The 115,941-nt window shown below is 39.8% G+C and overlaps 10 protein-coding genes across 21 annotated transcripts; 8 read left to right on the top strand and 2 right to left on the bottom strand.

Moving 5' to 3' along the window:
- The first annotated feature begins 6,186 nt into the window (after positions 1–6,186).
- Positions 6,187–55,863, top strand: myom3 (myomesin 3). Its single transcript, XM_063878972.1, has 37 exons — positions 6,187–6,340; positions 8,436–8,563; positions 12,892–12,996; positions 17,290–17,443; positions 18,067–18,224; positions 19,346–19,438; positions 19,884–19,972; positions 23,556–23,600; positions 25,646–25,783; positions 25,868–26,029; positions 28,045–28,186; positions 30,189–30,388; positions 32,007–32,060; positions 33,484–33,611; positions 35,795–35,978; positions 36,635–36,809; positions 36,925–37,046; positions 38,163–38,350; positions 41,448–41,574; positions 44,372–44,553; positions 44,766–44,880; positions 45,596–45,752; positions 46,417–46,523; positions 46,798–46,842; positions 47,067–47,203; positions 49,279–49,423; positions 49,868–49,927; positions 50,456–50,523; positions 51,077–51,187; positions 51,464–51,551; positions 51,791–51,829; positions 52,513–52,618; positions 53,815–53,978; positions 54,066–54,102; positions 54,272–54,294; positions 54,404–54,459; positions 54,631–55,863. The coding sequence occupies exons 2-37, from the start codon at positions 8,457–8,459 to the stop codon at positions 54,916–54,918; spliced, it is 4,299 nt and encodes a 1,432-aa protein (XP_063735042.1). The 5' UTR covers positions 6,187–6,340; positions 8,436–8,456; the 3' UTR covers positions 54,919–55,863.
- Positions 55,864–56,381: 518 nt separating this feature from the next.
- Positions 56,382–57,530, top strand: fabp10a (fatty acid binding protein 10a, liver basic). Its single transcript, XM_063879512.1, has 4 exons — positions 56,382–56,631; positions 56,854–57,026; positions 57,217–57,306; positions 57,428–57,530. Exons 1-4 carry the CDS (start codon positions 56,565–56,567, stop codon positions 57,476–57,478), a joined length of 381 nt encoding a protein of 126 aa, XP_063735582.1. The 5' UTR covers positions 56,382–56,564; the 3' UTR covers positions 57,479–57,530.
- Positions 57,531–57,673: 143 nt separating this feature from the next.
- On the top strand, positions 57,674–61,898 carry srsf10a (serine and arginine rich splicing factor 10a). 4 transcript variants are annotated; one of them, XM_063879508.1, is made up of 7 exons: positions 57,674–58,272; positions 59,410–59,426; positions 59,720–60,009; positions 60,188–60,380; positions 60,511–60,679; positions 60,952–61,002; positions 61,082–61,898. In XM_063879508.1, the coding sequence occupies exons 3-7, from the start codon at positions 59,848–59,850 to the stop codon at positions 61,353–61,355; spliced, it is 849 nt and encodes a 282-aa protein (XP_063735578.1). In that variant the 5' UTR covers positions 57,674–58,272; positions 59,410–59,426; positions 59,720–59,847; the 3' UTR covers positions 61,356–61,898. The 4 variants fall into 4 exon arrangements, with proteins under 4 accessions (XP_063735578.1, XP_063735577.1, XP_063735579.1 ...); XM_063879507.1 differs by lacking the exon at positions 59,410–59,426; XM_063879509.1 differs by lacking the exon at positions 59,410–59,426 and having other exon boundaries at positions 59,720–60,028; positions 60,273–60,380.
- Positions 61,899–62,017: 119 nt separating this feature from the next.
- Positions 62,018–66,059, bottom strand: pnrc2 (proline-rich nuclear receptor coactivator 2). Its single transcript, XM_063879511.1, has 3 exons — positions 65,808–66,059; positions 65,073–65,293; positions 62,018–64,837 (listed from the first exon to the last, which is right to left on the bottom strand). The coding sequence occupies exon 3, from the start codon at positions 64,815–64,817 to the stop codon at positions 64,347–64,349; it is 471 nt and encodes a 156-aa protein (XP_063735581.1). The 5' UTR covers positions 64,818–64,837; positions 65,073–65,293; positions 65,808–66,059; the 3' UTR covers positions 62,018–64,346.
- A 4,634-nt stretch (positions 66,060–70,693) lies between these two features.
- On the top strand, positions 70,694–75,268 carry cnr2 (cannabinoid receptor 2). 6 transcript variants are annotated; one of them, XM_063880403.1, is made up of 5 exons: positions 70,694–70,793; positions 72,186–72,223; positions 72,603–72,650; positions 72,853–72,902; positions 73,049–75,268. In XM_063880403.1, exons 4-5 carry the CDS (start codon positions 72,884–72,886, stop codon positions 74,155–74,157), a joined length of 1,128 nt encoding a protein of 375 aa, XP_063736473.1. In that variant the 5' UTR covers positions 70,694–70,793; positions 72,186–72,223; positions 72,603–72,650; positions 72,853–72,883; the 3' UTR covers positions 74,158–75,268. The 6 variants fall into 6 exon arrangements, with proteins under 6 accessions (XP_063736473.1, XP_063736470.1, XP_063736471.1 ...); XM_063880400.1 differs by having other exon boundaries at positions 73,046–75,268; XM_063880401.1 differs by having other exon boundaries at positions 70,712–70,793; positions 72,186–72,288; positions 73,046–75,268.
- Positions 75,269–76,110: 842 nt separating this feature from the next.
- On the top strand, positions 76,111–85,853 carry akirin1 (akirin 1). The gene is made up of 5 exons (XM_063879995.1): positions 76,111–76,481; positions 82,057–82,203; positions 83,692–83,820; positions 85,140–85,211; positions 85,334–85,853. The coding sequence occupies exons 1-5, from the start codon at positions 76,277–76,279 to the stop codon at positions 85,342–85,344; spliced, it is 564 nt and encodes a 187-aa protein (XP_063736065.1). The 5' UTR covers positions 76,111–76,276; the 3' UTR covers positions 85,345–85,853.
- A 1,484-nt stretch (positions 85,854–87,337) lies between these two features.
- rhbdl2 (rhomboid, veinlet-like 2 (Drosophila)) lies at positions 87,338–95,134 on the top strand. Of its 3 annotated transcripts, none has more exons than XM_063878896.1 (8): positions 87,338–87,483; positions 89,100–89,345; positions 90,970–91,118; positions 92,054–92,166; positions 92,562–92,662; positions 92,968–93,028; positions 93,109–93,170; positions 93,728–95,134. In XM_063878896.1, exons 2-8 carry the CDS (start codon positions 89,115–89,117, stop codon positions 93,905–93,907), a joined length of 897 nt encoding a protein of 298 aa, XP_063734966.1. In that variant the 5' UTR covers positions 87,338–87,483; positions 89,100–89,114; the 3' UTR covers positions 93,908–95,134. The 3 variants fall into 3 exon arrangements, with proteins under 3 accessions (XP_063734966.1, XP_063734965.1, XP_063734967.1); XM_063878895.1 differs by lacking the exon at positions 87,338–87,483 and adding an exon at positions 87,490–87,888; XM_063878897.1 differs by lacking the exons at positions 87,338–87,483; positions 93,109–93,170 and adding an exon at positions 87,490–87,888.
- A 1,980-nt stretch (positions 95,135–97,114) lies between these two features.
- On the top strand, positions 97,115–99,277 carry gja9a (gap junction protein alpha 9a). The gene is made up of 2 exons (XM_063879500.1): positions 97,115–97,290; positions 97,799–99,277. Exons 1-2 carry the CDS (start codon positions 97,238–97,240, stop codon positions 99,258–99,260), a joined length of 1,515 nt encoding a protein of 504 aa, XP_063735570.1. The 5' UTR covers positions 97,115–97,237; the 3' UTR covers positions 99,261–99,277.
- Positions 99,278–100,178: 901 nt separating this feature from the next.
- LOC134861589 (c-Myc-binding protein-like) lies at positions 100,179–102,157 on the bottom strand. Of its 2 annotated transcripts, none has more exons than XM_063878898.1 (5): positions 101,968–102,157; positions 101,454–101,526; positions 101,061–101,109; positions 100,746–100,875; positions 100,179–100,654 (listed from the first exon to the last, which is right to left on the bottom strand). In XM_063878898.1, exons 1-5 carry the CDS (start codon positions 101,980–101,982, stop codon positions 100,610–100,612), a joined length of 312 nt encoding a protein of 103 aa, XP_063734968.1. In that variant the 5' UTR covers positions 101,983–102,157; the 3' UTR covers positions 100,179–100,609. The 2 variants fall into 2 exon arrangements, with proteins under 2 accessions (XP_063734968.1, XP_063734969.1); XM_063878899.1 differs by lacking the exon at positions 101,968–102,157 and adding an exon at positions 101,703–101,736.
- Positions 102,158–102,831: 674 nt separating this feature from the next.
- On the top strand, positions 102,832–115,364 carry rragca (Ras-related GTP binding Ca). Its single transcript, XM_063878894.1, has 7 exons — positions 102,832–103,358; positions 105,813–106,016; positions 107,033–107,232; positions 110,420–110,534; positions 111,521–111,663; positions 112,148–112,296; positions 113,436–115,364. The coding sequence occupies exons 1-7, from the start codon at positions 103,176–103,178 to the stop codon at positions 113,588–113,590; spliced, it is 1,149 nt and encodes a 382-aa protein (XP_063734964.1). The 5' UTR covers positions 102,832–103,175; the 3' UTR covers positions 113,591–115,364.
- Positions 115,365–115,941: the final 577 nt, after the last annotated feature.

The following is a 115,941-nucleotide window of genomic DNA, read 5'->3' as shown; positions in this document are numbered from 1 at the left end:
TTTCTTCACAAGAAATAAGAAGTGATCCTCCCATTTAACTGTCCAACGCAGAAAGGGAAAGACGCAACCATCTGCATCCATTGGAGATTTTCCAAAAGTTAACACGAGCGCTAGGTGGATATCTATTTAATACCCTTTGTGTGCCTGGTTATGTAACTGCTAACAGATCATCTACCGGAATATTTCAACATGTACACACAGGTAACAGGGAAGTAACAGAAATGTCACATTTTGAAGTATTTAGGGAACCTAACCCAAATAGAGTGCAAGCTACACATAAATGATCAAGTATTTTGAGCAAATATTATTTTCCACCATTAATAAAGGTCACACAATCATCATATTTTCATATTGTTTATTGTAGTTGTCCTGTGACCATCGTAAGGGCTGGATTTGGTATTGGTAGACAGCAAATATTGGATTCAGGGTCGAAACTTTATCCAGACATTTCTTCTTTTTTTTTAAATATTGAGTGTTTATAATGGGAAACTAGACCAAAACTTGGTGCATCAATCACAAAAACTAATTTAATGTGACAAAAAGAACAGATCCATAAATCATAACTACAAACTACGCTGCTTGAGTGCACAAACAGTACACTTTGCTAAATACAAACACACACAATGCGAAACAGTTTCAACATCAACACACCTTGTGGAGATGTCAAAAGTTTAGATTTATGGCAGGCTGCCTCATACTGTAGAAATGACTTGAATCAATAACCATTGCACATGCATAACACGGGGGCACAAAACCTGCAACACAGCATGAATGCAAAGAAGTTGTATTGTCTGATGATTTGACCTTCATAGGTTAATGCTTGTAGAACAACTAATTATAATTTTAATCCACATAGTCTGCTGCCTTGTCAAAGACAAAGACGGGTAAACAAATCCAACTTTAGTTCCTTATCTCTTACAGGACCAGGACCACAGCAAAGGGTTTTGCTAAATTGGCTACATCAGAAGTGGATGAAGTTGGGGGCTGCTATCTATTTTTCTGTCTTGTTTTTCCACAAACAGAAAAGTAATTCTAATTCTAAACCAATTCATAGCCCAAAGCCATTATGTGACCCTCTCTTCATCAAAAGCACAAGCATGTCAATGAACACAAGGCTTCTGTTCTGCCACTTGAGATCAACTCAGCTATGCTGCCCTTGACATCTGAGGGTGCAGTTTGTTTGTAGTGAGTAGCACTGATAGAGTAGAGGGAAAAGTAGGTATGGTAAAGGGCGATTTAACATGAGCAGAGAGCTGGAACTGGCAATGCACCAGCAAAGTTCAAAGCAAGAAACACAGTGATGAAACGAGTATGTGAAATGGCTTTTGTGAGTTGGAGTTAGTGGGAGTAAGATAGACAAATAAAGTGGGTTGGATCCAGTCAAGGACAATGTGGGACAACTAACTCCAAGAAAACTAAACAGGACATAAAGGATTCTCACTGTTGGCCAACCATTCTGACAACACTGCAAGGAGAATGTGTGTTTTCTTGGTGAGGGGATTTACAGTGTCTGGTGTGTCTGGAAACGACATGTCACAAGGGCATGTTGTCTAGCTTTTCATCGTGCTCTTTTCCTCCTGCTCTTCTTTTGACATGTGTTTTAAGAGACAGTCTAAGCTTGGCTTGCAGCTTTGACAGGTTATTTTCTTTCTCTCTGCCAGAAGGCTGTCTATCACCTCATTGAACTCTCTAAGTCCCAAGAAGATCGAAAAAGTGATTGCAGGGCTAACTCTCAAGTCCAGAGGTAGGATAAAACTTTAAATAGGAAAAGCTGGACACATCAAATGCTATCTCGAACACAGATGAGATTGTGTGTGGATCAATTTAAATAATGATGGTCACATTACTAGAAAGTAATTTTCTAGTACGCACATGGGTTTAAAGTTAAGAGGGTCCGAATAGAGTTATGCATACTTTGGTTATTTCTTTCCTCAGAATAAAACACTGTTATTTGTCCTTGAAACCTAATAAATGCACCATGTCCTTCAGAAGGCTACATGCGGTAATAATTGCCTAATTTATTACATTCACTATCTACATTTATGGCAGTTCGAGTATGGAAAGATAGAGCAGAAGAAATCTTTTATAACGTAATTATACCCAATCAAAAATATTGGAAGATGCTGAGAGTAACTTTGGTTATCTTTGTCTTAAAGCTATTATCCAACACTTCAGTTTTCACTATATCTTGGCTGTAGCGTTACATTTATCTTTCCTGATAAGGTGCATGCAGTTAACTGGGTGCATTGAAATGTCTGCATGCCTCTCTACTCTGATCTCAAAGTCTGATTTCTCAAAGACAGTTCCCCATTCTCTTGTAAGATAATTGAAAATCTGTTTCTACATTTCCACAGAAGAGGAGCTCAATGAATATTAGGCAATGCCACTAGCAAGTGTAGCTAGTGTAGCAAGGTTTTGAAATACACATTTCTGTCGTAATGCACGGGTGAATGTAACGTTTGAAAAATAATTCACCAAAATGTTTTACCTGCCCTTCAGAGATTTTTTAATACACCGTACGTTATATTTTTCCTTCTTACTCTACACTATTTCCACAGCCAGGGCCAGCTCCAAACAAAAATCTCCTACAATGACTGCTGCCAAACCAAATTAACTTCCAATTTGTAATGGTCATAGTCAGGGTCACACTGAAGAGGACTGTAATTAACATTTCAGCAAAGCTATTAAGGTTTTTATTTGGGCAGTTCAAATGTTTAGAATATTGAATATTATCATTTAAATTGAGCTTGCTTTCCCATTATTTTTTCCAAAACTACAACTCTATAACAAAGTGTTTCATGGTCATAGCCTGGGCGACAAGATTGCATTGAAAAGCAAATGTAAAGTTCTGTAGGTGGCCTGACACAACAGTCAATAATACTGACGTCATAATGTTGCTTCAAAGGGTTTTACAATCGTTAAAACAAAAAAGGTAAAAGAAAAAGGAGGTCACAAACTAAAAGAGGATTGAAAAACTGTGTGTGGAGACAGCCATAGAGGGCGAAGCCTACTGAGGTCTATTAAAAGCTTTGTTTTGCATAATTTATCTGTTTGTCTTACCACTGAAGTGATACTGCATACAACTTGGCTCTTCGAGGACTGATGACAGGTAGTGCAAAGTTTAGTAGCATCCTACAAACAAACTTTATTGTACTTTTCCCCATTGATGTGGCATGATTGAATCAAACCCAGCATCCCCTTTCCTTCCATCCCAATTGAAATTGATGAATTTAGGTCTGCATGTAATTGGATGCAGTCTTGTCGCCCCCTCCCTCTCTCCTCTGCATTCTAATGAGCTCTTAATGGGTCTTTGATTAGAAAAAAAGGCACGAAAACAGCTGTCAATGCTGTCCAGGAAATGATGGATCATCCAGGAGACTCTGGTGTCCATTAATGTCTATCCTGGGCCAAATCGTTGGTAGGTGAGAAGATGAGATGAAAGCTTCGTAATATTTAGTTTCTAATGGGACAATCCCCTGTGGAACAATGATTGCTTCTGTCTTGAAACTGACAGATGGCTGTACGCTGAACACTGAGTCCAGTCTCAGCTTGCCAATATTATGTAGGAAGTCAAACATTTATTACGCACATAAAAAATGCAACATGTCGGAAAAAAATACAACATCCATTTCTGATGTGCTAGGTTCTTCAAAAGGTAAAAAAAATTGAAAATTGATAATATTATAGTAATGCAGATAAAAACACAACATGAATTCCCTTCATACCCTGGCCTCTGGCTCATGTCATTCCATATTTACCGTAAACTTGAGCTGCAAACTGAGAGGGAAAAAATAAACAAGCCTTCCGCCTTGGGATTCTCTTGCTATGCAAGCTTAGACTTTATACCCAACCTTTTGACACGTTTCACAGCAAAGGCTGCATTGGACATATAGATGTCAGCAGCTGAAGGCAATACAAATCTAAATTTCATTACGAGTAACACAATCAGCTCCATACAAAGCAGTTACAGGTATTTTGTGGTTGATTTCTTCAATCCATAAATAAAATATTTGAGATGTGGGCTTTCAAACCAGCTTTATGTCAATCCCTTAGTGCTTTTCCACCATCCTCCACTTCTTTCTCTAGTTTTCTGTAAAGTGAGGTAAACAAGGCGTCAAATACAGCCAGCATAAGACAGTGTGTTCTCTCCACAGTGACCCCATACATTAAGAATAAGATATCACTGGCATCTGTGAGATAGATCAGACAAAATGCAAGAACATTCAACAGAGAATACATGTTTGCCACACATTCCCTCTGACTCTGGCTTTTATTCATAATTTATGCAAGTAAAAGCAGAGGCATAAATTGTGAATAAGCATTAAAGATGAATAAAACATGTGTAGTCTTTGTGTGTGCTGCAAATATTCCTTGTTGACTTGCCATACATGTTTCACCTGGTGCATGTACAAACTAATTAAGGATTTTGTGCTTTAGGTGCTCTGGGAAAGTGCAACTAAAACTATTATGCACAAGTGGTTTAAATAAATCAGGCCCAGCTGCAATGGTTGAGTTTTTAGGCATGGCAGTACTTCAGAGACTTCTCCGTGAAAGCGTTGAAAATGTTCCATCGCCTCACAGCGGCGTCTCCACTTAACACAGAAATAAAAGACAACCCTGACATGAGATGTTCCTGATGGACCTGGAAGCTGAGGATGCTTATAAAAGATAAGCAACTAATAAACAGGGCTGCCCACAGCTGCTTTGTCCCAGTAGTTATTCTTAGTCTGACAGTCGCTGGCGATGTATGATGAGAAGAGAAGGCCTGGCACCCGTAGCTTGTATTGTGTACTGATGTTTCAGAGGCAGGTGTAGCCGCTAAAAGCTTAAAAATAACTCCCCCATCCTTTCATACAATGCTATGTGATGCCTTCTGTCCCCGCAGCCCCTCTGTGCTTTAAGCCCCCGTCAGTCACAAATATACAAACAAACCCATACAACCATGACAACATGATAACTTGGTGGGCTTCCTTCAAAGTATCAACAGTGAAAGAAAGAATAAAAATCAAACACTTTATACATCATACAGCCAAAACAAAACAGGTGTTTATAATAATTCCACAACGTTTTTGTTAGCAGAGCAACTTAGAGAACACTTTCTGGAAGCACTGCGGATATCTTCCATACAGTGTGCTGTTTAATGAGACGGATCAGTAAGTTCCAGGAACTGTTCAAAGATCATGGTAAAAGGAGATGCAACAACAAAGAGACTAGGAAAAAAGAGGACATTTGTGCAAGTTACAGTTCAAGTCAAATCAAGAACTAAATATACCACAACTGAGAAACACCTTCAGCCCATGCACTGTAATTAAGCTGCAATGTATGGCACAGTATATAATATGCTGTGTAAATATAGGTTTTTACATTATCATGCCTGCATTTGTTGCTCAGCATTAGAAGCTAAGTAGACTGCTAGGGCGGATGGAATTGTCAGTTTGGTTAGAAAGTGAAGCTTGACCTTTGACAAGTGAAGATAAAGGCATAGAGACATGGAAGTAGAATGTGGTATATCATTATAATCAAGTATTTATAAAGAGAACTGGATACAGCATTCGAGGCGGGACCCCACTCATTTATGGAAGTTGCTCAGTGGCACATGAAGCCAAAGTCTTATTCTAGTATTTTTCCATGTCTGTCTTTCCATTTCCCTCTCTCCCCACAGCCCTCTGTCTCCTCTCTCCACCTGCTTGACATTTTCTAAGCCTTTCATTTCGCATTCTTTGTACCCAGGTGGGATAGTGCTGAGAGGGCCGAGATAAATACATATTTCTTAAAGTGACATTTATTGAGCAGACATTCGTAGTTCCTCTGCAGCCAGTTGTTCTCCTGAGGCTGTTCCAACTGTATCTTCCAGCAATTCCAGTCATTCTTTCCAGCCTCTCTTATCGTACAGGGAGCTGTGGTGTCATCTCGTAGCCGCCTGTCCTCTGAGCTGTCTGTAAATCGATCCGGTGGACGCTAATGATCTGTGTTTATGTGCTTGTGGTGGTTTTGTGAGGACTGCATGTGGTGTAAACTCATGTGTGCGTGTGTACAGGGGAGGGCTGTCATTGGTCTATATTTACCAACTTAAGAATGAGAGGGCATTGTGTTGTCGACATTCTTGGCACTGAAGGACACTTTGTGTTCAGGGTCACCCTCACCGCTTCATCAAGAGAGGCATAGAGACAGGAGAGAGTGAGGTAGACCGACAGTAAATCCTGAGAGGTGAGACAGCAAGATTGAAGAGGATCTTCAAGGAGAGAGAGAGACAGACAGGCAGACCGGAAAGGAAGTGGGATATATCCGTCCTACAGATCTTTGGCCCCCAGAGGACTTCACCTGTTTCTTTAAAGCAAGCGTGAGTGGGATTTCCTATTCTCAGTCTTCAACAAGATCTAGCACAAATGCAACACAACTTTTTCTGTCTGTCATTTGTTTTGACAGGTTACTGCCACATTAAATATAAAAAATCTACGTTAAATGTGAGGATCACGCATACACTCAGCCTCCCGTACATCAGCTTTATGTTGTTAATTATTCCCCTTTCTTTGTATTGTCAGAAGGCGTTTTTTTTCTTGTAGTTTTTTTCTAAATCTTTGATCTTCACTCCAGCTAGCTGTTCTTCTTAATGGTCTCGTAATTTGATGGCCATGGTGGTTTTACACCCACATTTTTCCTTAACTTTCATGCCAATAAAGCCACTTTGAATTGAGTTGAGTTGAATTGAATTGGTTGTAGCTTTTAATTTCTCTCTCGGGAGGCATATAAAGCAAGCTCCTATCATGTTAAGATAACGCCTTCCTCTTCAGCGTGTGTAATAGTAAACCATTTTTCTCCTTATTCCTCTGTTGATACAGCTTTTATATTATTATCAGAGACCTGGAAACTCAATTCCCTCCAGAGTCTGAAAGCAACACCATGTGTACAAAAGAGCACTGCTTTGCTTTTGCTCCCTCCGGGCGCCTGAGATCCAGGTCTACCCATGGAGACTGATCAATTTTAATGTACCAGAGGTCGACCTTCCATTAAAAGTGTTCAAACAAACATCTCTCCTTGCACTACAAATACGCAACAGGGGATACAGCTGGCTCACTAGCCTGTTAGCCTGTGAGCTAGCTTGCTGCAGTTTTTCGAGGTGTAATTGAGGGGAGATGAGAGGAAATAACACATTATGCTTGTTTCAAGCAATAACAGGTGCTAGTGGGAGTGGGTGAATGAAGCTATCATTCAGCAGCGGCCTGATTCTGTTTGTTGGGCGCGTTCTGCGCTCACTTCCCCAGAGCCGCCGCGTGATTAATGACTGGCACTGTGAGGGCAGTAGCATGGTGGACCTCAGCTGATGAATTATTAGTGGCTCAGCGGCAAAGCAAAGGGTTGATTCATGTAACGTGGGACTAAACATAACCTTTATTCCACAAACCATACTCTGCTCCTATGAAATTGTTTATATGATTTTTGGGTTTTCCCATTTCAAAATAGCTATCACAAATGACAAAATTGTGAAAACAATAAAGTTCTGGGCATTACACTTCTGGGTTTACAATAAACCATATAATTTATAAATAAATGGTTTAATTTCAAAAGACTAAAAGATATGCAAACCCGCCTTCTCAAATGTTCATTTTCGTTATTTTCTACAGTCTCTTTTAATGGGGGCGTGGGGGGACACACAAAACAAGGTTTGTGAAGATCATCTTTGGCTTTGGAAAAATTGGACTGCCTTTTCCATTATTTTCTGACATTTTATTGCCAAAAAACATAAATAAATCTAGGCGATAATCTGCAGGAAAAACAATAATGAAAATAACTATAGGTTGCTGCCCTTGTTATTTTCAAAGTTCAGTGCTTTTGTCAAATGTTTTCAACAATAGCTGCATATCTAAAGGCTGCATCTGAGTATTGAATTTCAGACAACAATGACCCTCTCCAAAGTGAATTAAAGACATTTTAAATCGAACCCCGCTTATGGTGGGTGTGTTTGGTGCTCCGAATGAAATTCAGGAGGGTGTTGACGTTAGATGAATGAGTCTTCCGATGTGGGATGTAATTGCAGAAAATATTGATTGAGAAACATTATGTCATGCTATGACTTGGGGTTGCTAGTCCCCAGATATTTCAAGAAATCCTAAGACTTTCCCCTTTTGATAATGCCAAAACATTGGCTTGATAAATGACAGTTTTTCACACCCCTTTAACTATAAATAAGGGATGAAGCCGGAGACCTATGCACAACCCTGCACCCCCAAAACATGAATAATCAAATAATGTAAATGTAGTATAAAAACATACCTATAATGTCATTCAAACACAAATCACAATTTTCTTGTCTCTAGCCAAGGCTCTACAATTTAAAGTGATCATTAATTTCGCTTTGAGTTGGCTAGATCCCCTTTAGTCCCGTTGCCTCCTGCACACCTCTGCATCCTCACTCCTAGCCTCCTTTCGCTCCACAGGTGTCAGTTGGGTGGTCTACCATGGAAACCAGGACGGTGATGCAGCGAGAGCAGGAGGAGCAGTCGTCCAAGATGTCTCAGAGCATGCAACTGTCCTCCCAGATCAAGAAGAAGACCTTCACCTCCAGGTACAAACATGCCTGTCATGACTTCAGTAGTGGCAAAGGTTTTCAGATGATTTACTGAAGTGATACAACCAGAACACTCTTCATAACTTCATGAAGAGTAAATATTCTCATATATATTTTGTCTCTCTACTGTGATATCTTTACAAGCGTTAATGTTTAAAAAGGTCTTTATTTTTCTCAAACCAGAGCCCAGTCTGCTCTGATTTAGCTTGCTGTTGTGATTGGTCAACAACTTAGAGATGTGACGCCCCCTTTTGCCTATCATGTACAATGTTTTGGAACGCTAGCCAAAAGAAGCATAGGCGTTAGTGATGTCACTTTGTTAAGGAAGTAAACAACAGAGTCAAATCGAGGGGCTTAATCCCTTACCTTTGGGTTAAAACAGTTTCAGTATTTTCTGCCTAAAAACAAAAAGTACAATCAGTAGAATTTGGTATCGGCTGGAGAAGTTTCAACTGTAACGTTACAACAATAAAAAACATAATACTCATCTAGACAAGTCATCATGACTCATATTGAGCCCTTAAGTCTGATTGTAATTAAAACAAATGGAACATTCTAGTGCAGCATGCATCTCCGTTCAGGCATTTTGTGGAAATGAGTTTCTGAAAATGAGGCAAAGTTAGGAGAAATCACTGCATGCGTATCAGGTGAATGGAACTTATGGCTCTACAATTCATTAAAAAAAGCAGATAATTTTTGTAACCAAGTAAAAAAATCCCACCCTCATAGGCAGATTTATGAATGAGCACAAACACTATGAAGTAGGATTAATGGATTGAATGACATGATAAGAAAGAGATAGGTATCAGAAATGAACTCAGGTTTAGGTTTCTCCCCTGAATGTAGACTTTTATAAATGATAAAGTAAGTACAGTTTATTTTGCTCAAGGTTGTCCTGATAGATCACACACACAAGTTGTATTTTTTTATTTTTTTAGATGAAGGTTGAACAAAGCAGGCTATTTATTAAAGAGGAACATATGGCAGGCTGGTTATTCTGAGCCCAATGAGACATTGCATCCTCTCAAGTATACCCTGTGGGCCACTGGCGCTAGCTGTTAGCACAACACATTCCCATAAACAGCATTCACAAACATAAACACAGTCTGTCTCTGGTTGGGGATAAATTGACAATTCCTGATTTACTGGCTTGAGCAAACACTTCTACAATGTTTATTGATATGTAAAAAACAGTCTCTCTGCATAGGTTAATCGGACATGGTACAAGAGTTTTCCGCATTAGCAGGCCATTGAATAAACAACTGTTAGTACAGTTGCAGTTGTTTGACTTTGTTTATAGTGGTCTTATTGTAGCATCACCAATTGGAGTCGTTCCAGTCAACCAGTGAGTTGAAAGACACATATGAACAGCAGCAAGTGGGACTGCAATAATGCGAACATTTTGAAACACAATTAAACAAGTGGCAGAATAATATAACAAACAGGCAGCAACTCAGATTTAATGTCAGAGTAATAAACAAACTGTCTTTGTCCTGGAGTGACTTCCGAGATGTGATGAACACAGTGACTTCCTGAAACAGCAGTCAACAAAATGTTGCCCCTTAAATTCATCCTAAAGATGCTCAAGAAAGCTCCAGGACAGATACTAAATGAACCTTATTGCACCCCCACAGACACTTACTCACATGCAGTAGGCCTTGTCAGGTTGCAAGGTGGCAGAAGACCTGAAAAGATCTAAACAAAAATCTCTCACAGCAGGCCCACCGGTGCTCCAAGAGTATTCCAACCAAATCTAATATGAATCACTTCTGGACCTGCCCTACCGCCCTAATAGTCTCAAGTCAAATATATTTTCAAAGGGCCCCCTGCTGCAGTGAGTTATTAGATTAGGCTAACCTGTGGCTCTGCCATCTTCACTGGAGAACAAAGGCTATTAGACCAATTTCTCTCATGAGGGATGATGAAAATAAGCAATTCATCTATAGTTTTAGCTTAAAGACACAGAGGGGCGCAATGTGAAATGTATATCCAGAAGATCCATCATTGGAGGGACACATTTATCGACATGACTGTTGTTAGCAGAAGGTGTTGACATGCATACAACAACAAAGGCAGGTTATTCAGTTGCTTTCAGATGTATTCCTCTTTTTTAAAATGTTCTAGTAATACCAGGTTTATATATTGAGGAAGTCTGTTGTTGATAAACACATAAAAGCACAACTTCCACTCTCTTTCTCACTGCACTATTCATTTGAACGCATGGGTGAACATGTGTGTATGTTCCTGTTTATATGCACGCAATTTGTGTTTATGTCCCAGTGTGTATGCATCTGTGGGCTGTACTTGATACTGCCCAGCTGTAGCCTCTGTTGTTTATTATTAAACGCCCAGAGCCACTCAACAACATTCAAAGGGAACCTAACTTTAAAAAAGGGAAAAATAAGAAGGAAAAAGCAGAAGTAGTCCTGTGTATACCGTAAAATGGGGAAATATCCCGTAGTTTACAAACAAAATAAAACGAGAAGTCATTTAAATTTGCATTGCCATTTACAGCATGGCTTGTTGAAGGTTTTGCCTGAGGCTAGACGCTGGCAGCAATGGAGGTTGGGGGTTGTGTACACACCTGGGTAAATATACAGTTCTGGCACATAGTCTTTGAAACTTGTTTTTCTGTAAACTTTTAACCACATGTATATTGCTTCAACGTGAGGCCAAAGCATGCTGGTTAGCAAGTTAAAATATCCTCTCACTGATGTTGTAATTCCTCTTTAAAAGAGCAACCGTCATTCGAGGATTACGGCACAGCACAAGTGAATGCCTCTCTTGTTACAAAAATGCCTTTCATAGCCTCAAGTGACCTTGGCGCCAACAACAATTGCCCCTCTCCTGTCATTGGGGGTGCATAGATGAGGTCGGCTCAGTTTGATTGTTGGCGCTTTAAACTGAGAGCTCATGCTTCATTGTGGGCTCAAGCAAGTCTGCCTACAGTATGGTGTGTGTATATTATGTGATTGTCTGCATGACTATGATGAAAAGACTAATTTAGACGTCGTAAAGAAAGAGACAGCAGCTGTCAGTGCTTTTGATTTAGAATCACTTTCCTGCATGTGTCCAGTGACCGCTCTATGTTTGGTTCATCATGTCTAAGTGCATCAACTGGAGCCCACCCAGCTCTGCCACATGTTGACAGGGACACATTGTGGATTAAAACTGAACATTGCATGCTATGATGCCGCACTAATTACAAACGCCATTGTACCAAGAACGACCTCTTGGGTCATGTCCAAAACCCCTTTGACTCATAAACAGCACACTGTCATCATTTATCTACGTGGGCACATCAGCACACCCTGTTACCCCTCATTATATAAGCTCTCTGTAGACAATAGCATGTGTGTTTTTATACCAGAGCGTAAAAGGGGAACACTGACAGAGGAGAAGCAGCTGATGATGGTCAAAACATTTATTGCACTTGAGAGAAAACAGGTCAACCATACCCTGCAGTATTTTATCTGCTGCTCTGCTTGGTGAAATACAAAAAATGTAAGAGTGTTAAAAACATTGCGGCAGGCATTCCTGATGGAAAACAATCTGAAAAGACAACACACAGAGTGTATTATCAGCAGACGAGTGACACTAAAACTGTAGCCTGCACTGCCATTGTCTTAAATCGTATCTTTGTGGGGAAGAGTTGGTTGACATTCAAATATATTCACATGTGAATCTGTAAATTCCTTTGTAATGTTTTAGAAAACACTGTTTACTGAGCAGTAACAAATCTGCTGTGCCACACCATGAGCCACGCTAGCTAGCTCACCCCTGAGCCGCCGCACAGATTGACACAAGGGCGAAAAACAATATTGACATCGCACTTTAAAGTGGGGTCTGTCTTTTATGGATTCTCATTTCTTTGCAGTTTACATTGCTCTGTTTGATTTTGGTCTGTCAATGTTTACCTCACTAGTTCTTCACAACAAGAAGAAGGGATACACAATATCCATTAAAGCTGTTTTCAGTCTGTAGATAAGATAGGAGTTGCTAGTTTTAAACTGAATCCCTGGAGTGCTTGAATAAATGATAGGTTGTGTATATGTTTGCCTACATTAACCGGAGCTCTGTACAGCCACCTCTGCTGTTCACACGGAGAATAGGAGAATCGCTGCTGCTGTCTAGTGGCAGAGGAGAATAACAGTCTGATGAACTTGAGATCGGATAACGTGCCGTAGACCATGACAAAATGAATAGGCATGCTAATGTGAACACTCAATGACAAGGGAAAATATCTATTTTTGAATCTCTCACCTGTGTAATTTGATGATATGCAAGATGTTGTAACCGGCTTTGTTTGGTTTTTTTGATAACAGTGATGAGGAAGCCTCCTATTCTGATTTCTATCCCATCATCCCCGCTGACCTGTTGTCCGTCAAGGAACTCCTGGACATGGACAGCCTCCCCCGCCACAGGACATGGTGAGAGATAGAATCCAGAAGAATATATTGGCTTGTGTTTTTCATCATTTAAGACTTGCTCTGATGATATGGATCAAAGCCTCCACTGTGGTGAATGTAATTACATACATCACAATATTAATACAGTGTTTGATGGAATAGATATTCGGGATAATCAATTAAGAAATAGTTCATGGGTGAAATAATCAGGCGTGAGTGTCTTGAGTATCACAGTGATGCATTAATTATAAAAATGTTACGTTGCAATAAAACAGCCTGCTCATTGGTTTGCAACATTGCCCACAAGGGCTTTATACAGCATGGTTAAAGGAATACACACAACATATTTAATGGATATTTTGTCGCACAGCATCAGCCATTAATACAACTAAGAAACTTTTTGAAAAACTTCTAATAGCCAAGTCAATGTATGAGGCAAATTAAGGCAGCTGCAGATTAATTGATAGTAAACACTAATATGTTAGTTGCAGCCCTACTTCTAATGGCCACCATCTGCGTCTCTCATTCTAGGCACATTATTTGTATTCCTCATTTTAGTTTGTAATCTTTTGTTGGCGCACAATGGGCAACAACTGTGGATGAGCCTCATTTTGTTATGCTGAACTAAAAGACTTTAAGAAGGAACCCAAGGGGTCCACTTTTCTAAAGAGGACTTCCTTCCTGGCTGATGTGTAATACAATTCTGCCTCTCCATCAGTAGTCACACCACATCCTCTCTCTCCACTTTACTTGAGAAAGTGGAGTGGGTCAAGTTTCACGGTTGCTTTGCCCTGCAAGCCAGTGACAGCACATGAGCTCCAATGCCTTCAGAGAGTCTTGATAAACAGTTGAAATCAGAAGCATTTCTTCACTCATCTCCGTCTGTAAAAGGCCAGCTGGGGACGTCTTCTATCATTTGCTGTCTCACGGATGTCTTGAAGCCAATAAGCTATACCAATGAGTCTTACAGAAGGAACTTTTATATCTTCTTTGATGGAGAAAAGAGCCACACATCCGATATGATAAAAGATTGTTAGAGGACGGACAGAAAATCCATCTGCAACTATTTTGATAATTAAGTCCTTCGTTGAGAAAAAAGGTCTGGTTGCAGTTTCCTAAAATGTTCTTATTTGACATTAAACAGAATATCTTTGGGTTTTGAGTGTTGGCCAGAGAAAGAAAAGGACATTTCAAGACATTATTGATTGTAGTTTTACTTCCTCAGATTTTTAAAAATTGTTCAGACCAGTTGTATAAAGAATTTATAAAGAACGTAGGTGGCAAATTAATCACGAATGAAACATGTGTAAGATGCAGCCCCAGGAATAAATTGCTAAGACTGTCTTGGAGATATAAATCAGATGTTGTTACCCACAGAGGTAACACGTCGACTGCAAAATTAACCATCCAAATCAGCATGTGGCTCGTCGCTGGACATAATTTGCTGCCAACTACAGAAAGTCTTTAATTTATTAGTGAATCAGAATCTGAGAGGATTTTGTTGACAGCTCGTATTAGCCACCTTTAATTTTGTAAGGTTTCTTATGATCATGTTGTGAGGACAGGATTACCGCTCAGTTGTCATGGGGGGTATTTCATATACCTAAAAATAAGTCCCAGAAAAGAGAGGTTTAGGTCACTGAGAACAGGAAATGAGGGGATTTTTGCCTCCTGTGACAGGATTTGATTTACCAAAATCTTTTTCTCTAAAGTAGGAGCACCTTGTCCTGTCTGGGTCACAATGTCTATCCGTGTAGGGATTCAACAGCACCTTGACATTTGGAGGCTTAAAGGTAGCCTCTTTTCTGTTCTCTAATCCGTTCGGAAATAGATTAAACTCTCGAAACAGATTTGACATCTCTGATGTAGACTTTGTCATCTACGCTAAAAAAAAAACATGGATATCTTATTCTTTAAGCCGTAAAATGATGCTCTGGCTGGCAAGAGTAAATAGAGGGACAGACAGAGGTCACAATCTGTATTAAAAGGTGAAGAAGTTGCCAAGGAGGGAGAGTGAAAAGGCAGGAAGTCATTGAGGGTGCAATCAAACCCTTTTGAAAGACAAAAACCCATCGGAGAGTGATGAGCCTCAGCTGTGGCGATGTGGCCCTGCCAATTCTGCATGTTATTAGGGGCCATCTTCCATGCCAACACCTCAAGCCTCCATCTCATCATTTCACTTGTGTCACCTTCAGATTTTTACACCATCTACCTCTTTAACCAGAAAGGACGATTACCTCTGAAGTGCAATTTCCCCATCCAACTTCAATTCTTCACAAATCTTATGCCACTCAGAAGCACAGAGACGAGCATTGTGTGGATGGATATTTTAGACGGAAGGCTTGAAATCTAGTAATGCTCGACATGATTGACTCCTCCCTGGATAAGAGCGGAAGGACGGAAGGAAGAAGCTCCCGCGGATTGGCAAACTATTTCTGGAAGGGCCTCAGTGTTGGAAGATGTTGGAGCATGACATTTGTTTTGATTTGTATGGAAATGAATGCTCTAGATCTTTCTGTGTTGGCAAGTGGGGCTCCAATTGCACATTACTGTAAGACTCACATAATGGTTTCTCTTCTACAAACTCCTTGAGGTAAGGGGGTAACATGTAAATTAAGCAGCTGACTCACTTGCTGTTGTTCGCACCAATATGCAATATTAACATTTCCATTTGGGGCAATAATTAAGCCATAAACCCTCTCATACCCACTGACTTGATGTGTTCCAGCGGTTGAATCCCCCAAGGCTTAAAATCTGAGCCAACAGAGATTAAAAATACTGACAGGCACACCCTTTACTAAATGAGCCTGTGGCAGAAAAAGTCTAAATCATGTTTCTGAGCCCCTGAGAGTGAGTGTGTGTGGGCTAGCATTTGTCTGCATATGCATCTATGCATGCATGCACATACTAATTTGCATATTTATTCATGCCCTTTGTGCATCGTTGAATTATTGCAAGCATTTGTAGGGCCATTCATGCTCTAGTGGCCCTCGAAGCTCAGAGAAGTGTGTGAATATCTAAAATTCTGTCTCTCTGTTTTTTTGTGGCAATATGTGTGTGAATTATATGTTCTGATAATCAAACCCTGTGGAATGTCAATCAAAAGATGATTTGGGATACGCACCCCTCTGGCTAAGAGAGTGAGGAGTACTGGGTTGATTAAAACAGTGCATTTAAAAAGGCATACCAAATTCATAATTGTGTGTGTTGGAGTGCGTATACACTTCATGCATATGGATAAACTGCTGCATACACCTGAGAATGTGCGATGCCATGTACATATGGATATATATTCACAGCTACAACATACAACACACATGTTTAATATTTTAGATGATCAGAGGTCCTACTGCTTTTGTTTGACCGCCTTTACATTCGGCTCAGAGCCCAGCTTCAACAGCGGTAGAGCTGTGTTGCCTAACAATCCCAATATAACTAAGATGTAAATCAAAGCCTTAAACCACAGTCCAGAGTTATGACAAATGCCCTACTTAATATGCCACCTTGCTATCAATGCAAAGAATGACTACCTTAATTTTACTGCGTGAATAGACTATCATCCTGTCACCAACTCGATGAAAGAGAATGTCAAGGATGTGACACATGTGGCGACACAGCAGAAATTTTAACTGTCCACACCTGAGGGAGTCCTGGAGAGGCACACATCATTTTTAGAGTACCAGCCACATGCCTCTTCACAGTGATGTGGATCAGCAGTGGCAGCAGGGCTTCATATTCCACTCGTAAAAAAAACTTCTCAAAACCTTTGAGACGTGTGTGTGTGAGAATGGTGCTCATGTGAAATGACACGTAGGCTTAAATGGAGCAGCAAACAGCCCACCTCCTCATCACTGAGCATTCTAAACTATAGACTGCCAAATATCATAAAACTAGCATTTGTCTGCAAATGGACTGAGACGGGGGGAAAAATGTTTCCTTGCCAAAAGAAATCTATGTAAAATTGCTGTTTTGTTTCTCTCAGAGGTCAACCCGTATACTTCCAAACCTTGCTCAAACATTTGGCTGACTCCACTCGTGTCACCTCGTCTAATGGAGGTCGGAATTATTTTCAGTCTGATTTATTTATTTTTAAATGAAGATAACTACTTCACATCAAGCCTTGGAGTAACATGTTGAGCACCTGAAAATATGTATGTATGAATTTAGTGAATGAATGTAGTTTGAATTTGTTTAATGTGTTGTTAAGTTAGCATCAAGTTTGAAACAATGAGTTCTGCTTACAGACAACAGAAATGAAATAGCTCTGTATATACATACAGGTATATATATAAATATTGGACCTTGATCCACCAGGGAAATCCTGAAGGATACTCTGGATGCTGAAAAGGGGTATCAGAGAGATGAGTGGACCATGTTTGGGAACGAGGCTGAGAAGGTGGAGCTGGAAGTGATCAGGAACCAGCGTGTGTTACGCAAACGCGTTGACAAGATGGCCCTTCGCAAGCAGGTAAAAGTTGAATGTGGGTCTTAGGAATAACCTGTAACAAGGACTGCTTTGTACTCAGATTTGTCAACACAATATTACTTATATTCATTATGCTCTTAAGCCGGTTTCAATGCAGTGGAGAAGAACAAATAGTCGAGTTTATTAAGATCTGCTCGGTCTGATCTTTGAGTCTGGTTTGTCACACGTGATCTAACCTGCACTTTTTAACTCTTACCAAAGAAAATGAGTAGTATACAAATGAGGAAGAATTAGCTTAAATTAAATTAATATTAAAATTTAAATCCTTCAGATATGATTTATGACTTTGCCTACATTTAATGAACATACAAAGAGTCTGCGTTTCTTTAAGACACGCTGCAGAGTGGAGAGTGGTTAGAAAACATCACAAGTGACCTAGTTTATTCAACTTTTAATGTATCATAGATAAACAATATAATATGTTTGTGGTCACTTCTTGTTTACAGCTTTTTTCCTACAGTTTCAGTGTTATTCTCAGTAAAGATTTGAATGCTGCCTTTCGAAAATAAAGTTTACTTTAGAGTTACAGTGAGCAGTATTATTTTAGTCCTTTCTGCAAAATCTTCTTTTTATTTATCATTTTACTGAATTTATCTGGGCTCCAGGCACAAAACAAGGCATCTGCCCACATGAAGTACCTGGAGCGTCTGAGTCAGAGGGCCCCAGACTTTGCGGTCCCCCTGAGGGCCCACACTGTGTGGGAGGGCATGACTGTCACACTGTCCTGTATTATCCAGGGCCGCCCACCCCCAAAGGTCACCTGGTAAGAAATTCTGTCTCTGCTGCTGTGCTGGACTATATTATTTTGGCCTCTATTGGCCTATGGTGATTTCATTTTCCAGCAGTTTTTATTAAAGGCTACTGCTCGGGTCGTAATGCAACTGGAGTCATTATAATTTAGTTTCATGCTTGGTTAGATAGAGTCAGAGCCGGAAAAGTGACATGGCCTGAAGTAATAGCTTTCAGGGAAAAACTACAAAAAATGTATAAGACTTCTTATATATCTTACTTTAACTCTGTATTAGATCAGTCAAACAACAATGAAAATATGTACAACTACTTTAATAGATCATTTCTCAATTCTTCATTGTTGATGCTTGATAATATAAGGGTATTGGACTATCAGGTGAAAAAGTTTAGGTTATACCTGTACACCTGTACACATACAACATACAACTTATTAATGTGTGTCGTGCTCAAAGTCTATGAGTTGCTTGCAAAATGTAAAGTCATGGCACTACAATTCTGAACCTTGAATATTGCCCCCTGCATTAATATGAAATCACCTGTGTTAATTCAGGCAACGCGCCAAACTGTCGACCTTGATACTCTAGCTGCTGTGAGACTAGTTGATGAATAGACTGAGGGTGCAAAGTATTCATGAATTTAAGCTGAGATCTAGATAACCTGAAGCTCGTGGGCTTAACCATCCCATATGGGATCTATCAAGCCCAATGAGCTGCAAACGGCTGCCCAGCACAAGACAGAATTAGAGATCAAACGGCCCCTCTGGCTGTTAGAAACTCAGAAAACTTACATTTGATTAGCGAAAGATGTGCATAAGTAATCAGTGTTTAAGATCACATACTAACTTTACAAAGACCATTGTTAATACTCCTTTGATATTCAAAAATAGTATATTGTAATTGTATATTTTTTACTTTCTTCTTTTTAAATGCTATTTTATTTTATTGTAATTACATTGCCTTGTTTTTATGCTGCTGCAACGAAAACATTTCCAAAATTGGGATCAATAAAGTACTTCTATCCATCTATCTATCTATCTATCTATCTATCTATCTATCTATCTATCTATCTATCTATCTATCTGTCTATCTATCTATCAATCACACTCTTAGCTATTTTTCTCACTTCCTTCCTCAGGTATAAGGATGGTGTGCCACTGAGAATGTCTGACCAACCATGGAACTACAGTCTTCAGCAAAAATTTGGTGTAAACTCCCTGGAGATCAGAAGGTAGGTCACTGCCTCAAATAGCTAATAAAGGATGTGCAGAAAGAGTATGAAGCATGGGTGAGTAAGATGGGGCATGTGAGGCTAGCATGACCTCTCAAAATAATTAATTTAAGATAAATGAATAATGTAAATGGGTACGGTTTGGAAATGGTGGAGTTATGAGATCAAATGTGGCTGTCAAACTGAGGACTGAATGCTGGTGCTGATTTGTAAGTCTGCTCCATAACCTGACTTCAAAGAATGAAGATAGTCAATTAGTATGTGTGGTGTGGTTGTTAACCACTGCATCCTTTTGTCTTTATGTTGTCTTTGGGATTCATTTAACAGCCATCACAGAGTTAAGTATGCCACTGCAGAAAAAGTGCAATAAAAGCACAGATTTGTAACACAGCAGGTACATTTTTATTGCAGTTAATACTGTAACATACATTTTCTAAATCCTTAGGTGCTCTCCTGATGATGCTGGCGAGTATAAAGTGGTGGCCAAGAGTCCCCTGGGGGAAGCTATGACATTTGGAACACTTGTGGTGAACTGTGAGTATAGTTTCTGATTTCATAACAGCTCCAGCCTGCTGGAAAACACTTCTGGCTGGTACAAAGATGGGGATACAATTCAATGACTGGAAAACAAGAGTTATCCAGACAGGCTATAAAATGGTTATGGGTCACGGAGACACAGTGGGGATATCAGTTGAATAAATCATCTGAGAAGCTAAAAGATCAAAAGGCTGTATAACCAGTCCCAAGAGAATTAATACAGCAGGATTTACACCGTGAAGGTTTGCAATACCCGTGCACACACACCATTGCTTGAAAGACCAGTCAGTATAAGTGACTTTAATAAAGTGATAAGCAGCCCAATAGTTTCTCGGTTGTAGTTGCATGACAAATGTTTAGGGATAAAACAGACAACAAGCTTAGTCTTTTTATACATAGTCAATAATAATACATTATTATACTATGTTGCATTTAAAATATGTTTTTCCTATTCAAGTCAGCTAGAAAAAACTGGATTAAAAAACACAACTTAACTGTAAATTGGATTTAAACACAATTTAACTTATTCTATAAATATATAAGGACATTGTTTAAGAACAAAATAACCTGAATAATATGTATACTGCAACTCACATGAAAATATACATCGTTATTGAATATCAACACTTATTGATGTAAATAATAGTATCCAGAAATATTATACCAAACACATTTCAAACATGTTGTAGTTGATGTCACTTGACTTAATGAAAAACAAGATTAGTTACACAACCTTAGCATTGCATTATATGATTTAAACAAACAGTGACAGGATAAAACCAGGTCAGCGAAGTTTACAGAAAAGCAGAGACTGCTGAACATGAAGGAATAACCCACAGCAAGAAGATCAAGAGCTGCAACCAAATGACTGAACACAGCCCAGCAGCAACACAGCACAGAGAGCAAATGTCCTCTCACTGTCGTCCAAAATGCAATACCACTGAGGATAACATGACGAAAATCCCAAATCAGAGGGATGCAGCTTACTCTGCGCGATGTTACAAACAACCGATGCCAGTTTTGACAAATAAATAACAACAGCTTACTGTTAGAAATAATCAATATATTAGAGCGGAACTTTAAAAGATAATTCACTGTTTCTGGACGGATCATATTTGTCCATTACTCACTGTCAGCCAGTGTTGGGGTTGAAGCGTCTCAGGACATCAGGCGATCTTGCAGGTAAGGTCAATCTCGGGCCAACAGCTGTTTGTGACGCTCCTGGATGTTGTATCAAAACTGCAGAAACAAATGCAGCATGTGTTTTACAACTAGGCTCTTATTCCACCTAGACGTTGTCCAATACTTCAAGTGAGGGTGTTAAAGTTCTTAATACACAATCGGATGGATGCTGTAAGTATTAGCTACATATCCATGGTGCAGTCTGGCTGGGCCTATAGAAACGGAGCAGCACCGGTCCAAAATCAACTTTAGTCAGGTAGCCACTGAGGTGTTAGCTTCGATTGGCAGCCTGTCCACTGATTCCATTAATTAGCACTCCACTTGCGCCTGAATGTTCCCATGTGTACGTCAACTTCTGTGAACTAGCCTTAGCGTCATGCTTGCGATCCAAGGCCACACCCCCTAGTTTGGCAGGTGGTTAAACTAGGTTACTAAAAACAAACCTATCCTTTTTTTTAAATGGCGGATGATCTTTATGATTTGTATGGGCTATGAGGCTTCAGCTTAGGCCCACTGTTACAAGAAAGATGAAGGTAAAAAATAAAGTAGCCTGAATGCAATTATGATGATAATCAAGCTTGAACCTTTTCCTGTATAAGACAAACTTAAATACAATCCTACAAACATTAAATATTACAATCACCAAACACAATGTCAAAGACCCTTTATTGTTGGTCTAAAAGTGATCTGAAATCAGCCTACATATTTGATTTTAGGATTGTTTGGTTGCTCAAAAAAAGTGCTTTAGTCTAACCTTCGTTGAGCCCTGTATCTCTGATTTGATGGTAACAATTGTCATTCAGTGTTTATGACTTATTTGGGGTCTCCATCTGTTAGCATATTTTCATTTAGTGGAGTATTTTTTTACTTTAAAGTGGTGGACAAACACTTACTACGTACTACTACAACACAAGAAACGAATGTTAACTTTGTCCTTCTGCAGACATATTGAATATGTTTAGTTTTCAAGAATAGCAGATGGCCTATCATGACACCAAAGTATGAAAATACCTGCTTGGTTCTCATATGATGGATAACAATAAAAGCTTTATGAGAATCAGATGGAGAAGACAATAGAATTTCTTTGTGATGCTATGCGTTACTCACAAACCAGATGCCTTATGTGTAATTTGACTGCCTATAATAAGTGATAATGAAAGGAGATGTGTCAGAACCTGCTTCATTCTGCTCCTCAGCTAAACAGTTTCCAAATTCTATTATATATCTGTTATATGGGAACAAAATGCGGGGATCTCTTCATTGTGATTTGTGCAAATATGAGATGGTGTTATTTTATTAGCACTCAACAACTGCTGCCTGAGGCATTGACTGCATGGCAAGGCCACATTATAGAGCCCATCTGATAAATTGGGAAAATATATTAAGATTGTAAGTATATATTGGGTCGGTATGTAACAAGAAACTGACAAGCTGATATTTATATTGAACAATACACTGCTCATTACACAGCTTGGCCACATGTCTCAAACCTCGTAATCAAATGTTATTATCAGGAATGTTTGATGTTATTGGTTTAAGTTTGAAATGTGAAATAGCTGATATATTCTCATTAGATTTGTGATATTTCAAATATAATTATTATATTGTGTCAGCCTCTGAAGACCAACATTTGTCAGGCTGTAAAAATTAGCATTTACATTTTCTTACTTTATTTTGCTAGGGCGCAGACATTCATTTCATTTATGCCCTCAGGGTGCTGACACCGCCAGGGCCAAATTTGAACCACATATCCATATCTCCAGCCTCCTAATACATTCAATCTTGTCATTGCTCAAGTCAAATTGTCTTTTACCGGGGGGGAGCCAAAAGGGAATAACTTCAAATTTGAATATTATTTTCACTTTTTGTCATTACTCTTGTTCCTATATGCATTGCATATTTCGATGAAAATCAGCACTAGACCGTAATGATGAGAAAAACCGATATCATTGCAGAACCGTTGCATTATGAATAATAATGAGGATAGTGGGTGTAGTGACATACTGTATAGGAAAACATCATTAGAGTTGGGAAATATACACAATAATGGTTTCTCTTCCAACCCTGTAAATGACCCATCGTGTCTTGAAAGGGCTCAGTGCCTGGCATGAAGTAAAGTTCCCTAATGTTGCAGATCAATTAGATTGTAAAGGCTTTAATGATGCACTTCATATCTTCTCTTTCTCATCTATATTTCATATTCTTACTTCAGGTTGTTAAAAATAAGTTAATGGGTATATTGGATGTGACTTGCATGAATGTGCCATTGCCAGGTTTGATTTGTCTTCTGTGTCTCCCTCTTTCATTTTACAACGTCTCTGTTTCTGTCACAATCTCTGACCCTGACTGCCTTTCTAAAACCCGTCCTGCTCTGCCGCTCTGCTAACCTGCGATTCAGCATATCAAGGAGCAGGGGCTGGATCAGAGAGCTCGCAGACCCCCGGTAAGTTTCACGGCTGGGCCTAATGAAAAGTATCCCCTTTCATTTTCTCAGCCACCCTTTGAAGTTGTTCCCTCCACCAGAAACGAGAATGGGTGGGTGGGAGGGTGCTGGGGGAGCTTTGAAGACTGTGACACGACACTCTGCTCTGCTGTCCGTGCTGCACCTCATAAAGAAATATACGGATGCTTTAAAAGTGAGCAGCGAGTTGACTGTGTTTGTTTGTCGTGGGAGTGTGTGTGTGTGTGTGTGTGTGTGTGTGTGTGTGTGTGTGTGTGTGTGGGTGGGTGTGCTCATGCAAGTTAGTATAGTTGCAGAAAAAGTTGCTTCCAATTGAACAGAAATGACACTCATGTATATTTCATGTCAGGGACAGCAGGGGATTTATCATGTTTTGCTCCGAGCTGTGGAGCATCTAATATTTGGCCTAGATTAGTCTCCACCATGTGTGGGGATCATAACAGTTTCAGCCACATACGCTCGGATCAGGCTAGCTGCTCCTGACTGTTCATACTGTTTTTTGGCCTGAAATAGAGAGTTTTTCACCAGAAAAACAAAGGCATTGGTCACTTAAAACAACCTCTTGTGGCAATATGAATTATGACTGTTGTCCATCAGATACACAGTAGAAAAGCATGATAATATTTTGTGAATTCTCTCAGGGAGGAAGTCAAGGTCAATGAATTGGTGACCATGATGTCTGTAACTAAACTAAAGTTTTCTTTTGACAGTGATAACAATTACAATAATTTCCTTCTCTTAAAAAAGTAGAAAAGCCTGACTTTCGATGTAAGTCTACCAAACTTAACACACAATAACAAATAATTTGATGTTCTTATATTGCAAATAGACTTCTTTTAAGGATAAGTTCAAATGTACAGGAGTGCGATTCAATGCAATACATTCTCCACATCCTCAAAAATGAAGTGGCAATCACTGTTGAGGCTTCATCAGCATGTAATGGCCTTCTTGCTGCGTGAATGTGCTGAAGAATTGCATTCTGCCATTTTTATGTAACTGATACTTGATTATCTCATATGGAGCAGATCATATTTTCCTACATTAATCAATCAATAAACAAATGTGTTGAATCTATCATTATCAACATTGTGCTGAGGGAAGGTTTGAATGATGGGAAACAAAGGTCCAAGCAGCGACTTTTTGATGAAGCTACGCACAATCCCTGTGATAGCCTTCTCAGCAGAACAAGATCATTATAAGGAACCTGTCACAGTCTCTCAGAGGTTTCCCTGACAATGAAACAAGACCTCGTGGCACACATTTCTCTCACTTCCAGATTGTCTTGCTTCTGCGCTTTGACAAATGATAGCTTGAATGGCAGTACCTTGTCAGGAATTGTTCTCTTTCAGAAAAAAAAGTCACATCTTCAGGCTGTCCTTTGTTTCTTTGCACTCTTAAATAAAGCTGTGGGTCTTTGTCTTTTATGGCGGTGCTAGTCGGCATTAGATGGACTTTTATCGTTAATTAGACCCTCTGTAGGTTGCTTTGTGCAGTTTCTCTCAATGCCCTAGTGAGAGAAAAAGTAGGGAGGAGGAACTTGCAGAGTAAAGGAACAACTGAGTATAAACAATGGTATACAGACATCAGCTTTTTTTTTACAGTGCTGTTGAGATGATGGAATGAGCTCTCATTTCTTATCTTCAGGAATCAGCATACATCTTCCTGACTGCCACTTACCTGCTGCACTTCCTCTGCTTCCCCATTCCTCCACTCTTTATCCGTCAAACTTCTTTCCTTTGTAGTGACCCAGAGGAAGTCTCTGCATCAAAACAAAATGATTACCATGTGGAATATATGTTTATTTTTTTGCTGCAATAAGGCTCTATCTGGAGTGAGCACACTTTTCGATATCAATATTTATCTCTGCCAAGCACCAGTGAGGAAAGCGAGTGTGTGTATAATGATGAAACGTGCTTCTCTCCTTATCATTTTTCTTTCATAGCCCTCACTTTTACTTTTCTTCTTATCTCACTGATTTATCTGCCAGTTTTACAGCTTTTTACTTCTCTTCCACCCCTACATAATAGTGAAATATGAGCATGCAGCACAGTTTGGCAGCACCTTCCCCCCAACATGGGCGAGAGAGGGTGACTGCTTTACCCTGCAATGCACCTTCACCTCGGCTCTGTTGCCCTCCCTGCAGGATGTCAGCTGGTTCAGAGATGGTGCGTACTGTTAAAGATGAACCAGATGTTTGACCATTTAAATGCATACTTAAGGTTTTCAGTTCATTGTTTTTCATTTCTCAGGCATACAGCTGCATCCGTCCAACACTGTAGAAATTAAAACAGTTGACGACAAAGCCTCCATCACTTTTAAGGCTGCACACAAGGAACTTGAAGGTGTTTACACCGCCCAACTGAGGACCTGTGATGAAATCCAGGAACATAGTTCTTACGTTTATATCGAAGGTAAGGACATATTTTAAATAGTAAATGCTTTTTCTTTGGTCCTTTACTAATAGCTTTGGTGTCAGGTGTTAAGATGTATGTTTCTGTGTTTGACAATAAAGTGATAAATATCTTGGCAGTAAAGGCGCAATCTTGAACCCCGGACATAAAAGAAGTCCCCATGCAATGCCACTTTTTCCTGGGCTGTCATGAAAACTGTGACATGATTGAAAGTCATGGATAGGCTAGTAAGTTAAAGTACAGCTGGTTGGGTCAACTCTAAATAACATTTCTGCAACATTTAGGGAAATATGCTTATCCATTTTCTGGAAAATAGCTGAATAAGAAGATAAATACTCTCAATAGTTTCACGAAGCTTTGCACAAAGACTGGTGAGAATGGGGAAAAGATAACTCTCTGTAAACGTTGTATGTCTCCCAGTGCTTTTAAAGTTCATTTAATAGCATTATGATAAACATTGTTGTATCTGACATGTTGCTAAATGTTGATTTAGAAATACGTGCCTAAAACAAAGTGTAAAACACACGAGTTGTGGTAATATATGGGGTTAAGGTGTCTTGTCATGACAGACAGCCCAAAAAGTCAAACAACTCCTTTTAAGATGTTGTTTGTATACATTTGCTCTGGGCAGGCATGTAAATGGCTGTCACACCGGATTACATCAGAAACCATTCAAACACTAAATGGTATTTCTAAACAGCCTGCAAAGCTGCCTTTCCAGTGGTCTAATTCTGAGAAAGCTGTCAAAAGCTTTGGAGTGACCTCCAGACTCTTGCTCACAAAAATAACTGTGTTTTTGGAGGAGGTCATAATTTTTTGTCTGAAGCTGGATAAATTGTGTTTTAGACTGAAACCTAAACTCCAAACAATATTTGTACTAAACAGAAATTGGTGCTACTTTCATTTCCTGTCAGAAAATGTTCATAAAGGGGAAATTGCTCCATCAATCAAGCTGTTCCTCTGAAAAGAGCTTGTTAACTTTGTCCAATGAAACTATATATTCTTCACAGACTGCTATTTTCTCGCCAACATTGTTTTCCGCATGCAAATAAAAGCCGAGAACAACCCTCACTTGACTCATCAAACATTTGAAATGTGTCTAGGCAGCTCTGCAAGGCGGCTTGGCATCTTTCAATATAATTCTAGTGTATTGCACCTTAACCACCACAGTCAAAGTATAATGTGCACTGAATTATTCATGAACTTGTTGATCTCAGTGCCCATACATCAGATATTAACATATTCTCGTCCAAACACACAGATGTATGCAAACCCTTTAATGCAAGGTGAATATTCATGCAAAGCCTCTTTAAAACTGTCTATCCCTCTCTTATTAAGGAGTTGTTCTTTTACAAAACTAGGGCTACTAATTAGGAATCAGCGGTATTCCTTGCTTGTGGGTTTTCTCCTTCATTCATTCGTCATATTTGCATTACAAAAAAGGCAGTACAGGAGAGAAACAACAAATGAGAGATAAAGAGGAAAGGAGGGTAATGCAAATTTAAAATGGGAAATCAATGTGCTTGATGTTTTCTTAAGTCTTTTGTTAAAAGAGCATCTATTTGCAGCCTCAAGGAAAGGTGTTGGGAACACATTCGATCTCTTCAATCCGCTTAGCAGAATTTCCTCATTTATTTTTCTGCCTCATCGCCGTCTCTTCACATCCTCTGGTTGTGATTCCCTAGAATATATTGAGTAGTGAATGTTAATATACATCCTACGGCCTAGGCCATCACTTTTCAAATAATGTATGGAAGCCATGAGCTAGAATACCTTATATATACATATTTCAAAAATGACAATGTCCTCTCAATCATCTGTTGTTGTTGTTGTTGTTTCCTCTTCTGCGTCCCTCTTCCTTTTAAGATTCTCATTTGTCTTTGCCAAACTTTTTTCTTTGCCCCCTTGGACTCATATCCATCTTCTATTTGTCTAAATCCTAATTTTTTCTCATTTTCAAACACAATATATCTGCAGTTTTTCTCCTTTTACCGTCTGTCCTCCCTGTTCTGCAGATGCTTCAGCCGCAGTGCTGGGAGGCCCTGCCTCTCCTCTGGCCGTCCAGGTATCTGACGTCAACAAGGACTATGTCTTCTTGACCTGGCAGCCCCCCAGTGCTGATGGAGCCTCACCTGTGGAGGGTTACTATGTGGAGAGGTGAGGATGGACTTGAATCTCTGAATTGTTTTTGGAAGTTTTTAGGACTTCAATCTGATTATCAAACTAGTGGTGAATTTGTCCAGCGTTTCATTGCTGTTTCTCCTTCATCATTTAATTTGCATACACAATGGCAGCGGAGAGATGAGGTAATAGAAGGAGGGTAAGAAATTTAAAGGGCAATTATGGCTCCTTAAGTGAAAAAGATCTATAGAAGCCTCAAAAATTTGTAACCATCGACTCTCAATCGTCTTACGATTTCTCATTTTTTCTGACTCATCCCGTAGTCGTTCACATCCGTTGTGCCTAATCATTGAGATGAATGTATTATTAGGCTGATTTTAATAATTGGGATGGGTCCTTTTCATATAAGCAATTCTCATTCTGTTCTAGTGTGTTCTTTCTGCTCGTTTTTAGTCTACGCAATTTTTTTTGTCCCACTTGAATCATATCAATTCCATGTTAATCTTCATTAAACAAAATTTGCATGTTTGTCTCCTTTCCGTCGTCTCCCTGTCAAAAAGGGCTGAGCCTAGCTTTTGGCCGTCCGTGTTTCTACCCAGGATATGCAAGTTTGAAGCCATGTGCCTATGTTAGTCACCTTTTGTGATTTCCCAGAGTGAATACAGACTTCAAATAACATTCGAACCACTTACAGCTTCTGTAACATCTGGAAAATGACAAAGGTTTGGATCAGCAGAGACATTTAAAGAAAAAGCCCGTGGAACATTTTCCAATATAATAATCATAATTAGCAACTCATGATTAGTAACGCAAATTTACCATGCTGTTACACAAGACACAAAAAAAAAATTGCGGAATTGATTCATCAAAATCTGATTTGTAAAAGTTCCCCAGATGCTGAACCAGGGTTCATTTATTTTGAATTGTTGCCTCATTAGCAACAAAGAGGTCAGGTAAAATGAGAGAATTGATGAAAAGTTTTTCAACTGGAATTGATTTTCCATTTCCATGATTAATCAGCACAAAGATTTCATCTGTTGCATTTATATTTGTCTTCATTCAAATATCTTATTTTAGATTGAATCAGCCATTTCCTGTATGACATGTCAACAATTGGACGTACAGTAACACTAGCTTTGCTTTGCATGCTGCCGGTAAGGAAATTAGATGGGGGCAGATGATGGGGGCAGATGATGGGGGCAGATGAAGATGGCGGAAATGGAGGGCTGTTTGTATTTGTTTGGCAGAGTTCGCATGAGATCGATGGTGTACACGGTAATTATCAGCCTTGGACACTATGTCAACAGCAGAGTCAAAGACTCCTGCAGGAGAACAGATGCTGCACTTATCACCAACACCAATCAATCAGGATGTCTGTACAGATGTGTGTGTGTGTGTGTGTGTGTGTGTGTGTGTGTGTGTGTGTGTGTGTGTGTGTGTGTGTGTGTGTGTGTGTGTGTGTGTGTGTGTGTGTGTGTGTGTGTGTGTGTGTGTGTGTGTGTGTTGTGTGTGTGTGTGTGTGTGTGTTCATTCGAGTCTGCATTTTCATGTTATGTTTTTTTTTCTGAAATGGAACTCATAGTTCTGTGTGTTGTGGTCGGGCACTTCTTCTCTTTTCAGTTTAAAAAATACAATTCCTGAATGTTTTTGGTTTTAGTTGAGCAGAGGAAAATGTAAGATACCTCCCAGTTCCCTAGCAACCACCCTATGGTTAGGAAACTGCACTGTTTTCAGTCTTTGTTTATTGCAAGTGGTCACAGTTCGACATGGGTTCTGTATCTGAGCTCTCAGTTTACTTTATACTTTTTATTTTGCTTTAATGCCCATTATTTTTCACCTGATGCTTTCTGTTTACAATGAGGGTTTAAGTGAAATGTTCCGACTTGTTGTTGCAAGAAGTCTTGAAAAAATGGTAAGATAATGTTACACCCTGTAGACTGCACCCAAAGATGTTCATGCATTTTGTTATTTTGCTATATATTTACCTCTTAGTCAAATGTCTTTCTTACAATCTTTTTCTCCCCCTTGTGTCTTTCAGATGTGTTCTTGGTGAGGGGGAGTGGGTGCGCTGCAATGTGCATATTCAGAAAATGTGCTACTACCCTGTGTCCGGGCTAAAGGAGGGAACTCTGTACCAGTTCAGAGTTCGTGCTGTGAACCAGGCTGGAACAGGATGCCCCTCCGAAGCCACCGAGCCGGTCCTCACTGCAGACCCCCTGCAACACACCAGGTCCACAGGTAACACAGTGACAGACAAATTGCCATCTAAAAAAAGACATCAAAGCTCAGGAAAACAGAGCTAAAGAACAACACAGCTTCAGGTTGAACACACCAACAATAGCACTTTGTGATTGTAAATATGGGATTTGAGCATCCGTTTTAAACCTGAACCACTATTAAGTCAATATGCTGATCATGAAATCTCCACAAATGTATTCAACCTCATCTAGTACCCACGTACGCTTTTCAATCAGAAAAAGCTATTAAAAACAGAGGTGTGCTTACCCTGTGACCTACTCTGTGATCTTTACCAGTTCCCTTATAAAAAGTGAGTGAAATAAACCGAAGAAACAAACTATCCCAGCTGTAACGCGACATTAAAAGGCACCACCTTTTACCTTATTTTACCTGTTCATATTGATATGCAAGGTTCAGCGGCAGTCTACTTCATTAATGCTCATACTATTTATTCGTGGCACATCTGAGAAGATGAATGAGCATGTGGTGCAGTGAGAACGAGCGTGGCCTGCTGTTAATCCCCACAATTTGATTCCACACGTGGCTCCATGAAGCTCTGATGATCCAGATTAACAATCGCCAAAACTCTCCAATCAATGACTTACCTGTCACTCCACCAGTCCTTGACAAACATTCTCAAATGTTTTTTTCCGCTCTAACAATGGTACATTAATTGGGTTGAGATCTGGTGACTGTGAAGGTCAAAGCACACGATTCACATCTTTTTCATCTCATCAAACTATCCAATGACCCCTGGTGACCTCGATTGAAGCATGCACAGTCATTATTTTTCCCCTACTCATTTATTCAAGGTTTTTAATATGTCACCCACTTGCATGTGCCACTACAAAGAGCATCAGCAATGTGTGAGTGACTCATCCCTGCTGCTCGTTCACCTCATCTGCCTCTGTTGCAGTGTTTACACCTGCAAAGCCATCAGCGCTACAGGAGAAAAACAGAGAGATGTGTGTCGTGTAGTGTGTTGATGTGGACCTCCTTTCCTAAAGCCTGAAGGTTCCTGCACCAATAGATTCTTAACAGCGTCCTGGAGTGGGACATTTTGTTCATTTAAACGATTACTTTAAAGGTATTTAGGTTTTAAATACTTTATAAAGCTGGGGATGCCAACAATCGAAAGTGGTGTAACGTAGGGCATAGAGTCTGTGTGTGTGTGAGTGTGTGTGTGTGTGTGTGTGTGTGTGTGTGTGTGTGTGTGTGTGTGTGTGTGTGTGTGTGTGTGTGTGTGTGTGTGTGTGTGTGTGTGTGTGTGTGTGTGTGTGTGTGTGTGTGTGTGTGTGTGTGTGTGTGTGTGTGTGTGTGTGTGTGTGTGTGTGTGTGAGTTGGAGGACAGATGTGCTCTGGTCAGATGCTGCGGATCATTAAGCACGATGAAGGACAAGCAGAAGGTTGACTTGCCTCCAGCCGCTCTCCATCCTTCCATGTCGCTCTCTCTCACCTCTCTCTTCATCTCTGGCTCTCGTACCAGTGGCTGCTCCTCTAACATTACCACTAATAGTGTTATCATGGGCTCCCATATAATTTCATTACCCAGATATGACCGTCTTCTTTATTCCCTCTCTCCCCTACCTGTCTCTTTCTGCTACCCCCCATTTCTCAGTGGTCAAACTAAGCAGAGGGAGGACGATTACCATAACAAAAGATGAACTGGAAGGTGAGAATGACATGACATGTATCATTTGGTCACAAAATGATGCCTTTTTGATCACGCTTTATTCTAAACAGCATTAATGATCTCCGCGTCTGAAGGCTGCCCCTTGTTCGTGGCTTAATGCATTTTTATATTATATAATTATCAACAGGCTAGAATCACTGTATGGTTGTGCATTTCTTCCAAATGCAGAAGAGAATGAACGGTTCCTGTCTGTGTTACTGTGAATGCACAAAATGGCTCAAGGTGGTGCAAAGGATGTGAAGAGGACTGATAACCTTGGCAGTGTAACTCACAGACAGAGATAAAGCGAGAGAAGGGGGACGAAGGAGATGTGTTTGAACAGACAGACAGAGAATAAATGTTGCAAAATCAGTGCATTCAAACTTCTTTTATTCCACTTAAATGGAGCACGTGTGTGTGTATTAGGTTACATTTGAGCAACCTGCTGTTTCTCAGGCTTGCAATGCAGTGACACATGAAACCGTAGAATCCAAAAAGATATACACAAACATCATACCTGAAACTAAAACTAGTTTTGTTTTCATCATTTTGTTTTTATTCAAGCACATTGTATTTCGAGTTAAACCAATTTTGAGGTTTCAGGCATTTTTATAGAGGCCCACAATAATTATATGAATAATATTATCAATATAACAATTGCCTCTCCTTGAGCCTAAATCTGGTTTCTGTAGCTGCATGTTTATGATCATAGTCCTTCTGTATTTCTCTTCTCTCCCAATATGGATGTAAACAATTGCCCTCCACTTAAGCACTTTAACTTCACAGTCATGGTTTCATTTCAAGTCCAAAGTGCTTGAGTGCAAAGATACTCCGTTGAAAAGTACTTCCTTCAAACTCTATTGTACACACACACACACCGACACCGACACGACACCGACACCGACACCGACACCGACACACACACACACACACACACACACACACACACACACACACACACACACACACACACACACACACACACACACACACACACACACACACACACACACACAGGGTTGCTGCTTCTACCAGATCAGCACCTCTCACTTTCTCCCTGATCCTCATTGCAGCTCTTCAGGGGATCACAAAAAGACTAGACTCCCAGAGAGACAGCCAGTCACATTTGGAAAACTTTTAGCCAAATCTGAACACTTCCATTGTCCTTGAGTCACTTGGAGAGACATTTAAAGTGTGCTGACTCGAGACTTTTCCATCTATGTTATCCATTATACTTGTGTATAAGGGATGGAGGTGAAATTTGGGGCAGCAAGGTAAATCTTTCTCATTGTGTGGCTGACTCAAATCCATCAGACAAAGCATTATATTTCCTCATGCAAAGCACTTTTTGGACACTTTTTCTCACTGAGCTTGTTATAACTTTTTTCCTCATCCGCCTCCTCCTCCTCTCTGTGCTCTGCAGGTGAGGTCAAAGCTCCGTTCCCTCCTACAAACGTCCACGCATGCGAGGTGAGCGACACCTACGTGGTGCTGAGCTGGAGCGAACCTGAACCCAGAGGCAGGGAACCTCTCACCTTCTACGTGGAGCGGGTCAGTCTTTACACAAAACACATGCACACACACACGCACACACACACACACACACACACACACACACACGCACACGCACACGCACACACACACACACACACACACACACACACACCTCGGATCCTTGTGCTTTCTTGCAGATTTCTTTCCCTGGTTTCTCTTGGCCAACGTGTGCAGCAGTAATTCTTTGAAGTTTTCCCCAGTCCTTAAAGTGATGCAATACTGGGGGAAAGGGATGATGGAAATCAATGGAATGGAGTTTTGATTGATCAAAAAAGCTCCTTTACTTTCTCTTCAGGTCTAAAAAAGCCTAAAAAGTTCTTAAAATAAAACTCAAATCCAAAGTAATGCTTTATTCAGGTTGTTGTAAAACAGGCTAGCTGAATGATTGAAAAGAGGTTATCGCTCTCAAGCTGTTTTAGGTCCCTCTATGTTAATCCATATTCCATATTTAAATTCCTGAGAGCCATGCCTTGAAAGAGGGAAATGTGTTGGGTTTTTTTTGTTTAAGCTGCTGTAATTGATACTTTTATTTTTTTAAATGACTCTTTTTGTTGTTCCATTCAGCCTAACATAGCGTTTTAGCGTCTTTCAGCTCATTGTTTTGGTTTTACTGCAACTTAACTGTTTACTGTGGTGTCAGTTTGCCAGATACCACCTTGAAATGAATGCTAATGTTACTCGGAATATACTGGATGAAAAGGAATGACAACCCAGCCGCCCCTCACTGTGGAGCTTTTCCATTAGTATAGAATTCAAGAAAACACACGCCACACACACACATCTACAAATAAGTATTCACCACGCTAATGCAATCAGACAAAGACATGCTCTCTCTTACACACAGAAACACTTGAACAAGAATAAATATATTCAAACACTAACCACCATTGTAATTAGTAATAACTACACACCCGCTGAACACAAGGATCCATTTTCTTGCATCATCAGTTCCTCTCGTCACTCGCTGGGTTTGGGCAGTCCGGTGCTGGAGCGAGAGCCAAATTAACAGCAGGCTCCTGACCACAGCACTAATTAAAGAGGCAGGAGGAGGACTCACACATACACACACTTCTACCAATGTGGTGTCAGTTTAAGTTGGAATGTGTGGACTCATTAAAAGTGAACAGACCTTGTTGTTGCTCTTTCGTGCACTGCACTCGCATCGAGTTAAAAGCTTATTTTAGTTCTAAATTCCGGTGCAGTGTTTCAATTGCATTAAAGCAATTTCTATAAAAGAAAACTCAACTTCAATTTCATTTCTATATCCAATATATCAAAGTGTCTGACCGTTTCTTTTCTTTTTTACAACAATAAAGGCTTTCAGCTCTCCAATATCAACCCAGACACCAAACCGCCTCCAGCTCCAATAATCAAAAAACTGCCACAGGAAATATATTTTTATTGGAATTTTATAAGTAGGGTAATAAAACTGTCAAATCTGTCAAAGGCATCTGAAATTACTGAAGTCTGCTGCTTCACTTCCGCCTATATAATGAAGGGAACATTCAAATATCCCTTTCGCCCTTGAGCAAGCACTTTATAGTCACAGATTTTTTTCAAAATACCCGCTTTCCTTTGCCTTCTCATACAGGGAGTTAGAGAAGCTAATATCTCAGTGGAGAAGAAATGTAAATGCAGATTAGGAAATAGACAAAGTTAGCACTATAGCATCATTAGCCAAAACTATTCATTTACAAAGATGAAGAAAAGATCTCAAGATGAGTCAGTGGTTGTCCACAATGTATCTTAATAATGAAATATATCATAATAATTCATTCAAATATGTGTTTTCCTTTTAAGTGTGTTGTTTTCAGTGTTTTATCAATGAATTGTTTTATACATCTTACCTTATCCCTTGAAAAGCGCATTTTCGTATGTTTTTGCCTCCTGAATCTGGATACTTATATTTCTCCCCGCAAGTTTCTTTGCCTATACCTGCCAATATGTATTACTCTTGTCCCTTTTCTGCACGAAAAGTGGCGACTTACTCCAAAACTATACTATCTGCAGTCGATTAAAGAGAGCAAAGTGTTGTACAAAATCAGAATGAATTATGGGAGTATTTGGCAGTCTTGGCAGGTACAGTCCTCCAGCCTATTATGAGCATGTCCTTGAGATATATATAGTGCTTTTAAATCTTAGTGGAGTTTTTCTTTTTTTAAATGTTGGACTCGGTTCAGTCCCTGGCAGGGAAGAGCAGCTGGGAGATGGCCAGTCTGGAGGTGGAGGTAAACTCTCCGCGGTTCCCGGTGCTCGACCTGGTAAAGGGTCAGCAGTATCGCTTCAGAGTGCGCTCCATCAACAGGTGGGGTGTCAGTGACCCCTCGGAGCCCAGCGCACCCATCTCCCTGGGAAAGCAACAAGGTGAGAAATGTGCTGTGCGCCGTGCTTTGACTCTGCCTCTTGTAGAGGTCGATTGCATTTTGTAGTAGTACTCTACTGTAGTTGTGCACACGTAGATGATCCTGACAGCTTGTGTTCACCCTGTTTGTTTGTTTTGATCGTTTAACATCCTGTAAAATCGTTCGTCTGGTTGTGTTGGGTGCACAATTTGCAGTTATTCCTTAAGATTAAAAAATAATAGTGATATGGGATTATGGGGAGTTTTGCAGCCTGTCACTCAATTGAGCCTGGAAACAGTTACAGTACTCATAGTATTTCACTATTGCAAAAATACTATTTTAAACTCATACATGTTACTGGATTAAACATGCAGAGGTATGTGCTCAACATTATTATACATTGGATTCTAATCATTAGGTTTTTAACATACATTTAATGTGTAATCTAGCTTAGTTTTGGTTCATTTGTTAAACATGAGTTAATTGAATAAGGTATTTTAATAACCTTTTTATTTGATGATTTAAAGCAAAATTTAGAGGATTTTCACAAAAATAAATACTGATAAGTTACTATCTATCATCGAATGAGGTAATGGTTCTTGGTCAAAGACAATGAAAGGGTGATCTTCAGGAGGCGTTAGTGCTTTTTACCTGATGCCTTTGCCTCTGCTCCGTCAGGGGCGCCTGCTGCTCCTCACTCCGTCATGGCCATCAGAGACACGGACACCTCGGTGCTGCTGCAGTGGAAGGAGCCCCAAGATAAAGACGACATCCTGGGTTACTACCTGTACTGCAGCGAGAGAGGCAAACAAGACTGGAAGACTGTCAACAACAAGCCTGTTACTAAAAACAGGTGACGGGCACAGATATCAAAACTTGGTCTCAGAAAGTGTTGTTGTAATATTTCTGATTGGCCACAGGAACGCATGTTGACGCACGTTTACTCTGCCTGATCTTCCTCCCCTCAGATTTACAGTCCACGGCCTCAAGAACCGACAGGAATATGTGTTCAGGGTGAAGTCTGTGAGCCGAGCGGGAAACAGCAGCTATTCGGACGAGTCTCCCCCCATCCTCGTCAAATCCGCCATATGTAAGTGAATCATCAACGTCTCTAAACAAACTTCAAACGTATTTCCTTAAAGGTTTTAAAGGTCACATTCAAATGAAATATTTCAGTGTTGAAACTATGAATCCATGCCCTTTCTTGAACGTTTTAACAGATGCTTTATTCTGAAAGATATTCAACGCTACAAAGCGATGAATAGAGATAGAAACATGTTTTGTGTTTGGTTTAAGCCAAAAACACATCTTTTCTTGTGAGGTCAAACATTTTTACTTTTTTGCATTGAAAGCCCTGCCAACTTCTAAATTGTACGTCTCTTTTTATTGAGCGTCAGGTAGATTCTTAAGAACTTTATAAACAGAAGTATTTATGTTTGAAGTTTTCTTTCATAGCCTCAGGAGCCTTTTCTGAGAGTGTATTCTCTGAATTTTTTAAAACGTCTAAGCTTTATAAAATATTTTCACCTTTCCACACCTTTTACCCTCGACATGTTTGCTGCTTTTCAGGTAAAATAGAATAGAAATATTATGTTTTTTACTCAAAGTTGTTCAAAAAAGAAGGCGTGTGTAGGCGCGAGTAGCTTTTCATGTTGTACCACTGCTACTGCTATGTTCTTGAGATTGCGCTCCTTCACATGTCACTCTGTATATGTTTTGTTGTGTAACCTCCACCAGATGACTGAAGGATGTATGAACTTCTTTTATTGGGATGGTTTCATACTTTAGCTTTGTGGAGACGTACCTGACGAAGAGCTTCTGACCCCTCTCACTTCCTGTGTTGTCGTCTCAGATAATGTTCGCTATGCAACCCACTGTAAAGCGCCATAATGATGACTCATTTCGCTCACTACTCACTCACCAGAATACTCTCACATCTACTCTGCCACTCAGCCATTACCTGAGGATAAATGGCTGAAGCACAACTCTTTGTGAGGCATTCCTATTTTAAGTAGAAGGAGTTTAATATTTCTTTCATTCTCATTCGGGGAGGCTCAATATGGGCCTAGAGTTATCCATTTGCAACTCTACTCGGTCAGGGAGTTGTTAGCATTTTTCAGTCTATTTTGCAAGAAAACTGCCTGCTGAGATTTTCTCTTCCATAACCTACAATTTCTTTTATTTTTGTTCTGTTTTGTTTCTGCAGCGGTTCCCTCCGCTCCCTCTGCCATCGCCCTGCTGCTGTGCACCGGGTCAGAGATGGTGTTGGGCTGGAGGGCCCCTGCCTGTAACGGGGGAGACCCTGTGCTTGAGTACTACCTGGATCAGAGGGAGAAGGGTGGGGAAATGTGGAGAGAAGTCAACGTGAAGCCGGCCAAAGAGAGGCAGTTTAAGGTCAGAAATGCTCCAGAAGTGTGCAATTACGGTTCAGTGTGATACCAGCAGCATGTCAGTCTGCCACTCCACCACTTTAGTTTAGAGTGGAATATCTCGAAAACTCATAGGTGGATTTCTATCATTTCTTTTACAGACATGCATTGGGCCCACAGGTTGAATCCTAATGAATTTGGTGAACCTGTCAATTTTCCTCTTAACGCCACAAACAGGCTGTGAAGAAATACTCAGATAGTTTACTCAAATACTCAAAGTAGCATAGTGTAGAAAAACTCTGCATTCACAAAGTTACTCAAATAAAAGGTTTAAAGTATTGCTATCAAAATATAATTATGATACTAGAAGTACTCATTATGAAGAATTGCCCCATTGTCTTTCTGTGAAACATCTTCAGCCCAACACGATGCACAACAGTGTCTTTTCTTTTCACTGACACGTCTATCAAAACAAACTGTTGTTAATCTAGTTTTTTTGATGAGGAAGAAAATGGTTAGAAATCCCATTGTAAGCACAACAAAGACACTTCTACTAATCATCCTGCCGCCAATAAGGTCTAGCGTTTTAATATAATCACGCTACTATAAGTTACCTCTGCATTTGGAAGTGGCCTGAAAACAATGGAAGAATTGGCTGAAGCTCCCTCATCCACATTGGCTGTGTCACTAGGCAACAGGCAGTGTCCATGGAGACCTGGAGGAAAGTAACATCTTTAACCTGTCTCCGGGAGATTACAGGTGCTCTGTAATTAGACATTGTGCAAATGTGTTGTATGTGAGTGTTTTTTTTTTTAGCTCCTGGGGAAAAACAAAGACAAAGCCAATTAGAAAGGAAATGACTGTATGCGAAGATTAGCCAAACACAATGTGAAGTTCAGAGACGTGAGGATCGGACACCCCTCTCCTCCCTGATGGAAACCTCTGATGAGAACATGTAGCTCCCCCTTTTAGGAAAATTAGTAATTTCACAACCTGAAATCCTCAAAGAGCATTCTTCACTTCTCACATTAGCTGTTTTGTGTTGTTAGTCAGGTTGCTTACCTCCCGGATTTAACATTTGATAATAATGTAATATTGTTCATGTTGCTACAGGTTGGAGTTGTGCAGAAAATGTTCACTTTGTCATTGAAGCTTTTAAATCTGTGGCTGTACCGATATCTAGGGTCCTGGTTCTCTACAACAACACAGCAAACACAGTATACTGTACACTGATAATTCGATTAAGCAAAAGCACCAAAACAACACTTAGGAAAACACAATTACAAGTACATGCCCTCTAAAAGAAGTATTATCAGTACATGTGCTTCAAGTATCTGAAGTGAAAGCTCATTCTACAGAAAAAGGTCCACTGAGTGATATAATATTATACATCATGTTTTGATATTGTTAATGCATCAATGAATACGCAGCATTTCACTGCTGTGGTTGATCAAGGTGGATGTTGTCAGGTAGTTTTATCTACTGCTTGTCAACCTTAGCGTTGCATGGGTCACTAAATAAGTTTTCAAGAAATCATTCAGGGTGAACGAAAGACCAAAGACAACGTTCTGCTTCACAAGTTAATTTTCACTTTTTAGACTCTTTTACAGTTTCGCTTTTTAATGAAAGAATTGATGCTTGCGCCTACTTTCAGTTATTTAAAATCAAACTACTAAAGGAGTTAAGTGGTTTAATGTAACTTCTAAGAAGTCCTAGGTAGATGAAACATGAAAAAGGGCCCACCAAGCCAAACATGTTGTGGACCACTGTTTTATTTTATAAGCTTCCTGACCTGCAATGTAACTGTTATCTAAAGCGCTCAGATTAATGAAGGAATTACCATATTTTCCTCTGAAATGTAGAGCACAAGCAAAATAATCCTTAAATCAAATCATTTGAAAGTTGTGTAGTATAAATGTTAGTTAATTCCGATCACTGCCGAAATAAAATACAAATGGGTTACCAGAATTGCTATAATGTGAATAAGTTTGTCATAATAAAAGTCAGGTCATGATTTAATTCCATGCCTGCTCATATCACTTTTTGAATCCAAAAAAGTTCCCACTTTAAGACAAAAAATATGTTTGAAATTAATCATATGCAGCCTGTTCGCCATCTAGTGGATGACGACAGTACTTCTGATTCATTTTGGCAGACAACCTTTGCATTTGTCTTGCAGGACTTACTGTATATTGATCAGATAAGACTGTTGTCGTTCTATCTAAATTTGGTTAGGGGAGGATCTATAGACAATGAAGGGGGTGGGGGGGAATTAGTTTTTAGATAGCGTTTGCTATAACTGTGAAACAAGCTCCCTCTGGTTGAGTCAATTAGTGGCAGGCAGAGAGCCTGGAGCAGCAGCACAAGTTCACAACTGTTCACCGAGGTAATATGGGGCTTAAAGTCTAAGTGGCTGTGAATAGGAAGATCGATTGACAGATCAATATGGCTGAATCCCTTCTCTTCCCAAAGCCAAAGTGTGTCGGGGGCTCAACAAAAAAAATGCTGTGGCAGCAGCAGAGCTAATACCTTGTTAAATGCCTGCTTGAGTATGGAGGGGTGTTATTGTACAAACAGGGAACTTTTCTCACCTTTACAAAGTGCTAACTGAGCTCTGTTTCTCATCAAATCAGCCACAATGCCAGCATGAATTACTTTTGCTTTAAATGTAGGAAGGAAGTCTTTACAAAGCATATACCTTTTTGAACAATGCTAAAAAAAAAAAAAAGCTTTGAAAAAGGATTCAGTCAGATGTTAACTGTCAACAAGAACAATTAAAAATCACTTGTAAAACATGGACTGTATAATAATAAAGACAAAATACACAATCCATCCAGACATATCCCACAGGATTTTTGGTTAACAAACTTAAAAAACATAAAACAAAACATTATTCTAAAAATATCAGGGTTTGGTCAAATAATTGAACGGAAAATGTCACCTTTTTTGGTGATGATTGTTTTTAAATCTGCCTACTTCATAAGAAAAGAGTTCTTTAATGCAATACTAAAGACCTTTGACTTAAGTTAGATGTGAGATGTAACACATTTAGGTTTGTCTGATCACTACTCACATTTCACCAGAGTTAATAATGTTTTTCCATGCCTGATTTATATTCACAGGTTTGTAACCTGACCAGTGGAGACTTCTACCAGTTCCGTGTGTTTGCTGCCAACATGGCCGGCGTCGGGAAGCCCTCTGAAGCCAGCGAAGCTTTCCTGTGTGAAAAGTGGACAATGCCAGAGCCAGGTGAGGAGACAATGTCCCTTTCAGATTAGTTCATGAAAGTGGAACATGTTTAACTTCAGAAGTCACTGAAAAGATGTCTATGCACAGCTATTTTCATTTTAAAAGTTGAATTAATGCACACAAGAGAACTCCTGCTTCACTGACAAATCCCTTTTCAGTGCAGGTACCTTGGAGGGTTTTAGTTTTCCACATCACTCTTGTGCTGGGTGCATATTTGACCAGGATGTGCTTCCATATGCTTTGGTGAGCTCAGAAACGTTCCTCCTTTAGTAAATCGTTTTTTTTTAAAGGCATTCTAACTGTGCACGTACAGTATGTCTTTCTGCACAGTCAAGGTCAAACACCGAAGTGAAGCAACCATAAGATGTTCTGAGTTTGGGGGGATGTTAACTTTAGAGATCAATAGTCTCCAGATAACTGATTAATTCAGAGCATTGGGTATTTACCTGACCTGCAGATTTTGCTAACGGCTGTGAGTTCACAAACTAAAGGTTTATTGACTCCAGCTTGGAGAGGGAGGTAAGACAATCCATCAACTGGAGGATCCATTACCTTTCACTAAGAGTTCTTTGTAATTAAAAGGGCACACTTAAAAATGCAAATGGTCATCTCATAACAACAGACAAAAACGGGCTATTTGCATATTACGCCATTAAAGTACAAAATGGAGATAGAGGTCAGCAATCTGTAGCTGAAACAGAATCTAAAGAGAGTTTGAGGTAGGTACTGGAATTCATTATTTGTTGAGTATGTTTTGTCCCTTAATATTGCTTTGACTTGTTAGTATCTATCTGTGCTGCTGAAGGGCCCTTGAGCAAGACCCCGATCCCATTTTCTGATGCGCTGAGAGGTGGCGAACAAAAACAAATGAGCAAATAAAGGAAAGATTCAACCTTTAGTTGGTTTGAATGAAATTAAATATTACATTTTCCATATTAATGTTAAAATATTGAACATAAATGTGTAAATCCTGTGTTGTATTGTTAAAAACACGTGTCATCATGTTTACTTTCCGTGATAAAAATGATATATAGTGTTGTATTTGCATCTTTACGACAAGGCACTGTGTCTTTTACAGCCTTTTCGTTGATAAATGTTTTGTTTAAGTCTCTTTATAGGAGAATATTACCTCTATATTAAAATAGAGATCACATGAACAGGAGGTATTTTCAAGTATTCATTCCCTAAGAATATCACATAGCAAAAAAAGACATGAATGGAAAAAGTCACATTTTTAACAACCCCTCATTACTTTTGACTAGACAGAAAATCAAGAATGTGTAAGTTTGTAATTACAAAATAAACCTGAATCTGGAAATGCATTATTATTACAAACACACATTCTGTATTTTACACACACACAAACCCACACACACTCGCAGACTCACCGATAAAGGGCCTCCATTATGTGGTGGTTCAGGTTCTGGCCCCGCTCCTATCAGCCTCTTGTGATATTAATATTGAGAATGGAGGGATGCTCTCACATTCAAGCCACATTTAAAGCGCAGCTCATTAATCTCTGCAAATGGGCTTTCCTCTGTGCCATTAATAATTTAAAAGTGACCGAAAATCCTTTAGGAAATTAACTACAAAGTGCCGGCAGGGAGTCCGTGGGGGTAGATTAAGAAATGTGACTGTACTCATTTGGACTTCACTATTAGTGCTGATTTGTTTTGTTATGACTTCCCAAGAAATCCTGTTCAGTTAATCTCTGATATGGTCACTGAGGGAATATCTATTTGTATTATAGCTGACACACTCTGCACTTTAAGATCTCCTGCCAAAATCCCTGACCCTTTTACACAGCATGTTTATGACTATATTCTATTCATTATTTGATATAACATTCATTTAAACTAAATCAGATGAGATTACATTAGATGTACTTTATCGATCTTTAATTGGTAAAATGATTTTGTTACAACAGCAACAGTTTAACTAATGGCACAAGTTAAACAAATTCAATGAACAGTAAATATATACATCCACAGTAGATATATAAATATATCTATAGATGATTTTTAGAATACCTTAAATAAAAATTAAAGAATGAGTTAGATTCACTATGGTAGACCAACCTACTACTAAAAGGGTTTAAAGGGGCCCTATTGTGCTTGTTTTCTGGTTTCACAATTGTATTTTGAGCCTCTACTGGGACATGTCTCCATGCTTTAATGTTCAAAAAGCTCTTTATTTTGCTCATACTGCCTGTGCTGCAGCACCTCTTTTCACCCTCTGTCTGAAACCAGAGCCCAGTCTGCTCTTATTGGTTAGGTGGTTGGCCCTTTTGTGATTGTCCCGCCCCTTAGCCTATCACGAACAATGTGTTGGAGCACGAGCCAAAAGAAGTGTGAGTGTTACATAGTGATGTTACAGAAGTAAATAAAGGAGTCCAATGGAGGAATTTAAGGGCAGGGGGGGGGAGTGTGTGAGAGAGAGATTCCCTCTTGAGGGAACAGAGGGATTTTAGCCCTTGCAGACCATTTACATGCACAAAAACCTATATAACACACTACAGGAAATGGAAAACCCCAAATAGCCCGTTTTAACATGGATACTGTATACATTACCCGAGCGTGCAAAGCAGTTGCAATGTTTTAAAAGTTCAATTTAAAAGCAATGTGGTGGAGTGTGAGTACAACTTGTGCTTATTTTTCAGGTTTATTGGAAGAGAAAACAGTTTGGTTTAAAAAAACTAAATCTATGAAGCTATGTCTTCCCTGGTAGCCAGAGATGAGGTGTTGTATAGTGTTTTTGCTGTGAATTATTCCTGCTTCTGCTCCTGCTCCTTGTCTAGGTTGCCCCTATGACGCTGAAGTCAGGGAGGTGAGGGACAGCTCCCTGGTGCTGGTGTGGGCCTCTCCACTGTACCAAGGTCAGAGCCCGGTCACTGGCTACTTCCTGGAAATCAGCGAGGGGGACCAATCAGACAACTGGACTACTCTGAATGAAAAGCCAATCTCTGACACCCATTACAAGGTAGTGAAGTCAGAGAGTTTTACAAGCTTTATGTCAAGATAACAAACATTTTAATCAGGATGGAATTCCTGTATTGTTTATTTATTATTATTATTATTATTATTGTAATTTATTCATCATTGTAATCCCCCCCTGCTCCAGTATCTCATTCCGTTGTGTTTTTGTGGGTCCAATAGTCTGTAAATATTTGATGTGTTTCTCATGACATCCAGGTCTCAGGTCTTCAGGAGGGTCACACCTACCGTCTCCGTGTGGCGGCTGTCAATGAGGCTGGAGTCGGTTCTGCCTCCCTGCCCACTGAGCCCGTCACAGCTCACACCTCACCAGGTCAGCCATCATGCCTACAGAAAAATCAATAGTATGATTTTTCTTTTTTTTTTTAAATCCGCCTGCCAGGCTTGTTTTAGGCTCTGGACCTAGGATATGATAATAGGAAAAGCACCCACTCCCCAGTCTGTGGAGAAGTTATTTATTACGACAAGCTTTTAGGGATCTCTAGAATCCTCAATATACACATACAACATGAAAAGTGCCTTTAAAGGATTAAGTTAACTCCTGTTAGCCTTCTAGCCGAGGGCTTAGTGGAAAGAGAGACACTCATTCTCATGTCTGTCTGTTGAATATGAAACGGATGAGGGAGACAGTTAGCTTAGCTTAGCATAAAGACTGGAAACAAAGGAAAACAGATGAATCTTTCCAAAGACTTCTGACTTCAGCTTTATATATATCAGACAAACGTGAGAGTGTTCAATCTAATCACGTAACTCTTTGCAAGGAAACAAATTTCCCGTCATTTTCCAAATATAATCTTATATGTCCATCCTAACATTTTTATTATTTTCAGTACATGCAGGGTGTACAATTACGGGATGCATACTGCTAAAAGAAGGTTTTAGAAGAAAAATATCAGGGCATTTTTAGGATAAAAATAAAATAAAGAAGTACAATAGAATACACAGGGGATGCAGGAGATAAATCAAATTAATTTCTGCGATTTATTGTTTTGTTTTTTGCCATATTCACCCACTGTTTCATCTTTTAGGTGCAAAAAACATCCAGATTGGAGTGGACGACGATGGTTTCATATTTCTCGGCTACGAGGCTGAGGGGACGGATGAGGAGAGCAAGTTTCTGTGGAACAAAAACTACACCGAGCCCATTGATGCACAAAGAGCTCACGCAGAAAACACGAAGAGCGGGTACGGCATATGTGCAGCATGGACTCTACGGCTTTGCTTGTTTGAATCCAAAACATCTTTGGCAGTATTCAGGAACAATAGCGGATATTTAGGAGTGCTTATTGAAGTTGTGAGAAATTATTTTTACCCTTCCATTTTTCAGATTTTTTTCTACATTTAAAAAAAGAGTTTGGATAATGTTTTGCAAATCACAAGTACAGCATGTCTCAAGTCTTTGAGTAATGAGTCGTAAACATTGTCTACAATGTGACTGTTGTTTTAGAATTTGGTGTTATGTCCAAAGTCATCAAATGTCGGACTGTAGTTTCACAAAAGTCCACTCCTTAGATTTTTAGATTCAAAACACGTGGAACAGACCAATTTAATGGCTGTGTAAAGCACATTCTTTAAAGGATTTCTCACTGTGACCCCCAGTAAAGGTCTGTCTCTTTTAATTTTCCCATTTCTTAGTTTGAGGGTAGCAGCCTTCCCTCTTTCCCACTTATTGACTCTTTGTTAAATACTTTGACATTTTAGCTGGAGGACAGACATGATGACAACACTATTGGGACAGAAAGATAGCTAAAACAGCAGCTACATCAACTGGTGCTGAAGGGCGAACAAATAAACAAGAGTCCCAAGCTTCTCCATTGACCCCTGTGTCTGCATTCAATTTGTCGGTCAGGTCCGTCCTCACCTTCACAGACCCCTCGGAGGAGGATCTGGGCCTTTACACAGTGGAGATGAGCGGCAACCCAGACCTTTCATCCAGCTACGACTTCACCGCCGAAGGTAAACTATAGGAGAGCTTATGAAACTGTCTTGCCTAATTCAAAACTTTTCCTCAGGCACATCGACAACAACAGTTCAGCATCAATTGTGGCAGCATGAAGAGCATCGGACTTTTAATTTTAAGGGTTATCAAGTTTTTCCCTCAAGCAAATAATTATGCCTCTCACAGCCACTTCAACAAGGTCACTGGTCTAACAAAGCGTAACGATCTCAATCAACGTTCAGCTCCTGTCAACATTTAATTAACCTTCAGCTGCTGTTTTCTGCTTTGCAGACCTTGAGAGACTCAAAGAACTCAGCTGGAAAGTCAGAAACCCATGTACGTACCAAAGACACTCAGAGAATGTTGATCTGCTGATGTCGAACAGAAATATTCTTTATTTTAAAGCTAGACTTTAAGCTGGTATCAGAGTCATTTTCTGCAGTAACCTTGATTCATGTATAAAATTTGGTAACGGTTGACATGTAAATAGAGCTAACTAAAACACATGGTGTACATACAAAGCTAGAGCACATCCTGTAATGCTCTGTGTTTGTTTACAGTGATTGCTTTGAAGTCGGGCTGGCAGGTGGAAGTTTCTGAGAAAGGGGACGTTCGTCTCTGGCTTCAGACTGAGAGTCTGAGTGATGATGCTGAGCTACGTCTCATCTTCAACGACAGAGAAATCAGCAGCTCTCCGGTAGGAAACGCTGCGCTGGTGTTCCTGCAAGACTGGTATTATGAGCAGGGATCTAACCCTGTCAGGATTTTATTTCCACAGTTCTTTAAAATAGTATTTCTGGATAAAGACACAGTGATGCTTATATTCTAGTGTTTCTTTACTTCAATGAGGATGTGGCACAATCCTTTAATTGTGGGTCTGCCGCTTATCTAGTTGCTGAATTCGTAGTATTTCAGGACAGGATATGATTGATATTTTTAAAAGATTGTACAAGATGGGTGTGAGGCCTACTTGTGCAAATCATTTCACCACTGCAAAAAAGGGTTAATGTTTGCAGAACACTTCAGGTTAAGTTAGGTTAAAGAGAGTTACGTTGTGGTAATCACTGGACCGTTCTTACATTTCCCATGTTTGTGAATAAGCAGTTCCATAAACTTGACATTTTCTGATTATCTTCTCGGATGGTTTAGTAATTAAAATAAATATTTGAGGCCCAAAGAGTTCAAACTCTCCAACATATGTAAAAAGAAAAGCAAAGATGTCCCGAAAAAATAAACCTAATGATATATTTTGTGTCATTTTTTCTTCTTTACTTCATGATTAAGCAACTTACAACCCCTCAAGTTTATTACGTTATGATATTTTGGACTAAACTACCTTGTATAAATGACACAGATCATCTTCAGTAAAAAGTTATTTGGATCTCAGTGCTTTTTCCACCGTCTTAAAAGTAATATTCAGTCTGTAAATCTGTTCAGAACTTTCCCTTTTTGAAGGTTTAAATACTAAATTTAAATATTTCCAGTCAGGTATTTAACGTGCAGCTCTCAAGTCTGTCTGTTTAGGGTTGAAAACATTTAACTCACAGATGTTATGCAACTTTACCAGGATACATTGAATTTGCGTGCACCTGCATGCAGCTGCGATTATGATTATTAAGTCACTATGAATCCAAAACAGCAATTAGTGTTTTGATGAACTTCCAGGAAGGCAACAAATAGAGGCTGCCAACAGGGATGGAAAGCAGGTGTGCACGGCAGCAGGAAGGTCTGGAAACTGAGCTAATAACACAAAGTCTGCGAGGCTTTAGGTGAGCTTAATGTGGAGAAGGAGCAAACATCTGGAACTGGTGTCCGTTTTGGTTAGATGCCCATAAAAGTAAAGACATTTAAATGATCACGTATTATATTGAGTCTCTAGCACTGTAGAAACTGTAGAAATATAAGGAATGATATGTAAAATATATAAAGACATATTGATAATACACACATTTCCACTCGTCCTATTGCATCTTTTTTAAGTCGATCTGTTTGTACACTTGTTTCACATTCTTCAACAATGACCTCTAAATTCATTTACATTCATAAAACATCTCTATAAAAGCCTAAGATATTTGCAACCAAAATAAAAAAGCAATTTCATAAACAACCTAACCCAATGATAAAATAATGGAGTGCTACAGCAAGGACGGATATGGAAAGTAGCGCCGAAGTGATTTCACCTGCCAATTGGAAAGGCGATCTAAACCAAGATGGCTGAAAATAAAACAATATAATCATCAAGGAACATAAAGTGATGTGAACAGGCCTCTCCAGCCCTTGCATGCGTTATGACACCAAGCTGCAATGCTTTCAAGTTCATTGAACCGTGCTCTGATATGTCCACAGAAGGGGAAAGCAAACACAACACAGTATATTTATCGTGGGGTCACAACTCTGTCAGAAACATGTGTGTGTTTGTGCGACTGTTTTATATCCAGAGGCTTCCATTTCATTCCTATTTGTTCCATTATTTCTCCATATCAGAGCTCCATCTGAATAGTACTGATTACATGTTATTTCTAAATGATCACAGCTGAGGTTTGCAAATTCAAAAAGCCATTTAGCTGATTAAGCCCCTTGGCTTGCCGTGCATCACAAACCACATCCGAGGCATATCAGGACATGCACTTTTCCTGATGAATACAAAAGTCATAAAAATGAGTTTAAAAAGCTGCTTCCTGTTTGTATGTGTGTCTCTGTGTGATAGGAATAGGAATATTTTATTTACTCTTTGTGTTTTGTTAATTTAGACCCTCCTTCTGTCTTCCGCAGCACCGTAAGATCAACTTCGACAGGGCCAACGGTCTGGTGGAGATTCTGTTTGACCAGCTCTCTGCAGAGGACGAGGGATCGTACACAGCGCAGCTGAAGGACGGCCGTGCCAAGAACCAGTTGACTTTGGTGTTTGTGGATGAAAGTAAGAGCGGCACCAATAAGCCGTCGTTTTTGGTTTTTTGTTTAGTACCAGAGTGAGAGACAAGTACAAATGTACAGGAACAATAGAACAGAACAGGCATTGAGACGTCAAGTTAGCTCAATAAAGACTTACAGAATAATCTCCAAGAGTGTCATTTAAATAAAGTCTGTTGAATCACTTTCAATAAACAAAGTACCACAATGGTTACTAACGGATGCTGGTTGAAGACCTTTCCTCCCTACACTTGTTTTTGGAGTGCAATTCATTTTTCAAAATAGAGACAATAAGCTAAGATAATATACATTTGACTGATATCCGTATTATTTGTTGAGTTTATTTTGGAAATAAGAACCTTTTGGAGTTAGGGTTAGTACCAGGTTATCTTTGATCTGTTTGATTTCACTGTTTTGTACTCCTGTGTGATATTGTTTGTGTCTCTGTCAGAGTTTCGTCAGACGCTTGCCCTGGTTCAGAAAAACCGGCGTGACCATAAGAGAAAATCTGGTAAGAACCCTCCAAACATCAGTAACATACTCTTTTACTAAATATGCTTACATCTACTAGTTGCAAAAGCTTTTTGACATAAATTGAAAGAAAAATCTGCAGCGTAAAGAAAGATAGGAAGTTTCCTGTGCCACTGAACTCTGTGTTTTCCAATGTGATAAGGAGAGATTTACAACTCTTCTGTGTGCAGAGGCCAATGTCCCAGTGCCTGCTTGTGTAAACAAACCGTCTCACACCATGTCAAATATTCAAAGTCCACATAAAAGACAGTTTGTCCATCACCTGCAGACTAACATGATGCAAAACAGATATCATAGAGGGACATGTTTATTTATTTCATGTTAATATAAATTGTCCCACTCTTATTTCAGGCAGCTTTTGCTGTCAGTACTCTCGTGTACCACACAGCCATAATTGCTGTAAATTGCTGTATTATGATGCAAGTGTGTTTCATCGGTTGCACTGAATACATTATGGTCTGCTGGCCACTGTTTCTTGATGGATAATCATGTCTTCTGTATTCCCAAGGACCGTATTTCGAGGAATACTTGTCATGGAGTGTAAATGAGGATTGTGAACTAATTATAAAGTGCAAGGTACTTTTTCTGCATCCTAGAGATTAATTGTGCTAATTTCCATATGCAAACTAACCTAACATCATATTAAGAGCCTGGAAAAATTGACACATCATTCACAGGCAAGTTAATGTTCGACTTGTATTATTAGATAAATGAATCATTTGTCATGTTAGGGGACTTCATTTAGTGGTTTTTGCACACGTAAACAAACAAGATACAACATATTAACTAGTGGACTTTGGACAGGTTTTATAGCCCATGATCAAAGAGAGGCTAGCAGTTTCCCTCTCTTCCCAGTCTTTATGCTAAGCTAAGCTAATAGTTTGTGGATTCAAGCTACATATCACATGGACAGAATAACAAGCGGTGTCTTTTTCATCAAAGTCTTTGCACAAAAATGCACCTTCCAGAAATATAAAAACCTTTCCTTTTAAATTCTGTTACACAATATTTGTTAAACCAGTGATAGCAGCAGCTATTATAACACAGGTTTGCATTCATCATGTAGATTTTATATGTACATTTAAATCAGTTTTTTTTTTTCAGTATGTTGTTTTTCCTCCACACACAGGTGACAAATACACACAAGGACACGTCACTGAAGTGGTTTAAGGAAGGCGTGGCGGTGACCCAAGTTGTGTACGACCAGTCATCAGGGGTCAGCACACTCACCATCCCACAGGTACTCAAAATGAATCAGCTTTATTTTCAGACAAAAAGATGTAGGAAGTTTAGAGAAAATGTGAGTCAACATCAATAATTTGTAGCTGGTGCAGTGAGAGAAATAAGATAAACACACTGTTGATGTTTACAGGATCTTATTCTCTATTATTTAGTGTGTGTTCAGGTTGAATAAAAGATGAATTTAACTATTGGGTTGTTCTCCAGAGATATCAATATTTGATTTCAGAAGCTATGAATATGTTTAATTCTAAAACAATGCTTGATCTTTCCTCAGGTTATAAAGACAGAGGCAGGTTCATACAGAGCTGTGGTGACAGATGGAAGAGGAGAGGATGTCAGCACCTTAGAGTTACTGGATGACGGTGAGGTGACCTTGTCCCCAGAAAATAACGATAAATAGTCCTTATTTATACCTGTGTGGTGCAAATTGGCACAAACGGTCCATTCATTATGAAAGTGAGGCGATTAAAGTCCCTTTTTTTACCTCATTATGTGTCCTCAGTATTCAGCTACCTATACCTCTAATCTCTCGTTTAGTATTTATGGACTTCCAAAAGCAATATGAAACACAGTTTAATCGCTTAATTGTTTTTTTTCTCAGAGTATGACAAGCTTCTCCAGCAGCTGAGTAAACAGTGCGGTGAGTTATTCCCAGTTGGAAGCCATACCTTTGTGAATGTGCCGGAGACTTGTTGTTTTTACAGCAGGTGGTCTGTGTTGGCATGGGGATAATACAACAGAAAGCCATGTTAATTACCTGTGGTGTGTTTGTGCTGCAACAGGAATGCCTCACTCATAGAATGATCTTTTCTATATCAATTAATCAGCCGTGTTACCTTAAAAAATTGCAGAAATTATTATTCTGCTCATATGCTTCCATGGTGAAAGTAGAATTAACGGAGAATTATAAAAAGTGAAAACATGCTTTTAGAAACAACTCTTGCATTATAAACCAATCCTAAGTCACCCAGCAGTTTGCTAAGTACTAATGTTGATACATTTTGCTTTTTAAAACCGTTCTGCTAAATAGTATCATGTTTGAGCGGGGGTGTCACTTGAAAGTGTTGGGAAGTAGTGAAAATGGTGACTTAATAAATGAGACTTGGATTATTCTGCATTAGTTGTTTGAGAGTTTGTAAACAGATGTTTTGATATATTTACTTAAATTCATCAAGAGATATGAGTATATGATTAATACAAAGTATTTTTCAATACCTAAATGTCACAAAGAGTCATTAACTGATAAAGAATGTGAAATATTACATTACATTTCCAAGGAAACTGAAGTATATGCAACTCTGCCTTGTCTCTCCATCTCTACAGCATTGTCTGCCAGCCCACTGAAGATTCAGGGCACCGCTTTAGGTTTCAAGCTCTACTGCTCACTCAAATACTATATAAGCTACATGAAGACCAGCTGGCACCACAAGTGAGTCCACATGCAGAGCACCTCTCTGACCTGACACCCGACGTGCATCTGCTGGCGAGGAGGAAGTTCCCAAACGTATTTAAAATTCGGACAAACTTGAACTAAGACCGGAACAGAAATGTTGAGAATCTTTATGTGCAGGAACACCAGCACCTGCACAGGGAATCAGATGAAAATGAACATATTTTGGTTTTAGTATCATGGAGCAGTGTAGGCACATTGTTTACTGGAAGGCACGGAATTGCAATGCTGTAACCCTAAAGACAGGAAATGCACACAATATTTAGCTGCCTAACCAGCATGCGTGAAACAACACAAACACAGTTGCAGATCAGATCCACACACATACACACACTCAAATACCAAATAGAGGTATATTAATTTACCCTGACATTTCTCTTCGAGGTGGCAATGTCTGGAGAACCTTTTACTAAAGTTCAGCCACTAAAATCCATACCAAAGTTCAACTGCTGACAGCTTTAAAAGTTCAGGATCTGAAAAATAATCTGTGAATAAGAAGTGGATCATTATGTCTGCCTGAAACTGTTGTAATGTGGCAGCTTGGGGCCCATCTGGACATTTAAACACCTGCTTCATCCTACCTATCTGTTATAATCAACAACACAGCACATAATTCTGGCAGCCAAGCATAGTAGTAAAAACTCACAGAACTTTAAACATGTTTATATAGAAAATATCAGACTTAATTTGGGATGAAACTGGATGACAGATGACAGAACATTAACGTGTGTATTATCTGCTATGTATCAAAGAGAAAGATCACTTGAAATCAGTAGTATTGCAATTATTCAAAGAAATCTGCTGTGTGTATTTCAACAAAATATTACACCTTTATGTGGTCCTGGTTTCTTTTGTCAGGCTGATACCACCACCTGCTGGCGGATTTAAAGATAGGCTTTGCAAAGAGGGGGAAAGCATGAAGCAAATCTGATTATTATGATGCTTGACACATTTCTTGTCCTTGATACAACTAGTTTTGAATGAATCCATGTCCCCACATCTAAATGTTCAATTTTAGTTCACATTCTTTCTGATTTTAAGCACCTGCATCCTTGTTTATTCTTAATCTAACCCATGATCTTGCAGGAAGAATTCATTTCACTGGATAAAGGGGCTCTAGGGGAGAAGAAAGAGTATGTCAATGACAAAAATTGCATTTGCTTTCTTCTCTGTAGAGAAAAGAGGATTGATCAGGAAGCCAGGACAAAGCCTGGCAGCAGCATGCAGGAAGTCTGGATTGAAATCTGTAACCCGACAGAGAATGACAAAGGGAAATACACGTTGGAGATGTTTGACGGCAAAGAGACACACAAACGATATCTTGACCTATCTGGACAAGGTGGGTGGAGTGTGAAGGACTCAATGTCCGATTAAGAGATTTCAGAGTAGACTTGATAATATGTTGATCATTATTTTATTTCAACAGTCTTTGCTGATGTCTTGCTGGAGCACCAGAGGTTGAAGTAAGTGCTGTAGTCGGTGCATCTAGCATGGTTTGCTGTGACACTAACACAGAGCAGTAAGAGGTAACAGACTAGTAGTTGGAAACACTGAAAACATCTCAGCACAGACTGTTATTGCCCCGCACTGTGCCGTGTCGTATTGATCTGTCCCCTTGTTTTCATCCTTCAGGCAAGCGGCCGTGGCTGAGAAAAGTGAGTCACAGGTTATGTGTTAACCCTGAGATAGTTTTTTCCACAATAAAGGTGAGAAGGCTCTACAGTGGATGTCGGAAGGGAGTTATTGTTGTTTGTTTTGTTTCAGATCGTGCCAAAGTGACAAAGGGTCTCCCTGATGTGGTGGCCATCATGGAGGGCAAGGTAAAATATTTTCTGGAGAAGAATCACAAGTTGGAAACACATTTGTCATATGTTGGGATGTTATTGTAACCCTATTTTGTGAAGAGTTAGTGGTTCCAGTTTTTACTGATTTGATCTCACCCGTTGCCTATTATTTCATATTTTTTTGACTGCTCCTTGTTCCATCTTCAGACTTTGTGTCTCACGTGCTTTATCGACGGTAGTCCGGACCCAGAGATCATCTGGCTTCGGAACGAAAAGGAGATTGTTGACGAGGCCCAGTTCACCATCACAAAGGAGCCCAAGTGCAGCACCATCACCATCCACAATGTCACCATGGCAGACTCGGGAAAATACAGCATCTTTGTGCGTAACAACTATGGCTCTGAAACAGTTGATGTGACTGTGAGCGTCTACAAGCATGGGGAGAAGCCTCCAGCACACGCTGTGGAGATGGGTTTTGAACGCAAAAAGAAGTGAGGGATTTCATGCTTGAGTTTGAGATTTTGTTTTGCAAAGTGAGAAAAGATAATGAAGGTTGATGGATAGATAGATTAGGAGATGGAATGATGAATGTGTTTTGTGTTTAAGGAAAGTTTATAAAGCATTAAGGAATGTTGTTGTGCTTTTGAAAAATGTACTCTAAGGTTTGATCAGAAATGTAATCTTCTGGTCTGCAAACTTCCTCTATCAGATTGTATCTATGTTCCCCATCTCAACAAACTGTGTATATGGCAAGCCTTTTGAAAACCTTTCAAACTGTTTAATGTTTGTAGCAAGGATTTTCCCTGGCAAGTGTTCAATGTAAGCTTCCCTGGGTCAGGGAGGGGTTGACATCAACCACCTACAGCTTAGGTGCAGATTTTCACCATTCAGCTGCATTTGAAACATCTATTCCCTTTTTTCTCTAGCATAATTGAACTGCAGAGACAGACCTTACAACTCCCAAACAATGTTCATTTAAATCAAGAACATAAGATCATGGTAACATGAAGGGATGGCACTATACATCTCAATTAAATACAAGACTCCTGCGTATAATCTTACATAGGCTACTCCTCTGATGGAGATTTTTGACAGCTGACTTCATGGATGTTTGGCATGAAGTGTTTCTTTATTAAAATAATACTGCAATGTTTTCCTCTAACACTTAGTAAAGTGCACGATTAATTGAATTTAAATCCTGCAACAGACTTGTTTGGTCTGGTATATCAAGTTGCTCCTGGCAGCTAATGTTAGGAAGTCAGCTAACATTAATTAATCTGATTATTAAATCTACCTGTTTTACTGTTACATTTTATCATTACCTTTATGTGATAATTGCCTTTATAACTAAGCACTAAAACCCATAAAGCTTCTCAAGATTTTGCTGAATTAAATGTGTCCTTTGTTTGTGTGTGTTGTGAATAAAGCATGTTCAAGTGACTTTTGCAAGTGATTATTTTTATAAGCACACAAAAACTTTATAGTTTAGCTTCATGTTTTTATTCAGTAAATGTCCAGTTGAATTTATGATTATCTAGTATTAAAGAAAATGTAGACTGCAGCGTTCTGTTTGTATGATTTTGCAAGCAGAGATTCAGTATTGCACTTTAAAAGCAAACAGTCCGTTGTGTCATTAACCCTCATACTGGGTCTCAGTCAGGTAGAGTCATGTTAGCGGGTTCAACGACACTCCGAGGACAGGTTGCACACAAGTTAATTTAATGGTGAATGCATCAATCCTTAAATATAATGCATGTATATGTGTATTCAATTGATATTTTTCTTATTTTAGTACTGCGGGTTAACATCTTTAAACTCCATTCTTTGGGAACTTATAAAAGACAAAACTGCAAAGTATGGTGCACGTGAAAATCTGTGCATATTTCTATAAGGGAAACTTTTGAACACACGTGACAAAAATGACCATTTAACTATTTAGTGGAAGCTGGGTTTGGTACAAACAGGAGTAAGTGAACTCCAGGTTGTTCAAACAGCAGGTTGTATTACAGGAGTTTGTTACTCATTAGACAGGGCATAGCTTTCCGGTATAAGAAGGTGCATGAATCGAGTCACATCCTCCACATTGTGTTAAGATTCACACAGTTGTCTCAGCCTCTAGCCCAGGAGATCTTCTAGAAATCATGGCCTTCAGTGGATCATGGCAGGTCTACGCCCAGGAGAACTACGAGGCGTTCCTCAGGGCCATGGGTGAGAAAAAAAAAATTCAAGAAGGATTGTTCTCTTATAAGGAATAATAACATATGTTTAAGGGGTAAACTGAAGACAAAGTGACTATTTAAATGTTGTGACAACTTTCTGGTGCTTATTTAACCACACAGAAGACAAATATTCACAGTCCAAATCCTCATCAGTTCTTACTTTTAGGTTGTGCGGGATTTAACCAAAAACATCTCTTGCTTTGCTTTCCAGATCTCCCAGAAGAAGTTATCAAGATGGCCAAGGACATCAAGCCAGTTACTGAGATCAAACAAACTGGCAATGACTTTGTTGTCACCTCCAAGACCCCTGGGAAGTCTGTGACCAACTCCTTTACCATCGGCAAGGAGGCTGAAATCACCACCATGGACGGCAAGAAGCTCAAGGTTTGTAGTTCCTATATTCTGTTTTATTTCTAAGGGGCTTAGGTATATGAATTCTAATCAGGGTCGATATGTTTGTGTTTACGGCAGAAATATCATTGTATATTATTATTTAAATGTACTGTGAGTGAATGTAAAAGCTGGTTCTTTGGGGAAATGTGTGACCTCTATTGTCTCCTACTGTGACCCACAGTGCACCGTCAAGATGGATGGTGGCAAAATGGTCTGCAACACCGGCAACTCCATCCACGTCTCAGAGCTCCAAGGAGGAGAGTTGATTGAGGTGTGCTATGCCTATATTACCAGAACGAACCTTTTTCTGCTTCACATTAATATTTCATATAATGTAATGAATCTGCTGGCCTCAAACTAAATGTGTCTACTTCTCCCATATCCCATTTCAGACTTTGACCATGGGCTCTGCAACTCTCATCAGGAAGAGCAAAAAGATGTAAACCTTGCAGAGAAAAAACACATGTCTATTTAAATAAAATTGTTGCTTAATAAGTGTTGCTTCTACCCTCTTTTTTTAATAAAATGTAGGTAATGTTAATTTATTTGGGCATTTTTTGCTACTATGTACTTCTTCTCCAGTACAATTCAGAGGTAAATATTGTACTTTTACTCCATTTCATTGATTAAATGCCTTTAGTTACTTCACAGATTTGGATTAATGATGTGTAGTATAAGCAATACTTAAATAAGACATTAGTTCCATCTGGAGTAAAATCACAAGCTAGCCTGCAGCATACAAAATTATTAAAACATACTCCAGCTTTACCAGCTTTAATGCTACAATAATTTCAATCAAAAACATGACATGGGCCAATCTGCATACGTAGTACTTTTACTTGGTACTTTAAGTATATTATAATGCCAATACTTTCCCACTTTTATTCAAGCAACATTTCGATTGTATAACTTTTATTGCAACACAGTATTACCACACTCAGGTACTTATATCTTTACAGTAGTACTTCTTACGCCTCTGCAACCATCCTGGATGTGTATGTAGGTGTGATTGGTGCGCATGTGTCTTCGTGGCTTTACGCATGCGCATTACGAAGGGAGCGCTTTTACCACGTAGTTAGTGTCGCCTGCAGGAAAGCATCAGGAATTGTGAATAAAAAGCTATAGTAAACAAATTCACTCCTGCCAAATTATTTCAACCGACTTTCAAAAAAATGGCGAGGTACCTGAGACCGCCTAACACATCTCTCTTCGTTAGAAACATCGCGGATGACTCCAGGTATGTTGTTATTTTTTCAGCTCTCTGTATGCAGGCATGGATCAGCTAACGTAAAGCTGGTTAGGGAGCAAACATTACCAACATGGCTATCTGACGTTAGGGGGGTCTCTAATCAGTAATGGAGAAAAATAGGTGTTTTAAACCTAATAGGTGTTACATTGACTCATTGAACCCATGTTCCATATGGTTTGCTAACAAATGCTAATCTGAAAACTGTGTTGCTGCAAGTGACGTAAATGTCACTCCCCTTCAGAAGCGTTTAGCTATTTATACTATGGATATGCATGAATAATTTAGCGTGACTACAACACCATGTCGGTGGTGTGAAGCCAATGACGTGTGTGTTGTACAGTGGGTCTATTTTTACTTTACCCACCAGCTTTAACCTCCCTTCAAATGTACGCCCCCAGTGTTATCAATAGGGAGAGCAGCAGCAGAAAATAGACCTGCACTGACAGAGACCAATAACATGTCCATCTTAGGTTACTGTGCCTTTTTAAATAAAAACCAAAATCCTGCAAACACTATCACACTTAAAATGTAGTTTATAATTGTGACTGTCTAGATTAAGGGGTGAACGGCTTAAACAAATGATATTTTGAATTATAAATGTATCTGCCTATTGTTTTTGTCATTATGCATTAATGTTTTGGTCTGTAAAATGTCAGAAAAAGTGGAAAATGTTGTTTAAATATCTTGTTTGCTCATTGCCGAGACATTTAATATGCTTTTTGTTTCTGAAAAGTAGAGATTGTCATGTTTGTTTTTGCATGAAAAATGAACTAACGATTAACTTCTTATCTATCATCTCAGTCGGTTTCACTTATTGATTAGTCAGCTTGCAAAAAGCAATGGTCAGTTTCTAACCCCTGTGACTTTGCCCCCTCTGTTAATAAATAATTGATGCTATCTTCTAGCTTTTAAGGCTGCTATGGATTTGTGAATTCGGCCAGCTGGGTTATCACACAATTTAGATATTGGAACCTCCTTCTGAAGCGGGGGAGTGATTTGATACGTCTGCAAATAGGTTTTGTCATATGCTCTGCTGGCACCAGCTCTTGTGTTTACCGTACACGCTGCACTCCATTCATATGACAGCCAGCAGAATAAATGTGCTTATTTCATGACCCTTCTTAGGCCAGAGGATTTACGACGTGAGTTTGGTCGTTATGGGCCTATTGTAGATGTCTACATTCCACTTGACTTCTATACACGACGGGCAAGAGGATTTGCTTACATTCAATATCCTTTATTCTTTTCATTTTAATCAGGAAATTGTGTTTTTCTTTACAGACGGGTTGTCAAATTTAATAACTGACTTTTAGGGTTACAGTTGGTTCAATGACACCTGACCTGACTGTTCTTTTTACTGTGATTTTGATCTGTTTCTGTTTGCATCCAGATTAAATCTAATTGCTAACCAATATTTCTTCTGTTGTTACCTTAGAATGATAAAGATACAGTTCTGGAGATCCCGCACCAAAGAAAGTTGAAAGGCGGTTTTAGCGTAGATTCAAGCCAAAGACACCCAGGCGACAAGCAATAGTGGAATTGGAAAATAAAGAGAGCAAAAGAATGAAGACAAAGAGGAGAAAAGAGAGCACCCAGGCATCCATTTGTCTACCAAAACGAGGAAAAGAAAAGTGTTTATTGGGCAAAGACAAGCAGGAAACCTCAAGTTCTTCTGCCAAGACAATAAAGATCAAGCTGAAGGTCAAAGGTCAAGCAGGTTTAAAGGTAACAAGCCAAACGTTTTGTATCCTACCAAATCTGATCATCAGTATTTGTCTTGTCTTCACAATTTGAGATCACAAATTGACTCAGTTTCATGTTGTTTATTTGCACACTGAAGACAATGCAATGTTTCTCATTAACTGATGTTGCACTGCACTGATATAAATCCACTTTGTTACAGCCCTTATTGGAAATTGTTGTGCATGTGTGCGGCCCTCTCTGTCCCAACTCTCCACATTTCAAAATAAAAGCCCTTAACAATACAGCTACATTTGAAGATGTCCGGGATGCAGAGGACGCTCTTCACAACCTGGACCATAAATGGGTTTGTGGGCGTCAGATCGAGATCCAGTTTGCCCAGGGGGACAGAAAGAGTACGATCAATTTGCATTCATATCTAAGCAGCATACATTAAGTGTTTGTAATGACTTATTTATTAGCTGTGTTTTGGAAAATGTTGGGTTTATAAGCAACTAATGTTCTGGTGCACCTTTTGTCATCCAGCCCCTAACCAGATGAAGACCAAGGACAGCCCTTCCCCTCGCAGCTTCTCCCGCTCCGACGATGATCGAGATAGACGTCGGAGACGGTCGCGGAGCCGCAGCAATGAACGGCGCAGGTCCCGGAGCCCCTCCTATGAGCGCCGACCTCGGAGGTCTGAGAGCCCTAGAGAGTGAGTCGTTGGCAACTTTATTGAACCTAGAGTAACTTAATTACTTAACTAAAAAGGTTAAACATAGCTTATGCTCTGGTCTTTACTCCCCAACACTGAAACAGAAATAGAATATTAAAGTGGATTGAAACATAAGGTTTGTTTTTTATTCTGATTATTTAGCCCCGTGAGATTGTATAAACTGGTATATATCTATTTATTTAATACAATGACCTATTTTAACCTTTTATAAAATAGATGAAGAAAATGTCAGTGTTGTTTTATCTCTTTAGATCTCGTTCCTACAGTCGACACAGACGGATCACAAGCCGTGAAAATGACAGGTAATTTATCAACCGCAACTTTATTAACTCAAAATTGCCCCGCACCTTTGTTATTAAGATCTGATGCTAACCCCAACAGGTACAGAGGCCCTCCTCGCGAACACCACAGGACGCTCCGTGAGGCAGGCTCACACAGCCGCTCCGCATCCCGCTCCCCTCCTCCCTCCAGACCCATGGCCAAAGGTAAAAAGAGCCAGTCCAGGTCCCACAGCCCAGTGGAGGACTTCCACCCATCCTCCAGCTCCCACAAACAGCCTGTGGGACGGTCTCCATCCCGCTCCTACTCTCGCTCCATGTCTCGGTCACGCTCTCGCTCCAGGTCCTGGGCTGGACGCAAGTCTGGAGGCCACTGACTGTCTGTTCCCCAAAGCCCTGATAATCTGTGTCTGAGGACGTTTCGGTTCAGCTACGATAAAGAGGCGGTTAGGCTTTTTTCGTTTCCCAACACTTTACGGTCTGCTGCCAAAGGGGAAACCCATCGTATCGATTTTTTGAAAACGCTTTTTGTTTTGAGATGTTTTTTTGACCTTTAATGTCAGATGCTACATGTTGGCGTTGCCAATAATATTTTTGTACTTTAAGTTATGAATATTTATGTTCATACATGTGTTAGTATGATGCCCGCCTCCCTTTGGCTCTATTTTGTTAGAATAAGTAAAGATAAGTTCAGACCCTGCATTAACCCGATATGTCGTTCCCGCTATTATACAACAGATGAACTGTATTCTGTAGTAGCTTTAATAAGTGTTGCAATGGATGCTACCTTATGCTAGGACATAGAACTTAGTTCATACAAGATTAACATTAATTTCAATGTCAGTTGAATATTTCAAGTGTTCCTTCTACCGTTATTCTAGTTTACCTTGTATGATTTGTCAATAAACAATGTCAATGTATGATCTGTTATGACTGTTTAATGTAAAGTGATGAGGGTTCCTTAAGCAAAGGTCTATTGTTCTCAACACCCTAAACAAAAGTGTTTACGCCAAAGAAAATATTCAAGCACACACACAGGTGGGGGGGAGGGTTAGGGATTTATTTCATTTTTTGTGTAAAATTTAGTTTTCAATTCAGAGTGCATACGGTTTTTTCTTTTTTCAAAACACTAATTCATTCAAATTCTTAACAGGGCATTTTCTTTTCCATACTCAGTGACATTTCGAAGAGGGACAAATTAACAGCCAATTCAATATTTTCAAATTTAGAATGAGGAGACTGCCATGCACAGGGCAAGAAATTAAATGTTTTACATGAACAACCAATAGTAACTTAAACAGCATGGGGCCAGGTTCAGTTGTCAGCTGGTGGAAGAACAGCGGAGAACTGAAGATGGTTCGGATGAAAACATTTTGGTCATCGGGTGGCAATGCCACCTAATGCAAGTATTCAGTTTCAGCATGGATTTCAACTTAGGCACAAACAGGTGAACTCAAGATTAAAAGCATCACGCTTACATATTGTAAGCACATTCAGAACTTGAATTCATACACAGGCGAGTCTCCTCTAGGATCCAATTGACATTTTGAAGTTTTACTTTTTGCACATAGCATAGTTCACCCTACACTGCATAATACAAAACAATAAAAAACATGTGCAAGTTTTCTGGAAAGATAACAGTGCAGGGGTACTGAGAAATGCTATGCAGTTTTTTTTAACAAAAATATTCTTCAGTATTGAAGTCAAGACATTGAAGTCAAGACACGTCCTTAGCATGTCTTATACATTCAGTGTTATTACTAAAAATACTTTTGTCAAACAGGCCTCAAATTTGGCCTGCAAATGTACATATGCTACAAGTACTTTTTTACATATCATTATTTACATGGCTCTTAAACACATTAACAAGCTCTCATACTTTGTTTTGTTTTCTTTAAGCTGGCCATAAACAGCTCCAATTCTGCAAGGGGAAAGCAATAAGAGCCTCATTGAGGATTTAATCACAAAAATAGAGACTCCATCAGGAGATAGTCAATTACGCCTCCATCTTTTCAATAGCATCTTTGTCTGTAACTTATTAAAAAAATAGTCTGATTGCAGTGCAAGAGGGTAAACAAGACGCAGAGGCAAGAGGCATAGTGGCTGTTGATTATGGACTGGTCATCCACTGAGACCTATTTTGTAAACATAAACACCAGCCTCCTGCCTCCCCAAGAGTCCCTGCAGCCACTTCCCTTCAGAACCCTCCTCAGGTCTGCTTCAGCTTGCTTTCTAATGCATGCAGCCAACAGGACCATTTCACATGACTTAGAGAAAGTGAAACTCAACAGTCCCACAACTAAGCCTGGCCCTCTTCCACATGTTGGAGCTGCAGCACGGTCCTGAAAAAGGCAGAGACTGAGGAGCAACAACATTACTGATTGGAACAGACAGAAGTGACCTCAGGGAGTCTCACCCATTCACCACTCGGGCTGGAAAGGTTAAAGTGGCAGTGGCAACAAAGCCGACCACATGTCAGGAGGATGTCCCCAAAAAAGGGGGGGGAAATAATACAGCGAAAACATTGCTTTGGTTACACACAGTTCATCATACATCTTTCAACCACAACAATAAAGGACTTGTACAAAATAATGCTATGATAGAGTGTCCTGGCCTTAGACAACCTCAGCTCCTGTAGTGCATGTGCGCACAGCGCAATAAAAAAGGTACAGGAGTCGACAGTCCAAGGTCTGTGTGCCATGATCTCTTTTATCTTTCAGTTTGAGGTTATACCTTTGAGCTGTACTGTACAGCGTATTACCTCCAGTAAGATAGCTTTTTTTCCCTGCAGAATTGCAGTCAAGTGCCTTTTCCATCCCAAACAAGGATTGTGATACATTAAAGAAAAGAAGGTGGACCCTAGTCAAGAAATGCTACAAATGTGAGTTTGCTTTAGCACCTGAAGATTTAGACATGACCCCTAAAGGCTGATCCAAAAACCCATGTAAATGAAAGCATGTCTGTCCACAGAAATGGACCGTAAGAGTGAAGGGAATTTACCTGACCGATACTATAACGCTTGTTTAGAAGGGGAAACACACTGAATCTGCTTGACAGCCAACATTAAAAAGAACAAAACAAAACAGAAATAAGGGATATCCAGTTCGTCATTAGTCACAGAAACTGACTCCACTAAAGGCATTACCGACCAGCAAGGCTCCAAGGCTGTAATAACTGGAAATATTAGGTTTAAAATTTTGCGTGAAAAAAACCATCACAGTAAACATTACTGCAAATGCAATCTAACACTGGTGTCAATCTAAAAAGAGCTAAAAGTATTACAGCACTGAGGTGTTCCTGGTGGGTGGGAGCCCTCAAAAGAGTCCCAGTTCATAAATTGGCTTTTCAATCGAGTCTGGGAACCCCACTCAGGCCTGCACCTTGAGGAGACTCTTGAGCTGGAAGGCCATCATCTCCCTGTTGTCACAGGAGCCCATTGGGAAGGACATCCAGTGGCTGGGGGGTTTGGGCAACACGCTGGGCAAGGGTGGCTCGCTGAACTTAGGACCAGCATAGCTTGGACTTCCCTGTGTGGCCAGGAGCGTGTTGAGGTGAGACACTGCACCCTCCCAGTTCTGATCATAGTTGGTGGCAAAGCGAACAGAAGTGTTCTTCTCTGCAGACGCGGCCTGCCGCGCCTCTGGAGACCTGTGGTAGGCTGCGACTTTGTCACTCCGGCGGTGGCCATGATGGTGAAGGCCACCTGCCCCTCCAGCAGATGCTACTGCTCCGTTCTGATCACGGCTCCTCTGCTTTGCCCGGCCAAGTTGATGGTTCTTCTTGGGCAGAGCACGCTCGGGGTGGGAAACTGGAATGTTGTATCTCTCTCCACCTCCCATACTGTTGCACTAAGTGTCACCTATGATAAAAAAAAATACTATTAGTTTAGATCACTGGCAACATGGGAATGTTAAGCTGTCTTCTCAATATTATATTTATTTAAATGCAAAATAGTCGAATCCACCCACACACACACAGCAGCTTTCAATGAAAACAAGCACAGACGGTACGTGCAGTACCACCAGACAGCCTGTTCTGCGCCGCCCCTCCCCCACATACTATCCACAGCCCAGAGCAAAACAACCCCAGCTCACCTCTTTGTTGTCAGAAAGTTGATGAAGCAAAGATCTCTCTTCAACCGTTCACCTCCAACCGGTCCCCAGGTCCTCGAAGTAGGTCTCTGTCTACTTCTCGCTGTACGTCTGTGTCCAGCAAGGTCTGAAGTGTTCATGTGCCAATGAGCTTTGTTTTCCCGTCGAACCGAGTTGAACATCAATTCGCCTCGGCACACGACGTTCCTCCAAGAAGCCTTAACCTTTGGGGGAACAGTCAGTTAGAGATGCTTAATACACTTTATATTCCGTCGATTTACTCATTTTAATTGTTTTCTTAAAAAAAAAAAAAAAGAGAAGACGTGCAATTTAGAGTGCGTCATTAAATCCAACACTGCAAAAAACAATAAACGAAACAACCAGATATCCAATGTTTCCATTGTTTATAAAAAAAAAACATTTCCGTAATCCTACTATACCAATATTGTAAGACCACTCGACAATAACAACAAAGCGTTATATATGCAAACTGCGACATTTGTTTGTGCGCCTCTAGCTTGGGGAGGCTTTGTCCTGCCAAGCGTCTTTGTGTCGGGGATTTTCCGGTTACAAATCAAACTTACTGTTTGAGTATCTCGATTAAAGTGACTCAATTTTAACAAGCACTAACATAGGTTAGCTAAATAGCGTCTTTCCAATCTCGGTCACACAGCTTTGGCACCAAATCAAAACAAAGAGACTGTGGGCTCAATATGGCGACGGGGCAGCTGCTCTTACCGACTTCCTCAGGCTTGGATGGTAAAGAAGCCTTTCGTCCGAGAAAATATGCGAACAGCCTTTAGAAACCCCTCGACGGACTATGTGTAAGGAAGCACAGCAAGCTATGTTCCCCACAAAACCGTCTCCTTCGAAGCTTAGGTGGTGTTATAACTGGCTGTTGCTCGCCTCTTCTCTCCCGACTCCGTCCGAATTGCAACAAAATGGAATCTACAGCAGATATATGTAGCTCGGTCCCAACCGATATCTGACCAATCACACGTCGAGTTCAAACCGAACGTCCAATCACAGAAGAGACAACGAGACGCATTCACGCCTGTTGCCAGACGGGTGACGTCAATCTGTGACGGTCCTCTCCTTTCCTTTGTTGGAGCTCGGGTATTTCCTGCGAGAGAAATGAGAAATAACACAGACACGGTCTCTTGAAAACACCAAAACTGTTCCGCTTTTAAGTTATCATACATAGGAAATGTCTATAAGCTCTCATACAACATCATATGAATTGAATTTCTGTAGTTCAGTCTTGTGTTTTGTCGAGTTGTCGTTGAAATAAGAATGTAAACAATTTCCAGGGTTTAGATTTAACGAAGTAGCCTAGGCTAATTTGCATTCATGTTACAGTGAAACGGATTAATTGTTCCACCGTTTCCGTTTGTGTTGGTTAAACCTGTTGTGCTGCTTTAGAAACAGCTGCAACAGGCTGTAATGATACACATCAACCCTTTTCTGTGTGGGAGGTGCCCATCCCCCCATGTCTCTACCCTCTTGCTATAAAAACAAACCTTAACCATATTAAAACTAATCCTTTAGCCCTCCTTTCAATGTCCAACTATGAGTAGAATAGTGAGAGACTTTTTTAGAGTCCTACCCATCTTCATTTTTGGGTGTTATAAGCTATTTTTATTGAGAATAGATAGTATCTAGCTACAGTTGGCTATGATGTCATTGCCATTTGTGCTTTAACCAAGTGTGGGCTTAGGTACAAATGCTCAATTCGGTGTTGAAATATTACCATAAACCAATAGTATCAAATAAACTTCATAGCATCATAAATCTGTGGCAACATGTGGGCAAGTCATTGGGGGTTATTAGGTGGGAACATTCTTTCCCTTGATGTTTTGTTGAATCAACCCTGAGAGCCACAACACCTCAAAAGGTTTTACAATGGACTGCAGTATCCTGAAGAGCAAATGTGTGTGGGGGTTACAAAGAAAAGATCAGAAACTTGAAGCAGGGCATACACACAAGGCCTGTTTACCACACAATACATTTTAAGTCATGATCATTTTTAGCATTGTATCTGTTCTCAAATCCTTGTAAAGCTTTTAATTAAGCTCTTCATTAAGCGACTATAGTTATTTTGTTTTTCATACATATTCAAATTTTATTGTGTTCTTCCTTCTTACAGACACTTACATAATATTGGCTCTTGAAACATACTCTCAAGTATCTTTATAAGAACATTGGTGCTATGCCTGTAAAGTTGGTTTGATGGTAGTCTGTAGGTCAAAGACTAGATCATTTAAAAAACTATTGTCGAGAAAGATTGTCCCGTGTTATAAGTCCATGGTCACAGTCATGTTCCTTGTACCTTGTTTAAAACGTCATAAGAGTTGTGCAACACATTCAGCGTCAGCAAGCTAGTTTTCAAAGGCCATGGAAGGACACTCCCCAAAGCACAGCAACCTTTGAAAGGGGATGTTCCCGTCAAGAGTCAGCTATGTATGGAAACCAGGTCAAGAGGTTTCTGTAAGTAATACAGAACAGATAGTAGGAGGGGGATATGTCTCCGTATTTGACTGGTTGCAAAGGCCCTTTGTACAAACATGTATAAAGGACAGACATATAAAATGTACATTGTGCCATAGTGGAATAAAACATATTAAAAGTTGTGTTCAAACAGTGCCATTTTTTTAAACACAGCATTTAAAGAATAAAAGCAGTGAATGGGTGTAAATGGTTTCATGAGAAAGTCTGAAATAAGTTGTGAAACAAACCCACACAAACGGAAGTGGGTGAGAAGAAAATAAAAAGTTTCACACTAATCAGCCAAAGTTGGCACACAGCAGTGACCACTGGTAATACAAACTGGTGTTTCTCATTTCTTGACACGTTTTGTTTTTGTTTTCTGTTTCCCAGCAGAAGCACAGTGACATACTTACACAAAGAAGCCTGTATACACTCACCTGGAATGTACACTCCCATAACTGAACACCTGACTACGGTTTAGTTAAAGACACACATCCCTGTCTTAAACATCTTAGAAATACAAGAAATCATGTCAGATTAACCCCATAAATTCAGACCCAGTGCTGCTGCCTTATTCCCTACACCTATGATGCAATAGTTGCTGAAAAGGAAAAATAATTAAATTAACAAAAAAGTATAAATATAACATTGGGGGTATAGTAAAGTTATTATTACATGTTTCTATGTATGTGTTAATACTCTAATTCAAGCAGGTCCATGGAGAATCAAGCCTTAGTTGTATGTTTCCTCAAGTGCTCAGTCTTGTCTTCAGATGTCTTTGAATCTGAAGTGTCTTTAAAACAAAACTCCTACCGTAGGGAAATGTTCAAATAACCCAATACCCTTCCTGCCCTGCAGGGGAAGAAGAACTCAGTTGTTTGTTATTGTTGTTTCTCTTCTCATAGATACATCCAAGGACACTGAGGTCAAGCTGTTTGCATTGTGTCTGGGATTTTGAGAGTTTTAACTTGGGAGCTCATATTTTACAGTTAAAATCTTGTGGTGGTTATTTCAAACTCGAATCCAGTATTTTAATATATCAGACGACTTACTCTTACTTTGTGAAAGCACTTACCTTTAATTGTTTATGGTAAATGTTGACTTGAAGAGAGTTGTGTACTTTTCAACCCCTTTTAAATTTCCATGTAAACCTTTTACAAATGCATTATGTAATTTCCAGATGAAATCAAACAATTATGCATTATTTCATAATTGACGGTGAAGTGATTAGATCTTTGTTGGATCTGTAAATCTTTTATGGTGTTTTTCGAATCAGTAATCTTGCAGCTGTCTGAAGGTCTAGCAATTTGGAAATGAGAAGAGAGCAAATGTGATTAATGGATTTAACAGGAATCAATCTGAAACAGCAAGCCGAGCCTTGATATTTGTGTTCAGGGAAATAAAGGGATTGTGTAAAAGCATCAGGTTATCCAACAGAAAATTGAACATTTCAAGGTTTTTATTTTGTACTGTGCTCTTACTCTGCACATGGGCACACAGTGATTGAGAAGCAATCTTATAGTAGCTCTGCTGTCTGTTCCTAATCACATTTCCTGTGTTCTGCTCTGCTGAATCTTTCAGGTCACAGGAGGACATCATGAACCAGATACCACTGTCTTATTACAAGCCCATCATTACGTACTTGAATACTGTCTTAAATGATATTACCAAACATATCTTTCTGCCCTATTTCCTTATCATTTATCATAGTCCCAGTTTCTGCCTTATTTAACATACTTTTCTCTAAAAGTTTAATTCATTTAATAATGCCTCAGGTGTGTGACTTTCTGACCTGATTAAATTGCTATTGAACTACTAATGTTCCTCTTTTCACCAGAGGGTCATAAGACAAACTGCGTCACTCATTATCTCCACTGTGATGATTGCTTAGCATCGCCCCCTGTTGTAACACAAACAGTACTACTCCTCACACTTACTGGATTCAAGTATCAGTCAATAGAAAAGAAACTATTTAAAACCTTGTTTGCACACCTCAGTACTTACTGTGGATTATCTGTTAACAAGAATTAAACAGCGGATGCACTCCACATTAAAATCCCCTGTATCCTATTGTCTTTGCTTTATACACACAGAAGGCACGCAATTAAAGTATTCCTGTAATCCTTGACGCAATATGTTAAAAATAACATAATCCATGATGAAAGAGTGTGTGTGTGCATGTGTATTGCTAGATACTGTCTGTAAAATGAAGATGAATTGAAAGTCATAGTTGCAAAGCAAAATAGTTGGAAAGGGCGGCAGTGGTTTAGGGCGGCAGTTGCTCAGTCAGTAGGGACTTGGTCTTGGGACCGAAGGGTCGCCGGTTCACGTCCCAATCGAACCAAAAAAAAATGGAGTGAGCTGGTAGCTGGAGAGGTGCCAGTTCTCCTCCTAGGCCACTGCCGAGGTGCCCTTGAGCAAGGCACCTAACCTCTATCTGCTCCCTTGGCGCCGGGTACCTGGCTGCCTCTCTGCTCTGCCACCTCTCCTCTGCATGTGTAATGTGTGTCAACACAACAGAGTAGAGAAAAGCAATTTCCCTGTAAGGGATTAATAAAAGTATGTCTTCTTCTTCTTCCTCTTCTGTTGCAGCACAAATACGAATGATTAAATCGCAAAATGTCTTTTATGGTTATTTTTAAAGCATGTCAAATCAAGTTCATTCTCTAACCCTTGGGATGGTGTTTTTACCTCAATAATCTTAAATCAGGAAATATTGAAAAATATGTTTTTAAGACATAGGAATGGATTCAAAGACAAAAAATATTTTTTAAAGGCCATGTCTAAATTTTTCTATTAATAAAGTGTGTTTGTTTTGTTTTTATCGACGTGTTTTTCACACTTGCTTCACAAGTGCTCTCCTCCCTGGAGTCCATCCTGACCCAGGAAAGACATCGCTCAAGAAGTGTGTGATCACTGCATTGTACCATATTACTGAATAAATGTTCTACCTTGTCCTGTTCAGCTCTATTACATATAATCAAACATGTAACATTAGACTTTATTACTCTGTTCTCAGTTGTATCACAGACTCCAGCTGAACATCAATTGCATGTCTTTCTGTCTCTTTTTTCTCTCTCTCTCTCTCTCTCCCTCCCTCTCTCTCCCCCATGTCATCACACCCCCCTCACTCATGTACTTAGCTGCAGCCAGGTCTTCGTGTCAGTCTGCTGATGTTGTGGTGGTTCTGCTGCTGAAAGGAAACAACATTAACCCTCAAACAAAAGAAAGCTAAGGGTAAGCTCTTAGAACTTTTTTCCGATTAAGTGTGTAGTGATGTTCTTGTTTTGTATTTACCCTGGCAATGTGATCATATATCTGTGAAATAATTTATCTTTAATTTTCATTCGCTTACGGCTTTATTCTCATTATGTTTGTTTTTGCAGTTCATCTGTTACTTTATATTTATTTTCTGCTACTACTACAAAACAATGATTTACTTTTTCTAGTCATGCTTGAAGGGCTTGTGATATTTTGAAACAATGTGCCGGGTGAAACAGTGACTCAAGGGGTTATTGCTCAATCATATTTCAGTGTCCGTGTCGGAAGTATTGTGAGTAAAATGGTTTTTATGATATCTTTAGTTTCCTGTAGATGCACTTCTGCTGCTTTCTTGTAGAGTAATTCATTTTTGTAAGATTTACTGGTTCTTAAGAGTCAAAACATACGAAAGACTTTTCACCTCAAGGGAGAAAAGAGCCCGAGGTGGTGTAATATCCACAAGTGCTTGCACCCATATGGCCTATAGTTGAATTGTGAAATATTGTGCCTCAAGTCAATATGGCCTTTGTGAAAAGTAATTTTGCCACACCACTTTGGCTCATAGACATTTCCTATGCCTTTATACGGCAATGTCATATTCTAATAAAGTGACCTGAAAGGTGTTTCCTTTAGTCGATGTTATACTTGTACTGCATCATGTACCATCAGCCTACTTCTGTCCTTCATACATTTGAATGTTTCTTTTTGTGTTATTGAATTAAATGCTCCATAGCTTTTTTTTTTCAAGATTAGAGTGATTTACATTTATTATATATGTTTAGGGCATATTTTTCCAAACAAATCTATTCTGTTTTAGGCACTCTATGCAAGTAATTACAGGTCGCCCCTCTGTTTATCTGAGCTTTATTTACTTTAATCAAATCCAAATCCACATCAGCTTCCCACACTTAATTTAATCTATTGATTGCATACAGGTGATGCACTAAAGGAAATTGTTCATCTGCCGTGACCTTCACCCAACAATTTACCGCTTATTAAAAATACAATCCCCTCTAATTCCAAAAGGGGGCAGTCTTCATCCTGTCAAATGTGTTAATAGGCACCTTAATATAACTGAATACACTTTCAGTAAAATCAGCACCTTAGCTATTCATTAAACAAATAACTAAAATGACAGAAGATGTCTGCAGATCCTAATAATACAAAGTTTAGTTAGACGACAGTAATACAACATCTCTTCAATATCAGCACCTTCAGATACTGTAATGATCATTGTCTGTTTGCCCTGAACTGTAAATGACTTTCTGTCTTGACTCACAAATGTTAATGTTCCCGTTAAGCACTTAGTTCAATATTGACAAAGAGCAAAAACACATCACATTTTCTACTTTATCTGTTTCTCCACAGGAAGTGGCCGGTCTCATTCCCCTGATGTGAACAACAAGGTTTGTCTGTCTGTGGCTGTTTCTGCTCTAATAATGAAAATTTCCCCTCTGTGGGACGATTAAAGGTATTCTGATTCTGACTGTTATAAGGCAATGATGTCGTGGATAAATTCTGAATATTTTTAGTGTGGATGTTTTGATCTGCTGTATTTCAGTTATGTCTTAAGCATTTGGACAGTGGTTCAGTCCGTAGGGGCTTGAGCTCCCTGGCGCCAGCTAGACAAAAGAACAAAAATGCATGTGCATGTGTGCACGAATATAACTGAGTGTATTTATATGTAACTGTATAACAAAAAATGCATGTGCGTGTACACAAAACAGAGTGGAAAACTGTCCATCTTTCTTTCTTTCTTTCTTTCTATTTACTTACTTTATTTAGGTTCATTGATGGCCTTCACCACGTACAAACTGGTGCTGAAAACTTAAGGTATTGCTAGAAAAGTTAAATGACAGTTAATATTTTTTACTTTTAAATTATTTTTCTGCATGCACTGTAAGAATTTGTAAAATCAAAACGTTTTTTTTATAAATTCTGTCAATTACAGTTTTCCTGTTCTTCTGCTTCATTTTTTTTCATTGTTTTAAATATTTTTTTAAATAACACATTTAAATAACTTTATGTTTTTCAGTCTAGCGCTGACCCATACTATAACAGTTGAAATGGATGCATCACAAACAGGTATACAGATTCAAGAAACACATTTCCTTTTCTTAGAATCTTAAAAACGGTTCTAGATAATGTGGGTTTTCAGCAAATGTAATACATGAGGATACATTTATAATGGCAGATTTAGTTAAAAGTCTGTATCTGTGTATTCCTAGCAGCTAACAGGTCTTGTGTGCAGCTGGAGTGCTACATGGTCCTCAAGGACGTTGAGAAGAAAGCCATCGGCTCCATTTGTTTCCTGGCTGGTCCTTTCACTCTGCTGGAAAATGCTATTGTGTTGGGAGTAATCGCCGCCACCGCCACCCTGCGAAGGCGACCAACCTATCTGTTCATTGCCAGCATTGCTTTGGCTGATGTCTTCGCCAGCTGCTTCTTTACCATCAGCTTCCTGGATTTTCACCTCTTTAAGCACTGTGACGGCCCTGACGCCTATCTCTTCAAGTTAGGTGGTGTGACAATGGCCTTCACCAGCTCAGTGGGGAGTTTACTTCTGACTGCTCTGGACCGATACCTTTGCATTTACCAGGCCTCCAGCTATAAGGTGCTGCTGACCCGCAGGAGAGCCAAGCTCTCCCTGGTGATCCTGTGGAGCACCACTATCGTTATGTCCTTCTTGCCTTTGATGGGCTGGAGGTGTCCTACAGAGCTTAAGCCATCCTGCTCGCGCCTGTTTCCCTACATCAACCACGGGTACCTGGCCTGCTGGACCAGCTTTACACTGGTGATTCTGACTATGATCTTGTGTGCATATGCTCTGATCCTGTGGAAGGCCCACCGCCATGAGTCCTCCATGACCAGCCTCCAGGGAGCAGCAGGAACAGGCCACGCCCGCATGAGGATGGATATCAGGCTAGCACGCACCTTTGGCATGATCCTGCTCATACTAGTGGGCTGCTGGCTTCCTGCACTGTCCTTCATGCTAGCTGATGTCTCTGTGACTCTGACCCACGCCCAACAGAGGGCCTTTGCATTTTGCAGCACTCTCTGCCTGGTCAACTCCGCAGTCAACCCACTGCTGTATGCACTGCGCTGTCGAGAGCTGAGAGTTGTTCTGCTGCAGTTGCTACAAAGGCTATGTGAGTTTGGGAGGTGTAGAAAGACTACACAGGATTTACCCCCAGGATTACATGCCACAGAAGAAATCAACTGTTCTGCCATCTCTGACCATGAGATACACACCAACAGAGCAATGGAACTTCACTCAGTCTCAGAAATGATGAAAAATCAGCCGGTCAATACTGGAATATCAGTTGAAATTAAGGAGTAAGTGGGTTTTTTTTGGCGTTCTTGGGTTTTTCTAACAGACATAACAGAGAATGAATAAAATATTCTGTACATGTGAGCAGGATTTATTCCTATCATTTATTAATGTTGGCACATATTTTTTTACCTAGGCTATTATTGTAAAGATCAAAAATCAGTATTTGAAACAGGTGATCCAAAAGAAATCTGATTTTAAAAGCATAACATGGGAAACATGATGAACACAAATGTTATGTTTAATATATTCAATGAAAATAAAGTTTTAAGGAGAAACCATGACCTTTAAAACAAATATATAACACATTACTTTAATCTTAAATAAAACATGGACATTTTAAAATATAGTTAGAACAATTAACTGGAAACAGATTCCAGTGGGGGAAAAGCCATTCATCTCAAGGCATTGTTTCAGGAAAGACAAAAGGTTTATGATTGTGATAATATCATGTAGCCATCTCACCTTCAACATTTGACCTCTCCGCGTTCCATTCTCAGAGCTTTAACCCTCTCCCTCGTCTGAAACATTGTGTCCTGGTAACCGAAACTTTCGGCCACATCCATCAAGACCAATTTGTTGTATATTCTTGTCTGACATTTTATTACATTGTTGTGTTGACTTATTGACAAAACGGTTGCCTACATGTTACACAATATGACTTATAACGTATGCACTGTACCCATGGTGTTATTCATATTACAGTCACTATCTGTAAAGATGCTATGTGGTCTATTTATTGGCCGTTTTTTGGTATTTAACTGTTAAAATGACAGCCAAGGCTAACAGTGTTTGCTTGTTTATGTTTGAGTATTTGTCCCTGGGCTTGCAGGGACAGAGGGCCCTGTGGGTTGCCTGTCCCATCTGCACATGAATGCCACAACTCAACAAAAGCCTCTTGCATAGGAGGGTCTCCCACAATGTTCACCACATGAATCCAAGCAGTGTGTCGAGGTAAATGGAGCACATGCCATGAAGGGAACAAGCAGAGACACTAGAACACTCTTTGCAGTAGTGACAACTGGCAGCTGCAGGAAAGCACATATTTAACATACATACGCTTAAACTCACAGGTGCACCAACTACACAGAACATATCAAATGATTAAAGATTATACTTGACCACACTCTTCTTTGACTCTTTACTTTGTACTTTGTTTGTCCTTTAAGCAAATTCCCTAAGTTAATCATACCCAGCCTTCATGTTTAACCTTTGTCGAGGGCCAAAGAATCAGAAGTCTTGTGATTGCAAAGGTTTGTAAGTGAATGGTTTGAAAACAGTATCAATACATCATTTTGTAGGGGAAAGAGCAAGCCAAAGGAGGCATACAATGCAGCATGTTTTTATACATACTGAATAAGGTCTTGTAATAAAAACAACAATTTATTATTGAATTTAATAGAACAGTTGTGCATTATATTCCCTTTTAAAAAAAGTTACTGACTCTTTGACAGTGGATCAAACTACAGGCTCCAAAATAGGCAATTGTTTGGTAATTGGACCCTTTAATGATATAACCATAAACGTTATTTTATGTTTGGTGAACACAATATGAAAGCATGTTAGTTGTTGATAGACGGCAAAGAAATAAAATCTGCTTCCTACTGTAGGAGATTAACATTACTTTGGAGTTAATTTGTAATCTACCTGATTTACCTGACCACCACCACCACCACCAGACGTCTCGTGAACCTTCAGTTTGAGTTCAACGGAAAGCAGTCAACAACAACAAAAGGGTTAGGCGTCAGAGATCGTAACATAAAAAAGGTAAATAAAGAAAACAAAATTCCAATTAATGCCAGTGTTTTATTATCTACAGAGTTAAAAAAGTAAGTTTGAATAAAAACTACAATTTAAACCAGTGAAATATTCAATGTGATATATTGTAAATATTTAAGAACCCCCCTCTTTCCACCAATGGTATGGTCTGTCATTGTGACGTTTTAAAATTTCAGCAGGCAGGCTCGGCAGTTGGCTTACTTCTCAGAGAAGAAAATCCGTTGTTGTGGAGAGGAAGAAAGGCTCGAGAAATCCGAGCAACGATTTAACGTACCAACAACGACCGTTAAACCCCAGTATTTGTGGTTCGTTTTTCTCCAACTATTTGTTCCAGTTTCTTTTAGCAAACATGGCTTGTGGAGCAACGTTAAAGAGGTCGATGGAGTTTGAGGCCCTCCTCAGTCCCCAGTCTCCCAAGCGGAGAAGGTGCAATCCACTACCGGGGACTGCTGGCACTCCGTCCCCGCAAAGATGCAACCTCCGTCCCCCAGTCGACAGCCCATCGCATTCGATGTCTCCTCCCGCCATGGGAGGCGAACACAGGCTCACTCCAGGTAAACAATTCAACCAGATTTGACGTTATTCTTGCTTTTCAGGGTGGGTGTCATGGGGGAGGGGGTTTGGGTGGAGTGGAATGGATAGCTAGCTAGTTGAGAGAATCAGAATGGGGGTTGGAGGCTAAAAGGTTAGCTTAGCTAAAGCTAACGTCAGGAAGGGGAACCAACCTAAGTTACCGACACAGATACTATTTCAAATCATAATAAATCAGTGGATGTACAAACGTAGATTTAGCTCTATATGAATCCGCTGGCATCTCTCCATCTGACTATATTGTTGCATAGTTTACTGAATTAGCTTACATACGCTAATATTGAGTAGCCCATGAACATTAGCGTCTAAGTTCTTTGCATAGCTAAATCAAATACTATTTCTAGCACTGGGTAAATAGAATACAGCTATAGGAAAGCCCCTTTCATCTTTGCGTGTACAATATGCATCTATTGTTTGTTCTATTGTGGCTATTACATATTCAATTAAACATTTATACAATCTGGTGGGCTTTAAACAAAAGATCATGCTTGCACTTCAGCACATGGGTGATAATCTAGCCTGTTGGCTCTCATGAGAAGACAAATGGCATCACAGCAGCAGGCACATCATGGCAGGCTGCTAATTAGGAGCTGCCTGGGTAATGTTCCGTGGCCATAGTACCACAATTGTCTTATATTGAAGTGGGGGTTTCCATTATGCACCAGAACCATTTCTTTTCCTCTCCAGGCCTGGAAGGCATTGTTCATTTCCTTTATGTCTGTCGTCTACTCTCCCTTTTGACTTGAAAAGCTCTGCTGTGAGCGTTGGACGGGTGTGGGGCACACAACTTAATTACGATATGTGTCTACTGCAATCCAGGGAGGCTTATTGAATGTGCCAGTCACTCAGATCGGGCAGTTTGATAGCAGTGAGGCACAATCCTTATCCTCTATGATTTTCTTTCCTTATAAAAATGCTGGTTGTCCTTGATTTTATTTGATCACTTCACTGCTATAAAACGGGAAAGGACAAGATGGAGACGGTTTGCTAATTCATGCTGTTAACTCTTAGATTGTCATTATGTGATTTGGAAATCCTGTAAACACAGATTAGACATACACTTAGGTTTCTGTTCTGTATGTACAATGTACCTACAGAGGAGGTGAATAACATGTCACCTGAAACATAACTGTGAAAAGTACAAACATGAGACTTTAATGCCCCAGTTGTATCATTAATTAAGACATTGGCTAAATCATGGTGTCTGTTACTGTTTTTGCACCATAAGAACAAAATGTGCTTCATAATGCACATCATTGCAAGATGACCCTCGAGATCATTGCACACATCGCTCATTAAATAGTCAGGGAAGGGTATGCTGGGAGCATTAACACAGGCACAGATGTAAGTGTTGATGGAGATAATGTCAGAGCTGGCTTCCTGTGAAATGCATTTATTTTAGCTTCTGCTGAAATGTGTGATTCTCATTCTGCTTGGAAAAATATTTATAGTGCTTGAGAGATATTTGGTGCCTGAGGGCCAGGTTGTGAAGACACATTTTTCATGCCCCTGTTATTTTGTGGTTCACCTATTGGGGGTGTGTGTGTAATCTGTTTTTTCCACGTTGTCTGTTCTGTCATTTCTAATTATTTTGTCTACACTTTATGTTAAGTATCCAACACACCTTTGGGAGTTTTTTTTCAGAGTTTGTCTGCTTAGCTGAAATGCAGCACATCAGCTGCACCGCTAAAGTAATGTAGATTTTTATGCTGCAGACATGAAGTCCAGATACAATGTATCATACTCACCTTCACCCAGAAAGAGGCCCCTCATGGGACTGGTGCCGCCAGCCTGCCTTACTGTGGTTTGCCAACTGAAAGCAGTTTTGTATTTAGCAAAAGGTCAGCTGTCATCCCTCCCACCCGTCTATTCCCACACATGCTTTCCGGCTAGTCAGGTTTGCCTTTGGTGAGAAATGTGGTGTGTGTGTGTGTGCAGGTAAGACAGGGATCAGACTGCCAAGGTATCTACAGGTAATTATTTTATAATGTAGATGGGATCATTCACTACATTCTCTTCTGCCTCATTCTTGTGTTGCCAGTCTGGGCTTGTGCTTTTGGTAAAATTCCCCCCAGATGACAGATGAGGTTGGTGTGTTTATGGGAAAAGATGTTATCTAAAAAGCTGGACTGGTTGACTAGAAGAATGTGTAGGTTGCAGTTCCATCTTGAAACCTTGGTCAATCTGCGAGACTGATCATGTATCCTGCACTCAACCTAAACTTTTTTGACCACTTGTTAGTGGTCATTTCCCACTTAGGCTGTTTTGAAACCTGGTCACTCTTCAGTTCTTTCCAGCAGACAGGCAACTTCAACTGACCCCATAATACATCAAGTTACTTCCTGGCAGTTATTCGAACCCCCCCCCCCCCGCCCCCAATTCTTTAGCAGTGGAGGGTGAAATGAAATGAGTCAGCTTTGTTTTCTCTCTCCCACCACCACATCCAATCTATCTGGCCGATCTTCTGTCGTATTCACTGTTTGGACTGAGCCTAAGCTTTTTAGCCGTGGCTTTATCCACTGTGTTCGCCTGGCTCCCGGAAGTCTCTGTGATTGATTGCGTTGCCTGGTTGTCGCAGGGGTCATCGTTGCCAAGCGACACCCACATTTGAGCTACTGGTAGTTGGCAGAGCTGGAAGTGACGGGCAGCAGTAAAGGGTTTCACTGGTCAGTCAGATGTACCCAGGAGTAGTGATATCTAAGTAGACACATTCATGTCTGCCTAGGTTAATACCTTATTGTAGAGTAACAAGATTCTGTACTTCCATAAAAATAAATACAACATGAGGACATTTTTACAGAAGTGTAGAACCAAATATAGTTCGGGTTTTATTTATCTCTTGAGCCCGCTGCCCATACGGTCCTTGTTTAAACATGGGGTTTCCCACAGGACATTGGTAAGCTGAATTAAACGGATGTGCAACCCCAGCAAGAAAATAAATAAACAAGACAAACTGCGTGTGTTGTGTGCATGTACAGAATGTCCCTTTTTTATATTCAAAATCTGTGCCTTAATACATTCCGGAACACTGACAACCTTAACAGCCAGAATATTTTGGGATAAAAATACATTTATTGTATTAGCCAGTTACTGAATTCCATAAAAAACATTGTAATTAAAGTATCAAAAGACGCAGCTACGGCGTCAACATTTCTTAGTTGTCGTTTATGGTTACTCTTTTGGTTACTTTTCAATTAATTGTAAAAACCACAAAATTGCCTGAACCACAAAAAAAGAGGCTTGTTTTGCATTGGTTACTTTGCCAGGGGTGCGTTCAATAACCCAAAGACAAAGAATAACGGCAATTGGCTATATTAAAACTCCAAAAATGAAGCAAATCGTGAAATTATTATTTGAAATTGTTCAGTTTTTGGTCAATCTACTTATTGTTTCAGTTCATGTTACAGCTCCTTTGTGTGTTGGGAATGAGGTTGTTCTCCCTGCAGTGACATGGCTTTATTACCACTGAAAAGCCCTGTTGTAGCTAAACAAACAGCCTGTCAGATTAGGGTCCTGTATTGTTAATGGAAGGTTTTCAGAGGCCACATACAGCGAGTGGGGGGTAGCTGCATCTCTGTGAAGGCATCAGTGCAAAAGTGCATGGCTACATTACATGGCTTTCTTAAACTGGCTCTGTGGATAGATCCAACAAGCTAACCGATGAGCAGGCTGAAGCAGCATGATGAATTCTAGCCGTCTCCCCACCCAAGATAAATGAGGCACGGTTCCCCAGATAGAGGCACAACACGTATAAAGACTTCCCCAGTGTATAAACAAAGTAAGATAAAGTTCCTCCTCTACATATGGTTATCAGCTCTATTTGAGTGTGTGTTGTTTTCCGAAGACGTTTTTGAACTTTAACCTTATAATTAGATATGTGTGTTTTGCTGCGACCCACTTTGAAGCTGTTACAGCAGCTGCAGCATAAGCATCTTTCTAAGGATCCATATTTGGGACGATAAAGGACTCTTTCTTAACCAGCATTGCCTTTTTTATTTTGGTTTTTTTTAGATTGCATTTACCTTCCATTTCTTGTATTGCAAGAAACAACCAAAGTGATGCTAACAGCACAACATAATGTAAACTGTGCACGACAGCCACTAGCCAACACACACAATCTTGGATGTTGGAGCAGCGGTCAGCCAGCAGTACACTTGAAGGGACATTTAGATTAGTGTTTTATTACACTCGATATGGCAGGTTTTCAACCTAAACATGTGATGGCAGCAGTTTTCAGCAACACACCTTTCAGAAGGCCTCTTTCACTGCCCACGGAATCATTAATCTGTGCTTTTTACATTTGGTCTTACATGCCATTTCCAAAATCTCTGTCCATATTTACAACTTATTAAATCATTGCAACAACAATTAGACAATACAGGCAGAGGAAAGAACTACGTCCCTTAATCACAACTTTCTACCACAAATATATTGATTTGAAAAAGTCCTTGGCTTCAGAAAGAATATAGCAAAGCATATGTTTGACTTTTCTGTGCTACATATAAAAGCAGATGAGCTTGTCAGGTACTTTTTTTTTTTTTACCCTATCCAGATAAAGGAAATTAGTCATTATTATCATCACATGAACTTGCATGCTTTTTCAGGTCTGCACCTTTTCAGTTGGCCTACATAGCTGAACTTAACACCTTTTCAGTTAGGCATGAAGCGCTGGTAATCATGTTAGGCGTGTAGTGGGGCAAGTAGTATCCTATTTTACATCGTCTGCATTGCAGTCTTGTAACACACAGATCTTTCCACACAAATCAGTTTATTTTGTATCCACCCAAACCTCAAGCATCTATTCAACCACTAAAACGGACCTCAGAAGAATGTGAGGCTTTTACTTTATTACAGCCCAGTAAAGAACACTGATTTATGTTGCAGCCTAACGTAAGCCTTTCTCACCAGCTGTAACTTGACGTGCTGCCAACACCATGAAAAAGTTTTGGAAGTGAAAGTGATAGTCACAGGATCAGGTGCTGTGTCTTTTTAGTCGGCTCAGTTTTGTGTGTGTGTTTGCCACTGCTGCAGTGAAGTAGGTATGTCACTAATGTCAGCCTGTCATGTCTCTACTTCCTGTTGATGATTGGATTTTTGGAACCCGTGTTACGTTAGTGATCGCACAGAGTTAAGTGAGCAGAGCTGTACCTCATCTTAAGAGAACGTTGATTTATCAAGCCTTCCTGCAATAGTCCTTTATTAATGCTGCAATACATTCAACATTGTATGAATGTGGTTGTGGTAGGCGTAGTATTTAGATTCCACACATTAATGACTAAACAAATGAAAATAATTGGGGGTGGGGGGGGGGTCATACCAGCAAAGATTGAACTAGTGTTTCTTTTAATAGTTCTTTCAAGTGACTTGCAATGAAATCGAATCAACTAATTAAGAAACTTCGTGAGTGCATTTGCCTTGGCAGCCCATTGGGAGCACTGTATTGCTGCCACAGGGTTGATTCATGTGCCACCCCAATTTTTTGGATGTCCTCTGTCCTAGTTTAAACAGTTTGTCCTCGTTTCTCTTTGCCCACTACAGAGCAGATCTTCCAGAACCTCCGTCACGAGTACAGCCGGATCCAGAGGCGGCGGCAGCTGGAAGGGGCCTTCAACCAGACGGAGGCCTGCAGCTCCACTGATGCCCCCAGCCCCAGCTCCTCCCTCAACGCTCCCAGCTCCCCACCAGGTAGGACAGTTTACTGTTGGCCGTACACACATATTAACTTTATGGCTTTAAAGGCTTCTGGTTATGTACAGCTCTAATGGGTACAGCATCGCACTTTATGGTTTTCCTAACCACCGTGCTAAACATGTGTTTGTCTGTGAGAGCAGCTGTTTATTTATCATGGTCCAGTTCTAAAAATGCCCTCTGTAGCTGAATACAGAGCGCTAACATTTTAGTAGATGTGTAGATCGCTTTGGGTTTTTGGAGAGCTGTGGAAGGATTTTGTTCTTATGAAAGTAAGACCTTTTGCCGTCCGGGTGATTTAAATAACATGTCTGCTTTGTTTTGTTCTGGTTAGCAAGAAGTGTCAGCCAACTCAGACAACAACACCATCAAACAGAAAGACAGACTGAAAACCTTTTTATGAGCCTAATCTTTGTAACGGTTACGAATGATGAGGTCATTCATTCTGCAAGGCCTGCCAAAAGATCCTTGGCTGGACCTGCATGAACAACTCAAATCTCAAGAGGCAGGCTACTGCTGCTCATCAATACAAGCACAAGGGCAGAGGGATTGTGATTCCAGATGTGAGTTTGTGAAAGATTTATAGTTCAACCCACTCCTGGAATTGAGATGTCTCACTCATCTGAGTTTGTTCATATCCTGTTGAAATGAATACTTCTTTCATGCTTTATCATATCTCAAAGGATAACAAATGAAACTGATAACAAGTTTAAAAAGAGTTGAATAACTTTCATATTATGTTATTTGAAGGGCAAAACAAACCTAAAAAATGAACACGTCATTGGGGAAAACATCTCAATCAACGATGATTAAATTATTGGTGATTGACACTTTTTATTTTCCTTTTCAAAATGGCTGTTCCTGTAGGCATCACTATAGCTTTATTTTTTTTATTAACTTATTTACCAAAAGCACATTTGTTTTCTTTTGGTCCTCTCTGAAATCACATTTGTCCTGCAGCAGAAGTGCTGCAGTTTGATGCCTCTTGCACAATTTTGGCAAGTTTGGGTTGCAAGATGTAATCCCAGCCTCAGGGCATTAGGCTCTTGGGTTTTTCCCTCCCTGCTCTGCAGAACGGTCTCATACATCACACTGACTGCACTGTTACTAACCCGGCCTCTTTCTGTCTCTGAGACGGCCATTAAACCTTCATCCTGGCTCTGCCATCCTCGTCTTTGATTTACAAACAGTTCAGTCTAAAACGGCTCACAACAGACCTCAAAGACCACTGGGTAAAGGATCACCTAGCTTAAGCTGGCTCCAGTTGCACTGTGACAGACTTTGGGGAGAGAAAGGGCCCACATTAGTGCTGCATGACCTTGTCGGCTGGCAGAGGTGAGGGATGACTGAAAGCAAAGCTCTAAATTTGCAGCTGGCCCAGCACCTATTTCTGGAGGGAGGACGTTTCTGTCTGTGACTTACCGCCGCGCTGGAGATGTGAGTGATTCAGCCTTTTCCTAACCAATCTGATTTTGTGTTTCTCAGGTGCCTCAAGGAAGGATCAGCCCTCGTTTACACTGAAGCAGGTGAGCTACCTGTGTGAGAGGCTGCTTAAAGACCACGAGGAGAAGATCCGGGAGGAGTACGAACAGATCCTTAACACAAAACTCGCAGGTAATAAACATTGCTCTCCACGAAATAGGGGGGGAAAAAACTAGCCGAACTATTACCTCACAATTAAATTGGTACCCCAGTGATTTAGAGTACGTGTCATTGTGTTAGACTAAACATCCTGCCCTTCCTGCATTAGTATATTTTCATATCATAACTGATAACGTCTGCAGTGCTGGCATCAATGGTTCCATCAAACAGTTGGCTGTAAATAAAGGGCAATAAAGTCTGTAGCATTTTTGTTTAGCAGCCGAAGCTAACCTGTGCTCCTTCCCTACTAAGAACACATTGATTTTAGCCTGGTAATACCAGCCTGTTTGACTTAGATTCTCTCCGGCATACAGTCTGGAACAGCGTCATACGATTTGGATTACTGTAATGGCTGGAAAGTTGTCTGAAGTTTAAAATCATTGGAGTTCCCTTAACCAATCACTAACGTTTGGTAATGACGTAAGTTATGCGCCGAAGGGCAGGCTCTGACCTGGCGCTTCCTACTGCCGCTCTCACAGTACTGAACAAATCGCTACCTGCGAGCGTGGCTGTCAAAATGGCTGTCAACGACATGTGTCGATGTTGTCATTGTAACCTAAGAATTCAGGGGACAATTCGTAACTCGAAACAATTATTTGAAAAAAGGAAGAATTCCTTCAAGAGTTGAAACAACCGAGCCGATAGCTAGTAGCGTCTCTTCCTCCGTCGCCATTGTTGAACTACAGACCAGACTACAATTCAAACTCGGCACCAACTTAGACGTAATCGCTCTCAACCCCTCCCCCTGTTCGCTGTTTGGACCGATAGAATTCTGAGTTCCAGTAATTGTACGTAATGAGTTCTTGCCCAGTCTCACTTGCAGGAGCAAAATGAAATTCGGCGGAAGTACGTAGGCTGGTATAGCCAGGCTACATTAATTTAGCCATAAACAGTGCTTTTTAAAGTCTATAAACCGCAACATTCCGGCTTGGCAGTAGGCTGAGGTTAAATGAACAACCTTTTGTTGCCAATAACTTTTGCTGTGACCAATAAAGGCTTTCAAACTTAAGTTGATTTTGTCACAGGCTGCGAAATGACTATATTGTGAGTTTGGCTGTATTCAAATAAATGCAGTACATCAAACAGGAGGAGACTGAACCAAAGTTTAAAAAGCTGAGACTCAGAAGCCTTACCAGATGTTTGCTGTGATGCACAGTTTTGTTATTTGCCACATCAAAAGCGAACAAAAAAGAGACGTAGCAGATTTCCTGTTAGTGGTGATACAGTGTACATATTCAGGCAGACTTTGAATCTACAGCACAAACCCTCACCGTCATTTTCTTCTCTTTCAGAACAATATGAATCTTTTGTGAAATTCACACAAGACCAGATCATGCGAAGATACGGAGCCCGACCTGCTAGTTGTAAGTATTTTAAACATGTATTTATTTCTCCCTTAATGTATACATTTCTTGTTGAGAGTAGAAAAAATGATTATGTAATTGTTGTTGTGTCTGACTAGAGCATCAATCCCTTTGTGTTTCAGATGTCTCCTGAATTCACCATGATGAGATCCCAGCTTCCTGTCACAAGATGGCTGCTCTTCTACTGCCCCCGTTCAACTTGATTTTCATTTTAATTACCTAACCCCCCCCCCCCCCCTCCTCCCTCTCAAACTGTTTGGGTGCCATGGTTTATCCTCTTTTTTTAATCCAAATGTTGATTTCTTATTTCAAAACTATTGCTGCTGGCCAAAAGTTAAAATAATCTGAAAGAGAAACTATGTATGAAGCCCACCCTCTTTTTTGACCCTTTTTTTCTTGTTCATATACTCTCTGGAAATCCTGACTAAAGCAAATCTGTGTCAAATCTCTTGCCGGTGCTGTAGAAAAAAGCTTATTGATCATTCTGTATAACCTTCCAGCAGCTGTATTTAATGGCTCCTGCTTCTCACATTGTCCCCCTTTTATTGCCCAACCCCACCCCCTTTCCCTCCTCACAACTCTTTACCTGAGAATGTGGATTTTTCTCCCTTTTGAAAAAAATAAAAGTTCTGTGATTTAAAATCTGTTGCGTGCGATGTTTTCTGAAAAGCGAGTTTGTTATTCAAGTAACGTGTAGCTGATAAGCTACCTCAAACATATCTTCTGTGTTGACCTGAAAGTTGAAATCAATGAAGACAGCCTCCCCAAAAGCTGTAGCAGGTGACTAAAAAAGAATTTGATGATGTGTACATCTCTACAGATTTTTTTAAAGCCAAAATGCCCTCTCTGTTTCTCTTTTTGACTGTTTAACATTTTTCAAATTAAATATACTTTGGTTTGGATGACTGCATTTTGCCTTTCTAAACACATTTCTTACATTAGGGATTTGTACACAAAATGATTAATTAAAAATAATAATTGGTGAGGTTATTTTCAAGAAAAATGTTTTTTGTTAGAGAGATTCTGACCCTGGTTAGATAGATGTGATATCTACTCATTTATAAATGTACAATACATTTATTTTGATAACAAAATTTGCTAGATTTCAAGGTTTCAAGGTTTCAAGGTTTTATTTGTCATATGCACAGCAGATACAGCGTATATGTTGGCAATGAAAATCTTATGTCGCGTGCTCCTCCAACAACTCAACATGCATGGTGCAAAAGATAAATAAAGTAGTGCAAAAAGAGAGAAGAATATTTACAATATTAACAATAAAGATTTGAGGATGTGAAATATATACATATGTGGAATACATTGAAAGTATTTAAATACTTTACATTGTTGAATGAGGAGGTATGGACAGATGCATATATTATGTATAGCAGATGTATATGGCAGATATGTACAATATATAGATATGTGTACTATAAACAGATATGTATGGCAGATGTGTATAATATATATGTATGTGTGTACTATAAACAGATGTGAGTAGACATTCACACAGCTCAGGAGTTCAGTAGTCTTATAGCCTGTGGTATAAAACTGTCTCTGAGTCTGGTGGTCTTGGTCCGGATGCTGCGGTACCGTCTGCCAGACGGCAGCAGACAGAACAGATTGTTGCTGGGGTGATGGGGGTCCTTTAATATCCTACCGGCCTTCTTCCTACACCGCTGGGTGTAGAGGTCCTCCATGGATGGCAGCTCCGTCCTGGTGATGTGCTGAGCAGTTTTCACCACCCTCTGTAGAGTCTTACGGTTGAGGGCAGTGCAACTGCCATACCAGGCGGTGATGCAGCCAGTCAGGATACTCTCGATGGTGCACCTGTAGAAGTTGCAGAGTATCGTAGAGGTTTCGGATTTTAGAAATCACAAGAACCACAGACAGTCATATGTGTTTAGTTTGCTTTTACTCCACCTGCTCATGATATCAGTGATGTATAACCATTTTGGAAGTACATTTTTGTTGTGAATACCACCAATGTAAAATGTGGGGCCTTTCCTTTGTCCCTAATGCTTCACTCTACTTCCACCTTGTGGTATCTTTGAGGTAATGAAACATTTATATTGAAAATGGATTTTAACCTCAATACACTTAACCAAATTAGACGCTTTCCAGTGTATTGGACCATACAGCAACGTGGATAAAAAAAAATGGACGCTTTTGGTTCCATTTTTCCCGGGCTGTGAGGGAGGTGAGGAAGGGGGTGGGATAATCTGGATAATGTTTCGCTGACGTCACTAATCCCAGGTGTGGCACGAAGAAACAGGTAGGCTGTTGTTGTTGCGTGCAGGTGCTAGACATCATTATTCGCTGTGCTTCTGTAAAACTGTCCTGTAGAGGACTGGAAGTGGTGGGTTGTTTAGATCGAGGAAGGAAGCTTCTTGCAGGAAAAAGCTAGCAAAGGTCTATAATTATCTCCCAGGGCTCTTTCCTTCTTTTTTGTTCCTCGGAGCCCACATAGACGGTCGGTTTCTGGGAAGGGATTCAGCGGGATTTTACCGAAATGGAAAACTGTTGTTGAAAACGTAACTATTTAGAAGTCTGGTAGAGTATATGAACTCATGCATTCCTAGTCTCATCTATTCAGCTGTTTGAATTGGTTTAGCTGGATCAATATTTATGCGTTTGGGACCGCCTGGAGCTATCTGCACTCTTCCTGTTGAAGGTTTAGGTGAGTAAAGACCACAGTTTCGAATTAATTCAAAACAAATATAGAACACTTCTAAATGGCGAGGAGCGTTACCTATGCTTTTAACGTTGTCAGTATTAGTTTACAACGCCCAGTAAACAGGAAACGCTAATTAGCAGGCTGTGGTTGCCTACTGTTAACTGTGTTCTCTATCAGATTATTTTCAGTCGGGAAACTATATTGTTGAATCTCAGTTTAGATAGTAAAAGGAGAAATGATTCATGTTCAGTGTTGTTTGGTTTAAAATGTCTCCTTTTTCACATTTAATTGAACTCTCTACCTCACCAATGCCCTTATAAGAAGGTCATTTTACACCTTAATACATATTCAAATACTATTAAATATACAGCCGCTGTAAAAATTAAGAGACCACTTCAGCATTTTCATTTTCTCTTGTTTTATTATTTATAGATATGTCTTTGAGTTAAAACCTTTTTTTATTTTTCATGATTGTATTCTATAAATTACTGACAATTTTCTCTGTGTTGGAATTCATCAGACACTGGAATGGCTGCCATACATGTAGAGATAAAGATTTAAGAAAAACTCTGAGTGGTCTCATAATTCTTTCCGGAGCTGTATCTATCTCACCAAGTCATTCTGGATATATCGAGGTGTCATTTGAAGTGAGCGTTCAGTCAGAGTTATCATGAAAACCTGTGTACATAATATATCTGACATTTTCACCTTGCTGGATCACACGCTTTTACACTGAAACACAACATTGTATTTCAGGACTCTGGGGCTTGACAATTGTACACAATCATGCACACTTTAAATATAAAGACAGGTGTTTAAATATGTCAGCTACTATTTTCATTATAAAATAAAGTTGGTTAAATGTAAAATCTTTGCTGTTTCCAGCGTCTCAAAGTGTGTGAAAGTGATGTTTTTCATTGTCATGCACTATAGTAAACTCACTATCTTAGGTTTTTGGATAAAATAAAACATCTGAAGTTAAAGTATTTCCACAATATGTTAAAATAATTTTTTGGGACAGCTATTAATCCATCCTGGAAATAATAGTAAGTGGAAGTCAGTTTTATTAAGGGCACCTGGCTGTAACTAATGCAGTGTGAGGCTTTGCAGAGAACTGAGTTGTTGTTAAAGCTGTTTGAGAGGTGATAATTCAACTTTATGGTTTATTTAGAGGCCCATCCCTAACTCAGAGTATCAACCCTGCTGTGCTGCAGGTTTGGAGGACAGTGATGGAGGACATCGATCTCGAACAGCAGGAGCCGTTCCCCGTGGACCGAGACGGGAGGCGGCTAAGGATCACAGAGGACCAGCCCGACGGCCAAAGAAAGCTCGGATGTTGTGAGAAGTTCCAGCTGTCTGTCTCCAAATGGATGCTTCCAGAAGACTCCCGCAGCAAATACTTGGAACGAGCAAACTGCTGCCCACCCCCCATCTTCATCATCCTCATCAGTATTGCAGAGGTAGCTCCTGACGCACATAATGTATGAGTGCTAGGATCGTCAGTATGGATTCTGTTATGTATTCATACATACAGCCTACATATCCCTTCTGTAGTCTGTGTGTTAATTACTGTGATTGTATTAAGTAGAGCAGTTATGACGTGACGTGATAGAAGGGATGTTTTTAAGTCACGACACGTATGGAAACAGTTGACTTATAATGGAAAATTGTGGATTTTACTAAGACGAAGTGCTCTTAACTGAGAGGATTCTGTACAGCAATGAGTTCATTTCTTTCTTCCTGTCTATTTTGGCATCTCCATCGCTGCCTCTGAATATCCAGATTCATGAAATGCAGGCCTCCCCAGCGGGCAGTAGGCATGGTGTCAATGAAAACAGCATTTTTCAGTCTTGGTATCTTCAGGTTAGACCTGGTATCTCACTGGTGAGATTCTGAAATCTTTATTTTCTCCTGAATGTGTAAACAAAGAAACACTGAGTCTTTTGGACTTTTAGATTTAGGTAATGGATTGTGCAATGTGGAGCGTCAGGGGGAAATGGACTTAAAACAAAGTATACTGTTTTTAGTACAACTTAGGTAAAGTCACTAATAATGCTTTTAAAGTAGCATTGTATTAATGTGAAGGAGAACTACTTAGAGGGACGTTTTTGTTGTAGTCAGGGAAAAATAAGACTTGTGAGTCAGAACAGAGGAGATTAGCTTCCTGTTTAGATTAGAAAAATGCACTTTTTCCCTTTGACTTCTTTTTGTCCAAAATGGCCAGCCTGCTGCACTTTTTAATTACAATTTTCTTTTTAACTTGAGTACCCATATTTAGCATTTATAGGCATTTACTTAAAGTACAGCAAATTGTAGTAATTATAAGGAGAACAATGTGTTTATTAATGTATACTTCAGCAAGAAATACATTGTAAACAGATATTGAATGACACAGTAAATCACAGATATATGATATAAAATATTGTTCACAAATATGACACATTAATATACCTCCAAATGTCCTTTTTGCTACATTATACTGTGGTATAAACCATTAAATAAAGGTTTATACATGTTAAGTGGGACTTCAATTGATTTGAATATGTCCTTAACATTAATCCTACTGTCCGATGAATCAATTTGAATAAAAACCTATAAAATCTTGATCAAATGTACTGTTAAAGTCAGTTTGGCTGACACTAGTCTCTCTTTCTTATCGCTGAGTGTTTTGCACACTTCTCTACTCATACTTGGGATGAACAGCTCACTCTTTGTCGCTCACAGATGTCCACTGTCACTGCATTTGAATGCCTGTGAATACTCTCTTATTGGAGACAGGATGCACTTTATTTATCCAGAGAAAATCGACTGAGCCGCAGTGTTGTCTCTCAGCGCGCCACCGCTGTATATTCCCACAGAAGCAGGCATTAAGGATCTGCAATGAAAATCCCTCTGTGGGATTTGCTGCAGCCTTTTAAACACACTTCAACATCTGTATTTCTGATTCATCATTCCCATCTTTATTTTCTCAGCTGTTTAACTTCGACCCCCACACTTGATGCTGCTAACTGAACGAAAGCACAGTTATTTGTTTTTCTTTATTCTCTAAAGACTGACTTGTGTGTATTTTCTGTTCTTCATCAGCTGGCAGTGTTTATCTACTACGCTGTGTGGAAGCCTCAGAAGCAGTGGGTGACCCTAGATGAAGGCATCTGGAAAAGCCCGCTGACATACAAGCCTGAGCAAAGGCAGGAAGCATGGCGCTTTATCTCCTACATGTTTGTCCACGCTGGGTAAGCATGGGCAGTCCTTCTCAGAAACCACAATTACACGACCAGAGCTTGAGTCACTGTGGGGATTGGAAAAATACCCACACACTTGTTACAGTACAGTACCTTGCAGTCAAGTCCATAATCTTTGTGGGACTTCTATAGTCGGTGATTCAACCCTTTTGTCTGCAACAGTGTTCCTTTGTTTGTTTTATGTCGTCATGATTTTGACACTTCCCCCTTATTGCTGGGTTACTTCAGCATGTTATTAGCTTTTTATAGGTAGGTACATGGTCAAACGTCTGTCAACACAAGTCATGAGATGTGGCGAGCAAACAGTCTCAAAATCATGAGTATATAAGCCAAAGGGGAACACAAAACCATGACTATACAGAAGCCCATGAGAACACTAGATTAGAAAGAGGAACGCAATCTCTGACTGATAGACACCCTGCAGGATAATAGCTTAGAGGATAACAAATTCTATGTTTTTCCCAATGAATCCCATGAAAATGTCCAGCAGTGGCTCAGTCAGTAGGGGCTTGGACTGGGAATCGTAGGGTCGCCGGTTCAAATCTCCGAACAGACTTGAAATACGGAAAAGTGGACTGCTACTTGGAGAGGTCCCAGTTCACCTCCTAGGCCCTGCTGTGGTGCCCTTGAGCAAGGCACCGGACACTTCCAATCTCCAAAAAATACTTCGTTTTTTTTAATCATACTATTATATCAAATCTTCAATTGGACAAATGAGCTTAGGACTAAGTGTCAAAGACATGGTTGTGTTCTTCTTATTGGAAAGCACAGGACTATCCTTTTAATACCCCTACATTGTTTTAAAACTAACCATCAACACCTTGTAGGGGCTGTATTTGTTTATAATATACTGTCTACCCCCTGATATTAAACCTCTCATTTCACCTCTGAAGTATACCCTGCATATTCTCCACCTCTGCCTTTAGTGTGCAGCACATCGTGGGGAATCTGGTGATGCAGCTGCTGCTGGGAATCCCGCTGGAGCTGGTGCACAAAGGATTTGAAGTGGGGATGGTTTACATGGCGGGGGTCTTGGCAGGTGAGCGTCACCTTCTTTGCCCCCTTTAGAGTAACTTTCCATTGTTAGACGAGTCGCTTAGGGATGTGTTTACAGCCATATTATCTATCCCAGGGAGATCAACATTGTTTTGATGTTCACATTCCTCCCGAAACTGCACTCCAGGAATGCAATACTGTTTTAGTTCTGTTCTGATTAAGCTGCCACAACATTTAGCTGTGCAACCCTGTTTTGTAGACTGCCAATAAATGAGCCTTGAATCGGTCCTTGATCTCGCTGGACTTGATCAGTGTCCGTGAATGCACCCAGAGATCAAACGCCATCATGAAGTTGTTTTTTCCTGTTTGAGTTGTATTGAGTCCCGGCTGTCAGAAATGCCACAGATTTAAAAAAAAAAATTCTCTGTTTCCTCTCAGGCTCTTTGGCCAGCTCCATCTTTGATCCTCTCAGCGCTCTGGTGGGAGCTTCTGGGGGCGTTTATGCTCTGATAGGAGGATACTTTATGAACGCAGTGGTGGTGAGTTTACATGCAGCTCAAAGTTGGTATGAAGTGTTTACTTTGCTGTTGTGGGAGGAAACCTTCCACACTTAGTTTTTCCACTGCTCGATGTTTGAGATGGTATGAAAATAAATGCAGTTTAACAAAGGGTCAACATGTCTTAATAAGATAGCTGACATTAACATGTGTGTACTCTACCTGCTCAATCACATTTTTTAAGTCAATGTCACATTGATGGTGTCTGAATGCCATTTAAGGGATCATGTGAATTTTTTAAGCTGAAATATAAGTATGCTGACTGATAATTTCCTTTAATTCCACAGAATTTCCGAGAGATGATTCCTCTCCTTGGAGTGTTTCGAATCCTCGCCATTGTGATATTTGGTACATCCATGTATTTTTATTTATTTTGTACCTGCTGCAATCTCACTTGACAGTAACACTTATTATTTCGTCCTCCCCAGTTGGAACAGATTTTGGATTTGCCTTCTACAGAAGATTTGTCAGCAATGAGGATGGTTTGAATGTAAGATTTTCTTTCCCCTGTACAGTAGAGGGTATCAGCAAAAACAAAACCCTTCTTAAACCCTCTCAGATAAGAAAATATCCTCGAGAGAAATCCAGTTAATCCAGCTAACCTCCCCCGAGCTGACGGTGTTTGATGATGGGTTTAATTTGCTTGTGGCTGCAGGCAGGATTAGTAGGCTCTTGATTATTCTTCCAGATAAATACCACCTGTGAGGCCACAGACTGAAAAAACCAAACACTTCTCACACAACCTGCTTTTTTTGGTTGTTTGTTGAGAAATTAAACTGAAAACATAAAGTATCTTCTTCCTGTTTGATAAAGCTTGCTTAATTTATCAACTGATGACCAGGTTTCAGAAAAACCCGATCCACTATTCCCTCCCCCGCCTTGTTATCTACCTTATCTCCCCCACACGACTCTTTGTTTTGGCTGTTGAACTGTTCCTGCAGGTTTTTGGGGGTGTGAGTTCGGGTGACAGTACTTGAGGGTATATGTACCATGTCGTTTGGGTAATTAGGCCTAAAGGTTAACTGACTCTATCCCCTCTCCTACCAGGTGTCCTTTGTGGCTCATTTTGGGGGAATTGCAGCCGGGATGACCATCGGCTACGTCTTCTTCAGCGCTTACAACATGAAGCTCCTCAAAGACCCTCGTTTCTGGCTGTGTATAGTGGGTTATGTCATATTTGTGGTCTTTGCTGTGGTTTTTAATATCTTTCTGACCCCAGCAACATAAGCCCAAGATCTTACCCACCAATCTTTTGTTTTAAAGTTACCACTATCTGAAGGAATCTGATGAACTGATTTTTTTCAGAGAAAAAGTAGCTTTTCAGGGAATTTGTAAAATGTAGGGTTTTTATTTTATTGAATCAGATGTCTTCCTCTCTGCTGAAGTGCAACGGTGCCTCCTGCTGTTTATGAGCAGCATTGCAGAAGGCAGTGTTTTTCATTTAGACTGATGAGCAAAATGTGCCTTTATATAGTGAGTAATTTAAAACTGAATTAAATATTTGTACCTTTTTAATAATTTGTCATTGTTGTTATTATTTTGAATCTAATCTCTTTGTACTTGATAATCAGGGAATGAATGAACACACTGCTCCTATAAAATGTAGTTCTTCCTTAATAGGAAATCATCCTCAGACTATTTAAATGCTTAATTTTATTCTACCATTTGATCCTTTTCTGTTGAATTATCAGGGACTCGTATAGACTTTTAGTATCCATGCAATGTGCCTTAAACACGGGGAAATCCTCAACCAAATTTAACATCAAATGTGATGAAGGCTTCACTGAATGAGCACACTTAACAAGAACAAAGAGTTTACAAAAAAGTCTCAGGAAAATAATGATGCATTTCCGAAAACACTGTGTACTTGCCCTTCCCTTCTAAAAGCAATAGAGCTGCCTTACCAACAGGCTGTGGCTTAATGCCTCGCTATTGTTTCAACCACTTCCTGTTGACAGGACACGACTAGTTACATGTTGAGATGTGAAACATGGTTTATTGATCTTTATCCTTCTGTCAATTTTGTTGTCTTCCTTTGACAAACTGTGGCTTTAAACATATGCATTTTTTGGAAATACCATTTTATGTAGCTAGAATTGAACTGTTTGATATTCTACAATACTTATTGAATGTTAATGGACGTTAAGTGACATCACATTTTCTGTTTCAATAGTCTATCAAATGAATATTAAGAATAACTTGTTTACGTCTGTTGTGAGAAGGGGATTAGATTTTAGATTTTTTTTTTAATGTTTACTCAATTTATCTAAATTCAAAGGTAATGTATGACCATAGAACAAACAGAAGCCTCCCATTTCAAGAGCTACGTGTTAAATGCATGTTTTTAAAGGATTGTTTTGTCAAATGCATCCAAACCTCTGCATGAATAAGACAAGAGTATGGATTTTGTATGATAAATATTTACAGATTTGACAATAAACACATTTTTATAGGCCTCATTGTCAGCAGATATCACATTGCCATAATAGCAGTCTGTTTGATGGGGCCAGTACTCCGGGATATGTATCAGATTTAACCCATATAGCACCATCTGCTTTTTACAGTATGTGGAAAGTTCTATAGTTTCCAACATAGCGCATCAATACATCTTACATATCAATATTCAATTATCATGAGCTTGTTTGCCTTGACCCTGACTGTGTGAAATGGTATGTTGGCCTGTGTAGAACAATAAATACCGCTCTGCTGTCCCAGCTCTACTGCTAAAAACGTTTATATATGCAAGATTTCAGCTTTTCTATCCTATGTTAAACATTTGTGTAGTGTTTGTGCATTGCGTAATGAACATATGTCCTTTCATAATAACTCATACTTGACATTGTTTTGCTTTTAATTACAATTCTGTATGTTTCTTAATTTGGTCTGCTTATGTCCAAAGACAGCAGATACAGTAGCATCAACTGCTAAACATCTTGCACTTCATACAAAGTAAAGTTTATGAGACCCTCTAATCAATTACCCTGTAAAATTGTAATTCTTTTAGACCTTAAATGCTGTATGAGTGCCAATGGGAAAGTCAGAAATGAAGCTAATCATGAAGAATACTGCCAATTGTCTCACGGCTATACAGGATATCTCTCACTATGAATGCCTGGGGAAGGGTATTATTTATTTTCTAGAATGGCATAGTCATGAACCGCCCTACCCCACCTCTGATTGGCTGAGGCTGAGGTCAGGCTATGTTCATGTTTACCAAAAACACAGATGATAGAATGGTTCAATTCTCACATGAAACATACATCTCAGACGTTTAACTGCTGGATTCCAGATGTCTTATACTAATAAGAAGTGGAAGTGTACTAGAGTATCAAGTCTCCAACACTAAACTTCATATTGTGGTCAATTCTACTATCAAAGTTAACATCTGTACATTCTGCACAGTGAAGGTCAAACATCCAAGTGAATAACAAGCAACAAATATAAGGTATTTTACCAAAATCCTTCATAACCGCCTGAAATAATAGGTATATATTTGCCAAGACTGTTCATTTTATATACTGAATCAATTAACTGTTTTTCGACAGTATGCCAGGGAATGTCCCGGGGTTGATGTACAGGCTAAAATGGATTTTTTTTTCTGATTGAAAAGAGGGGAAATAACATTGGGATTTTCCCACTATGCTACCCTAGTGTGACCCTCTGCAACCCTAATGTGTCGGTATTAGACTGGTTTGAATCAATCCCAGTTTTAGGTCAGAAGCGAAAAGTTCAGCATCAAATTATCAGACGGGTGAAAAACATCAGAACTGAGCTGGTGGGTTGAATCCTGTTAAGACAAATTAAACCAGATCCTGCTACTTTTTTTTTAGATAGTTTGAAGCATGTTCATTACACAGGGGCCTTTAAAGGTATTTAGACTGGGACGTTGTGTGAAAAAGCCATGCAGCAGTTTGCAAGGACACTAATCCATTGGATAGATTTCTTGTAAAGGGGATAAAACAATGTGTAAAGTGCATGAGAACTTAATTACACCCAGATAGGAGCAGCAGGGACATGATGACCCATTGATCACTTCGCTACAGCAGAAAACTATTGATCGATCGAGCCCTGTGTGAACAACACAGACTACTGTTTTCTCTTTGTTTCTACACATGAAGCAAATAGACTGTATGGTCTTAGTCTGGAAAAATAGTCTTGGTATTTTCACCCACACCTGATGTACAAACCCAAATGATACATAAAAAGGATGTTTAGTGAGTTAGAAATTCTGCTGTTGACCACATTCACTATTTCCGTGTGGAAAATGTAAAAGACAGTCGGAAAAACAGAAAAGTGAGGTCAATGTCTCTGTTACAAATGTTACAAGCCCCATCACTGTGAGGCAATGATCTAAATGCCTCAGTGAAGCTGTGTGTATTGATCAGCTCCAGTCAGGATGATGTTGGCAGCCTTCCCTCAACAACTCAGTTGCTCCCACTTTGTGTCTGGCAACACAGAGGCAGAAGCGGGTCACCGAGGTTTAGGCGATGCACAGGGACTCATGTGGAGGGTGCTAACGATTTTTAAAAACTTTTTTGGTGACCGTGTTAGGGCTGCATGACCCGAGGAGATTTAAGTCACCACCGGCAGTCTGTCCACGCCGCTGCAAGGTAAATGGGGACGCCAAGTGATCGGATCTGTGTGGTCGGGTTATATAACGGAACAGCTGAGGGGAATAGTTTTATTATGACAAAACTGGAAAGCTGACCAGCCGAGGGGACATATCAGTGGATGTACAAGCGTTCCTCTTTCTGCTACTTTACCTTTTTTTTGCAAATATGTAACATTAATGCTTTTTCACTTTTAAGCTTTTTTTTTTTTTTACAAGTTAAGGTTTCATTTTTCAAATTGAGAGGTATTGTACTTTATTGATAATTCCATTGTTACTGCAAAATCTAAACAATTAATTAAAATTGTTCAATTTTCTGATGACATTTCTAATCTGAAAAGGCAGCTTGGATTGTCAATATGCCTTTTTTCGTTTGTACTAAAATCCAATTTATTTGCTCAAAGATGTACTCTTATGTTGTTAGTGTATGTTCATTGTACTCTATTCACATTTTAAATAGTTTCAGCAGCTTTTGTAATTGTTTCATCCCCCTGTGTCGTTTTCTAAAGTCATAATGGCAGAGTGAAGATGGGGGACTGGAACTTCCTCGGGGGGATTTTGGAGGAGGTGCATATCCATTCCACTATGGTGGGCAAGATCTGGCTCACCATCCTGTTCATCTTCCGCATGCTGGTCCTCGGCGTGGCAGCTGAAGATGTGTGGAACGACGAGCAGGCGGACTTCATATGCAACACTGAGCAGCCGGGGTGCAGAAATGTGTGCTACGACCACGCTTTCCCAATCTCCCTCATCCGCTACTGGGTGCTGCAGGTCATTTTTGTGTCTTCTCCCTCGTTGGTTTACATGGGCCATGCTCTCTACAGGCTGCGGGCACTGGAGAAGACACGGCAGAAGAAGAAGGCTCTGCTGCGGAGGGAGCTGGAGTGGGTGGATGTGGAGTTGGCAGAAGCCAGGAAGAGGATTGAGCGGGAAATGAAGCAGCTTGATCAGGGGAAGCTGAACAAAGCTCCCCTGAGGGGCTCTCTGCTGCGCACCTATGTGGCCCACGTTGTCACCCGCTCTGTGGTTGAGGTGGCCTTCATGACGGGACAGTATGTCCTTTATGGCTTTCACCTCTACCCACTCTTCAAGTGTGAACGGGATCCGTGTCCCAACGCTGTGGACTGCTATGTTTCCAGACCCACAGAGAAGAGTGTCTTCATGGTGTTCATGCAGTGCATTGCTGCGATCTCCCTCTTCCTTAACATCCTGGAGATCACGCATCTGGGTTACAAGAAGTTAAAAAAGGGCATTTTGGACTTCTACCCTCACTTGAGAGACGAGAATGATGAACTTGATGACTTCTACGCCAACAGGTGTAAAAAAGAATCTGTGGTGCAGATGTGCAGCAGCGCTCCCCGGAAAGCAACCATTGCCTCTGCACCCAGTGACTACAACCTCATGCTGGAGAGGATGCAGGGCACCATTATGTACCCAAACCTTATCAAACCTTCGTCTTTTCTATGTCCTCAGGGTGAGAAGAATGATTTGGATGAGTCCAGATGTTTAGCTCGTAGCCCCCCACAGAGTAATGGCACCAACGAGCCCTGCTGCAACTCCCTCATGAATCCAAAGCAGGAGGCTGAGGACTTATTGCATCTTCAGAGTAAAGAGGACGGTGGCAGTGGAAGAACGAGCCCGGACTCTCCAAAAAGCCCACAGAAGGCAGCTGACGCTTCCTCCTTCCCCACGCTGCCAGTGAGTGCATCGAGGAGGCCGTGGAGGGGTCAATGCTCCACAGTGATGGAGGGTAAAAGCTCTGACTCTGATTCACATGGGGGGGAAAGAGCCAGCAAAGGACCTCCCTCCACTCAGAAATCAGACGGCAAACCTCAAAGCCGGCCCTCCAGCCCGGAGTCTCTGTATGACTCCAGCTCAGGATCCAGGCACAACCCCAGACCCCCTTCCTCCAACTGCAAAACATCCATGGCAAGCAATGCAAGCAGCAGGCGAGCAGATCTGCAAATCTAAACTTCAAATGTTGTGTTGATGCGACCGTCATATCTACACTAACAGCACTCTAAGCTGCATCATAATTGGTGAGAGCTGGCTCATACTTTGTTTTTGTTCTTAACATTTAGTATAACATTGTGGCATGCTTTAAACCCCAGTGATTTAGCTAATGGAAATGACATGTATACTGTTTTTTGTTGACATATTACAATAGAGGACTTCTATAGTATGTTTTATGTACTTTTTCAACTGTTTTGGAATAAACTATTTTCTAATGTGACAAACTGCTTGAGTTGCTACCTAATTAACATAAAACATTTGAAACATCTCACTGGTTTAACACAAGATTAGATAGGCCTGCGACTGGCCCAGTCTCAAGTTGTGTTTTCAGGCTGGAGAAATGCCAGTATATTTGGCAACTGAACTTCTTTAGGCTACCAGCTATTGTGTCATTTTTATTTCTGAAAATAGTTGCACTTTGACATGTTACTTTTTAAAATGTACAGTAGCATGGTATGGTAGGCAAATGCTGTCCTAAAGCAATGTGTACATTTGTAAAGACTTAATTTCCAGGAAATTTTGTGTAAGGTTGATGAAGTTTCATTTGATTTCTGTATTTTTTAGGGCATGGGAGATTTGTTACACATCTATCAGTTTGCTGAGCAAATCAACACTGTTGGATTATTCTCTGGCTTGATCATTTTGACTCCACATGTATTCAGATTAAACCTGGTCAAAATAACATGACATTTTCTTGTCCGTCTTCCTGTTATTATTAAAATATATATGTTTGTTCATGAGAAGATTTTCTTCATTTTGCATTTGTATAAAATGTAAAGGAACAATATTGACATACAGCTGTATCTGACCACAGAATCATCCTGTTTCTCCTGGTACAGCTCTTTGGAATGGAGTTCAATCAGCGTTACAACAATGGTTAGAAGACTGCTTTATTTAACAATTGTTCCGTTACATCAGATCGTTGGAAATAAAGTACAAGTGTCTTTGTCACACTTTGCCATGACACAGTGCATGTGTGTTTATTACTATGACAGAAAATAAAATGAACACTTCTGTTATTTTACGTTACAGACACCAAAATAACTTCAAGTCCCATGTCTTAAGAACTGACTTATCCAGTCGTATAGAAGTGAGTTTTCTTAGTTAAACTAAGATAAAGACGTAACAAACAAGTAACAAACTTATATACATACATGTACAGAATAAGTTAAATTCTAAGAAACATATTAGAAAATAAGATTTACAGAACCAGTTACCTAAAAAAATTCTTGACCTTTAAGTTTAGGTGAACAAAATAAACATATACCGCACGTTATTCAGCCCAAAACGCTGCTGTAACCTCGGCGTCACTTGTCATTTGAGGATTTATCTTCAGGTTCATTAGGCTGCAGCTGGAGAGAAGGAGGAGAAAGAGCATCTTTGTTACACTACGTTATGTTAACACGCACACAACTTATACCATAGCCACCAGCAGAAGCTTACCCTTGATTTAAGCTCTTTGTTTTCCTCTACCAGACGAGCACACCTCTGCCTTAACTCAATCACTTCCTGCTGCAGAGCCTCAGACTCCGCTAACGTCTGACCCACAGAATTGAGATGCTCCTTCACAAATCTGAGGAGGAGTTGGTTAAGGGTTCTAAAGCAAGCAGTGGCCTCGATTAATAACATATGTACATTTCTCTTTCCTGTCAGTTTTGATGGAGTGTTGTTGGTGGACTTGAACTTCAGTCAGGTCTGAATTTAAAATAAAAATACAATTTCTGCAAATCACAGAACAATCAATGTATAGAAGGATACTCCAGGGAATTGCTGGGCTTTTCAGGAAGTTCATACAAAGCCACCAAAACTGAAAAAAAAGAAAAAAGAGATGAATAAAATTATACAGGAATTGTGGACAATGCTGATATGGGCTTACAATATTTGTGTATTGACCAAATCTAATACAGAAACAGAAGAATAGTTGAACACCTGGTCTTGCTTACTAGGGTTCTTTGCTTAGATAATTCCAAAATGAATCATTATTTAGACTTTTTGCTTGGTAAGTAACATTGGCAATCAACCTGACTATAAAAACTTAAACGTCTGCCATTAGATGATGAAATGTTTGTATTGTGCAAAGGATCTGTGTTGAAAATTGCAAGTGAAGTTTGTAAATATTGGCCATTGGAGGTAAAAAATGAGATGGCATACCACTGGTAAGACTGTCGACAACACCAGTTTTCTCTAGGTATCTCCGGAACTGTTCCCTTTTGGAGTCAGGAGCCTGTAGGAAAAAAATCATGACATTTTATCACTAACATAACAGTGAGATGAAGTTAACTAAAATCCCCATAGAAATAAAGATGCCAAAAAGCATTGATATTTTTTTTTATAGTTTTCATTTAATTTGTATGTAGCTATCTATTTATATGAATTAACACTACACAGTGGTTCATTTACTTGCATGTCCTGCTTAATAGTTATTTAGACTCCACGAACAAGACATATAAAGCAGCAGTAGTTGGCAAATTGACATTACTTTTCATGTATTTATCCACAAGCATTTACAAACCACATAATGAGCTGTCCCAGGTGGTCAGGCTACTCACTGATTGACACCATGTAACTTCCCAGGTGGCTACGGTTAGCTTGGATAGCTTGCATCATACTAAAGTGGATAACCGTTTCTGCAAAGAATTAAGAAAGCGACAGAAGACACACTTACTCTATGATGTGCCATGGTGTTGAAGGCTGTAATGTTGATTCTCTTCTTATAAATGTTCTGGGTTTTTTTTTAATAACGTTTGATAGCACGAAACGTTGAGACCCCACGACAAGCTTATGAAAAGTTCAGTTTCGTTTACCACCTTTCAAGCAGCAACCGGTCTTGTGGGCAGGGTGATGCCTTCGGGTGCCTCGGAAAAATAAAGCAGACGTGGCAAGTACTGTACTTAAGAACAATTTTGAGGTACTTGTGCCTTACTTCAGTATGTCCATGTTATGCTACTTTATACTTCCACTCCAATACATTTAAAAGTGAAATAATGTCATTTTAATCTTAATCTTTGTTTGTCTAGATGAGTAAAAGGCTACTTGATTCAACAATAGTATCTAGAAATGTCATATATAAATATAATTATACACACAGAGGATTTATTTCTGCACAATGATTACTTTTATATACACATTATATATACATTTTGCTGATACTACCCTGTACTTAAGTAATAATTTGAATGCAGGACTTTTACTTGTAATTAAGTATTTTGACAATAATGTATTTGTATTTTTACTCAAGTAAAGCATCTGAATACTTCTTCCATCACTGCAAATCTACCTAATTTGAACGCACACCCGATGGAGAAACTTCATTCCGACATTTTACACAGACCTTGAAAGTTGCTACTTCACTGAAGTGGTTACTGCCGCCATCTGCTGGTGATATTGCAGAACACAAGCACAACCCAATTTCTATATAGAGCGTTTTTAACTACCTTAACCAAATGGTCCCTTATTTTACAGCAAATATGATGTACACATTATGAGTTTTTGCTAAAAACTCAAAGGATTCAAACGATTGTGTCAAGATTGTGTATCTGCTTCTTATTCGGGTGATAGGTCACGAAACAGGTCTGAGTACTAGTCAGGTGACAGCGACAAACCTCAATAGAGTGACAGGACGGTTCGACCAATCACATATTGTCTTGTAATTCAGGCAGCCAATCAAAATCAAGGGGTGGGAACAAAGGGCGAGAGGAAATCCTAAGGAAATGTGTGGGATCACGCTCGGTGTGTCCAAGTAGCCTGAGCATTATTGACAAATTGTTTTCATTGTGTAACGGTAGCTTGTGGTGCGTACCGTTTGTCCGACACGATCAAGGGTGTAGTGACCAACAAGTAAGAGGGGGGGAAGAGGGGAAGCGATAGGTCAAAATGTCGATTCAGTACGAGGTGGAACAGCTGGCTGACAGCTACGGGGTTGCGGACTCGTTCCCCAAAGATTTCGGTTATGGTGAAGAGGAGGCCGACATCGAGGACAGCCCGGCGCCGTCCGACAGCAAACCGAGGATCCTGCTCATGGGTCTGAGAAGAAGTGGCAAATCATCCATACAGAAGGTAAACAGAGATGTTGAACTAGTAGCTTGTTGAGGCGAGCTTCCCTTCTGCCTTAAACAAGTCAATGGGACGTTAGCCAGGATAGCTAGTTTAGCATGTCGTAGGTGATGATAGCTATGAACCAGCAGATAGCTAGCCACATGAGTGGAATAACTGATATTAAATCCCCCCCCTGCAGCTAATGACTAGCTAGGCTTCAGTGTTAGCTAACATTTGTGCAGCTGTAGTAGTGAATTATTAACCAGGTGGACAGTAGCTCGCTGGGTGCATCCTTACTGATACATGATAATAAAAGCATGTGACTGTTTGGTTAACAACTTGTCCAACATGCTAAATGTATCTTAGTCCCACCCAGCTAGGTCTGATGCTCTCACATGACCGGACCACACCTTCCTTTCTGCAAGTCATAACACTTTGTTTTAAATCAGTGCACCTGCAGTGTTGCCGACATGCTCTCTAAAACATGGCTGGATAAAGGAGTTAGGGGTCCTCTACTGGCCCCCCTCTTACCATCTCATGTGTAGCATGATCCCATTCAAGTCCAGAGCACCAACTCTCACAGGCTTTCCCCTAGAAAATGTTATAGATGTGCTACAACAGCAGATCCTGACGCAGTTTGTCTTGTGATCAATTTACTTAACAGACGAAGGCTTAAACAGTAGTCACACTTAATACATATATAGCTGTTGTGGGGAATATAACCTCTATTTTGTCCCCTACTGCATCATGTATTGGATGTTTCTTAAAGGTTTAATAATGCGTTTGAAGGTTGTGTTCAAACAAGGTGAGATGGTCCACGTATGATATAAAAGAAATGCAGGAAATACAGCTGTAGTAGAATAATGATTAATGTGTACTCGTGTGCGAAACTTCAGTACTACCTCATTTTAAATTTAAACCATGTGAGCACAATATGAAGTAAAATATTAAAGCTTTTAAAATAAGATCTTTAAACAGGTTTGTCAACATCGTACATTAGTGATATCAATTCAGACTTATTTGGGCTTAATTAAACCAATAGACATGCAGTGTACCTGGGACTTTTGGAGCCACTTGGCGTTGTTGCCTACCTTCCTTGTTGGCCCTTTTCTTTTTCGTGATCCATCTAACTTCTGACTGCAAGTTTAGCTGTTTCACTTAAATTCATCAAAGTCAACCTCTTTCCGACGGACCCTGAGGGTGAATAATAGATGAGCAGCAGTGGTGCTGTCATTGATATTTTATTATTTATGTTCAAAATCAAAAGGGAAGTAGAATCAGACTGCCTAGAGCGTGACTCGCCAGGAGCCAATCCTCCAACAAGAGCAGAGAAGTTTTCTGTACTTACGTGCACACTTGTACTGTTTTTGCTATAATCCAAACACCGCCAGGTCTCGGATTAATGTCCCCTGTAAGCCCCGGTACTGGCTGAAAAACATGTGATTTGGCTTTTTGCTGGTTCATTGGCCTGTGACCTCAGTGGCCCGCACACTGATTCCAAATTGAAGTAGAAAAGAAACACTCCAATGTCTTTCACCCTCAGCCTCTGCAGGTTGTTTCCCCCCTGTTACTGTATTCAGTGTACCAAAGCCCAATATACCTTTAACCACACTTCACTTTTTAAAGCTACTGTCTGCTGTTTGAGCATTCAGCTGAAAAATGCTGTAAATGTAGAGATATTTTTGGCATTAAAATGAGCTTGCAATATTTATTTGTCAGTGCGTGACTCCTAATGATGAGCTTGAGTCAGAGAATAAACAATAATTCATTGGAATAACCGTGAGAACATTATTGAGATACAGGCAATTTTGCAACATACCACATGGTCACATAAACACACTGAAAGATAACATTTATATATAATAACAGTCATACATCATACCTGCGTGACAGTGATGATATACATTGTTTGCCCACCATGCATCATCATTTTATAGTCAAATGAGATTGAAGAATGTGTAACAAATGAGTACTATATCCTAATAAACAATTAAACTAAGCAAAAGACAAATGCTGACATGAGGCAGTACACTCAAGGTGCTGCACAATATGTCTGACCCAAAATATTTGATTATATTTGTAAGAAAAAGAAAAGTAGTAAGGAGGATTTCTAGTCTTTTCAGAAATCTCGACTGTGATTAATCGACACCAGAGACGGTTTTTTTTGGCCGTAGTATTATGTAAAATACAGTTATCGTTGTCATATTGTTGAGCTTTACCAGGGCAGAGAACGGTGACATTCGTATGAGATTCCTCTGTCTCAAGCTGTATAAGGGAACTGTATATCTTGGTCTGAAAAGTAGCACCGCTGTTTTCTTATAACCTGCTCGTCCACCTTTGGCATGTCAGCTTGGCAAAAGCTCTGTCTGGGACTTATATGAAACTGGGACCTGTGAAACTGTGTGTGATTATAATATTAGTTTTGAGAATTTCTTTCGTACTTTTGTGCATCAAAGCATTTATTTTACTTTTTAGGTGGTGTTCCACAAAATGTCTCCCAACGAGACCTTGTTCCTGGAGAGCACCAACAAGATCTACAAGGACGACATCTCCAGCAGCTCCTTCGTCAACTTCCAGATTTGGGACTTCCCGGGTCAGGTGGACTTCCTGGACCCCACCTTCGACTACGAGATGATCTTCAGAGGAACGGGGGCTTTGATATTTGTCATCGATGCTCAGGTGAAAAACACAAACGAAACATTAATGGTCACATGGAAAGGAAATGTGGTTTCACAGCAACACTTTTGGTGGGGTTATACCTGCTTTAGACATGCAAATATGTTTGTGTCATGTTTTAAATACACTTATTCAAGACTTTGACTTGCTGGATACCATATTTCCATTTCGTCAAGGTGAAAGTGCACGCATAAAGAGAACACACTTTTATTTTTAGTTCACACTGTTCATGTAAGGCCCTTAAAAAGCCCGGGAGAGTAACTGATGGACAGCCAGAGTAGCCATGATTAAAAACAATGACATGCCCTGGCTTTTACGTCGAAGTGCTTTCATGAAGTAATCTCAGCGAGGACATTAGAAACAGCAGATGTGATTGCAGGGTTTAGTTGTGCACAACAAGGTGCATCAGATTTGATTAGTTGCAGCGCTCTGTCACACACTGATATCTGAGGAGACGTGTGTTTGTGTGGCTGTTTCGCTAGACAATGTAGCGTTACATTTCCTCATTCCTGGTTTAAAGAACATGGCGTCTGTCTGTCCTGGAGCAACAGATGATTTTCGTCTCAGCTTATAAAAGCATGTGTCACTGTATCATTTTCCAAAATGATGGGTGTGTTGATTTTTTACCGCCAGGAATCGCTGTGTGACCCTATACTGTCTACGGCTGTGACATGGTTGGAATCCCAATTTACCTCTAAATGATAATCTTGGTAAAATAAAATATTCAAAAGGTCTGTGTCGAAGGTTAATCAAAGCAGAAGATAGATTAGAAGAGGGAGACTTGCCTCCAAATGTATTAAAAAACACGTAATTATTAGTTTAACTGCTGACGGTGTAGAAATGAAGGTTATATGAAGATTGATTCAATTTAAGAAGACGATAATTGTGATATCAAATGTATTGTAAGGTACATGAAGACTTGTTTTTTTGTAATGCATTTTCGGCCATTTTCCGATTCACTTCCTGAAAGTATGAGCCTATCGCATCGGTGTATTAAGATATGACTTTCCTCCTCTTAGGATGACTATGTGGAGGCCCTGAGCAGACTTCACCTCACAGTGTCGCGGGCTTACAGAGTCAATCCAGAGATCAACTTCGAGGTTTTCATCCATAAAGTGGACGGCCTCTCAGACGACCACAAGATCGAGACGCAGAGAGACATCCATCAGAGAGCCAACGACGATCTGGCGGACGCTAGCTTAGAAAAGCTGCATCTCAGGTAACCTTCATTCAACATATTTTTTAATTTAGGAAGAAATATTATACCCTGGCTCCCCACACAGTCACATATTGGTATAGAAAGTATGTTTAATTGAAAGTTTCACACACTATTATACAGATAGACCTGTTATCTGCACATATTGCATCATAGTTTCACTATCACTCCCTAATCCTGCATCACTGTAGGGGCATGCAAATAGCCTGTTCTGTTTTGCCTACTAACTCAAGAGTCCATCAATATAAAAGCTAAAAATGTGAGCTAGAACACCTATAATTAATGGAGGCTTATTCCCATATGAAATTACAACGTAGCATATTGGCGTTGTTTTTACAGGGTGTGCTGCTTTCATGTTTATACTCATTTTAAAATAGTGTGGATCTTTTAAAGACACTGGGTCAAAGTTAAAGGGTTACTCTACAGTATAATTATTTCATGAGCTGTTTTCAGCTTTTGTTACAGTATATACTTCCGGTTAATTGAGTGTAGTTTTAAGAAATAGACATCTTTTTCAATTTCTAAAATGACTTTAATCCTTAAATTAATCTGAAACATGAAAAAATGAGTGGTTAGTTTGGGCAGGAACGACTAAAAACGATTTAAATCAACGGTCAAACTCATGCTGACCTCACACTTCAGCAAGTATTTTTTAACCACAGCACACCAGATGCTAACAATAAGGGTCAGCATGTGATAAAAAACATTGTAGTAGCATAGAGAATGAACAGTTTGGTTTTACAGGAGCTAATCTGAGAACTATCCCCCTAAAGAAACACATGTACTGTACATAACTTCACAGTGCTGCTGGCCAAATGTGTTCACTCTTACAGACTGATTTGTGAAGACGGTGCAACATGTTTGTGTGTGCTTTCTTATCTACATGTTAAACTGTTAATTCTAATCTTGTTTCTTGCAATTCTCCTAATAAAAGACAAGGTAATCCTGTTATGTAGCCACTCTGTTTATGTCTTGTGATGTTTGGTTATTTGTCAGTGTAGTTGCTAAGCTTAAAATATGCATTCGGTATTTCTCTAAGCAATTCTGTGTTAAAACGAACTTGCTAACAAACACATGTAGGCACTAATATTCAGCCATCATTACCACACCAGTTATAAGCCTTAATTTAGTTTAGTCTTAGAGATGGTTCCATGTATAACCCAGTAGTTCAGCGCAGGAAATGATTGTTTGGTTGGCTCTGTGATCTCAGCCGTGTTGGTGTCCTGCATACTCTGTCCTCCTGTGAGATTCCTCTTTGTCCTCCTAATGAAGAAACATCGACCCGTGCTTCAGATACCAGAGAGGTTATTATTCAACCATGGTCTGACATATTTAAGAAAGAAGGCCAAAGTTCACACGTAGCATTCGGTCCATATTTTGAAATTGAATTGTTATCCCAGATAAATATTTCTGAACCTGAGGAAACGATTCCTTTTGTAGAGCTGAAATTATAGATGTCTCGCTCAATAGACATACATGTAATTCACGAAGGTATTGTTAATTGATGCACATTGTTAAAGTCATCTTTTAGACCAAACAATGTAGTATTTATCTTCCTGCTTTGCTTCATTTTGGTCTGTAAATTAAATACCTCTGACCTGTTTTTTGGAATACTGTTCAGTCCAAATTAGACTCCCGAGGGTCGTTGTTATGCACGACTTATCATGTCATCAATACATTATTCTATAATACAGCTATAAGGGAGAATAAGCGATGGGTTGATGGAAAGAAAATGTGTCGGTAATTTCAATAATTGATGCAATCAATGGAAAAGAATCCACTCTGGTTCCAGCCTGTCAAATATGGATTACTTAATTTTCTGTTGTTATTGTAAATATATTACACTGCCTGGCCCAAAAAAAATACACTCTAATATTCGTTGGACCGCCTTTAGCTTTGATTACGGCACGCATTCGCTGTGGCATCGTTTCCACAATTTATCTCTGTCCAGAGTTGCATTAGAGATCTTGTATTGATGACGGGAGATTCGGACCACTGCGCAAAGTCTTCTCCAGCACAACCCAAAGATTCTCAATCGGGTTCAGGTCTGGACTCTGTGGGGGTCAATCCATGTGTGAAAATGATGTCTCGTGCTCCCTGAACCACTCTTTCACAATTTGAGCCCGATGGATCCTGGCACTGTCATCTTGGAACATGCCCGTACCTTCATGGAAGAAAATATCCATCGATGGAATAACCTGGTCCTTCAGTATATTCAGGGAGTCAGCTGACCTCATTCTTTGGGCACATAACGTTGCTGAACCTTGACCAGGCCAACTGCAGCAACCCCAGATCATAGCACTGCCCCCCACAGGCTTGTGACCTTTATTTTGGCCAGGCAGTGTATTTTGGGCTTTTGAAAATTACAGAGACAAAATCAATGGCTTCACAATACTTGTCAAAGATGAGAAGTCATTCAGACAAGCTGGAACCAGAGTGGGTTTCTGTCATATAAGAGAATTACTTCATTGTCTGTCCTTATGGTTAGTTGAATATTTTGGGCTTTTGAATAGTTACAGCGACAAGACTTCAAGGGGAGGTCATTCTGTGCTTTGGATAATAATTGTTTTGAGGATATTTTATAAAAGAAGGTATCAACTGTGTACTTTGTAACCCAAAACATAGTTTGTTGGAGCCTTAATTAAAAATAAAACCGATCAATAATTGCAGCCTTTGCCCTGACACACTGCGTAGAGGCTTGTTGTGTAGGACAGTAAACAGGCTGTCCTGCAGCAGCTTCACTGTGGATGTTTGTTGGCGCAAGCTGCTCTGTATTTTATGTTGGGTGAGATTGTTGTTTATTCCGGTTTGACAGCCGGAGCACTCCCAGATATAATGCAGAGCTTTTTCTGCCGTGTGGTTGTCCTTCACTGTAATGCATCGAAAGATTGAGCTACCGCTGAAAATTGGCTTCCTCTTTCCTCATCTTTTTTATTTGCATGTGTCAGCAATAAAGTCTTTATCATGTGTGTCCAATTTCATCATATGACGTTTTCTGCCAACATTTTATTTGTATTCCTGTGAATCAGTCCTAAACACTGCGGTTAACAGCCCTTTTCTTCCAGGTCATGTGGCCTCGTGACTGTGTATTTTGACTCGCTTTCATGTGAGTTTTGAGGAAGTAAGAAGTGTTTGCTGCTAGTATCTGCTAATCCACTTCCTTTTTTCTGTTTTTTTCCCCCTCATTCAGCTTTTACTTGACGAGTATTTACGACCACTCCATCTTTGAGGCCTTCAGCAAGGTGGTGCAGAAGCTCATCCCTCAGCTTCCCACTCTGGAGAACCTGCTAAACATCTTCATTTCTGTAAGTAGAGAACAGCCAACTCTTTGTGAAGATCAAACGGTATTCAAACAGTTTATATTGTTTAAGAAAAGCACATAATGTCAGGCTAATGTTTACTTTCACAAGGTTGAGAGTCTAAAGCTCCCATCTTTTTTTTTAGATCTTTCATTTCATGATTAAGCACTGAAAATACTTCAAAGAGCATTTCATTAAACACAGTGCCTCTGCTTTCTAAAATGACTTGCAAGATTTCCTCTGTTGTCTCATTTCCTTAACTGGATGATTAAAGAGGCGTTTAAATATTAAGTGAACCCTTTAATTTGAACCACACCAAAGTGAAGCCGAGCGTACCTCTACTTATCTTAAAGCAGTGGGGAATAAAGATAGAATACTCTGTCCTATATTTCCATTTCAATATTTGTATTTATAGCTTTTTGGGGAAATCATTCGAGACATTTTGTTAGTGGATAAAATATTCAGACAGGTCTGTTTTTATCTTATCAAATGAAAAACTAATTCGATACAAATCTCAACCGTATTTAAGTACACCCATCAATATTACAGAAGTGATTAGCTCATTATAGCAGCATAACGACAAATATTAGGCGTTTTATCAGATAAAATGTTAATGGTTTAATTTTTAAAATGATAATATTTTCTAGTAACTGAAAATGAACCACATAAAATTTGGAAAAATAAAATATTTGCTGTTTAATTATACATTTATCTTTCAGAGGCAGTTTTATTATGTCAATATTCGCCTCAGAATAAGAATAGATTTGACCATAGTCCCTTCATTGATGGAATGATTATTGAAGGACAAACCTTAGTTATTTCCCTCGTAATACCTCTGTTGCTACATTGGTCCAAAAGCATTTGCCTTCACATCGTCTTAACATTAAATGCCCGGTGTCTTCCCCATATAAAACTCTTCTAACATTTGTTTCTTTCCTTCATCTCCTCCTCTTCCCTTCCTCTCTGTCCTCCTCGTGTTTCGTCCCTGACAGAATTCAGGGATCGAGAAGGCCTTCCTGTTCGATGTGGTCAGTAAGATCTACATCGCCACAGACAGCTCTCCTGTGGACATGCAGTCCTACGAACTGTGCTGCGACATGATCGACGTGGTCATCGACGTGTCCTGCATCTACGGGTGAGTGCGTGTTCGGTTTGTGTCATCATTAGTAATGGAGGTCAGTGTTGTTTACAGCTCTTCCTGTCATTCAGATACAATTGGCTTTTTTACAGGCTAAATTATATAATAAAGAGGATCATGGATAAGGATCATGAGGGGGGTTGAAATTGTTTTTATTTATTTTTGTTTGGTTTTGTTTGTGGTTTGGGAGGCACTTTTGTGTGTGCAAAGTGCTAAATAAATAACATTTGATAGGTTGAAATCATCAAAGACCTAGGGAAGAGTTTCTTTGGAGTAGATATACATTAAATACACTATAAAACATTTTTTGTAATGATGTTAAAGTGATCAAATACGCCCCTGTGTTGTCTTAAGATGCTTTTATCGAAGCAAAAACGCAATCCATGCTTCTATTAGCTTCATTAGTCCACGTTCACAAGCTGTAATTAAATTCTCACTTCCCCCTGAACATTGTGGTGTTATTGTGCTTTTTCCCCGACAGCCTGAGGGAGGACGGCAGCGGCAGTGCCTACGACAAGGAGTCCATGGCCATCATCAAGCTGAACAACACCACCGTGCTCTACCTGAAGGAGGTCACCAAGTTCCTGGCCCTTGTCTGCATCCTGCGGGAGGAGAGCTTCGAGCGCAAAGGTAACCTGTCAGAGGAACCCGTGATCCCCGAGCACGCTGACTTCATTAGGCTAATTGTGATATGGCTCTGAGTCGAGTGTTTTTCTACTTCTGCATTATCCTAGAGTGTTTATCTTCATTTAGTGTATGAAGTCAAAGGAAAGATGTACAAAATGTGTTGTAATTAAGCATATTAAAGGGGAAATGTAGCAATTTAGTATTGCACTTATGAGTATACGGACTTACAAGACACTTTTTTGAATAATTATAATATTAATAATGAATATAAATATATAAATACATATGATGCAAGACTAATATAAGCATGATTCAATTAATTGTATTATTGTCAGTAGTATACCTGGTGATGACTTTGAGAGCCTCTTTAATTATTCTTTGTCTGAATCGTTTGTTAGTTTGTTGGGTTCATTTTTAAATGACATTATAACACATTTGACATAAATTCATCTTTAATGTTTTTTTGTTATTGATGGAACATAGCACCTTATTTATGGTGGATACAAATTAATATGGGGATGTTGGAAGATAGATAGATGCTTCATTTATCCAACATTTGGGAAATTGTTTAGTTCCAGCAGCAGTGCATCACACGAGTTAAAAATGTTTGAAATATAATTAAAGTTAAAATAAGCATCAAGTATATTTAGTAAGAATATGAATGTAAATAGAACATTTCAATTAACATGAGCAGCAAATGTATACAGATTCATAATAGAAAAGGCATATGAAATGATGTTTGGAAATCATAAGAAGTGAATAGATCTTGAGATTCTACTACTGTACTACCTTTCCTCACTTTCCTTGATATTGCAAAGCATCTCAACTGACATATAGGAGGAGCCTAGCATGACTAAGCATATTGACACTATGAACACATCAAATATATTTAGTGAGCGCTCTTTGTTTTTATCGCTTTCTTTGATCATCGGGATAATGATCCTGTAATTCAGTCGCATAAAAGAATGCAACAAATAAATACAATTCTTGAGGAACTACATGGAAACAGATCACCTTGGTGGTCATGTCAGCCCCATATTTTTGCAACACAAGAACATTTAGACCTTCTTTGTGTAGATAAAGATAGACAAATTTGCCCAAATCTCATTTGATCATTTCATATTTTCTTCTTGCCCCCTTAGGATTAATAGACTACAACTTCCACTGTTTCCGGAAGGCCATCCATGAAGTGTTCGAGGTGGGGGTAACCATACAACGTCCGACGGGCTCCCAGGCGGTGGGCTCGCCCTGCACCAAGGCCGTCGCACTGAACGGCACGCCGCGCAACACTGTGTAGACACTGATCTAAAATAAAAAACAAAAAGAGGCAAAAAGACAGGACAGGATAGGATACATGCAAAAGGGCCAGAGAGCCTGTAGAGCAGAGACTCTAACACTGGGGCTCACCGGCGCGCCACCCACAATCCCATGCTCCTCCCAGCACCCAACGTACTGTGAGACAGCTCCAGCCAAGAGCGTGTGAGACAGCACGGGAGCCCAGCTCAAGCTCAGATGGAAGGGTAATACAAGCATTCGTTTCTGGGGAATGTGAGGCTGTGTCGACTGTGAGGAAGTCAAAGAGAGAAAAACTGAACCTGGATGGGAAAAAAAAGTCCAGGATCTTTCTTTTGGATTTCACGGTCAAAGGCTGTGATAATTAGCTGCTGGTCCCTCTCCACGAACAATGTGATGAGGGAAAAACAAACCCTTGTTGTGACCTCTTGCTTATGGACAAACTTTGATGTCAGTTTACAGGAATCTGTCTGGAGATGAACCCAACCCCCGGCACACTTCTCTGCTGATAGAAAAAAGATGGTGGATGTGATCTGCTGGTCCTAACACACATACATGTTCAGAGATGGCCTTATGTAGATAAAGCTTGTCTGCAGTGCAAGCTTTCTCTCACCACCACTCAACTCACCCTACCTGAATGCTGCCCAAAACTCGCTTTTTGGTTTCACTCGTGATGGGAAAACAAGGATTTGTGTGCAGACTGAAAAGGGATTGTGTGTGTGTGTGTGTGTGTGTGTGTGTGTGTGTGTGTGTGTGTGTGTGTGTGTGTGTGTGTGTGTGTGTGTGTGTGTGTGTGTGTGTGTGTGTGGTGTGTGTGTGTGTGTGTGTGTGTGTGTGTGTGTGTGTGTGTGTGTGTGTGTGTGTGTGTGTGTGTGTGTGTGTGTGTGTGTGTGTGTGTGTGTGTGTGTGTGTGTGTGTGTGAGAGAGAAAGGTTTGGATTGGATCCCAGGCTGGGACCTTTTTACAGAAAGAGTTTATGTCCTTCTTCTCATAACAGCTGCTTAGCATAATTAAACTCTTCATCAGTGAAAGTAACTTTTCTGTGTGCGCTCCTCTGAAAATCTATCTTTCGATTGACTTTATGATAGATTGTAGAACATATCTTGGTTGGAAATTTGAAAATATTCAGAAAAAGCACTGCCAAAATAATGAAATGACTCGGAAACGTGAAAATATGCCACGATTATAACCATGTTTTTTGCCATCGATTTTAAATAAAAGTATTCCTTATGAATACGATAAGACATTTTCAGAGAATGGTTGAAACTTGCATGTTTTCCACCTACAGTTTCAGTCCTGCCCAAAATTATTGATCATGTTTTGTATTTAGTTTGGCTTTGTTCAGCAGGATTCACAAAAACAAAATGTACCCATTCCAAGCATGCATACATCGGTTTCAACTTGTCTTGGTTAGTTGCTCACATGGTGACGGTTGAGAACAATACGAGTAAACAGATAAACAAGACCAAATTCCATTTCTATTGCCACATGTACATGCCTGTTTGTCTATATCAGGACTGATATGAGGGAACCCTGTCATGTTATCTCGATCTGTTTGCCGAGTTAAACGCGTTCGAAATATTCATGTTCCAGATTTTACAAGTTATTTTGGTAACTTTATGAAGTTCCTTCTTGAAACAGACCCTGAGATCCTCTTAACCTAGTCATTATTAATCACCTAAAATAAACACTTGCACATCAGAACTGTGATGGATGATTGATTTCATGTATTGTGATGACGCTATACTATGTGAAATAAATGAACATTTTAATTTTAAGCTTTTTCTGTGTTCTAATTCCCACGGTAACACAAATCACATTAGAACAATCTGAAAATAGTTTTTTGTATTAGTAGAAGGAGCTAAATAAGTGATTTCATGCACCGGTCAATGAGTTTGTGGGCTATTATGCTTCCTCAACATGCAAAAAACAAACCTCTAAAATTACTACTCTTTAAATGTCGCATAAATTCTCTGAGTTGGCCTCAGTTGCAAAGTTCAACACTGTGAAAAAACTTGTAATTCATACAAAATATGTGTCTTCATGTAAATAAACAACTGAGGAAGGTGTATTGTTAAATCTGTAGGTCAAAATGTTTTACCCTGTTCACCTGGATTGTCCCCCATAACATTTAATCTACGAGCAAACACAAGATGGCGCTGTAGGACTATTCCAGAGTTCCCCCTCGGTGAATCATTATTCATCTTTCCCTCTTGTCAAAGTCCAATAACTGTTTTCATACTTACATTTACACTAAGCAGTTTTTAAACCTGTATTCTGAATTATACAGCCTGTAAAAGTGCGCCTATAAATGTCAGCAGCTTCTATAACCACAGTGAGCAGTAGAGAAAACCC

The sequence above is a fragment of the Eleginops maclovinus genome, chromosome 3 (genome assembly GCF_036324505.1).
Source record: "Eleginops maclovinus isolate JMC-PN-2008 ecotype Puerto Natales chromosome 3, JC_Emac_rtc_rv5, whole genome shotgun sequence".
Taxonomy (NCBI): domain Eukaryota; kingdom Metazoa; phylum Chordata; class Actinopteri; order Perciformes; family Eleginopidae; genus Eleginops; species Eleginops maclovinus.
The sequence above is the reverse complement of the archived record's forward strand: the minus strand, read 5'-3'. Positions and strand labels throughout refer to the sequence as shown.

Bases quoted from the DNA above. Each gene is read 5' to 3' on its own strand.
- myom3 (XM_063878972.1), top strand. From the start codon at position 8,457: ATGGAAACCAGGACGGTGATGCAGCGAGAGCAGGAGGAGCAGTCGTCC. The intron at 45,753-46,416 runs GTACGGCATATG...TTTGTCGGTCAG, and splicing joins GCAGAAAACACGAAGAGCGG to GTCCGTCCTCACCTTCACAG. The intron at 46,843-47,066 runs GTACGTACCAAA...GTTTGTTTACAG, and splicing joins CTGGAAAGTCAGAAACCCAT to TGATTGCTTTGAAGTCGGGC.
- fabp10a (XM_063879512.1), top strand. From the start codon at position 56,565: ATGGCCTTCAGTGGATCATGGCAGGTCTACGCCCAGGAGAACTACGAG. The intron at 56,632-56,853 runs GTGAGAAAAAAA...TTTGCTTTCCAG, and splicing joins GGCGTTCCTCAGGGCCATGG to ATCTCCCAGAAGAAGTTATC. The intron at 57,307-57,427 runs GTGTGCTATGCC...ATCCCATTTCAG, and splicing joins AAGGAGGAGAGTTGATTGAG to ACTTTGACCATGGGCTCTGC.
- srsf10a (XM_063879507.1), top strand. From the start codon at position 59,848: ATGAAGACAAAGAGGAGAAAAGAGAGCACCCAGGCATCCATTTGTCTA. The intron at 60,010-60,187 runs GTAACAAGCCAA...ACTTTGTTACAG, and splicing joins AAGGTCAAGCAGGTTTAAAG to CCCTTATTGGAAATTGTTGT. The intron at 61,003-61,081 runs GTAATTTATCAA...TAACCCCAACAG, and splicing joins ACAAGCCGTGAAAATGACAG to GTACAGAGGCCCTCCTCGCG.
- pnrc2 (XM_063879511.1), bottom strand. From the start codon at position 64,817: ATGGGAGGTGGAGAGAGATACAACATTCCAGTTTCCCACCCCGAGCGT.
- cnr2 (XM_063880398.1), top strand. From the start codon at position 72,520: ATGCATGTGCGTGTACACAAAACAGAGTGGAAAACTGTCCATCTTTCT. The intron at 72,651-72,852 runs GTATTGCTAGAA...TATGTTTTTCAG, and splicing joins ACTGGTGCTGAAAACTTAAG to TCTAGCGCTGACCCATACTA. The intron at 72,903-73,045 runs GTATACAGATTC...GTGTATTCCTAG, and splicing joins AATGGATGCATCACAAACAG to CAGCTAACAGGTCTTGTGTG.
- akirin1 (XM_063879995.1), top strand. From the start codon at position 76,277: ATGGCTTGTGGAGCAACGTTAAAGAGGTCGATGGAGTTTGAGGCCCTC. The intron at 82,204-83,691 runs GTAGGACAGTTT...TGTGTTTCTCAG, and splicing joins CGCTCCCAGCTCCCCACCAG to GTGCCTCAAGGAAGGATCAG. The intron at 83,821-85,139 runs GTAATAAACATT...CTTCTCTTTCAG, and splicing joins CCTTAACACAAAACTCGCAG to AACAATATGAATCTTTTGTG.
- rhbdl2 (XM_063878896.1), top strand. From the start codon at position 89,115: ATGGAGGACATCGATCTCGAACAGCAGGAGCCGTTCCCCGTGGACCGA. The intron at 91,119-92,053 runs GTAAGCATGGGC...CTCTGCCTTTAG, and splicing joins TACATGTTTGTCCACGCTGG to TGTGCAGCACATCGTGGGGA. The intron at 93,171-93,727 runs GTAAGATTTTCT...CTCTCCTACCAG, and splicing joins GCAATGAGGATGGTTTGAAT to GTGTCCTTTGTGGCTCATTT.
- gja9a (XM_063879500.1), top strand. From the start codon at position 97,238: ATGACCCGAGGAGATTTAAGTCACCACCGGCAGTCTGTCCACGCCGCT. The intron at 97,291-97,798 runs GTAAATGGGGAC...CGTTTTCTAAAG, and splicing joins TCTGTCCACGCCGCTGCAAG to TCATAATGGCAGAGTGAAGA.
- LOC134861589 (XM_063878898.1), bottom strand. The intron at 100,876-101,060 runs GTATCCTTCTAT...ACTCCTCCTCAG, and splicing joins AAGCCCAGCAATTCCCTGGA to ATTTGTGAAGGAGCATCTCA. The intron at 100,655-100,745 runs GTAAGCTTCTGC...CCTTCTCTCCAG, and splicing joins ACAAAGAGCTTAAATCAAGG to CTGCAGCCTAATGAACCTGA.
- rragca (XM_063878894.1), top strand. From the start codon at position 103,176: ATGTCGATTCAGTACGAGGTGGAACAGCTGGCTGACAGCTACGGGGTT. The intron at 103,359-105,812 runs GTAAACAGAGAT...TTTACTTTTTAG, and splicing joins GCAAATCATCCATACAGAAG to GTGGTGTTCCACAAAATGTC. The intron at 112,297-113,435 runs GTAACCTGTCAG...TTGCCCCCTTAG, and splicing joins GGAGAGCTTCGAGCGCAAAG to GATTAATAGACTACAACTTC.